Raw genomic sequence first — 141,502 nt, forward strand, 5'->3', positions numbered from 1 at the left:
AGCAGCTCTGCTGCAGTGGAACTCATAAACACTTCCAGCAGTGTGTGAGCAGCAGCTCTGCTGCAGTGGAACATGCAAACACTTCCAGCAGTGTGTGAGCAGCAGCTCTGCTGCAGTGGAACACACAAACACTTCCAGCAGTGTGTGAGCAGCAGCTCTGCTGCAGTGGAACACACAAACACTTCCAGCAGTGTGTGAGCAGCAGCTCTGCTGCAGTGGAACACACAAACACTTCCAGCAGTGTGAGCAGCAGCTCTGCTGCAGTGGAACACACAAACACTTCCAGCAGTGTGTGAGCAGCAGCTCTGCTGCAGTGGAACATGCAAACACTTCCAGCAGTGTGAGCAGCAGCTCTGCTGCAGTGGAACACACAAACACTTCCAGCAGTGTGAGCAGCAGCTCTGCTGCAGGAACACACAAACACTTCCAGCAGTGTGTGAGCAGCAGCTCTGCTGTAATGGGACACACAAACACTTCCAGCAGTGTGTGAGCAGCAGCTCTGCTGCAGTGGAACACACAAACACTTCCAGCAGTGTGAGCAGCAGCTCTGCTGCAGGAACACACAAACACTTCCAGCAGTGTGTGAGCAGCAGCTCTGCTGTAATGGGACACACAAACACTTCCAGCAGTGTGTGAGCAGCAGCTCTGCTGCAGTGGAACACACAAACACTTCCAGCAGTGTGTGAGCAGCAGCTCTGCTGCAGTGGAACATGCAAACACTTCCAGCAGTGTGTGAGCAGCAGCTCTGCTGCAGTGGAACATGCAAACACTTCCAGCAGTGTGTGAGCAGCAGCTCTGCTGCAGGGACTCACAAACACTTCCAGCAGTGTGTGAGCAGCAGCTCTGCTGCAGTGGAACACACAAACACTTCCAGCAGTGTGAGCAGCAGCTCTGCTGCAGTGGAACACACAAACACTTCCAGCAGTGTGAGCAGCAGCTCTGCTGCAGTGGAACACACAAACACTTCCAGCAGTGTGTGAGCAGCAGCTCTGCTGCAGTGGAACACACAAACACTTCCAGCAGTGTGTGAGCAGCAGCTCTGCTGCAGTGGAACATGCAAACACTTCCAGCAGTGTGAGCAGCAGCTCTGCTGCAGTGGAACACACAAACACTTCCAGCAGTGTGAGCAGCAGTTCTGTTCCTGTGTTCCTGACAGGAGCAGCACAGGGATGTGGTGAGGAGACAATTCCTGCCAGAGACTGGCACCAGCAATACCTGCTCTGTAAGGAATTCCGTTTAACTCCGCACTGGGCAGTGTTATGTAAAATGCTGCCCAAGGAAGATTTTTCCTGCTTTTCAAGAGCAAGCATCAGAGCCAACACCCGTGTGCTGCAGAGTGCATTTCAAGCTGAACTAACCAATAGTCCCTGGCACTGACACGGGGGAGGAGCTCGGGCTCCTATTTTCTGGCACAGATCAGCCCGGCTTACAGAAAGGCAGCATTTTACAAATCTTTACATATGTAGCCAGAAGCTTTTGTCAGTGAGATCCAATTATAGCTTAAAAACAATCCCTATGACAGAAAAGAGACGAGAGCACTAATGAAGGTGCCTCTCTGACAAATCAAGTTTTTTCTAGTTGTTTTTGTTCATTCATTTGATCTCAGTACTGGAATTTTGTAACAAGAATTGGCTCCGTATCTTTCAAAACATAAAGGGCCTAATCCCTCCCATTAGAGAACAGGAAGTCAGAAGCCAATCTTAGCACTGACTAAAAAAGGAATCTGGATTGTTATTTTAACTTCTTTGTTGCACATAAATGAGACCGTTTTCTCCCTGGTGCCATAGCAGCCTGATGGCTCAATTAAAGCCGATTGTCCCCAACAAGTGGCACCTGTTTACCCAGGAGCTTTGCCCCAGGTGCTGTCCTGCAGCAGTGCTGGCTCTGCAGTGTGCCCTGTGCATCTCCCGTGCTGCACAAACGCTGCTGGTTGTGCCTGTGCCGCCGTGCCTGGCAGGGTGACGGGGTGACAAGGACACATCTGCTGCAAAGCCTCTTTGCACTGCTGGGAGTGCAGCCCAGCACGGTCCGTTCAGCTGGGACAGGCAGTACTTCTGTATTTTGTGTTCTTGTCCCTTGGAAACTGCAAACTGTCCCAGCACTGTGACAGCTGCAATCACTGCTGGGCATTCTGCATCCTCTCCCTTGAATGTTCCCATCTTAAACTGTTTTCTTAATGCACAGCCAACGAGGGCTCTCAGACCAATTAATGCATCAGTCCAGGTCACAATGGAACTGGATGAACTTCAAGCACAGCTGCAGGTAAAATAAACTGAACATCCCCCTAAAGTTCCTAACATTACATATTTAAGCATGTGCTGGATTTTTTTGTGTTCCCCATTACTAAAAAAATGGCCTGTAGTACTCAGCACTTGAAAATTAATGAATTTTAAATATGAACATAGAGTACACCCCCAGTTTTGAAATATTCTGCTCTATTTTCCCTCCTCTCATCTTTCCCATCTGGTATGTTTAGTATTAATTTAACAAATATTTTTCTTCAAGACTGTCAGAAAAATCTCATAGCACTTTGAAAACACCAAATATTATCTTGTGAGGTAAATCAGGACACAAAAACTAGTGTGACACATGTGATCACACATTGTCAGTGGCAAAGAATAACAGGAATTGCAATATGTGCTGCTCTGGAGTCCTCAAGAAGAGAAACTGCTAATATACAGCAAAGAGTGAGGCTGACACCTCCCTCGAGTTACATTTGAAGGGTGATCTGCAAAAGTTAAAAAGTGCAAAGTCTCCACACAGGAGAGAGCTCTCACTGCAGTGATTTATTTCTGATAACACACAGCTGTCTGTCCTCCACATGAAGCAGAACCTGACATCCTGAGCTCTGTGCTGCCAGAGAAGGGGTCTCAGGTCACCCTATGGAGCTGCAGCCAGCAGCCACCACCACTGAGGGGCCCTGGACAAGGTGCCAGCACCTCAGCCAGGACAAGAGAGCAAACGTCAGAGGAGCAGCTGCTGCTCTACTGATTACAATATTTCTATGGCAAAAAAGACAGTGAAATGCCTCTAGAAATGTTATCTAATAAATGGACACTTTTTCTTCATACCAACAGCATGAGATTTTTTTTTGAGGTTAAGTTTTATAAGTCTACAATTATACAAGTATTAAAAAATACTCTTTAAATAAACATTTGATAAGATTCTCAGCCAATGTCATTGAAAGAAAATGTCCAGCTTTAAGAACACAGCAGCTATTACAAGCTGAAAACAGCAAGAGTTGGTAATGTCCAGCTTTCTTCCATCAGAAGATACCAGTGGTTTCTTTAAACGCCACATGCTGAAGTTCTGTAAAACTGATTTACTCTCCTTTCTCTAAGACTGCTGCACCCCATTCCAGCCAGGGCACAGATAACATCTTTGAAGAGAAATCTCTGAAATTACAGTTTCTGCCATACGAAGTTCAAGCTTTACAGCAGAAAGGCTTTTCTGCCACAGAGCTGCAAACCTCACAAGAGAAGGTCCCTTCCCCTGTTCTGCTCCCTCTGGAGGTGTTTTATTCTTACAACCCAGCCATGTTTGTAATTTATATTTAGTACAAGGTCCTTTCTGTTCAGCCCACCTCGGATGTTCCACAGAGAGTAAATCCTGATAAATCATTTTTCTCCTATGCATTAGATCCCTTTCTCTTTTCTTCACCAATGTCACCATTCCAAGGTGTTTGCAAGCACGAATACGCCGTTATGCAAAATTTCAACATTTTTCTTAAGAAAACAAAAATGAAAGCACTGTGCTTGTTCAAGCCCAACTCAAGGAAGTTTCTGTGTTTCCAGCCTGGCCTTTGTGCTCTTACTGGTGTCCCAGTTACACAACAGTGTTTGTATGGGCAGCCCTGCAGAACCTCCAGCTTGGATCTTTTTCCCAGATTGAGTATTTGCTGCAGGTTTAACAATTTTGGAAAGTTTTAGGCAATAAAACCAAATCAATTCAGATAATGAAATTAAGGAAAAGTACGTGTTGTTTAGCTCTTTTGAAAAGCCCTGATGCCTTCATCAGCTACAGCAGGGATTTCAAATTGGCAGAAAACTACCCTCATCTGGGACATATTTTCCCATTTCCAGGAAAATATGACCGAATTTGGCCAAGTTACAATTCTTTACTGAATTCTTTACTCTATATAAACTGTGTTTTCCTGAAGATTCACTGGAGCCCGACAGCTGAGGATGAAATCAGTGTGCACCAGCCACGCTGAACAGGCATTATTGTCCTGGCAGCCCCTCTTTGCCCTGGACCTTCAGGAGCTGAACAGGTTCTGAGCAGGGTTCTGAGCAGGGTTCTGAACAGGTTCTGAACAGGGTTCTGAACAGGTTCTGAACAGGGTTCTGAACAGGTTCTGAACAGGTTCTGAACAGGTTCTGAACAGGGATCTGAACAGGTTCTGAACAGGGATCTGAACAGGGATCTGAGCAGGGATCTGAACAGGGTTCTGAGCAGGGTTCTGAACAGGGATCTGAGCAGGATTCTGAACAGGGATCTGAACAGGATTCTGAACAGGTTCTGAGCAGGGATCTGAGCAGGGTTCTGAACAGGGATCTGAACAGGATTCTGAGCAGGGATCTGAATAGGATTCTGAACAGGTTCTGAGCAGGGATCTGAGCAGGGTTCTGAGCAGGATTCTGAGCAGGGTTCTGAGCAGGGATCTGAACAGGGATCTGAACAGGGATCTGAACAGGTTCTGAACAGGGATCTGAACAGGTTCTGAACAGGGTTCTGAGCAGGGTTCTGAACAGGGTTCTGAACAGGGATCTGAACAGGTTCTGAACAGGGATCTGAACAGGTTCTGAACAGGGTTCTGAGCAGGGTTCTGAACAGGTTCTGAACAGGGTTCTGAACAGGGATCTGAGCAGGGTTCTGAGCAGGGTTCTGAACAGGGTTCTGAACAGGGATCTGAATAGGATTCTGAACAGGGATCTGAGCAGGGATCTGAACAGGGTTCTGAGCAGGGTTCTGAACAGGGATCTGAATAGGATTCTGAACAGGGTTCTGAACAGGGTTCTGAACAGGTTCTGAACAGGTTCTGAACAGGGTTCTGAGCAGGGTTCTGAATAGGGTTCTGAACAGGGTTCTGGACAGGGTTCTGAACAGGGTTCTGGACAGGGTTCTGAACAGGGATCTGAGCAGGGTTCTTCTGCAGCTGAAGCTCTCCAAGCCTGGCCTGGCACCTGGCAGAGCTGTGAATTTGTGCAGCTGTGCCCAGTGCTCAGTGGCACCTGTGAGGAATGGAAGGGCTCAGGTCAGGAAGGGCTACCTGGAGATGTAGGCTGGGAGAAATTCTTCTTTAACCACACAGAAAAGAGTGAGCATCTTGTAGATAGGATGGAGAGAACCTGGCACTGGGCTAATAGTGCTGGGAAATTTTTGGGCATTTTCAGGTGTTTAATCTAGAATCTCAAATAAAGCATGAATGACTGCTGTAGGTCATTTGATCTATGGATCAAACTTTATAAACTCCAACAGTACTTGTACATTTTACTGATTTTCTTGTACATTTACATTTTACTCCAACAGGTATTTGTACATTTTACTGATTTACTTGTACACTTATATTTTACTCCAACAGGTACTTGTACATTTTTACTTCTTAAAAAAAAACAAAGACACAAATGAGTCACATTTTGTGACAAATGTGACTTTTCTGCGTCTTTGCTTATTTTAGGTAGTTGTATTTTTAACAACTGAGTATAAACAGAACAACATAATATATAATTACTCCTAGCAAGATTTTATGGTATTTTTATTAGCAGAAGGAGTAGATCGAAGCAGATCAAATGCTTTTTTAGTGCTCTAAGTGTTCTTCAGTGGCAGACCAAACAGCTGTGCCGGGGTGTTTTAGGGGTGCTTTAGGGGTGTTTTAGGGATGCTTTACGGGTGTTTTAGGGATGCTTTAGGGGTGTTTGCAGGTTCCGCGGTATTTGCAGGGCTGTGCCGGTGTGTTTTAGGAGTGTTTTAGGGCTGTTTTAGGCGTGTTTCAGGGTTTTTTGTTTTTTTTTTTTTTTTTTGCAGACTCTGCGGTGTTTGCAGGGCTGTGCCGGGGTGCTTGCAGGGCTGCTTTAGGGCTGTTTTAGGGGTAATTTAGGGGTGTTTTAGGGGTGTTTTTTTTGGGGGTTTTTTTCGGGTTTTTTGCAGGTTCCGCGGCGCTCGCTCCGGGCCCGGCCCGCCCGCTCCCCTCGGCCCTCAGGCGGCCCCGCGCGCGCCCCGGCGCCCCCTGGCGGTGGCGGCCCCGCAGCGCCGCCCGCGGCCGAGATGGCGCCCGAGGGCCCGGCCTGGGCCCAGAGCGGGGCCTGGCCGGGCCAAACCGGGACAGAGCGAGGGGACAAAGCGAGGGGACAAAGCGAGGGGACAAAGCGAGGGGACACCCCCAGAGTGCCTGTCCCAGCCCTGTCCAGGGACACTCACATGCTCAACCAGGCACAGGCGCGAGAGCTTCCGCTGGGCAAAGCCTCGTACCGGACTGTACGGAGCTCATCGGGAACGCAGGCTTCACCTGCTACAACTGCTAATTCAACATCCTCCATCCGACTGCTACACGAAATTAAACATCGGAATGGATGGCAGAAGCCGTACACTAGAGGAAAGTGCTATTCCTAACTGAAAATGTGAAAAACACAACACTAAGGCAACTCTGTGAAAAGGAGCCAAAATTCCCATTTCTAAGGTGCAGGACCAAAGTGACACTCAAGAAGATGCAGCCACAAAAGCTGTGATCAATCCTCACGCAGGAAAACACCCAAATTCCATGGCTGCTTGGAGCAGGCTACCAAGATGTGCGAGGCTCAAGAGAGGTCAGCAGTAAACCAGGTGTTTAATTTCAGCTGAAGAGTCTGAAGGGAACAGAATGACTTCCAAGGAGCAAAGAACATAAATTATTTCTGTATTTCTCACCAGAACTAACAGGCATTAACAATCACTTGCTGTATAGCACTGTACTAGAAAGCTGTTTGTGTCTTTATTTCTTATTTAACACCAGTACAAGTGGTGCTTGACTAAACCAATAGACTCCAGCTGACATGAACTAATACTTGAATGAAACTTGTTCCCTACTAAGTAGTTCACTTTGCAACATCATCTTAATCAAGCTTGAAAATTCATTATTCATGTTTTGCAAACGTAAACAGCATTAACGAGATTTGTGTCTTGCCCACTGCAGATGTGTAGATGACAGAAGTAAGACAAACACTGCCAGTGGTTTAACCACATGAAAATGATGTGGGTATCCTGGACCAAGCATTGTGTCATCGCCTTGAAAATGCTGAACACAAAACCAAAACAAAGATCCCAAGATGTGGATATGTGTAAGTGGTCTGATTATTGCAAATCATTGACAAATACGTGGAAAGATGATGTTAAGGAAGAGGCATGGGAAAAAATTCTCTGAATAATGAAACTGAACGAGTTTCCTTTTTTTTTTCCCCTTGGAGACAGAAATAAATCACATCGACATTTTACTGTCAAAATGAAGGAAGGGTGTGAGGGGAAGCTGTTTAAAAGGTTGGTTTAGAAACGTCTTTTGTCATGACAGGAGAAAATTTTAAATAAACTACCTCAAAGAACATTACCAACTTTACATCACCACCAGGCTCAGGTGCGCTATCAGCTTCCTGCAGGTCACAAAGGGAGCACTCCCAAGTGCTCCCACCTGGGGGCTTGGAGCCTTCCTGTCTCTTTTGGTGGTGGCGGGGAAGTGTCTCAGCCTACAGAGGGCAACTTCAGAACCTCGGTCTGTGCCCTCGGGGGTCCCTGCTCCTTACCGGTGCGGCTCAGCAGCTGGAGGGGAGCTGGGTGCACCTCGGATCCTCCAGCTGCACATCAGACACATCGGCCCTGCAGCCCAGCCTCGCACACCAGCGGGCTTCACTCCTACAAACCAAAAACCAGCACCAGGCACAGCAATTAACAAGAAAAACAACATCTAAACGAACAAAAGCATGCGAATACTTATCCGGCAGCTGAGCTTTACCCAGCACCGCATCCAGCCGCGGGCGTCCCGCAGGCCCGTCTCTGCTCATCCCGAGGGAGCCCCGGCGCTCACGGAGCATCGGCCGGGCCGGGGCCGGTCCTGGGCTGCAGCGCCCTCGGTACCGCCCCGCCGGGACCCCCGGCCGCACCTGCAGCCCCCCGGCCACGCCCGCGGAAGGACCGGCTCGGGAGGCAGCGCCCCCTCCTCCGCACCCACCTCCTCCCGGGCCGGGGCTGCTCCGGCCGCGCATCCCGAGCGCTCCCGGTGACTCCCGAGCGCTCCGGTGCCTCCCGAGCGCTCCCGGTGCCCCCGGTCCATCCCGAGTGTTCTCGGTGCATGCCGAACGCTCCCTGTTCATCCCGAGCGCCCCCGGTCCATCCCGAGCGCCCCCGGAGCCTCTGGTCCATCCCGAGCGCCCCCGGTCCATCCCGAGCGCCCTTGGTCCATCCCGAGCGCCCCCGGCGCCTCCCGAGCGCTCCCGGTGACTCTGGTCCGTCCCGAGCGCTCCCGGTGCCTCTGGTCCATCCCGAGCGCTCCCGGTGCCTCTGGTCCATCCCGAGCGCTCCCGGTGCCCCCGGTCCATCCCGAGCGCTCCCGGTGCCTCTGGTCCATCCCGAGCGCCCCCGGTTTGCTCCGGTCCCGGCTGAGCTGAGCGCGCCGAGCGCGGCTCCCGGCGGAGCGGGGCGGGAGAGGGCGGGCTCGGCTCCGGTTTTAGTCACCGGGAAATTAAAGGGCTGCAGAGGAAAATGTAGCCCCAGGGTGCTCGGAATTTCTCCGTCCCCGCTGGTGGGTACGGAAAGGATTTGAGGTCAGAGACGTGCCCAGCTCACAACCAGGTGCTGTCCTTGCCCCCTTCTGTGTTCCTTTCTACACTACAGAGATCCAGGTATTGACCACCTGAAGCATATTTGAAAGACAGTTAATAGCATCTCAATGTTTAATAAAACCCAGATGGTCTTTTGCAAGTAGTTTTTTAAGTTTTCGCTCACTTATGAACTCATGAGTGTGCAAAAATATATCAACTTTTCTCATTTTGCTGCACAGGACAGAAAGTACAAATAGCAGACTAAGTAACAAGGTTTTCATAAGATTTAAGCAATTAGGTTTTTAAATTTCAGAAATACAACACCAAGCATTTTATGTAATGACATGCAGCATTCATCAAGTCAGAGAAATCTGTTTCTATATTCAACTCATTCCATTCTCCTCAGCTTTTTCAGAATTTCAAATCCTTTGTGCCCTCCAACAGAAAAGAGAATCTCACTTTTCTACTTTTCTAAAAAAAAAATTTATTTGGTACACACTATCCAGAACAATAGCCAAGAAACAAAAGGAAAAAAAAGCAAAATCTTGAGAAATTCCAGTGTCTCACAAGAAGAATACTCTTCTTATGTCTAGAATTTACTGCTACAGCTCTGAGGGTCGAAAGGGACCAGGCTTGCAGTTAGAGATAGGATCTTGGACCAGCTCCTACAGCTTCATGGACCAACTTGTGGCCATTGCAGAATTATGTATTCCTTTCTGCAGTGTTTGGGACTCTCACCTCCTTTATTAGTTAATTCATTTGCTTCCTGCTCTTTATTTTTCCTCCACTTTCTCTTGCAGCTGTGGATGTCAGGCCACTTCCAGGCCTGGTTTAGACAGGACAGACTGTGGTGCACACCAGCTCTGTGTGTTGTAAGCACGGCCCCTGCACTGCCTGGTGTCCCTTCCTTCTCTGGCTCCTTGCACATCAGCTGCTGCTCTCTGCTCCTCCTCTGAGTGCTGCCATTCCATGGTGATTACAAAACAGCCATGATCAGTACCTGGGCACGGCCAGGTGCTCACGAGAGCACTCTGCAGCTCACTGCACCTGACAGGACAAGAACCATGTTCTGATGGGGGGACAGTAAATACACTTATACACCTCCTCATAACAGCCCAGAGCCTGAAACAAGTCTCTCACTGATGAAATGCAAGGTATTTCCTTATGCTATCAGGTAATAGTATTCAATAGAAAGGAATGTTAATTGGAAAGAGAGGAAATGATATCTTATTAGCAACACTTCTGCACTGGGTATAAGAACTGCTGGTTTAATAGCACAGCACTTCTTTAATCAGTTTGTGCTTCATGGCCCTAAAGCACTTTTAAATCAAGCACACGCCATCAAGTCCCCTGAGACAGATTTGTCTCCTGTGTGAGAGGAAAAGTACACAAGTGATGTGTCAGAGCTGCACAAGGAGTCTGAATTCCTACATCTGGGCTGCAGTCTTGCCTCCCCAAGGACCAGCTGTGCCATTTACTGCATACTTCTACAGCATGCAAGAATATTGTTACCATCCAGCACATCTTCCCTCGTGTCAGCATTGCAAGCCATTTATGAAGCTACCTTAAAGCTGATTTTCCCCCTCTAGCATTACCATGTGCAACTACATCCCAGTATCTGGGTGTGACACTTGTATTGCAAGGAACACTTACTCAGAAGACTTCTGGAAAGTCTGTAGAATGCCACAGGTAATCTGAGGATAAAAAAAAAACCTTCAAAGGAATATTTAGCACTAGTCTAAATCTTTCTCCTGTTGTTATAGGGAGAGTAGGACTTGCACTTGATTACTTATGAAAATACTGTATCTGTAAGCATACATGAATTTTCAATTTCATAAAATAACCCAAGTCCTAATGCTTTAAGAGCTCATCACCTTGAGAAAAGTGAAATGCTCCTGGGTTTAAAGGACAGATGCACTTAACAGCTGCATTCCTTCCTCAAGGAGGCAGCAGGAGGGAAAGTTTGTCTTCCTTGAAATCAGTTTCTGTTTTGAGAAGACTGCACTGAGTGCTCTGCAGCAGCAGCATTGCTGGCCTGTGTGAGTGCACTAAGCCTCCTTCCCTGGCAGTCCCAGCTCAGCTGCTGTGCTGTGCCTGCTCTGCAGAGCCAGGCTCACTCCATCCTCTGACAGCCATTCAAGGACAGCTCCTCAGCCTTTGCTCTGCTGGGACCAGGGCTGAGGATGCACTGCAGAGCTCTCACCGTGCCAGGGACACCACTCTGCTCCCAGCCTTCCTTCCCAGTGTCCTGTGCAGAGACAGCACAGCTCCCCCGGCTCCAAGCCACTGCAGGGCCCAGGGCAGCAGCCTGGGTTCTCTGGGCTGCACTCTGAGGCACTGCTGATCCCAGGGCTCTGTCTGCAGGGATGGAGAGCCCTGAGCACACAGACAAACCAGGCCCTGTGTCTGCAGGGATGGAGAGCCCTGAGCACACAGACAAACCAGGCCCTGTGTCTGCAGGGATGGAGAGCCCTGAGCACACAGACAAACCAGGCCCTCTGTCTGCAGGGATGCAGAGCCCTGAGCACACAGACAAACCAGGCCCTCTGTCTGCAGGGATGCAGAGCCCTGAGCACACAGACAAACCAGGCCCTGTGTCTGCAGGGATGGAGAGCCCTGAGCACACAGACAAACCAGGCCCTGTGTCTGCAGGGATGGAGAGCCCTGAGCACACAGACAAACCAGGCCCTGTGTCTGCAGGGATGGAGAGCCCTGAGCACACAGACAAACCAGGCCCTCTGTCTGCAGGGATGCAGAGCCCTGAGCACACAGACAAACCAGGCCCTGTGTCTGCAGGGATGCAGAGCCCTGAGCACACAGACAAACCAGGCCCTGTGTCTGCAGGGATGCAGAGCCCTGAGCACACAGACAAACCAGGCCCACAGACACGAAGGAGGTGCAGGCAGAACTCTGTGCTCTGCCCCAAAGCAGCAGGAACAAAAGCCACAGGCCAAGGGCTGAGCACAGCCCAGTCTCTCCTCCCTGGGTAAATGTTTACCAGGGCTGCCAAGGCAGGAGGAAACAGTTGTAAGTGAAATGGGTTTGAGTTCAAGCTGCCCCATGGACACTTCTAGAGATACTCACAGCAGCAGCAGCAGCTGACACAGGTGACAGCAGGAGGGACCTGAACCTGTGCCAGGAGCAAGCACAGCACAGAGAGCAGCAGCACCGAGGGACTGCCCAGGGGCACAGCTCTGCTCCAGGGGAGGCACAGGGACACATGGAGAACACTGGAAATATAATACAGGAAAACACTGCCTGCTCCCCTGGCCACCAGAGAAATAGTAACCCCAGCTGTTGTCACACTTGAGAAAAAGAATGCATTCTTCCTCATTTTATCTGACAAAGTAATTAAGAAAAAAACCATTTCATTTCTATATCCATTTATTATTTTGGTCTGTAAAAATATAAGACTAATATACAACTACATCTAGCTTGATTTTTGTAAAATCAATCTTCATTCGGTGAGATACCAATGTACATTATACAATAAAGTTGTAAGAAAAATACTGATATTTGACATTTTAAACAAGTTCATTCATGTAAAAATCACATTGCAAGTAAAATTTAATTAGAAAATACATAATATTCACAAAAATACACATGTTAAAGACAGCTTGTGAGAACATTGTCCTAAATTTAATTCAGGTGTGGAAAAAAACATATGATTCACAGTTAGGCTTGACTTCTCCAGTACCACAGCAGAACTTTAAAGTAAATGCATCTTAATTCTATTAAGAATTTGTTCTTCCTATTAAGGTGCACTTGGATCTCCCAACCACCAGGGACATCACTTGTCCCCCTCTGTGCATGTACACAACATATAACACTAGTCAAAGGAATTTTAGTTTTTCATTCCATTCTGAAATAATTTGGGTATTTCATAAATTAATTTATAAAATCTGGATTGAAAATACAATTTACACACACAGGATACTTAATACACAGATTACATCAATAGCAGCGTAACATTGTCAATCATGCGCAGCATCCTCACTATCACTTCTGGAATTCTTTCTCCTTTTCTTAGCTATAGATAAAATCTATATAAAACAGTCAAGCCTGTAAGTATTGTCTTCCAGGGAGAAAACAGTATAGATGTTAAAAATTTAGGAGGTAGTGAATGAAAGGCTAACAATATCAGCATATTTTAAAAAACCCTATACTGAAGCCCAGTATCATTTATATATAAAATTAAATTTAGCCACTCATAATCAACCATTGATCATCCCAAAGTAGCAATTTAAAAATCTTTTGTAATTAACAGTGTATGTATTAGTAAGATATGGAAGAACTTTAGAAACTTTATGGTAACTGCAGCGTTAAGCAATTGCATGCTGTGCAGTCTGTCATTATAACTGTAAATACACATTCTTCAGTTTTATTCTTTTTTTATCAAGTCCCAAATGCTTAGTTTTACTACATGTCACCCAATTTCTGTGAAACAGAACATGATCTACGTCAAAAAGAACATGATCTCACGTTGAGATTACTCAGTTTGCAGGACAGGTCCTAAGAGATGAAGTCTCATGCAGTTTAGAGAAGGACCTCGGTTAAATTTCTACAAGTCCTTAATACTGGCATCAATGTTATTCAGACCACCCACCCACGGGCCTGGCAGCACAGCAGCCTCAGGGCTGGCACCTGCCCAGGCTCCTGGCCAGACCCAGCCCTCCCAGGCGACTCCATCCTTCCAGCTGTGATCTGAGCTTCAGAATCCTCACGGGCCGCACCAGCCCCAGAGGGGATTTGCATGGAATGAAAACATTTCACCTGCACTAAGTGCACTACCAGTTCATTCTCTGTACCTCTGGACCTCTCTTCTCTTCCCATCCAAGTGCCTTTATTCCTTTGATTATTCACAATACATTCAAGTAAACCAAAGGCACAGAAGTGCAAACTAGCAGAATAATGAGTCTCACCCTCCACTGGTGATTTCATACAGGAAGGAAAGTCTTTTGACAAAGGAAAATAAAGATATTGTCAAAGTAAACAATCTTCCATAAAGAAAGGAAGTGTAGAGCAGCACTGAGAGAAAACATGCACAGGTAAAGTCTCCATGTTGCAGAATGAACATTCCTTTTTCTCATTTCACACTAAGGGGATGTAGTTACTTCATTTTCAATAATTATTAGCAAAACAAGTAAGACACACTTGAAAGATCTTGTTCTTGTAAGATTCCAGGGCTCTCCACACACACACACACTAAGAAACCATAAATAAGTGTAACAAAAGAGCCCCTCAGCTGTGTTTGCAGAGTATCACTGCCTGCTGTGCCTATTCTCCATAAACCCTAAGAGGGATGGATGCCTCTCTTGGCATCTTGGACTCCAATGGCATTGCAGGTTTGAGAAAACTGCTCATCAGATACTAACTTCCAATGTGCACTTTGTAACATCAAACAGCAGGGATTTGTTTCTGCAGCAGTGTTTGCACCATCACAAAAACCTGAAACAAACACAGGTTTAGGCTCCGACAGTCTGTGAGGACTTCTACAGATGCCCTACCATTAAACTTACAGTTGAGTTGGTCTCCTGTTAGTAAAGTTACCAGAGGTAGATTTTCCTCAAATAGACTGAGGGGGAAAAAAGAAAGGGGTCAGTCTCCCTTCCCACTCATCACATCTTCCCAGAGGGTGGAACACACTGCCAAGCACCCGACTGCTGCTCTGGGGAGCACAGGACCAAGGACAGAACTGGCAGCACCCCACTCCTCCTGACAGAGGCCAAGGCAGCCCTGGGGAGATCCTTCTCCCCAGTCCTATTGGTCCCAGCTCATTTCCTGCTACAAGTTCTGTTCCCAGAGGAGGGTCTGGTTGGAACCAAGGGCCGAAGGGGTAAAGTGGGAGATACAAGAAGGGGAAGGATAAAAACAATGGCAGAAGCCTCCCCTGCAGCTGTCCCAGCGAGTGCAGTGCTTACACACACACCTTTGCTCTTGCAGCATCAGGACTTGTCATCAGTGTTTGCACACAGAGCAACACTGTAATATCCACAACACCCAGCCAGGGGCACAGAACAACCTGCATTTACAGAGCAGTTCCTAGTAATGAATAACTTAATATCACATGGCTCAAACCAGGTGTAGAAAAGCCTCATTCTCATTTAAAACTTTTTTTAATCCAGGGATTTAACAAGACTGTTCTAACTTGTTCAGGTTTGAAGAAAGTCACTTATATACAATCCAGGCTCATTCCAACAAACCTTTGCTAGTAGAAATCATTACAGTTTCTACTAGGACTGCAAGTGTAACAGAGATTGCATTATGCTATTTCCATAGCATTAAGTTTACATTTGATTTGTTTGTAATTTACTGGGATCAATAACTAAATCAAATTATATCCTTAAATATTACAAACTAGAATGAGAACAGGTCTTTGATGCATTAGTGTTAAGACTTTCACATCTGAATTTCCAAATCAGAGTCATTAAAAGCAAGCCTGGCCATTAAAACCAGTAATGGTGCCTGACTATCAGGCCTGTGGTTGCACATTCACTCACAAAGGAACAGTGACCTCCAAACCCCACTGCCCACAGAGCCCTGCTGCCCCTGTGTCAGCCAGGGCCAGACCAGTCACCCATCCCTTCCCAGCCACCTCTGGCCCAGAGCCCACGCACAGCTGTGCCAGCAGAGCAGCAGCAGAACAGCAGTGATGTGGCTGGGGCAGCTCCATCACACAAAGCAGCCCTTCAGAGGAAGGTGAAACCACAGCCTGGGAGATGGTCAGCCACACAGGTGAGCAAGGTTACTGCTATAGAACCAGTAGTATACGGCATAAAAAAATAATAAAAATCAAGTACCTTTAAAAGAAAGCTCACAGCCATCACTTAGCTATCCTTCATTTTCAATTTAAATTTCCCTCATTCATTTTCAGCTATTTATCAATTATTGTCCAGCTTTGTGAATTATTTACATTGAAGTGCAGAATTAATGAAGTTAGTCAACTTATGTAATTTTGAATTTCTTGATTTTACTTTTTTCCTTCCTTTTAATCTAACTGCAGTGCTTGGTAGATGGAGAGGTATAAAGTGTGTTACATATTAAGCCCAATTAAAACATGTATGGCATCCTTACTTATACAAAGTACACCAATGTCATTTCATAGTGTTATTATAGTTCCATCTTCCTCTAAGGACTTACGGCCTGGCTCTGGGGCTTCATACTCCATGCTAATGCTGCCTGTTGAGTGATTCAAGCTCATCTCACTGGAAGGAAGGAATCCATTTTGTGTGGACTCGTGGAGGAGTTCAATTTGTGATAAGGATTCTATGCTTTCGCTGGCAGGCGCAGCTTTTGGGATGTGCTGCGGCTCGCCGCTGTCTTCAATAATAATGTCCTCCTCATCGCTCTCCTCCTCTCCTTGCAGCAGACTGCCCAGCACGTTTGGAGTGCTGCTGGGGAGGCTGGACTCGGTGGACTGGCCGGAGCTGCCCGAAGTCCGACTGTTCCTCACGACGTTGTTCCTCTGGTTGGCGGGTCTGACCGTGATGATCAGGTTGCGGCTGTTGGCAATCATCATGTCTGTAACTTGATCGAGGCTTTTTCCTGACACCTCAATGCCGTTCACCTCCAGCACCTCATCGTTGACAGCCAGCAGGCCCGTGCTCTGAGCCAGCCCCCCGGGGACCAGCCTGGATATGAAGATGCCCGGCACCTTCTCCAGCCCGTGCGGGGTGACCCTGACGCTGGAGCCGTCGCGGATGTAGAAGCCCAGCGGTTTGTCGGTGCCGTACTTGTAGAGCCGCACCCTGCGGTGGGTCTCGGGCAGAATATCCACGTCTATGATGGAGGACACGGGCCTGAAGTCCTGGGGCATGCTAATGACAATGTGGGGCTTCTTCTTGTGGTTGTCCGGACGCAGCACGTTGGATAGGACGTTCTTCTTCCTCGTCATGGTGTCCGTCCCGAAGGCACTGTAGTCTGCATCCTCTGTAAGACAGAGCGCACGGGGATTAGAGCCCGCAGCAGCCAGGTCACACTGCTCATGTGTGTTAGCTCAGCAGAGGCCAACAGCTCCTCTACAAAGTGTTAGCCGTACTATCACAGAAGAGTTCCTCTCTACTCGTGAAACAAAACCTTGAATGTTATGACACACAAAGTTTGGAATACTTTTGGTTTTCTGCTACTGAAGGAAAGAGCGCACGCAAAAGAAATTAAAAGCAGTCAGCAGCAGACACAAAGAGCTACAGCTGCCTGAGAAAGGGTAGAATGGAAAGAGTGAGTACATTCCTAGAAACATTTTAATTTTATTCAGAGTAATTCCACTTGCTAGTTTTCTCTCCTCAGGTTTCAGATCACTGGAAAAGAAAGAATGAAAAAGGGAAAGCAGCCAGCGTGCCTATTATTGCCTAGTTACTGGGAGGCAGCCAAGTGACCTGGATTCAAACTCCAGAAAGCTTATTCCATTCTGCACTCTTCCCTGCCCCCACGCCATGTAGGTAAAATGGCTGTGGAGCAGAAACAAAGAGACCTCGCACACAAATACTTCAAGCAAAACTGTTCATGCAGGCAATGCTGTAACTGCCACAACTTGATACAGGAATAGGCAAATGGCTTAGAGCTTAAAAAAATCCAAAAGAAAACATATTAGTCCCACAACTACTTGTAAGGGACAAGAAAACATGTTCTGCGGAAGCAATACTGATTTCTGAAATGCTTATTTACCAAAGGTTCCATTTTTCATTTTAATATGCAATAACTCACCAAAAAGAATCAACCTAAATACATTCAGATCTGAGCTTCCTCTGATTTACACTCATAAATTGAGTGTAATCACTCAGACTACACACATCTTTGCTCTGCAGGGGAAAAGCCCCAATAATCATGCAGAGCTGGACTGCACTAACCCCAGGACCCAGAGAAGTTGGGATTTCTTTGTATTATCCCATTCAGATGCCATTGGTAGAGCCAAGAAAGTGGAAGAATGGTTATACATTCAATCTGTGGACTAGTCTGACTGTGGCAATGCTGCCCTGGTGGCATTTCAGGACAGCTGCCAGCTGCTGAGGAAATCAATGAGTGCATTTGCTTCTGAGGCTGAGATACACAGACATGAACCAGTTACATTTGGACTCCTCAGACGCTTCAAGCAAAACAGACCAGAGAAAGTACTCCTAGAGCAAGAGGCTAACACTACTGCAGCATCTAACACCAACTCCTCCCTTCCCTTCCCTTCCCTTCCCTTCCCTTCCCTTCCCTTCCCAGCCTTTAGGGCTGCTGAACACAAGAACAGTGCTTTGCCTGCTCTAGGAAGGCAGTCTTGGACCTGGTACTCTAAAAGATAAAGGACAAGAAGAAAAGAAACAAATTTAAATTAGCCCACAAAAAACCCTCAAAGGGATTTATTGTCAACTCCTGGCTTGTGTGGACACAATAGTTCATCAACATGTTTTAGAAAAATGTGTCCTGGTGATGGCCTCATTTACATCTCTTTTTTATTTCCTTTGTTTAAAAAAATAATTACACCATAAAGAAGGCAAAGCTCTTGCTTAGCTGTTTGCTAAACAAGAGCATCTTTTGCACTGATGTTTATAGATAAAGTTATTCAACAATTTAACTCACACAATCAGGAGTTATTTCTGAAGATACCTAATTCACACAGCCCTACTATAGCCTGAAGGCACTTCTGTAGCAATCTCAGTTACTTTGTAATTTAAGGTTTAATTAATATAACATTAGATCTTAACATCAAGCACAAAGGCTTTAGAAATAGCCTAAAATCTGATTGTTACATGTCTAAGATCGTTAGGTCAGCTGTGTTGAAGAGCTGGTGCATTAAAAAACCATTCAATCTCTCCATAAAACCTTTTAACAGGTGAGCAGTGTCTGAAGTGAAACACCTACAGAAATGGAAACTCAGCCTTTTCTCTGTAGAAGGCCCTTTGGAATGTCTGACTAAGATCAGCTGGTTAAACCCCTGTACTCCATTCAGTGCTGACAACATACTGACTTTTCAGACAACATGGAACAATTCTTTTCATGTTTGCTAAAAATTTATGATCAAAGGGAAAAGTGAGAGAAGTTTTGCCCTTATCTCCCCTGACAACCCATCCAACCAGTTTCCAGTTTAGACATCTGGTGTTTCACTGAAAGAATTTTTGCAATTCAATGAGGTGCAATAACTTCTCTTTTTTTTATTTAGAACTACAACTGTTTACAAAACAACCTGGAAAGGACAATTGTGCAATCTGATCCTGGACAGGTCTTACTTTAAATACAAGGTAACACTTGCACTCACTCCTGCTGAAGTGCAGGCTGCTGCTGAGGGCTCCAGGACACAGGTCCCAGCAGGCTGGTGCCACCCCAGCACTCGGCTCCTGCTGCTCTCAGTACAGCTGCTAGTTTAGAAAAAGGCACGAGAAAACAGGACAGCAGAGCTTTGTCAGGACTGACTCTGCCACGAGTGTTCTCCCGTGTCATTGCAACACGTAAAGGTGTTCAGTTGATGGGGTTTTCCCCTTAGATTCAAAGTGCACAAGGTCAGAGAATTAGACTGTGGTATTTTACCTATTCTGTCATATCAAATATGTAAAGCATTCCATGATCCCAGCTTGCCACAGTGGCTATAAGGCTTCTTCACCTTCATGACAGGACACACACCCTGCAGGAAGTCTGGCATGAGCGAGATACACAAACAAATTTATTACATCCAAGTAGATCTATCATGTCCTGTAAATGGTCAAAGACAGTTTGTGCTCTTTACCCAAGTTAGATTTCGAACTGCTCCCAACTTCCTTCACAGAAGCCACCTCCCAGGCTGCCTTCCACAACTATCAGCTGGGAACTCCTGTCCTAATCAATTTTTTCCAGTTAGCAGAGAAGCACAAAGATCAGCTGCAACAGGACTGGCTTTGAAAGAAATATTATGTAAATCTCTGTATGCAAATAACAGATTCCAAAGGACTTTTTAAACAAAATCTAAGAGTAGAAAAACATTTCTTGGAAAAGAAAGGAACTTTAAAAGTCTCTTTCAGAAGACAAATCAGAAGTCTTAAATTGAGCTGGTGGTTTTGTTTTTAGTAACTTTCTTAAGTTACAGGACACATGGCTGAAGTAAAAGCATCCCAAAACTGCAAGCCAGATGTCAAAACATTTAAGAAACTCTGACAAACCAGAGGGAAAGTTTTTTTTTTCATTATAACTGCTCTTAATAGTTAAAGAATTCAGAACTAGCACAAATCTTAAGATAAACAGTTAAGGTTAGAGAACGTGTGAGGAAAAAAAATAGTGGAAGGTTGATAGACTCATCTCCCCAAATGTCACCAGAACAGCACACTCTGGGTAACCTCTCTTCCACTGCTGAACAAGTTTTCTAAAGCAATACTCTCAAGTACAAAGGCATCTTTGTTCTGGCACCTCACTAATCAGTTTAAAGCCCCGGCAAAAATATTTTGGCCTAAAGCCAAAGGACAAGGTGTTAACTACAGATAGTGTGAAGGAGAAGGTCCACACAGGGCAGGAAGGATTTCTCCCCCCAGCAGGCTCAAGCTCAAGGTGGCACCGATCTGTACAGACTTATGACATGAAATTGAAAACAAAAGCCCACAAATGCCAAATCTGGTTTCAATTTCATGTTATTGAAGACAGATTTTTGAAATATTTCCCTGACCCGTTTGCAAATCAATGTAGAGTTACCATTAAGAATTCAATTTTCAAAGCCCCCAAGTAGTTAATGTATTTGAACAGAGATGCAATTTAGCATTTTTTAAATATGACCCAACAAATCTCCTCCTATTTAGTCATGAAATATAACAAAATATGGTTTTAGGAAAGCAAGCTGTGTTTTTAGGAAGAGGCCTCAGAACAGCTAGGCTAGTCTACAAAGAGCTGTTTAAAAAGCCAACTGCTCTTACTTCTCAGCAAAGTAAAGCTTCTCAGTGACAAAGTGTCTCTCAAGAGGCACAAGTGGATTAACCAAAGAATCCACTTCTCTCTAAATACAGCCACATCCATGCAGAACTTGCAGGAGTTGGATATTGTAATTTAGAATCCTTGGAGGGACTGTTAAGGACATTATAATGAAATGTATCTTCTGTTATCTCTGCTGCTCTCGTATTTACAATGCAAAGCTCCCCACATCAAGCTGCCCTTCAGCCTATGCAGACTGTTCCCCTCCATTTTCTCTTCAGAAGGGCAGAAGGGTTTTTCTCACAGACAGAGTGACTCCCATACATCTGGATTTAATCACAATACATCAGTTTAACCTTTAAATACCAGATGTCAACAGTACCTGTTAATCTGTTAAACTGCAGAATGAAATTCCAGCAAGGAATGTTTTCTGCAAGCTGACAGCCAATCCTGACTTGGGCAACATCAAGCCCCAGTTTGGATTTTAGCACTGGAGCAGTTTATAAAGTATTTTAAAGGAATTTTGTGAAATACAGTTAGAGGACCCTACGAGGAATAATTTGTGATTTCATTACAGGATCTCTAGGTTTTTTACCACATCACATCAACCAAGCCACATAAGTGTTCTGGACAAACAAAGCTTTCAGAATGAGAAGTCAAAATCAAACAGGAAAGAGAAGAGTTGTTACTCTGGCATAACACTTCCCAAATTCTGGAGTCCCATTATCACAACCATTGCTTATTAGTAGAAGCAAAACATCTTGCAGCTCCCATTTCAACCCCTCAAGGTGTTCCTTGGATGCAATATACTAAGAAGTTAATAGTATTTACATTAGATTTCACTGCAGTCTGCTCATACCTCAAGCTGGCTTTGCACAAATTACTTGAAGTTTCTAAATAGTTAAGACAGTATGATAAAAATTTCATAGATTATAAAGAATCAAAACACTTTCTCTCTCTTTCCCCACAGTGGCTTTTTTTCAAAGATCTTAAATTCCCAACTACTGCCGCTGGAAATACAAAAGAAGTCAAAATTCCATTACAAAACCCACAAAAACTTTTCAGCTGATTGAAGAGAATGCATGAAAGCCACAAGTAGCCTTGCAGGTGGAAAAGTAACTTGTGTCACTTAATATAGCTCCAAACCAGCCCAGATCCAAGCAGCCCCATCAATAGCAGGTATTTGCTAAGACATTTCCATTCCATTCCAGAGGCACAGCCAGTAAGGTTGTTGCAATCTGTGAATTAAGGACACTTAAATCACACTGCACAAAATATGAACCATCCCTAACTCCACCAATCCAGCCTTGGTTACAGGCAAACCATCACAAATTAAATACAGAATAAAGTTGTTTCTGTATTTTCCATCAAACAAACATCTCCTCTGCATGCAAAGATGTCAGTACAGGCAAAGCCCCAATTTCACCAATGGATGTGATCAGTGTGATCACAACTAATTCCCAGCAAAGTGCAGTGGGGACTGTGGTGCCAGCCTGGGCTCTTTATTCCCTGAAACTACAGAGGCAGAAGGCTCTCGTGCCCAAGGGAAGGCAGTGACACCTGGAACTTCCTGCACAGCTTTTCCTACTCATCAATTCTTGTTCTGATAAACTAAAATGGAATCATCATCTTCTACTTTTGTGCATTCTACAACTCCTGGCACCAGAGTAGTAACAAATAATCCACCTGGATCAAATCAAGGTAAAGGACTGTAGGAAACTAAAGGTGCATGATAAACACAACACTCGGAACAGGCAACGTTGGACCTGTCACAGTAGGAACAATCTAAAAACCATATGGTGTTAAAATATAAACTCAATAATCCCAGCCTGACAAAGGGGCTTATCCCTTCCTGTCATATGGCTACTGTAGGGGATTAGATGGAATCCCAGGCCTTGTCTCTCTCCAGGTTCTGCTAAAGCAAATGCTTCATGCCTTTGGCACTTCAGCACTGAGAGCACAGGCCTTAGAGCACACTCTATACTATCAACACAAACAAAACAAACATTTTGCCAGCACTCAGCAGCTGCCAAGCAGCCACACTGGTTATGAATATTGGGTTTGTGTCAGGCTCTTGTGGAGTTGTTCACTTTCTGGAGTGGGAGTTGACAAAAGGTTCTGATGCCCAAGCATTTTCTAAGGAAAAGATTCCTGTCTTCACAACAACCTGGAACAACACCACAAGAACAAATACAAACTTCCAATTGGATTTTTTTCCCTTAATGAACAAAAGCAGACAGTAGGAACATAACCAGAGCAGACACAGTACTTTTACACGCAAACCATCAAAGCAAGCAGCCCTCACTCCTGAGGTTTGCTAACTGATATAAGCTTGGCAGCTGAAAACTTCAAGATGTTTTATTAGGAAAGTGTGATAAGAGTAGCATATTACAAAGTTAGTCTTGAATTTATATTTTAATATTGCATTTAATACTTCATGTAATAACATTTTTAATATTACCTTCCATCCTGTAATGGTCTTCTTGTCTGATCAAGACTGGAATTTTCAGTGAAAAGTATCCAACATACAGAGCAGAAAAGCTTAGAGGTTAAAAGTTTATTTTCATCTGCTTACATAAAACCAGAAAGAAGCATTTGCTAGAGATTTAACTTGACTTTAACTCAACTAAATATAAGCAAAATATCACAAAGTATAAATAGGTTGCCTGAGGAAGCTCTTGCAAGAGAGACAAGTTGTGAATACCTTTCATGACTCATAATTATTACGGAATTTGACATGAAGAAATAGGACTGAAGGGTTTTTTCCTCCATACATCACACTGCAACTGGATGAACAGATGGTTCACATTCCTCAAGTGCTCTTACCTTTTCTCTGAATGAAAATCCTGAGGAGAGGATTGGCTGTAGAGACTGCTTTGTGATAATTGTCATCATTATTGATAGGCAGCAGGTCTCCATGAATGTCCGTGTACCCCACCAGAACATCAACGTTTGGGATCTTGTGCACGTGCTGCAGTAATCCATAGAACTCCTCAAACTTCCCAGGCTTCGATCTCTCCAGAGAAAATCGTCGAAATTCTGCCCCAAACTACAACAAAATACATCTTACATCATTAATATGGAAGCAACGATTATTTAATGTTAAACCAGAAATGTTATGGAATTAAAAGTGCACTAAAACCTACAACAAACAATTTTGACATGGTATAATAAAACAGTCAGTGAAAACAGTTGTTTTTTCCCCGAAGTTAACACTAGTTTTGCAGCTGGTGAAATGTGTACCTTTGAGCGTGCCAGGGCTGTTCCACTGCTCCATTTAACTGAGGGAGCACTGAGTGATGAACCGGGGCAGGGATGGCTGCAGGTTCCCATGGGCTCATGGAGCAGCCACGCTGGGCAAGGGACAGGCTGGGGGCAGCACTGCTGTGGCACTGAAAGCAGGGCTGTGATCGACAGCCTGTGCTGTGTGCCCACCTGGAGTTCGGTTCTGACAACTGCCCGTGCCCTTGAGAACAGCGTGCAGAGATCGTTACACAACCCTGGGTCACCCAGCAAGGCTGAGCAGCCTTCACAGCCCCGGCTGCTTGGGCAGGAAGTGAAAACGGCCCTTGGCTGTGAGCACCACAAAGATGAAGAGCTGCTGCTTTCAGCACAACCCGCGTGCAGCACAGCTCCGGGGAGCTGATCTCAGCTCCGAGATGACAGAGGCGACAGCCACTGCCTTTAAGAGCATTCAGAAGATTCCTGCGCATGAGCAAGGCTCAAATCTTGATTGCAACAGTCTTTTAAATCAGGGTTCTATCCAGGGTATAGAACCTGGATTTTCCAAATCTGGTAAGGTTCAGAAAATATGGAAAAAAGAAAATTAGTCACTGACACTACTTTAAGGGGTAGCATTTGCTTGTAGTCAACATAATCATTCAACAAAAAACCCAGCTCACAAATCCACTCAAGCTCAGTCTCCTACATCATCTCTAAAGCAAACACTTATTAAAACACGTTGCTGACTAAGGCAATAATACAGTGGGGGCAGGCAGAGACTCAACTGGGTGCCAAGAAAAGGATGAGCATTTGATGTAGACTAGACAAATTGTGATTTTTACCACACATAGCTAGTAAAATGTTGGTGTTCTGCCTAATAAGGGCAGGACCCAAAGCAAACAGAATATTGGATAAAAATTACTCTAAATCCTCCGTATCAGGCACATACACAACATACCAGAGACGTCAAAAGGAATCCAGAGATAGCAGCAGCCAGGTTACAAAAACCAGAACAGACTGTATACGAATTAAAAGGATAATAAGCTAATAATTCAAAAACACTAAATTGGCTGCTTTTTTGTGTGTGAATTCTATTGCTAACCTACAGTGAAAATAAAGATTTTAAATAATTTCTTTAGCAAGTTTAGTTTTAAGCAGAGCAGAAGCACACCGGAACAAAATGCTCTGAGTGCACGTTTGAGCCTCAGTGTCACATACTTGGGTGTATTTTACACACAGGAGATGTGGAGGTGCACTTCACCTCACACTATTGCAATCCTTTGGAGAATAAAAGCCTTGGAGCTCTCACATACAAACAAAGCACTGAAAATCAGCAGACAAGGACCTCGTTGTTAGCACGTTAACACCACCTAACTCAAAACAAGCTCCACCTTCAACACCCCACCTTCCTCCAAAAGCTTCAAATAAAGGAATTATCTGGGAACATTCCTGCTCTAAAAAACCTGCAATTACCCTACCACTGACTAATGAGGCAGAAGGGATGATTCGTACCTGCTTACAAACAAAAGCCCAGCCCACGGGAGGAACTCCCGGCGCGTCAGAGGCAGCACAGCTCAGTCGTGACATCAGCGCAGGACCTGGTCCTGCCCCAGCTCCTGCCCCAGCTGCGAGCCCCGCAGGAGCTGCCCATGCACGGCACACATCGAAACTGTTTGGCTTTCAAGGATTACACAGCTTAAACACAATTCAGTAATAAAAGTTTTAAAAAGCCAACAACCGCACCCTCAGGTTGGAATAAATGTTGAATCTTACCACAGCAAGCAAAGGTCCAGATTTTCAAACGTGTGGTTTTTATTTTTTTCCATGTTATTTTATATACATTTGGTGCAAATACCAAAATACTCCTAACCCACTCGTATTTCCTAACACAGTTTGCTCAATACTATTAGAAAGCAGATAAAAGACAAGTCCAACAGTGCAATTCCATTCTTTGAACCGCTGAGATGTCTGCAGACACTTCCATCCCATGAAACAGGCCTGCACTTGATGTCCTAGAGCAGTAACTTAAGCAGAGAAGGCTCCTTGCCACCTGAGTTCTTTACAAGCCCTCCTGCCTCTGTGCCTCCCCTCTGTGCCTCCCCCGGGAGAAGCAGGGGAGCCATGGAGCACAGCACGAAGGCACCCGGGATGCTCACTTAACACTCATTTATGGGTCACCCTTTTTAGTCCTCTGAAACACAGCGCAGAGATGCTCGATGCAAGTCTCCATCACTGACAGAACATGAGCTGCGGTCATCTTCTCTGGCTTACCAGTTTTTCAGATTGTACTCAGAAAAAAATGTTATTCCAAGTCATGAAAACGGGGGGAAACCTGAATTTTAATATATAGAGAACTAGAAACTTGGGGTTTCCATACCATCACTAGGAACTGTAGTCTGGGGTATAAAGCTTTATTTTCCATGGCAAGAAAATGGGCTGACTGGAATTCAAGTACTACAGGAATCGCCAGGGCAAGCTCAGAGCAGTTACCCAAACTGAATAAACTAAACTAACAAAAGGATTGTGCTCATGTAACTGCAAGCACAGTTGGGCCCAGCCTTGTCAGCTGAGGCACAGTTATTGATTTGGAATATCTAAATAAAGAGCTGTGCATCATGGAGCAACCTTCAAAGCCCAGGCCACTCCACAGGAATGGCTCCCTCCACCTCCCACACAGGCGTTTCTTCTTTCTCTCCAGAATTGCTCATTTTCATAGAAGGAAGATGACTCCTCTGCGATATTAAATTGAGGTGCTGTTAAATAATGCATTAGTAACAAGTAGTTCTAGGAATGCCTTGAATCCTGCTCCATAATATGCACTTGAGGGACAATCCCTATTCATTAGGGCTACATTTCTCTGTACAAACACCAGGAACACATCCCAGGGCTGATCCCCTAGATAGATTTTAAATCAAGGAAAACACACAGCGGGGAAACAGTAGGGCTGAGGAAACAAGTGATTTGGGTTTGTAAGCACATCATACTGATCATTCTCAACATTATAAGAGCATAAATGAAAGACTTCCCCATCACAGTACTAACTTAACTGCTACGTGAAATAACAGCTACCTGATACTCCTGTGCTTGCTGGTTTAGGCCACAGGGAAATTGAACACTTTAAAGAAATCATCCTCATTCAGGCTGTAGAGACCAACCTCACACTGTCCAGAAGTTCCACCTCTAAATGATACATTATCCTGAAACATCCACACAGCTCGAGCCCTGACTGCTTCACCTGCACTGCTGCTCTAACACCTCACTAGCAGGAAGGGAGGGGACAGAGCACAGGCTGCTCCCCACTTCAAAAACAACCCAAGAAAGCCATGTGGCCACCAATGGAAAGAAAACACATTCCCACGTGGATGCACTTACAATCTGCCTAGGCAATGAAAAAGGGACTTTAACTCAACATTTCTTTAACTAAGAGAGACACTCCACCTCATACTGTACATCCAGCAGTTTTACAACTGGAAATTATTACGAATATAAAGCAGAAAAAAAAATCTAATTTCTCTCAAAATATCTAAATTTTATCAGAAAAACTTTGTCTAAGCATCAAAAAAAAATTTAAAAAGGAGTGGATATACACATGGGAGAATTTACAGAGCTGGGCAAAGCTGTGAGCACCTGACACAGGTGATCTCTGCGGGAACACACAAGTACACACTCCTGCAACACTGCCAGGGTAAAAGTCTCTCGGGGCCTCTAAGAGAAGGCAAACTCCACTTTTGGATAAGCTAGCCAGGGCTCACCTCTACCTCTACTGTGAGCCTACGCTGTACCGCACAAAAAGCTACAGAAAGACATAATCATTAGGGAAAAAAGGTAACTACAGAAACAGTCACTAACAAACGCACTCATCGCAATTCGGACAAATAGAGGATCCTGACGCTTGCAAATTATCACAGAACTGTTAGGGTTGGAAGGATCCTCTGGAGATCATGTACTCCACTGCCCAAGCATGTCTATAAACACCTCCTTGGCCCAGTGATCCCACGCTTTCCGTACATATTTGTCTGTACGTCTTTCAGTCCGTCCAGAGACTCAGGGGTCAACTCCACTTACCTGTTTTCTTTTAAACCCCTCAAAACCATTTATATTTTTTCCCCGCAGACAGCGCGCCCAGCAAGCGACCCCACCACCTCCGCCGGGGGCAGCGGGGCCAGGTGGGGAGGGAGCGCGGGGCCCGCCCGCCCGAGCCCTGTGGCCTGCGGAGCGCTCAGGCCCCGGCGGCCGTGCCCCGGCGGCCCCTCGGGCAGGTGAGTCAGCAGCTGACGCCGTCCCTGTCCCCGTCCTGTCCCCGCAGCGACACCGCGGCCCGACGGCCCCGCAGGGCCGGCCCGCTCCTTCCCCCGCGCCCGCGGCCCTCAGGCGGCGGCGACGGCTCCCACCTTGCTCTTCACCTCCATGGTGCCCAGGCCGCGGCTGCCCGCGGCCCCGCGCTGAGCCCGGTTCATGCCTCGCGCGGTCGCTGCGTCCGCTGCTCTGGCTCCTGTGTCCGCCGGAGCGCTGCGGGACGGGCAGCGGCGCGGCCCAGCCAAGAGCCCCGGCACCCGCGGCCGCTCCGCCGCCTCCGCCCTCAGCGCGGCCGAGGCCGGGGCGGGGCCGCGCGGCTCCGGCACCTGCCGGGCACCGGGGCGGGGCCCTCGCGCGCCTGCGCCGCCTCCGCGGGGCCGCGCACGGGCGGGGTCGCGCACCTGCGACCGCAGCGCAAGATGGAGGCGGCGGCGCGGGAGCGATGCGGGAGCGGTGCGGGCTCTGTGCTCCTGTACCCGCTGCAGGTGCAGGCCCTGCCTCCGCAGCCGTTGTCCTGCACGGGGCTGGAGCGCGGATCGGCTCCCGCTGCCTCCGCGGGCACCTCCCGCGCCGGGGAGCCGCCATCCCGCGGCTCCGCATCCTCCCGCGGCCCTCAAGAGCCTCCATGCCGCGCTCCGGGTCGTCCACAGGCCTGAGGAGCCAGCCCTAACCCTCACCCCACAGCCCTGAGGAGCCAGCCCTAACCCTCACCCCAGAGCCCTGAGGAGCCAGCCCTAACCCTCACCCCACAGCCCTGAGGAGCCAGCCCTAACCCTCACCCCACAGGCCTGAGGAGCCAGCCCTAACCCTAACCTAACCCTCACCCCAGAGCCCTGAGGAGCCAGCCCTAACCCTCACCCCACAGGCCTGAGGAGCCGCCATCCCCAGCCCTGCGCCCCTCACGACCCCGCAGCCCCCGGGTCAGGCTGCCCTGGAGGCTCAGACCCCTCAGCCATCGAGCTTGGGCATGGCTGAGCCAGCTCCAGACAAGGATCCCTTCAGCCACAGCAGTTCTGTGATTCGGGGATCTCGGGGTCCCACGGGTGTAACACACAAACCACACCAGTGTTAGTTGATGTTTGCATATTACATAAATAAATCTTGGTCAGGCCAAGAGTTTGAAGTCTTCCTTTCAGGATGTGGTTCTGTGTCCACCTGTAAAGGTGCTCATGGAGCTTGTTTTCATTTTAGTTGCAAATAAGATTGTGGGATCCGGTAACGTCAGAGATAACCTTCCTTGTATTAATTCTGAGACAGATCAATTTAGTCTAAAGGCCAGTTAAGCTACCCTGACAAAAGTACAATCCCCAGAGATTGTAAACTGTCTGAAAGAAAAAGACTTGTCACGTGTATGGACAAGAAGAAAGGATGTACATTAATCTCATTATGTCAACAGACCTTTGAATTACAGGTCTCTCCATTATCCATAAATCTGGTAGAGGAGAACGCAGTGTGAGGTTTCATGGTGTAGATCTGTGTGGGGAGATGTGGATCTGCATGGCGGTGATGGGAGCTCAAACAATGCCTTGCACCTGAGGCACACCACGGGTGTCTAGTCAGTTCTCAAGTCTCACTTGGTAATCGGTAATTAAATAAAAAGCATCCAGTGCTGAATCACTTCTAAGTCGGTGCTGATTTTTGTGCAGTTGATCTTCCTCCCATCACGCCAAAGGCAAAGGAATTGCAGCTCTCACTCGAGCCAAGACAAGCTGTAATTAGCACAGAGGATATTGTTAATAGTTAAGTATAGTTTGCTGCCAGACAGTGTCTAGGCTGATTCAAGTCTTCTCGTCCTTTATCCAGCATGTTTTGGTTTTACACTGCAGAAGGATGCATGGAGAATTCAGCCTGTAAATTCAGATAGAATCTGTGATCCTGGTGCAGTAGTAGGCAGATTACAGCTATGAGAGCAAGACCAGGATAAAACCTCTTATTCTGTCACTTTGTAATTATAACATTGCAAAGAGTTTGGACTGCTTTCCATATCTGTCTTCTACAGCTCTGTTTAATGAGCTGAGCACGGAGAGGAGTGCAAGAGACAAGGGAACAGTGATTTCTCTGGGGCTTTAAAGTTGTTGGGTTGGCTCTTTTCTCCTGGAGAAAGGGAGGGAAAACCTCCTGAAGCTGATTTCTGCTCGGAGACGCTGTGCAGTTAATTTTACTGCTATAGATTTATGAGGTATCGCCTAAGATAATTTGTTTTCTATTGTGCATTCCTAGCATGGCTGGAGTGCCAGGCAGTGGGTGTGGGAGCGAGCCTGAGGAGTCAGGGCAAATTCATTTCAAGTCACTGGAACCAACCTAATAAAATGTATTAATCACTGGCTGGCTTTCATCACAAGGAGCTGACGTATGAGGAAGGAATGTGATAAACAATTTGATCTCAGATAAAGGTGGGGAGGGAGGCAGGCTCTTTGTGCCTGCTGTAAGGTGAGCTTATAGAGCTATTTTAGTCACAAGTTCTGTACAACCTGTGATTCAGACCTGATCCAGCTATTCATGGCACGTTCCGTTTCTGTGAAGTTGAAAGACAGGTTGGGTTTCCTGATCTCTGAGCTGCTGGGGGAGCTTTTTTGGGAGGCCTTTTTTTTTTTCCTTGTTTGTTTTGGTGTAGAAATTCCATCACTTAGGTCCACCGTGCAGTATAGCGAGATTGTGCTGTGATGTTGCTTTCCTATCCTAGATTTCCCACATTTCAAGTGGAATTAAGGCTGTTCCATACAGCCCTGCTGGGAGTTCACAGAGTACTTCCAAGAATAAAGCACAGAAAATTTCTGTCAGCATAGGTTGACTGTTATTGATGATCCACCTAATCTTTTATTGCATAGTTCAGGGCTTATGCTGACTTCATATTTAACATAAAGTAGTCTTTATTTACACTGCCAGTGCCAGCTCAGAGGAGTGATTGTTAGATGTACTAGATTGTAATCTGATCTTGTCTTGGAGTTGATGAGAGACTGGAGAGTTTTTTTGATGGGAAGAGAAAACTAAAAGGGAAAAAGAGAAGCTTTATTTTTAAAATGATAATAAGGTCCTGCTTTCTTTAAAAAATAAATTCTGTACTTACTTTGATACCTTCTGCAGTTTTGATACATTAATCTTGTGTCCCAGTTACATTTTCCTACAAAGAAGCATTTTCAACAGCAGTGTGTACACTTGGATACTCCATTTTCGAATATTAGGGACCAGCGTGACCTCAAATTGCTTTTGCCCTGCCCTTGGTGAGCGAGGGACGCAGACAAACCAGTGCTGCCATGAAGGCATCTGATGTTCACAAATGCAGAAATATCGCAGAGCACTGCTCCCAGGTGCCCATGAATCCAGGGAAATACATTGAGTCCCTTTCTGCTGATGGGGCTGATCCTGAGGCAGGAGCTGTGAGTTCACAAATGCTGCCTCAGAGAGGAAGAGCCTGAGAAGGGGAGCTTGTTACAATGGATCTCCATGGAACACGCTCCATACCAACAGCTCCACACAAACACAGGAGCAGGGCTCAGCGAGTAAACCCCAGGGCATGGCAACACAGCTAATTTATAATAGCAGGAGTATTTAAATAGCACTAGTGTAATGAAAATTTTATTGCTTACCCCAAAATTGTGACGGCTATAGGATTTTAATTTTGGGGTGGGTTTTTAGTTCATTTGTTTGTTTGAGTTTTTAAAATGTTATTTTCTTGAGGGGGAAACAGTAGTTGGGTTAGTAACTAGTTTTTGTGTTCTGTTTCTGCCTTTGCTTTCTTCTTTCCTGTCAGGAAAACTAGCAGGATTTTTTTCGTCCCCACTCCTCCTCCAGGAACCTTCAGTTGTTACTTTGATGCAATATTTACTTACCTGTGACAAAATGAATTTATTGTTTTTAAAGCTCATGCATGAGATCTTTTCCAATAAAATATTTGTTGGGGTTGGGGGGTTTTCTTTCGTTTTGTATTTTATTTTGTCTGCCTTTATGGGAAAGGTTGTCTCCATACCATGCTGCCTGTGAAAGAAACATTTGTTTCAGGTGTGTTATAAATCCAGTTACAAACAAGATCCAGCAATAAACTCATGAAGTTTTCTGAAAATACTTTCCTAGCAAGTCATAATCCGATACTGATACATTAATTTAAATTCTCTGAGGTTTCTAACTAAAATAATGAAAAGCATTTAAAGCTTTTTCTTCCCCTTCATCTAGTAATCCATTTGTGTCCAATGACTCTGAATTCCTTTGGAATTCCCCCTTGTTTAAACAGGGCAGTTTGAGCCCAGCTGACTCCTCACACTTGCACTGCTGTGGGGTTTAATGATTTAACTCTCCTGCCCGAGCAGCTCAGAGAGGCCACGCTGGTGCTGAGCTGTCCAGCTCAGCGGGTGACACTTCAGGGGTTCTTCACACAAAAGAATTTGTGAACATTTCCTGCTTGGTTTTGCACTACTCACTGAGTATTCCCTATTCCCGGGCCAGAATTTGGGGGGGGGTGGGGGGAAGGCAAATCAAAGGAATAATTGTTGCAAAATTTACTTTAAACCTTGTTTGGTACAGATTGGGATTTAAATTTTGTCATATTCTTAGATAAAAAGCTCTGCTTAATAAGCCTTTTGGAATAAAGCCTTTGCTGTTGTGCTTATCTGGAAAACATATTATGGCTATTTGTGAAGAGAGCTCTGCCCTCTGCTAGTGACTGTCACCCAGCAAATGTGACAGAAGTGACACCTTTAAGTGCCAGCACTGAATAAAGAGCACTTGCACCTTTTGCCACAAAGGAACATTTCTACATGAATGGTGGTTGATAGACCTCAAAATTACAGTGAAGGAGCCTCTGTGGACTCCCCAGTTTAATCTTTTACAAGCACCAGCTCCTGTTCTAGTGCCTGGCACCCCAGCTGGAGTGGCCCGTGCTGTGAGGTGTCCCCTGTCCCCCAGGTGTCCTGGGTGAGCACAGGGTGTTATTTTGGGCTCCCTTTGGGAGTTTGGACTGCTCCCGTGCCTTACTGAGGCAATGAATGCATTGTGCCAGTGATTCCTGCATATACAATGATAGCAAAAATAATGGTAGCTCTTAGAAAGTAGTGAACCGTTGCTTGTTGAGGTTGCATTATTATCGGATGGCACAGGAGTCAGGCAGGAGCGCTCACACAGGAGCGCCGCAGTGCTTGAGAAGGCCATCGGACACCTGGGAGGGGAATGGCTGCGGCCTGGCCGTGTCCATGGCGCGGGGTCGCCGCTGTCGCGATTGTCGCCGCTGCCGCCACCGCGCGCCCCCGCAGGTGCAGCGGGAGCCGCCGCCGCCAGAGGGCGCCGTGCCCGCGCTGTCCCGGTCACCCGGGGCTGCTGCGACCGGAGCGACGGCCGTTAATGACACCATTAATGACACCGCTAATTACACCGCTAATTAATTACAGCAGCGGCCTTGGTGCACCAGACTGCCCAGGACATGAACCGCCCCCACAGCCTTACCTGTATTTGTAATGGCTGTGTCACATTGCTGTCACCGTGTTTTAAAATGTCACTCACGAAATCACTGAATGGCTCGGGCTGCAAGAGACCTTAAAGCTCATCCCATTCCACCCCCTGCCACGGACAACTTCTGCTCTCTGAGGCTGCTCCAAGCCCCATCCCAGCTGGCCTGGGACACCTGCAGGGATGCAGCACCTCCAGGGATGGGACAAGGTTCCCAGGGATGGTGCACACCCGTTTGAGTTCTTTGATTTGTCAGAGACTTCTTGTCGTAATCATAAAACGAAGTTATCAACACTTCAGAAAAATACAAAACAATTATAAGGAACAATTTTTTTTGGAAATATGAAACTTTTATTGTAATTAGATGATCAGATTAATTTAGGCTTTTTTGTCTCAGTGTTTTATGTGTCCATACACAAAAAGCCAGCTCCCTTTGAGACCCCAGAGAGAAAACAGTCAGGTGTGTACACATTAGTGCAACAGAACTGCCCCTGTTTATTAACCAGATAGTGCTGGGGCAGTGGTTGTAAGTAAAACTACAAAAGTACAAGGCAAGGAGACTTGAAAAGTAATTCAAATTTTCCATGTATGTCACATTTGGAAATACTGAATCCTGTGAGTTCAGCCACTGTCCCAGTTGTGTTGAGGTTTTAGAAGATACTCTTTGCTTCTCTTGGCAGGTCTCTAGCTTCCCTCCTGAGCTATAATAGCAGTAACTAAAAACTCCAGCACAGATAGATGCACAAAGAGGGAAAAATAATCATGTGCTTGGACCTGGGATGTGTATTTACAGTTCCACCTCCCAATAACCCCCCCTCAGAGGCTCAGAGCAAATGCTCTGGGCAGGGATGGTTTGCTGGAACACGCTCTGCAGTTTGCTGTGTTACAGCAATGAAAGTGCCTGGTCAATGCATCAATGGGCTGAGAGAGAATCCACCTCTCTGCAGATCACTCCACATTATGAAGATGTAAGTAACATTCTAAAATTAAAAAAATACCAACTAGAAAGGGGTGGGGTGGAGCACAGGCAAATGTTGGCATGCATATTGCTTGCATTAGGGGCAGCAAGAATTGTTGTCTCTGCAAGAAGCCTGGTGCAAAGGATCCCAGCAACGGGCCCAGCTACTGAGTTTCAGCTCTTGCTTTTATAAACAGAGCTCTGGTTTACAGCAGCCTTTCTAAAAGTCAGTTTAGTCTGGATCTTGAGAAGCTGGGCTGGTCTGCTGGTTGGCTGCCTGTAATCTGCTCCATTTAGAAAACAAACAAAACCAACTTTATTCAGGATTTAAACAATAAAGTTGTGATTAATCTGATTATGCCAGAGCACTGGTGATGCTGAAGCACTGAATGTTTAATGTTGTTGCAGCCACGGTGAATGCTTTGTTGTAAAATTATCTTTGTGTATTGTTGGCTTACAGTGATGGATGTTGAGTGGCTGAATTTGGGAAGGGTTTTTGTGAAGTGTGCTGAGATCCTGGAGGAAACATACTGGCATTTTTTAATGTCCCTGTAGGTCTGAGACACATCAGAGTGTGTTTTAGTTTTTCACTGTAAATATTATAATGGTGCCAGCAATGCAGTATTTACTGCTTCTCATATGCGTGAGAATACTAAACATATGTATTTCTAAAGAAATTCCAGAAGAATGTGAAACTAGCTTGTAGCAATAATTTGTAGGTTTGTGTCCATTGTTTTCAGGAATATGTAAATTGTTACATTATAGAACTCACTTTGAACCCTGCTGCATAATTAGCTGCACTAAACATCAGTATTCAATTTGGGAAATCTGTAGCCAAGTGTTTTATTAGAGTTTCGTGGAAAAGGAGAATGTGAACAAAACCATAGAGCAAATGATCTGAAATGCAGTTAAAAATAATGAAAACCAAGCACCAGCCACATAAACACACCAGATGAAGACACAGCAAATGAAGATCATAAAAAGTAAACTGGAATAAAAACACATAAAGCCATTCCTCAGCTGAAGTAAACGGGGAATCTGCACCAGGAGTGAGGGAACCGTGGCCATTGGTGTTTGCTGAGGGGCTGCTCTGTGCATTTTGTCAAGAGGCTCATGGTTAGGAGGAAATGACATTAACAGCAATGGCTTTTTTGGGCAACTGGTTGCACAGGGCTCCTGCAGAGATTTGGTGTTGTGACAAATGTCCTCCTACAAAGCCAGCTGATTTCAGCTTGTCCCAGTGTGCTCCACGCTGCTGTGGGGCCAGCACTGGGGCCAGGGCCCTGCTGCAGGAACAGCAGTGTCCCAGCACTGGGGTCAGGGCTGCAGGAACAGCAGTGTCCCAGCTCTGTCCTGGGCTGCAGGAACAGCAGTGTCCCAGCACTGGGGCCAGGGCTGCAGGGCCAGCAGTGTCCCAGCTCTGTCCTGGGCTGCAGGAACAGCAGTGTCCCAGCTCTGTCCTGGGCTGCAGGAACAGCAGTGTCCCAGCATTGTCCTGGGCTGCAGGAACAGCAGTGTCCCAGCACTGTCCTGGGCTGCAGGGCCAGCAGTGTCCCAGCTCTGTCCTGGGCTGCAGGAACAGCAGTGTCCCAGCACTGGGGCCAGGGCTGCAGGAACAGCAGTGTCCCAGCTCTGTCCTGGGCTGCAGGAACAGCAGTGTCCCAGCATTGTCCTGGGCTGCAGGAACAGCAGTGTCCCAGCTCTGTCCTGGGCTGCAGGAACAGCAGTGTCCCAGCACTGGGGTCAGGGCTGCAGGAACAGCAGTGTCCCAGCTCTGTCCTGGGCTGCAGGGCCAGCAGTGTCCCAGCTCTGTCCTGGGCTGCAGGAGCTCCTGAGGCTGGCACACAGGCCCTGCCTGGGCAGCCTGCACAGCCCCAGGGAGCAGCAGGACAGCTGAGAGGCGTTTGCTGGGCAGGGCTCTTCAGGCACTCCGTGGGTGTGACCATACCCCCCCAAATGCCAGGGAAATCAAGCCAAGAGTTGGAGTTACAATGACTGTACAGTCATGTACTCACCTGTACAGATCCATGGATTTGCATCTCCTTGCTTTGTGCCCCAGCTGTGACACTCATGGTGTTCCACCACTGCCCTTTGCAGGGCTCCAAGCCCCAGGCATTTTGAAGACCTGGTGTGAAACCCACTTCTGCTTGCATCTCAGCACAGTTCTTTCTGACACAAATAAAACCCAGGGTGCTCGAGTCGTTGGCTCAGGCAATTCCATCTGCCCATCTGGTTTTGCTCTCACTTTCATGTGTGCCAGTTCCCTCATGCCTCTCCTCACAAGCATGTTCAGCTGTGCAAGAGATCTTCCTCTGCCTCCTTCCAGACTTTCCTTTAACAATGTGCACAGGAAAATACAAATCCTGACCAACTGCATAAAGAACTGAGAAGGAAAGCAGTAACCCTGCCCTGAGAGGTTCTTGTGTGGGATCTCTGGTCAGCTGGAGCTTTGGGAGCTTCACTTTGTGTTTCAGTCTCCTGCAGTGGGGTGGGTTTCAGGGTGTGTGAGCTGGATGGTGCAAAGGGAAGAAAACACCATTAGTAATAAAGTTATGGTGAGGGCATGGCCAAATTCCATGCAGTCAGCTCATTTTCCCCGTGGGGAGTGTCTGGCTGCCTGTGCTCTCAGTCAGTCAGCACAGGATAGTGCTGCTGGGAACCAGGGGAAGATGGGAGATGGATGAGGCACAGAGGCAGCCCAGGTGCTGTGCCCAGGCACAGGGACGGGTTTGTGTGGGCTGTTTGCAAAAGGCCCGGCCGGGCATTGTTCAGGAGAGAGGCGTGAGTGTATGGGGTGAGACAAGGAGCAGGGAGATCCCAGGCTGCTTCCACATGGCAGCTTCACCTCCTCCTGCCAGGACTGCCTGCAAGGGGTCTCGAGGGCTGGCAGGGGGGAGCTCATGCCCAAGGAGCGGCACCTGCCCCACAAGGAGGTCAGTAGTGGGTGCAGCAGGAAGGACTCGAGCAGGATTGCTCAGCAGAGACTCAAAGCGAGCAGATGACATCTCCCAGCCATGGAAGGGCGGGATGGGGAAGGCAGGAGGCAATGAGAGGAAGAAAGGTGATGATGGTGATGATGATGATGGTGATGATGATGATGATGATGATGGTTAGCGTTGTATGACCGAGGGCTGCAAGAGGAGGGAGCCTTTAAAGGGACGGTGAAGAGGCAGTGCGGGGTGAGGGCAGAGGAGGAGGGAGCAATGGCTGGGGAAGGTGGGAAAGGCGGGATCCGGCACGGCAGAGGCGGCCGGAGCAGAGGGGTGCGGGCAGCAGGGGAGCGGGGCTGTCCCCGGCCGGCAGGGAGGGCGTCCCGGCCCGGGCTGCCCGGGGCAGCCGCCGCTGGAGGAGCGAGAGGGCGCCCGGGACGCTGCTGGTGAACAGCAGAGGGTCCGGGCCGTGACCGCGTTCCCAGCGCCCCTGCCAGCGCCAGGGGGGTCGAGGGGGAGCGAGGGAGGGAGGGAAGGAGGGGGGGAAGGAGGGAAGGAGGGAAGGAGGGAGGGGAGCGAAGGGGAGCAGCGAGCGGCGCGGAGCGCTCGGCATCCAGCGGCAAACGAGCGCTCCGGAGCCGCGGCTTCCTGGAAGCGGAGCCCGGCTGGGCGGCGATAAGCGGCGATAAGGGCGGCTGTCCGGGCCCTCCGCACCCGCCGCGACAGCCGCGACAGCCGCGACAGCCGCGACAGCCGCCACGGCAGCGGAGCCGAGCCGCGCTGCGCGCCCCCAGCGCAGGTGGGACACAGGTAGGGCACAGCTGGGCACAGCTGGGACACAGGTAGGGCACAGCTGGGCACAGGTGGGACACAGGTTAGGGCACAGCTGGGCACAGCTGGGACACAGGTAGGGCACAGCTGGGCACAGCTGGGCACGGAGCGGGCGCGGGAGAGCTGCGGGGCCGGCAGGGGACATCACTGGCAGGACACGGACACCTGGGCCAGGAGGGGGCACCGGCGGGGATGCGGTCCCCGGGCTGTCAGCGGGCAAACCTCAGGGCATGCCAGGGTTCCTGCAGAGCTGCAGCCCCGCAGGGACGCTCGGTAGCTTTTAGCCGGGGTGAAACAGCCCAGAACCCCGGCAGGACAGCACCTGGCTGGGGCAGGTGGACTGTGAGAGGAGCAGGGTGAGGTTTATGCCATCCCAGTTTGCCTTTTGGAGGTGTTGTTGCATGAGCTGGTTGTATTTTAGTTAACTCTCTTTGTCTGTGCAAAGACTACATTTTATTTGCCTTCTTTTTTTTTTATTGCTTATTCGTGTAAATACAAGTTGAGGTTTTGGGTCACAGCCCAGTTACATTTTGATTCAGACAGAGTTTAATTTCCCCTTTTAAAAAGTGTTTTAAATAAGTTGGGCCATATGGAGTAGAGTTGTTAATGAACCAAAGAATCTTGAAGGAGTTTGAAAAATAAGGTTATACATTTCTGGAGCCATTTCTTGAGTATTGAACCAGCACCAGTACTCAAACTCCTGATTCAGTCATTTCCTTTGTTGGGATCAAGACTAAATCTGTCCATACCTGTGTTTTCACAGCTGCAAAATGGGAGCTACACCTATTGATGAGGTGCTTTACTTTTTTTTTTTCCTTTTTGGAAAACCCTTAATTAAAACCAAGAAAAGCAGAGGAAGATCATTTGCAAGGGTAGTAAACAGCGCAAAATATGTCTGAGGGAATATTGCATGTTGGCTGGAGAGGCTCACCAGAGATGCTGTGGCTGAAGGAGTGTGCAGTGGGGAGCTCCTCTCTTGTGTTCCTGTGCCATGCAGTTCATCCCTTCCCTGCTGCTGCTCTGACTCCTGCACAGTGCCTGACACAAGCACCACGTGCAGCAGCGCAGGAAAAGCTGCACAAACCCTGCCAGAAAGGGCTGGAGCTGCCCTGGAGTGGCAGGCCCAGCCTCTTTGTGCCCCAGGTCTGGAGAGGAACGTGTGGGATGCAACACGTGTGAGCTGGTGGTGCAGCATTCCCCTTCAGCTACAGCCCGGGTACCCTCTGGGGAATGGAAGGAGCTGCCAGGGCTCATCCTGGGCCAGGGCTGCTCAGGAGCTGCAGGGCTGCTCTGGCAGCAGCACGGGCAGGGCTGTGGGGAGGGAGGCCAGGAGGGGGGTATGGAATGGCTTCCCCAAGGGACAGGGCAAGATGGGATGGTTTCCTCCTGCCAGGACAAAGAGCAGCTGCACAGCTGCTCTGCAGTGCTCTCCCCAGCCCTGGGTTCCTGTGGAGCGATCCAGGCAGGGAGCTGGGATCCTGTAACACTCACCCACCAATGCCACTTTACTGCCTTCCCAGCTCATGAATTCCTTCACAAATGCTCCTTTGCAATATCCTCACAAAGAGTCTGGAAATGGACTAGAGCCACTCTAGAAAGGGAAACCAGGCTCAGTCTGAGGGCAGGGGAAAGTTGTGATCCTCATGTGTCCCTCAGGGGTCTGAGGAGTGACAATGTGGGGTCACAGAGCACCAGGACAAGGCAGAGGCTCTGGGTATAGAAAGTTATCCAAGATAAAGCAAGGGAGGGGGAACTGTCTCTGAAGGGTTATTAATTTGTTGCATTTGGATGAAATAAATAGAAAGACTGGAACTGAAGGACATAATTTGTGTAAAATAGTAGGTTTAATATTATTTGAATCTGCACACTTGATCTTAGCCAAAAGGCTGAGGGAGCAGACAGTTGAATTATCCAGACTGTTGTTGGCCAGCACTGGGTTTTGGAAGGTGATTGGCTGGTGACAATCCAGAATTATGGACACTGAGTTGTGCAGAGGATGTCAGCCAGCCTTTAATGGCTACAGGTGCTCGGGGCCCTGGCTTCAGTTCCCAGCCCTGGATGCTGCCTCCAGAAGCACAGAAGGGACATCCATATTTATGAAATACCAGGTCTTATCCACTTTTTTCAACTTTTCCATTTCTGCTGCCAGTTTATTCTCCCTGAGGACAGATTGCTTTAAACCAGTATGTCTTCAAAGACAGAGTGCCTGAAAACTATCGTTTTTATTCAGTTCAACTTTTCAGGGCAAAAACTTGGTTTTCAGACAGACAAGGCATTTAATCACCAGTAATTCAGAAGATCAGAACACTGAGATGATCTTGTAATTAATACAGGAATACCCTAAGTGTAGTTAGCAAACAGATTTATATGTAACTGCTCTAGATGGGAATTTAGCTGTTTCAAATTAAATAATAAAAACTATTTTATGGAAAACATATGCAATTATTATTGGGACAGTAACTGTGTCAGTAACATTTTATTGCTCATTCAATATGTTCTTTCCGTGAATCCATCCCTGATCTGCTTGATGAAGTAGCAAAAATCCACTTCCATTATTTCCATAATGTAAAATCTATTTGTTCTCAAGAGCTTGAAGAGCCCAGGGCTGCGTGTTTTGGGGAGAATTTTTTCACTGGAGGGGGGCTCAGGCCTTGGCAGGGGCTGCCCAGGGAGGGCTGGGGTGCCCATCCCTGGAGGTGTCCAAGGAATTCCTGGAGGTGGCACTCAGAGCCCTGGGGACAGGGCGGGGATGGGCACAGCTTGGATTTGGTGTTCTGGGAGGGCTTTTCCACCTTTAGTGATTCTGTGATTCTGGGAGGGGCAGCTGAGTTTTACAGACACTTGAGGGGTCTTGGCCTCGTGGCTCCTGACAGGTCAGGTGTGAATGGTGGTGATCCAGCAGTGTTTGTGCAGGGCTGGAGATCAGAGATCAACACCAGCCTTGCTCCATTGCACAGGGAGAGCCATGTTTATGATGAGGGAATGAACCTTGTTCCTCTCAGCTGCATAACTGATTTATTTCACACGGTAGGAACAGCAGTAGCAGAGCACTCATCATTTTAGTTTAAAACCCCTGGCTTACAGAGTGTGTTTACCATGAGAGTTTTCTCTGACCGTTGCTGAAATGCTTTAAAACGTGCAGCTCTGAGCTGTGCACAAACAGCCATGGCTGCTGTTCTGTGTGCCAGGGGAGGCACAGGGGTGACCTGGTTCCGTGTGCTCACAGATCCCTCTCTGCCTCACGTCCTCGCACACAGAACAACAACATCACTTTCTTCTTGCAGGATAGTTCATGTTCTGGCCCAGAACTACAGCACCAGATGTGTTGCCACAGAAACAATTTAAAGGGAGAAGGAATTGTGAGCAAATTGTCTTTCTTGTGGAAAATGTTTGAGAGCCTCCCCTTGGTTTCCCTGTTTCTATCTGTGTGTGTGTGCACGGCAGAGAATAAGGGACAATTTTGCTTTTGTTTCCTACATCTGCTATTGGTTTAAAATTCTCTATACAGGGTTGAAAATTGAAAAATACTCTATTATGGGCATGACTTATGTACCTCAGAGACATTTTTATTAAATCCTGATTCATTTTTAGAAACTTTTTTCCTTTAAAAATGTGCTGTGTGCTAGCTGATTTACTTACCTCCACTTGCAACATGCTTTGGAAAATATTTCCAGTCACAGTTGTTTCTGTGAAAGTAAGAAAACATTTGACTTTGTAGTTACCCCAGATTTGGATGCTGAGAATTAGGATCACATTCTCCTTACTACAACTGACATGCTGATGAAAAGAGGGAATGTTTACAGGAAATATTTTGATTTAATCTTGCCTAGGAAACCTTAAAGTAGCCAAAGCCCTTGGTTTTAGCTAGCATTTCTTTTTCTCAAACCAGTGAATGCTCTATTCAACACACTCTTTTCTCAGCTGCTGTGAAAATATTTCTCTGAACAAAATGCAATGTGAATTACCTTAACATGTCCTTTTGACATTCCTGACCACAGCATGACATCCTTATCCTGCAGGTTTGCATTCTGTTTGGGGAGAGTAATGAGAGGAACATCCAGGAGGGTCCCAGCCCTGGCAAAATTTCCCAGAGGCCACAGCCCAGACATCAAGAGCCTTGTTCCCACAGCTCTTTGTGCTTCATGCATTTGGGAGGTCTTTGTCCCCGCACATTTTGAAATACTGCTGGCTGTGGAACTGAAAGAGCCATGACTGCTTTATCTCACCAGCAGCCAAGGTGAAGTTTGGGTCTCTGGAGGGATGGAAAGATTTGCCATATGCAGCTGTATGCATGGTGCTGCCCATGACTTGGGAGGGAATGGACACACAGGGCTGTCCTGAGAAACCTCCTGTCCTTATTTGTGTGTTGAGGATACCCCTCTGGGAGAGTCATGATTATTAAATCTATTTTCCCATAGCCAGACTTTCAAATGCCCCTGAGTCTGGAAATGCACAATTTATTCCCTTTTTTACTCATTCTTGTACAAATCTGGGATCTTCACTTTTCCTTTGATGACAATTCTTTCTAGCAGAGATATATCCAGGTATCCCTGAGTCAGGAGCAGTTTCTTGTGCTTTAGAAAGCAGTTTAACCTTACTCCAAGTGCCCTGGCTTGCAGTCTGGAGCTCTGGAGCTAGGCTGCATGCCATGTCCCACACTGGAGTCCTGGCAGCTCCACAGGCATCTACATCACCCAACAAGATCTGCCAGGCCGATAAGAAACTCATTTCTCTCTTGCATTCCTTCTGCAGGCACAGCTCCAGCCCTGGGTGTGGAAGGAATGCAGAGCTGGGCCTGGAGCTTGTGTCTGCCCAGGTTAGAAATGAGCTTGCAGAGGGAAATGTGGCTCTGCAGCCCTGCTTGCCTGGGACACCACAGGTATTTGCATCCAGGTTTCTGCTCTTTGGGGTGGAACCAGCCCTGTGTTCGCAGGCTGATCCAAAGGTGCCCTTAATTAGTTCACATCTCTGCTGTTTGATGCCATGAGAAGGCAGCTTGCTGTTCCCTTAGGCAGTGCAGCTTTCCCAGACAGGCACTGTAAACTGGAAATATAGGTACTTGTAATTTTCTTAAAAACCTCCTTTGGGCCTGAAATGTCTTGTGCTTGGTTTCAATCCAGTATTGACTAAGACTGGAAAGTGTGAATAATGTCAGTTCAGCTGTACTTGAGCTATTCAAATAAATGTAAAACTATGTATTTTCCACTTACATTGTTCCATAATTCTCAGCACTTACATAACCTCTGTTTTATTATTGAAATTGCTACAGACTTGAAGAGGGAAATATAATTTTCCAATACTGGGCCTGAACAGATAAACAGGGAGGCAATTCCAAGGCCTCAGTGTGCTTTAAAATCTGAATGTTTCTGCTTTAGTGTTGGTGTGAATAGGTTTGTACTTTTACTGGTGCAGAACAACACCACCTCCACAACCTTCCCTTTCCCTGGGCACTGGATTTCTGAGATGTTCCCATTATGTAGCTGAAATTTCACAGAGAGAATTTAGAAGATTTCTCCAGATTGTAAGGAAAGATTTTGTTTGCTGAGCTCTGTAAAGTTAAACTAGCAGGCTGGGGATTTCCAAAGGGATATTCCCAATGCAGCCCAGGGCACGTGGCTGAGACTTGATCTGGACAGAAAGTTCAGTGGCTTTGCTAAAGTTTTGAAGGCAAGAGGTTTGTAACGAGTTAGTGACCTGGTTTTTTGGAATGGCAGAGAAGAGAAGAGCATTTACATTGGGTGGATCACGTGTGGAAATGCCTGGCTTTGAGTCCTGCAGTAACACAGTGTTGTGTAAGTCTGTTGTAAATGTAACTGCACATTTCCTCGGGCTGTTAGTGCAGCACCAAATGGCCAGAGGGATGGAAATGTGTCACTGTTGTCTGAAATGGAGCCCAGACACTGCCCTGGCAGGTGAGGGCCCCTCTGGAGAGCCCTGATAGACAGAAATGTTCCTCCAGTCAGGACAGCGGGGACAATTGAGCTGTCCTTTGTGTAGCTCTGCTGAGGTCACTGCAGCTCCTTCCTAATTCCACTGAGGCCGAGTTGTGCCTCTCCCTTCTTCTGAAGGGTTCACATGCCAATGTGTTGTGCAACAACATAATTTGTTAACAAATAAAGAAGAATTTAAATAACCTTAGAAAATGAGTTTGGGCATCCCATCTGCCTGCAAACAAACAGCAGAAGTGCAAAACATTTAAGTAGCAATGCAAAGTATCTCAAAATTGCTTGAGCTCTGGTTCTTCAAGAACAAAACCACAATTGTGAGGAGAACATGCTCTGCAGGAGAAGGCTCTGCATGAGAACACACACTGCATCTTCTCCACTCCAGACATAATTTCTGTGCTGTTTTCCCCAGAGCTGTAGTAACACATGATGAATCTTTTCCATGTGTGTCTATGTATGAATTTGACTACTTTTAGTTTCACTTAAAGCAATAAGGGAGGATACTTTGACCCGTAATTGTCAAATTATGTTTACAGTACAGTAAAACTGTATCTTCCTGTAAAATATCTGTCCTGAGGAAGCCAAGTCTCATGGAGCAAAACTCCACATTTCTGTCAGGACAAGGAGTGCACTGCCTGCCCTGCTGCTGGAACTGGCTCACTCTGGGTTTGGCCCTGGTTCTTCATTAGTGCACTGCTGTCACTTGTCAATATGTTTCCTACCTGAATGGCCATTTCTGAATTTGGAAGACATCCCAAGGGTGCCTTTCTGCCAGGAGGGTCCCTGCTCTGTGCATTGTCCTCAGCTCTGCAGAGCATCTCCAGAGGGGTTCAGGAGATCACTGGCCCATAGGTGCTGAGCAAACCATCCAAGGTCTAAGAAAAACTCCTTGTGATGCTGAAAAATAGGAAACACTAAGCAGATGTGTTAGTTGCAGTGAAAGCCCTGGGTCCTCAGGGAACAAACAATTGGGTTCACAGTCTTTGAAGAAGTCTGAGACAGAGAGCTGATTGATTTTTTGTGCACAAAGCTGAAATGCATTTTCATGAGTGACTCTCGCCGTGTTTGTTGATGGTATTCATAACATTTCAAGGGACCTTAAATTACATTAGCTTTTGGCCTAAATGTTGAAGTGGTTTGATCTTGCCTGATCCTGCTGAGCAACTTCTGCTTAGCACTTCCAGTTGTGTCTGCCCTTTTCTTCCAGGGAGCAGCTCTGGTGTGCCTGGGCTGGGTGTTCTGGGGGCCCTGCCATTTCCAGGAATTTGTTATCTCTGGCAGAGGCCTCGTCACTGTCACCCATTGATAAGGGGGGAGGTAAACATGCTGCTGGTGAGGCAGTGTCCCTTCAGAGGCTGAGCAGCAGCCTGATTCCACTGCACACTGGGCTCCTCCAGGGAAACGCTCTTCTGCCACTCATTAGTTTTAAAATTGTCTTTGCTGGATGATTCTTGTTATAACTCATCTACTCTTGCTCCCTTTTAATGCAGAGGGGTTTTTCTTGTTTGCAAATTTCAGTCACGTTGGAGCCATCACTTGCTGGAAACACTTCTGAAACAAATGTGGCAACTCTTGAACTTCTGAGGAGTATGAGAAGGGAGTTTTGACATTTTCCATTTGCTGCCTGTGAAACACCTGAATCAAACAGCAGTGACAAAAGCCCAGGGCCGAGGGCAGGGGCTGTGGAGAGGCCAGGGCAGGTCTCAGGCAGTGGAAGCACAGCCACCCTCCTTTGGAGATGCACTGTCAGGAGAGGTTTGGGAGCAGGAAACAGCTGCTTTAAAAAAGCCACATGGATCAGCCCCTGCTAGGACGTGTTCTTCAGGCTGGAGGAGCTTTCAGGGGCACTCCAGGGAGCAGCAATCCCTGTAGGTTTGGTGGGGTTTTTTAGGGTTTCCTGGGCAAATGATGCCCAGAAGTCAGTGCACAAGTTTGCCCCCTCTGATTTTATAACTTTCCAGAGAGTGCTGCTGCTGCAATTCTGTTTAGGCTTGAAACAATCCAAAGCTTTCTTCTAGGCTGGGCCACACTGACTAAACTTGAATATCTGGTTTAAAAGTAAATGTAGTCCAGTTTAGACTGCATTTTCCTCAGCTGCTCACTGCACCATTTGTATCCTAATGCACATTAGCCTTTCAGCTGTTTCCAAAGCCATCTTCTTTTGAATGTTTAATATCTAAGAACCAATTAGTTCCATTTTGTTTTCCTTGGATAGTTTGCAATTAAACATTCTTTCAAGTGGGCTTTATTTAGCTAATTCCATCACAAAAATAAGCTCTAAGGGAATGAAGAGAAGTTCAAGCTAGCCAATGTTTATTTTTATTATTAATAATTTATATGATGGGAGTCCCCAGGGGAACCAGGGCCCCACTAAACCCAGTTTCCTCTGCATGTAGTGACTGTGTCTCACAAGACTTTATTCAGCAGAAGATTCCTTCTTGCTGCTGTGGCTCAGTGCAGGGACCTGCTCCACGCTGCAGGGAAAGGGCTGATGAGGAGCACATGAAAACAAATCAAGAATCATTGTTTTAAAGGAGCTTGAGCTTGGCATCAGAGGGAGAATCTGATGCAGCTTTTCTAAAAAGAAAAAAAGCCACACTTCTGTGTTTTTCCAGTCTGAGTGCCAAGTCATGACCTCCAAGGGCTCGTTGAGCATCTCTGAAGTGATGGCAATGCTCCCAGTGGCTCTGAGGGCAAAGTGATGGCCCTAAAAACCTTATCTCTTCCTGAGCTAGCAGCAGGGGACTCAGAATATTTAAAAAACACACTGGTGGGCAAGTTAATTTAGAAAAATGCTCTTGTTCAGTCAGATTTCTATCAGAAGTTATGGTTTTCACAGTGTCCGATCCTCAAGAATTGGTCTGCTTTATGTTTTACAGGAGTCTTGGGAGGAGCAGTTTGGAGTCCCTTTGGAGCTGGAGAATGCAAAGGGGAGCAGAGCCAGCCCTGGGGACTGAGATGGGCTCAGCAGGGTCAGAGCAGCTCCAGCCCTGGGGACTGAGATGGGCTCAGCAGGGTCAGGGCAGCTCAGCAGGGTCAGGGCAGCTCCCAGCACTGGGGACCCTGCTCCCTGTGGGCTCCTGTGTGGGCTAAGGGGTGGAAGTGGTTTAGGGGTGAGCAGGGCTCTGGGGTGCAAGTGCAGCACTGCAGATTTTCCTCCTGGAATTGCCATCCCCCTCCCTTTCCCCTCTGTGGGAGCATCAGGCTTTGCAGCACTCTTTCCACAATTCCACAGGAGTTTTCCTGACCATCCTCCTGTCCTCATTAGCTCAGTTTAAGGGGGGTGAGACATCTGGTTCCAAGTACAGCAGTGTGGTTAGTGTGGGGGCTTTTTCCTCTCCACAGAAAAATCACTGAATCTGGCCATTTAAGACACAGATTTTATAGGAGCTAGAGCTGGGCTGTGCAAAGTTCACCTCATTAAAAGCAAGCCCAAACCAAATAAAAGCAGAGAGTAACAGTGTAAAAAATGTGGGGCCATGAATGTCAGAGCATGTGTTTTAGGAACTGGTAAGAAGTGAAGGGAAAAGTACAGATATACCCACATCCATTCAGATTCTTGGGTTTTCCCAGAAGTAAATATTTGGCTTTAAAGCATAAACCTCTTGTCCCTTCTATTTATCTCTTCTGCAAAATTTTATATACTTTTCCTCTTTTTCCAGTGTTCTTTGGGATACTGATCCTAACTTAGCAACTTCTTGATTTCTATGGCACAAGATGATCTTGGTAACATTCATGGCAATAAACCATGATTGCCCAGGAATGGGCTGGGTGGCTCAATTCCCAGTAAAGGGACAGTTTTCCTGGTCAGACAGGTAAATGACACAGGGTTTGGCCCACTTCAGAAGCACCAGGCTGCTGTGATTCACAGAATTCTGGTTTTGGAGATAACAAATTACATCCCCCATGCTGTTGGACATCAGCTTTGACTCCTGCTGGAAGTTTGTCATCACATTTGGTTAAACACCCTTCTCAGTGTAATAATCAAAGCATTTATCTGTCCATCATGTGCTGCCATTGAAACTTAGCCCTGGGACTCCCCAGAGCCCTGAGGCTGAGGTGCAGGACCTTCCTTGTGTCAGGATTAAGCTGGAGTGGCTCCTGCATGGCCAGGCTGCCTGCAGACAGGAGCACACCTGGCAGGGTTTGGAGCACACCTGAGGCACAGGCTGGGGAAACAGGGACACTGAGCTCTGCAGGACACAGGGAGGATCCTTGGGCTCATCATTGTTAAGGAGGAATCTCTCAAGGCCAGAGCTGCTGGGATTCAGTGCCAGACAAGTTTTCCTTGTCCCAAATGGAGGAGCCTGTGCACCACTGTAAACTGCTCTGCTCAGCTCCTTCTGCTTGCCCAGCTTGGAGATTGGGGCTGGGAGTGTCCTGCCAGGCAGGCTGAGCTGGACCTGCAGGTCTGGCAGTGCCAGCCTGGCAGCCCCTGAGCCCCCAGTGCAGCCTTGGAGGCTGGCAGCAAGCTGGGCATGGAACCAGGGCAGCACAGCCAGGCGTGCTCCTAAATCACCTGGCACTGGGGAAATGGAGCTGTGCCTGCCCAGCAGGGAAGGCAGAGCCCAGAGGGCCCCAGCACCTGGGAAGTGAGCACAGAGGGGCCAGGGCTGGGCCATGGAGGGCAGAGCAGGGGCACAGCCCTGGGCTATGGGGGCAGCCCTGGGTTATGGGCACAGCTCTGGGCTATGGGCACAGATCTGGGTTATGGGGGCAGCTCTGGGTTATGGGGGCACAGCTCTGGGTTATGGGCACAGCTCTGGGTTATGGGGGCAGCTCTGGGTTATGGGCACAGCTCTGGGTTATGGGCACAGCTCTGGGTTATGGGGGCAGCTCTGGGCTATGGGGGCAGCCCTGGGTTATGGGCACAGCTCTGGGCTATGGGGGCACAGCTCTGGGTTATGGGCACAGCTGTGGGTTATGGGGGCAGCTCTGGGCTATGGGCACAGCCCTGGGTTGTGGGGGCACAGCTCTGGGTTATGGGGGCAGCTCTGGGCTATGGGCACAGCTCTGGGCTATGGGCACAGCCCTGGGCTATGGGGGCAGCCCTGGGTTATGGGGGCAGCTCTGGGCTATGGGGGCAGCTCTGGGTTATGGGGGCACAGCTCTGGGTTATGGGGGCAGCTCTGGGTTATGGGCACAGCTCTGGGTTATGGGGGCAGCCCTGGGCTATGGGGGCACAGCTCTGGGCTATGGGGGCACAGCTCTGGGCTATGGGCACAGCTCTGGGTTATGGGGGCACAGCTCTGGGTTATGGGCAGAGTTTCTGAGTCCAATGCAGGGGCTCACAGCCGGCTGGGACCCCCAGAACCACATTTCCATGAGGAAAAGGGCACTGCCCATGGGTGAGCCCTGCTGAGCTCCCCAGGGCTCCCTGGCAGCTGCTGCTGCTGCTGGAGGCACCCAGAGGCCACGGCCCCGTGCCTTGGAAAATCATTTCCAGGTGATTCACTGGGTCAGGCAGCTCCTGCTGCTGGATTCTGCTGGGAATCTGGAATAAAGGGCTGATGAATTTCCTCTGGATGTGCACTCTGCCACTGAGAGCAGAACTTGGAGCTGAGGGCTGGGATGGAAAGTGATTGGAAACACAGGAACATTTGGGGCGCAGCCTTGAAAAGCAGCTCGCCCTGGACTTGAAATTGGAGTCCTGTGTTCAAAGAGCCCCCAAAATGGGGCCATCAGGCCTGACCTCCAGCATGGGACAAGCTGTCTGAGAGCTCTGCCTGTGCTATTGAAATTTACTGCTGCCTGGGAAGCCTGGACCCCAGAATGCCATTTCCAGAAGCTGGCAGGGAGCTGAGGGAGGGCCTGATGAGTAAAGCAATAACTTGGATCAAAGCTCTTTATCTGATTCTCTTTCAATGGCTTCAGGATGGCTGGGAGGAAAGTATGTCAGATGTGCAGTATTTCAATATATATTCAAGGGCTGGATCTGCACAGGTGAAACTTGCACAAGTACCAAAACTAGTTATACACTGAGGTCCTGTCTTTCTAAACAATGCAAGCTCTGAATGTAATTCTTATTAAAAATCAATCAAAGCTGCTCTTAAGAGCCTGAAGTGCCTATGAGGGTGGGGATTATGTTCCTGAATCATTTGATATTTTCCCAATAGGACCTGACAGATGTGAGTTTGGTGCAGAGTAAAGGGCCCATCTCATGATCTGAGTTCCACAGGCTCAGGTCAAGAAGTTCTGTGGGACATGTGCAGCTGCACAGGGGAGCCAAAGCTTCCATCTAGAGCAGAACTGTGCTGTAATTGCTCATGTTGCTCAATCTTAACCCAGCAGAGATGCCTGCTGAATGGGTGGAAGCTGCTGGTGTCCCTCCTGTCCCTTTTCAGGGATCTGTTTTAGCAGACACAGCTCCATCTGCAGCACACATTCCCCATCTGGATCAGCAGGGGCTCCACAGGGCAGAGCCCCTGAATTCCCTGCAGGAATTGCACCAGACCTGCTCACATTCTGCTGCCAATCCTGGAGCTCTTGCCACAGCCTGGATTTGTCTGAAGAAAAGATCCCTGTTTGGGTGTGATGTTGTGCTGAAATACCCATTTTGAGATGTATCCTGAGATCAATGGCGCTGTGTGTCTCCCACATTCAAATTATTTTTCTTCTTTTGAAAGATAATTTTTTCTTAGTTCTGCCCATAGCTGTATAAATAGAATGTTTGTCAAACGGCTGAACAAAACCACTTGAAGTGTGAGGGGTCTGGATGATAAATTTGGAATGTTTATGCAGCACAGCAGACATTGCTCCTGAGGTCAATGGTTCTGCTGAGGAATGCTGGAAGGCAGGGCTTGGACTCAGGGTGAGTTTTCCCAGGGGACTGAGCCCAGAGGGTCCCTCAGTGCTGCCTGCCCCAGCCCCCATCGCACCCCAGGGCTGCCTCAGCCCTTCTCACCTCCCTCCCGTGCCGTGCTCTGGGTGCCTCAATGCCCAGCACTGCCACGTCCCAGGCAGGGACTGAAATCACAAAACCCTCGGCGGGTCAGGCCTGGAGCACCCCGAGGCTCTGGCAGGGCTGTGCTGCAGGGTGGCAATCTGATCTTCCCTCTATCAGAATCACAAAAGAGAAATGCCATTGTCAGCTGTGCCAGCACCCTCAGCAGCACAGGAGGGGCAGGCAAAGCCACTGTCCCTGTGGTTTGAAACAAGCAAGAAGGAAAATAATAATAAAATAACTGTGATTACATCAATGTGATGTAGGCAAACATAGCCCAGCTTGCAAAGTCAGTCCCAGAGCTAAAGCTTTCTGGTGTAATTATGCTGGGGCTGTCTTTTCACCCATGAAGTGCTTGCAGTGTGGATTTCTTCCAGCTAAAACCCTGATCCTGATGCAATTCCAGCAGCAAAGCTGTTCTTCTGTTAGAATTTATAACAAATTCAGGGAAGCAGAGTGGCAACCTAGCAGCTTTGAGTGACTTATTTTTAAACTGCTGATGATTATTTGGAATCACAGCTCATTCCTGAAGTCCAGGACAGGTCTCTGAAGGCCCTAAATGTCCAGGCACTGAATCACTGCTGATTTTGGCTCTGTGCAGTCCAAGCTGGGTTTCAGCAGAGGTGGTGCAGACCAGCACAGCCCAGTGTCACCTTTGTTTGGCTGTCATGGAGGGAATTTTATAAAACCATGCTGTCAAAGACATCAATTCCAGGTGGCAACTCTGCACCAAGCTGATGTGCTCTGCTGTGCACAGGGAGTCTCCTGATGGGCACCAACCTAAGCCCCAGGCTCCAGCAGGAGGGCTCCAGTCCCTCCAATAAACTGTTGGGCTTCCCACACACTGAATTAAATATCATGTTGTGATAGTACAGAATGAAATCAACTCTGCTTGGTTCCCACAGCCAGAAGATAAAATTGCTCTCTTGTCTTTCCAAGCAAAGCGAGTGCAGTGTTTACAAATGAAATGATGGACAAAAATAACAAGGGCCTAAAAGCGTGAGGAGAAGGTTTGAGCAGGCAGTGGGAGGCAAATTGTCACAATCACAAAAGGTGTCCATGGTCACACAGGTGAGCCTCAGCCCCTGGAGTCACGAACAGCTGATGTCTGTCAGGAATTGTTATTGATATTGTTATTGCAGATTGATATTGTTATTGTAGATTTATATTGTTATTGTAGATTGATATTGTTATTTTCTATAGTGACAATAATCTGATTTCAGCCTGGCTTTTGTCTGCCAGGGAAGAGCAGGGGTGCCCATGGTGAGCTCTGGAGCCTGCCCAGGCTGCCAGGGAAGCAGAGCTGGGGCAGTTTGTGCAGGAACAGAGCCAGGGGAAAGCGTCCCCTACCCACTGCCCGCTCCCAGCTGGAGCATCACAAACTTAGGGAAACAGGAACCCTTTCCTCCAGCAGGGATTCACCCAGTGGACCTCTCTGAGAGGCTGACACCAAATCATGGCCACTCACTTAAAGCACAAAACACGAGCAGAAACGTTGTGCAAGTGGTGAGTCATATTTTCCGCATGAAATTGTTGAGACCATTGTGCCCAGAAACAATTAAAGACGTGAGTAGGGCTGGAAAAGTTTAGCCATAAACACAAGCAGACACCACGATGGGGTCTGTGGAAGGTGAGGCCGCTGGGCTCCGCAGGGGCGAGCAGGAGGTGCAGGCCTGGCTGCCCAGGGAGCCCCAGCCTGCCCGGACACCGGGACACACAGAACCTGCAGGCCACAGCAAACAGAGCGTGGACACAGCCCACACAAACCTGCCCATTTCATCTGAAATATCCACTTCTGAGCCCTGAATGGTACAAATGCCCCCACTGAAGCCCCCAGCCAGCGTCCCTGGCAGTGGGAGCTGTTCCCAAGCTCAGCAGCTCCGTGGGGCCTTGCCCAGAGGCTGCTGCTTTCCCAGCACTTTGTGGCTCCACTGTCCCTGGCAATAACTCCTGCATCTGTCCTGCTATTCCCGTGCAGCCCTGGCCCTCTGCTCCATCCACCTTCCTCTGCTCCCCAGGGCACAATCCTGCTTTCATGAGATTGGACCCTCTGGCCTGCACAGCAGAGGTTTCAGGTTGGAGGCAGATTTGAGCTGAGCTTTGTCAGGATCCTTTTCTGATTTATTTCTGCCCTAAAGGGAGGGTACAGTTTGAGATGGGTCCAGATGCTTCTTCTCAGGGGCACTTGTGTAGCTCAGCACTTTTACACAGACACTCCAGCTAGCAAACCCTCTGTTTAAACAACTGCATTTGTAAGTCTTCCTTACAAATAAAATGTTTTATTGACATCCAACTTATGGTCCTCTGCTCAGAGTGTGAAATGAGCTGTGAGATTTCTAGGTCACCACAAAAAATCCATGTGCAAGTGTGTATCGAGGGGCACTGACTCTGCTGGCATGATTTGAAGTGATAACCCCTTGAATGGTGCTTTATTCAAATTCTCTTCATTCTCAGGGAGGTGGAAGCTGTGCTTGTGGGTTCTTTGAGAGGGACAGAGCATTAGAGCAGGGCAGGGCAGTGGCCTTGGGGCCTGAGCTTTGGGCAGCCACAGAAGCAAATGACCCCAGAGGGGCTGACACGACTTGGGCCATGCCCATGTGAGGGCCAGGGCATCTCTGGCTTCTGCTGAATTGCAACAGTGCAGCTCCTGGGGATCCAGAATGGCACTGGGTTATAAACACACGTGGCCAGGTCCAGGCAATCTGGGCAATTTCAGAGTTTTGGGGTCTCTACATTGCCCACAGTCCTCCACATTGAGAGCTCAGTGCCACAGATTTCACTTCAGGAGTCTTCTCATAATTCTCCCCTTTCTGTTCCCTGCCAAGGCTCTGCCTGGTGTGTTTGTCCCATATCTGTGTGCTCCAAAGGCTTTCAGAGCCATGGTGGGCTTCAGAGCAGCTGCTCCTGCACTTTCCTCCTCCCTTATACCCATGAACTGAGTTTCCCAGGTTAAAGAGCTGAAAAATAGATCCTGGGAATCTGGCTTAGCCTTGATGAGGGATGTGGTCAATAACCACAAGGCTATTCCTTTTATTTCTTCCTTTAACAGCTTGTTATGCAATTACATTTTTCAGTAAGTTGCATGCTTTCTTCAGGCTAATGCTCCTTTTGATGGGGTGACAGTTCACAGACTTACAAACATCTCAAATCTAGAGGGAAGGATGGAAAATGTTTTGAAACTTCAGCCTTGATCTAAGTCTGAGCTCTGATGAAGGGTGTCAGGGGGGATCTTTTCAAAGCAAGGCAATGTAAGAGCTGTGTGGATTGATTTGAGAGGCACCTGAACTTTGTGTGACAGATTTCTGTGGATCCTCCTGAGGCTCTGGGGTCCCATGGACTCTGCTCCCCTGAGCTGGGGAGTGCCTGGCCGTGCCCAGCCCCTCTTTGCCTGCAGGGTGTCTGCTGGCTCTGCTGTCACTGTCACTCCTTGTTCTGCAGGGCTCTGCCTGCTTTGCCCAGCTGTGTTCCTCAGCTTGGCACAGCCCACAGAACAGGCAAGAGGTGGGAGCTTAAACCCAGCCCAGGGAAGGATGAGAGGCTGCTCCTGAACAGGCTCCTGGAAATCCAGGAGTGCTTTTGCTCCTGCTTTGGGTGCTGGTCCCCAAAGCTGCTCACTGGCAGTAACTCCCTGTGCTTGTGGACCAGCCCAGAACCAGCACAACACTCTCACATCCCCTGGCATGTGCTGAGCAGCTCTGTGCAGGCAGCAGGCAGGGAGGAGGCTGCTCCCCAGGGCAGAGCAGAGCCAGGAAAGAGCCTTGCACTGACCCTTCTGGGCTTGGAGCCTGCTGATGCAGCCATGGGATCACTGCAGGGAGCAGGGCAGGCTGAGGGCAGAGCTGCTCCCCAGAACCCTCTGTGATGGACTCAGTGTTGACTGATGAGTGATGGAGCCTGGCTGATGCAGCCATGGGATCACTGCAGGGAGCAGGGCAGAGCTGCTCCCCAGAACCCTCTGTGATGGACTCAGAGTTGGCTGATGAGTGATGGAGCCTGGTCCCTTCAGAGCACATCCTGTGATGTGGGACAAACCTCTGCATGCAGCATTCAGAGTCCTCCTTGGAGTTTGTCCTTCTCCCTCGAAACACATCCTCCAGCTTTTGGTTATACCCAGATTTACTCACTCGTGGTGTTTACATTACACCAGCTTGAGGGGGAAAGGAAGGGAATTTTTCTGTATATGAACTGTCTGGGTGATTTTCTACAGCTGCTTTGAAGGATATGTCTGTTACTTATATTGGGACTTGGAATCTGGAGACATATGGCAGAGAACACAATTCTCCACAAAGCAAAGGAGTTTGACTGATGGAAAACAAGAGAGCAATCCAAGAGAAACCCTGCCAGAGGAGGAGCATGAACCTGAAATTTACTGTTGAAACCAGACTTCTGCCTTGGGCTTAAGCACCACAAGCCAATCTACCACTGAGTGCAGTGGGCTCTGCACAGATGCAGGGAGCTGCTTTGGGGACCCAGCTGAGCCTGCAGCTGAAGTATGGTTCTGGCATGCACACTGGTTTGGAAATGCACAGGTTGGCCCCCACTCCTGAAGCACTGGGACAATTACAGGGTTTTAAAAAGTCAGAAATGTAGAGAGCCTCTGAATGGAGGCTATTCTGGCTTTTGCATAGTGAGTTTGTAAAATCAATCAGAAATTGAAGAGGGCATGAGAGATTTCATTTTAGACTATTCAATCCTTTATTAATGGTACCGTGGATGGCAACACAGGAAACGTGAATTGCAGACAAGCCTTTCTTTCCAATTTATCCTGCTGGGTGTTGTTTTGACTTTCCACTTCCCTGCAGCAGCACGAGCACCAAGCCAAGGGCTGTGGCCTGATGTGTTTCTGTGTTTTGTTGCAGGAGGCAGCGGGGTCTCTGAGTGGGAGCCATGTCAGTGAAACTCACCTTTGTGTCCCCTGGGGACGGGGGTGGCATCAGCAGGAGCTGCTCCTTCACCGGCTTCAGCACCGTGCAGAGCAGGAAACTGGGGTGAGTGACACGGGGACAGAGGGACAGAGCCCTGAGCTGGCACTGCATCCCCTGGAGTGAGTGACATGGGGACAGAGCCCTGAGCTGGCACTGCATCCCCTGGAGTGAGTGACATGGGGACAGAGCCCTGAGCTGGCACTGCACACACTGGGGTGAGTGACACGGGGACACAGGGACAGAGCCCTGCTGCTGGCACTGCATTCACTGGGGTGAGTGACATGGGGACACAGGGACAGAGCCCTGAGCTGGCACTGCACCCACTGGGGTGAGTGACACAGGGACACAGGGACAGAGCCCTGCTGCTGGCACTGCATTCACTGGGGTGAGTGACATGGGGACAGAGCCCTGAGCTGGCACTGCATCCCCTGGAGTGAGTGACATGGGGACAGAGCCCTGAGCTGGCACTGCATCCCCTGGAGTGAGTGACACAGGGACACAGGGACAGAGCCCTGAGCTGGCACTGCAGCCACTGGGGTGAGTGACATGGGGACAGAGGGACAGAGCCCTGAGCTGGCACTGCAGCCATTGGGGTCAGTGACACAGGGACACAGGGACAGAGCCCTGAGCTGGCACTGCAGCCCCTGGGGTCAGTGACACAGGGACACAGGGACAGAGCCCTGAGCTGGCACTGCAGCCACCAGGCCTTGGGGTGCTGGTTCTCCTCTGCCCTGCAGCTCTGGGTGCCCATGGCTGTGCTCCCAGGGTGGGCACTGCCTGCAGGGACAGCAGGGATGGGCAGCTGGAATCCTGCTGGGGGGTGAGTGAGGGGCTGCAGCCCTTCCTGCTGCCAGCCAGAGCCTGCTGAGCTCTGGGTGAGCCTCCAGGCAGCCACGGGAACCAAACTCTGCTGGGCTGCTCCTGGTGAATCCTGGCCGGGTGAGGAGCTGAGCCCCAGCTTGGGGCAGAGCAGCAGCACGGGCAGCAAGGGCCGAGTCCTGGCAGGGCCACAGGAGGGGAGGGAGGACTCCAACACTGCCAATTCCCTGCTCCCAGGGCAGCCCAGAGCCCAGCAAGGCTGCAGCCCAGCCCTCAGTCCCAGCTGGCCCTGGAGCTGCTGCACCATCCTGCACTGATGGTCCCATTCCCTTTCCAAACCCCCTTGGGCAGCACTGCTCTGTGTAGTAATGCAGCCTTCCCACTAAAAATCATGTGCTTTTTGTCAATTTAGCAATCCCTGTAAGTCCCTGTAGGTCCTGAGTGCTTTTAGAAGATATGACCTAGAAATGGAAAATTAATACAATCTCTGACTGCTAGAGCAATAACAAAGGGAGTCATTTAGCAGCCCCATACAGAAGTACTGGGAAGTGTACTCAAAACACATCCTGTTGTGTGTCAGTAAAATACCTGACTCAGGTAATGAAATATCCTTTCAGAGAACCAGATAACTGAATTAAACTTTTGAGTAAACACAGCATGGCAAAATATGAACAAAAAACGAAATCTCTGTGTGATTGTGATGCATCTGGGGAGTCTTCAATTTGAATAAATGAATTTGTTGGTGAAAGTGAAAATTACCATTACCCCTAGCAAAGATTGGATATCTAAAATCACACCAACTGCTAAGAGCTGGAGAGAAACTCTGTCAGACTGTATAGAAAAGCTCTGTCAGATGATTGTGTAGCTCAGGTCGAGCTGCAGTCAGAGCAGGAGTCCCTGCAGGAAGGGACCCACCAGGAGCAGGCACAGCCCAGCAGGGTCCAGGGCTCCAGACAGAATAATTCACATTCTCCTAGGGCTGTCCTCCTGGCTGCAAAGCTTTCCTGACCCAGGGCCTCTGCTCGTGCCCTTCTGTGATGTTGTTTTTCATTATTTGAGTGTTGGGACAGTTTTGCTCAGGAATCACCGCAATAGGGAAGGTTTCTGTCCCAGGCTCTCAGTCACAGCCCAGTGAACATGACAGCCTGCCCTGGCCTAGAGCAGAGATTTTTGAATCCCCCTTTCCTAAGTCATCTCCCCCCAGGCACTGTTGCAAAGCTCAGCAGGAGCTGGCAGGGCCCTGTGCAAGGTCTGCCCAAGGATGAGCACAAATCAGGCCCACATGGACATTCTTCTGCACATGCTAAATGTACTTTTGCTTTCCTCAGCAGCTTCCCCTTGGGTCTCTCAGTCAGACTCGATTTTGTGTTTCCCCACCACGGTCTCCACAGGAAGTAAATGTTATTGCTGCTATCTGTAAAGTGGGAAATCTGATCCTGAAATTACCAGGTTCACAAGGGAAAGCAGCATGGGAACATCCAGCCTTCAGCTACTGGCCCTCCAGGCCATGTCAGCTCCTTCACTTTTGTATGAAATGCATGGAAATGGGATTAACATCAGTGCTCAGATGGGCTGCAGGGAGTGGGGGATGCTGAGGGGGAGTGGGAAATCCCAGCCCTGTGTGCAGGACTGAGATGCTGTGCAAGGGAAGTCACCTCCAGAATTTAGGGTCCGCACTCCAAAAATCTGAAGGCAAATTCCACAAAGAAACAAAACCTAGGAGTATTTGGGTTTTTAATTTCAAAATTAATTTTAATTTGGGCTTTTAATTTCAAAACAGAATTGTCTCGTCTCTTCTGTTTGGTATCTTGCTAATTGGAGTACTCTAGAGCTTGGAATTGGATGCTATTTCTTCTTAGCATGAAAGAATTTTAAGCAATGAGCATTCTAGGAGCCTCTCAACAGCTCTTATTGGTCAGACTGCCCCTTCCAGGGTTATTCCTGTTGAAACTGTCTCACTTTGCATGGAATTCCCAAAGACACATTATCATAGTAAAGAAAAGTGATATTAATATAAGGTTCTAATTTAGCAGTTATGTTCCTTGTTGTGGGTAACCTGAGCTCCAAATGGTTTGGTTAATTAATACTTTCCATTAAGGCATCCTAAAAAACCAAGATAATCAGTGGTGTGAAGAAATTAAGCATCCAGCAATGTTTGGCAAGCCCTAGTTGATGAGATCTTTTACAGAACAGCTGTTAAAAACTGGAGTTTAGTGGAAATTTAGGACAAGGATAATGAAAGCAGGCACTCAAGGGCTTCTCTAATAGGACTGGGGACAGCTCTCAGGTGTGCTGGGCCTGGCTTCAATCAGCCAGCACAATAATCTGCTCAGCCTCAGCCAAAGCCTGGAACTGAACCCAGCCAGGGGTACCTGCTGAGCCTGATGGAGCTCATCATTCCCCCAGGTGAGCGGAATTTAGGGTGGAAATTGTAGGGAAGGTAGAAAAGTTCTTCAGAGAGCAACTGGCTGGTTTGGCTTTCCTTGGGAGATGGGAAACTTCTGCAGGTAATGTTATTTTAGAGGCTTTACTTACAGGGATTATTAACAAACCAACGTAAAAATAGCCAAGACTTAGGGGAGGATTTAGAGAGAGGGAAGCCAGGCAGGAATTATTTGCAGAGAGCTCATTTTCTGCTTTAAAGGTGCTTCTAACTGATGGTTCAGGGTGTTCCAACTCCTTAGGGTGGCACAAAAAAAGTCCATAATAAAAAAGTGGGGGCCTTCTGGTAGAAACAATATTGTATTTTGATTTTGCAGTTGCTTTTAAAAGTAATTAGCTGAGGTGTTAGATGCTGAAAAGAACCCTTGATAATTATATCTTGTGAGCAGTCTGGACCTGACTTTTGGAAACTGAGTGTGCTCTGGGCCATGCTTTCAGTGGCTGGGGAGTGCAGGGCAGGAAGCAGCAGCTGCTGAGGCTCCTTCGGGGAGCTGTGCCCCGGCCCCTGAGCAGTCCCAGGTTTGCTCCCTGCCTTGCAGAGGGGTCAGAGCCCTGCATGGCCCAGCAGGGCTGCTCTGGGGTGACCCTGCCCTGCCCTGCCCTGCTGGGCACACACAGCCAGCCCTGGGGCTTTCCCCTCCTGCCAGGTGCTCTCAGGTGCCCTGAGGCTCGTGCAGGTTTTGAGTGAGTGTGCCTGGGACTGTGGAACTGCGCCCTGAATCGTGGCCTCGGGCAGCTCTGGGCTCTGCTCCTCTCCTGAATTTCCTCTCCTCCCACAGCAAGGCCCTCAGCAGGAGCTCGGTGAGATCCAGGATGGCCCTGAAGCCCCCCAAGGCCTACAACTCCCTGCAGAAGGGGGCACTCGTCTGGGATCCAAAGCCACTGCAGGTGAAGAAAATTTTTGAAGCTTTGAAGAAAGGACTTAAGTAAGGACTTTTTCAATCTTGTGATTTGCCCTCCCTGGTGGTGCAGCTGAAGCGTGTGTGGCACTGTGTCTGTCCCCTCGGGCATCCCTGTGCTCACTGCCCCGCTCCTGGGGCCCTGGGAAATGAATTTCAGTCCCTCTCAGGCTGCTGGCAAGGCCGGGGCTCTGTGGTGTGTCAGCTCCTGGTTATTACACTCTAAAGGGTGGCAGGGACACTGCCCATGTCCTGGGAGCAGCTGAGGGTGGCACTGTGGGCAGGGGACAGCCAGACCTGGGCAGTGACTGGCACGAGCTTCTGCAAGGGAGCTGTGGGCAGTTTGTTTTAGCTCAAAAAGTGACTTAAAACCCAGCCTGGAAGTGAGGGTGTGCCCTGCAAAGGCAGAGTGGGGAGGGGAGGCTGGCTCACCGAGCACTTCTGTTCTCCTTGTGCTAATTGCTGAACTAATTACAGAGTCAGCTGTTCTAGCAGGGGGTCAGGATGGGCCTTTTGATTTTTTATTTCTTCTTCTCCCTCTTTTAAGAGAATTAAACTCTGAAGTGCAAAATAACTCTGTGATCTCTGGGTGCCTCGTAAGGCAAAGGTCTAAGCAGGTTCACCTGAAAACTTCAGCTTTTTGATTCCCCAGAATGTTCTGGGTCTGTTACCACAGGAACTTCATTTACAGCCTGCAGCTGCTCTCAGAAGATAAAATACCTTTCCCTGGGTTTGTGAGCCCTGGAGCTCCTGGCAGCCCCTGCACTGTGGTGCTGCTGTCCTCCACATTTTGCTACTGTGCTCATTTTGGTCATAGTTTGTTTTCTTAAGCAAAGAACATCAAATGCATGTAGTAACACTTTATAAAGTCAGATGTGTCACGTTTTGAGTCCAATAAAAGACTATGAAGTCTTCCCCCTAAAAATACCCACCAATGTCTTATAGAGGATTTAGATTTAAAAGAAACAAGGAAACCAAATGTTTTTGCAGAGCTGAGAATTTATCTGAGCTTGGGGAGGAGAAGCTATAAAGTGGGTCAGGATGTGTTCCCAGTTCTGCAGCGAGTGCCACATGCTCAGGCTCCTGCCAGCAGTGAGTGGTGACTAATTGACTGGAGGAACCTACAGAAAACAACTGGATCAAACAGCAAAGCAGAGGCCAAGCTTTAAGTAAATGCAGACTGAGTCCACTCGGTGCTGGAGTGATTTGAGCTTTCAGCACAGAACATATTTTACGTGCCAGTTTCTTTATAGCTCTAGAAAATACCTCTTTATTCTGTTAACCATCTGGCTGCCATTCCAGCAAGCTGCTAATTCTAACCTACTAAAGCTAAAAGTGATGAAGCTTTTCTGAAAGGTGAGTGGTGCTTTTCTGCCTCCAGCCTTGGCTCCTGCCCTGGGCTGTTCTGGGCAGGTGTTGGGAGCTCCAGCTGAGTGCTGGGATGTGGGATGTCTTGGGGGACCTGCATTTGGAACAGGGAGAAAATGAAATGCATCAAAGCAAGTGTGAGGAAGTGGAGCTGTCTAAAATGAAGTTATTTGGACAGCTCAGAGACTGTGTCTAAGAATGCAGTGTTTACCAGGTGATTCTGGTCCCTTTTAAACACTGCAGGAAAAAGTTACCTAAGTCTGCTCTGCATTAAAAGCAGAGCTGGAGGAGTCCCAGCTGAAAAGGTTTCAGGCCCTGTGGAGAGTCCAAAGGCACAACCCTTGCATGCAAGCAGCTCTGGAGAGGCCAACTGGCACCCAGTGCTTCACACCTTGCAAAACGGATCTCAACCTGGAAAAAGGATCAAGAAATTGCCTTAACACAGCCTTCAGCTCTGTCTGCTGAAGCCCTGGGCAGCATCTGCCCCCTCACCTGGGCAGGGTCTGTGAGCTGGGCTTGCAGGGCTCCATGTGGGGAGGCTCTGCCTCTGAGGTGGGGCTGCCTGGGGGCTCCTCCTCCTCCTCAGGCACTGGGGCAGGTGAACCTCATTGCTGAGGGACCCGTGAGCAGGTGAACCTCATTGCTGAGGGACCTGTGAGCAGGTGAACCTCATTGGTGATGGACCTGTGAGCAGGTGAACCTCATTGGTGATGGACCTGTGAGCAGGTGAACCTCATTGCTGAGGTGAGGGACCTGTGAGCAGGTGAACCTCATTGCTGAGGGACCTGTGAGCAGGTGAACCTCATTGCTGATGGACCTGTGAGCAGGTGAACCTCATTGGTGATGGACCTGTGAGCAGGTGAACATCATTGCTGATGGACCTGTGAGCAGGTGAACATCATTGCTGAGGGACCTGTGTGAGCAGGTGAACCTCATTGCTGATGGACCTGTGAGCAGGTGAACCTCATTGCTGAGGGACCCGTGAGCAGGTGAACCTCATTGCTGAGGGACCTGTGTGAGCAGGTGAACCTCATTGCTGAGGGACCTGTGAGCAGGTGAACCTCATTGCTGAGGGACCTGTGAGCAGGTGAACCTCATTGCTGAGGGACCTGTGAGCAGGTGAACCTCATTGCTGAGGGACCCGTGAGCAGGTGAACCTCATTGCTGAGGGACCCGTGAGCAGGTGAACCTCATTGGTGAGGGACCCATGAGCAGGTGAACCTCTCTGCTGAGGGACCTGTGAGCAGGTGAACATCATTGCTGAGGGACCTGTGTGAGCAGGTGAACCTCATTGCTGAGGGACCTGTGAGCAGGTGAACCTCATTGCTGAGGGACCTGTGTGGGCAGGTGAACCTCTCTGCTGATGGACCTGTGAGCAGGTGAACCTCATTGCTGAGGGACCCATGAGCAGGTGAACCTCATTGCTGAGGGACCTGTGAGCAGGTGAACATCATTGCTGAGGGACCTGTGAGCAGGTGAACCTCTCTGCTGAGGGACCTGTGAGCAGGTGAACATTTCTGCTGATGGACCTGTGAGTAGATGAACATTTCTGCTGCCTCCCAGGAAAGGGTCAGGCAGGAGCAGTTAGGGAATCCTGAGAGGGACATCTGTGATTTGTGAATGTGTTAGAATTTGATATTCTCCTCCTCCATCACCTGAGAGGTTCTGCTGAAGCAGCTCCCTAGAGAATCTCTAATGAATGCCCAGGATCTGACATGGCTTCCTCTCTCCCCAGTGAGTACCTGGAAGCACACCAGGCTGAGCTGGATTATCTCTCTGGGCGGCACAAAGACACAAAAAGGAACTCTAGATTGGTAAGGTGGTTTCAGTGTTAAATACTGCAATAAAGATCACAGCAGTAGGTGCTTCCTCCCAGCTGTGACTCCCAGGGCTGCCCAGTTAAAACACTGAGGTGGGATCCTCAAAGCAGCACGATCAGAAATGTCCCAAGCAAGGCAGTCCCAGCTGTGAGAATTTACCTTGACATTTCTCATTTTCAGTACCCAGCAGCGCCCTTCAGATCCTGTTTCTCTGCTGGGCCGGATCTCCTTGTGTGTGCTCACTGATCAGTGCTTGTAATATCAATTGAGTGTAAATTAGGATGCTCCTAGTGACTCTTGCAGTACCTATGAAGGCTCATTAGTGGTACAAATCCAGGTGCTCTCCTCCTCAGCCTGTGCCATTTCTCTTGCAGGCTTTCTACTACGACCTGGACAAGGTAAGGCTGTTGGGGATGGGATGGGATGTTGTCAATAGAGGAGGAATGGGTGACTTTGTCTGATTTTGTGTCTGCTGTGTTACCTAATGTCTCATTTGGGAAATAATTTCTCGCATCCCTTTCTCTCTCTGCCCTCCTGAAAAGCAAATCCGCTCTGTGGAGAGATACATCAGGAAACTGGAGTTTCACATCAGCAAGGTGAGGGTTCATACAGTGTGCTGTAAGGCTCCCACTGCTTTGTAAGGGATTTATCCACGTGGAAAACACTCTGATTGTAGCTCAGCTGGGGGCTTGCTGAGAGCTGTAGCCTCTCTTTTTACAGCAGGACGAGATTTTTATTTTTTATTTATTTTCCTGAATGGCTCTATTCAGGCTGAAAGTTGGGCACAGCCCAACCTGAGTTTTCCTGTGAAACCAGTTTGCATTTTCTGCCAGTTTGTTCAGAAAATGCTGCTCTGGGAAGCCTGGCATGTTGTCCCCCCTTCCCACGGGGCAGTTCTGTGTCCGCTGCCTGCCAGGGCTCCCCTCTGGCACAGGCAGCACTGCAGGGCTGCCAGGCTGTGCCCAGGGCTGGGTTCCTGCTCTGTGACTCCTCTGTGCCAGCAGAGTGTCACTCTACCTCTTGTCTTCTGCTCTGGAAAAAGCAGAGCTGGCTGTGTTCTGTAAAAGGCCCAGGATACTGAGGAGCAAACTGAAATGCAGGAGCTGCAGCGTCCTGCAGAGCTCTGACAGAGGGACTGGGGGTGGTTGTTGGTGATTTTGCCAGGAAACGCTGCTGAAGTTCCTTTCCAAAACCATGCCAGGGTAACTCCAGTGCCTTCTCTCCCCAAAGGTAGAGGAGCTCTATGAGGCTTACTGCATCCAGTGCAGGCTGCGGGACGGGGCCACCAACATGAAACAAGCCTTCTCCCTGTCCCCTGCCACCAAAGCCTCCAGGGAGAGCCTGGTGGAGCTCTACAGGAACGTGCAGGAGTGCACAGAGGTAGGAGACCCTTCCCAGCCACAGCCAGGACCTGCCTGGATGCACAGCCCTGTGCTGGGGGCTGCTGCCTTTTGTTAATAGTGGGGTTAAAACCTAATGTGTGTGAATAAAATACACTGCACATTGTAGGAAAAATAGATTGTACAAAAGCCCTTGGTGCTGGGGTCTCTTATGACTTCCATGGAAGTGTGGGATAAGAACTGAAGGAATAAGCTGTGCTAGTTTTACAAACCAGTAATGGAGGGTAACTGACAGTGCTGAGTCAAGGAGTTCCACTCTTCTGTGGAAGATTTTCTGTTGTACCAATCCATTCACTTTACTTTTCTCTGCCTTTACTGGTGAAATGTTTGTGTGCCCTTTGGAAAAAAAATAAAAATGAAGTCCTTTAAAAGCAATAGCATGTGTGGGGCAGTAGCTGCTCTGCAGGGCTGGTGACTGTGCAGCCTCTCTTCCAGGACATGTGCTTCATCGAGGGGGCTCTGGAGGTGCACCTGGGAGAGTTCCATGTGAAGATGAAAGGTAGGGCCCCTTCTCCTTTCCTCTGTCACTGATTGGGGATTGCACTGGTTCATTCTGGGAGCAGGCTGACCCCCTGACAGCCCAGTCATTCAGAGAGACCTTGGGTGGGACTCTGGTTTTGCTCCAGTGCCATCAAACACACCTGCCATGGTGTCTCGTGTTGGAACACAGAGCTGACAAGCTTTCTTTTCCAGCTCAATTAAACGCCATAGTATCTTATATTTGAACACGAAGCTGATGAGCTTTCTTTTCCGGCTCAATTAAATGCTGTCCTTTTAAGAGTGTGCTGGGCTGGTGGTGCAGCTTCTGCACAGAGCTGGGGACAAGGGGGCTGTTCCCCAGAGGGTCACTTGCTTTATTGCTGAGCTGCTGGGGGCTTTGTAAAGCTCTGCAAACACTGAGAGTTTTCCTTCTCTTCCAGGGCTGGTGGGCTTTGCTCGGCTCTGCCCAGGAGACCAGTATGAGGTGCAGTACACAGCTTTGTGCATTTTGTGCTTCTCCCTGCAGGGAGAGGCAGTGGCAGCACAGGGGCAGGGCTGCGAGGTGTGGAAGGAGGGCAGGAGCAGGCTGTGACAAGCCAGGCTCTGCTGTGAGGAGGGCAGAGCATTGGCACAATCACTGTGCCCTGGGCAGGCACACAGGGGGCTGGATGTGACCTGGGTGTCCTGGGAGGCTTTAAGTGATGTGTTCTGGGTGGCTTTAAATGATGTGACCTGGTGTCCTGGGAGGCTTTAAATGATGTGATCTGGGTGTCCTGGGAGGCTTTAAATGATGTGATCTGGGTGTCCTGGGAGGCTTTAAATGATGTGATCTGGGTGTCCTGGGAGGCTTTAAGTGATGTGATCTGGGTGTTCTGGGTGGCTTTAAATGATGTGATCTGGTGTCCTGGGAGGCTTTAAGTGATGCTAGGGATTGCCCACCAAACCCCAGTGCCAGGGCTTGGCCTTAGAGCTGCCCTGGGATCATCAGGCCCCAGGGACTGCCTGGAGCTTGCCCTCAGCACGATGTGGATGCAGCCAGGGTCTCCCTGAGGGCTCTTCTGCCCTCACCTTTCCCAGGGAATCCCAGCAGAGATTTCTGTGCCTCAGCACCAGCCCAGCTGCAGGGCAGTGTGCTCTGGGCCCCTCCCCAGTGCCTTTGGGTGCTTTCCAGGGGTTAAACCTGCTGCCCCGTTCCTGGCTCCAGTTTTCTGCTCTGTGCAGTGGGCAGGGGGAATGGCTTTGCCCCTGTGGGCTGCAGGGATGCTCTGGGATGTTCTGTGACCCTCTTTCCTCTCTGGTTTCCAGGTGTTTGTGCGACTGGGGCGCCAGAAATGGAGGCTGAGAGGCAAAATTGAGACTGATGACAGCCAAACATGGGATGAGGAAGAGAAGATTTTTATCCCCAATCTGCACGAGAAGTTTGAAATCAAGGTGTGGTGTATAATGGTTGGATTGGAACCAGGGTTAACAGGTCCTCTGCCACTTCCCTCCTAGGCTACCATGGGCTTCTCAAAATTCTTAGGTAGTTTTCTTTTTCTCACTATGTAAAAAATGGCAGGTAATCCATGCTCTGCCCAGTGAAGGGACAGAGAAAATTTCTGATTTTCCTTTGGCACTAGCACCTGTATTAGTTCATCTGCTTTCCCATGCTCTGGGATATGTGGTTGTGCTCAGGGATTTTTGTTTGCTGATGAAAGTCATTGCCAAACGTCCTCCTCACCTCCTGCTCTCTCCACTCAGTGCTCCATGATTAAAAGAGCAGGTTTAAGGCCAGTCAGAGCTGCACAGCTGTGTCCCAGCTCCTGGGCCCCTCCTCTGTCAGTGTCCCTGTGGGGACAGTGGCTCCCAGCTTTGGTGGCTCGGGGCTGTGCCAGGCTGGGTTTGCTGTGGCCCCGAGCAGGTGTGACCAGGGCTGTTCTGCTCCCTGTGCAGGTGGTTTGGGGTTGCCTGCTGAGCTGGAGCTGGCTGTGTTTGTGTCCCTGCAGGTGACAGAGCTGCGAGGCCTGGCCACCATCCTGGTGGGGGTGGTGACGTGTGACAGCAGCAGCTTCTTCAGCCCCAAGCCCCAGGCCATCGTGGTGGACATCACCGAGCTGGGCACCATCAAGCTGCGCCTGGAGGTGCTCTGGAGGTGAGTACAGCCCCAGGCAGCAGCAGGCACACGCCTGGGGAGCACTGCAGGGCTCCAGGGCTGTCCCTGGGCTGCATTCAGCATCGTGGTCCCCTTTGTGTCTGAGCCAGGCTACAGAGCAGCCCCTGCCCCTCGCAGCCAGCCCTGGGCAGGGGAGGGACAGGAGCTGTTCCTGTGACCTTCCAGCTCTTTCTTTGTGTCACCCCAGCCATGGCCTGACCCAGCTCTCCTGGCAGAGTTTTGCCTGCCCCTGTTTATGATGCTTTTTCCTCCTGAGGTCTGACAGTGGGCACAGTATGGAGTTGATAGTCTGGAAGGATTCACTTCTGCTCTCTTCCTGTGACCCCAGCAGTGGCACTGGCAGGCAGAGTCCTTCATTCACACTGCTGGACCTGCCCCTTCCTGCCCACAACTCCACAATTCACCATGCCCAGCAGCTGTCCTTACACAGGACTGGGTGAGGAGAGCCCCCTCCTTTCTGGGCTGTGGCAGCTCCTCCTAACCTGGATCTCCTCACACATTGCATTTGGGGCAGAACTTGGCACAGAGCTGCCGTCCCAGCGCTGCTGGCACTCCCTGGCTGCAGTGCCCAGCTCAGAGTGCAGCTTGGGGCTGGCAGCAGGAGCACAGCCCTGGATGTGGGACAGCCTCCCACAGCCCTGGAGCTGGAGCAGCTGAGCTGGGAGGGCTGCTGGTCACTCATTGTCCTCGGGAGCTGATCCCCCTGGCATCTCTCAGAGCCTGAGAGCCCAGCTCTGTGTCCCTGCTGTGTTTGAGTTTGTGGGGTGTGCTGGGGTCCCACCAAGAGGATTCTCCAGGGCTCTCCAGTGCAGAGCTGGCCTCTCCTCTCTGACAGGCTGTCTGCTGGGGCTGTTTACAGAAGAGAGAAGCTGTGTGTGATAACTCAGGGTGTTTCTGTTTCAGAGATAAAGCACTCATAATAACAGCTGCTTTCTCCTCTGATTTAAGAATAACTAAACAAATCCATCTGATTTACCCAAAGTTCCCTGAGAGGCAATTTTTCAGTCTAGACCTGCTTTGTGAGGAGTCCAAATGTAGATTCTCTCTTCTGCTTCTAAATGCACATTTTCTTTAAATAGGCCTCTGGTCTTCTGGGCTCAAACAAAAGTGCCTTCAGCTCCTTTATAGATGGTGCCATGAGGAGTGTGAATGAGCTGGGCCCTTGCAGAACGGCTTTGTTGGCCAGTTTGGCAAAAGGCTTTGGGTTTTTTGCCAACCTAAACAGCAGTCTGAGTCCTGTGTCTCACATGCAGGATAAAGAGAGAGCTGTATTCTCCTTTCAGAGCTCCAGTAGTGCCCTGCCCTGGGACCCAGAGGCACCCTGGTGGCTCTGCCTTGAGCAGTGCTGGCTCACAGGGGCTCCTGCAGCAGAGGGACAGAAACTAAAGGCACAGTAAGAGAGGAAGGTCTGGCTTTGACCTTGGGCTGCGTACCCACTGCCAGTGCTGCTCTTACAGATGCAGACTTAGGTGGGGAGGAGGCAGTTCCTCCTGCAGGACCTTCGGGCAGTGATCCACTGGAGCATCTCTGCCCTCTTTGGTGCTGAGCTGGGTAACCTGGAGAGTGGATCCTGTTAGGCTGGGAAGGGTGGCTGAGACCCAACAGCCCCTTCCCTGCTGAATTCCAGGGGCATTTCCCCAGGGCTTCATGGGGGAAAGAAAATCTCATTATTAACAGCGAGTCCAGTCCACTTGACCAGAATTGGCTTTTTGGGGTGTTAATGTAAGCCTGGGTTCAGGCAGGGAATCCTATCCACATTCTGCTCTGGGGGTATGGAGTCCATGGAGTGGCTGGGCAGGAGGGAATTGGGGCACAGAATGGGGACAGCAGAGATGATCCAATTCGTCGTCACTAGTTCTGTTTTTTTTGGGTTTTTTTTTTAAATAGAGTTTTTCAGTCCTGAAAAGCTGTTGCTGGATAATCCTGTGCAGGCATGTGGATGTTGGCTGGGAAATGTGGACAGGAAATGTGGAGCCACTCTTTCTCTCAGCTCAGCCACAGCCACCCCCCGCCCCCATCAACGTTCTTGCTCCACAATTTAAGGTTAAACAACGACATTCCTGCATAGTTTCTACCTATGCAGAGGATTTATGTCAATGATTCCAGGAAGTGACTAAACAAACTGAGGAAAAGCCAGTGACAATTAAAGACAATAGTCTGCTTGCAATGTCTGCAGCATGACAGCTCCCAGCCCTGGGCTGGCTCAGAGAGCAGCCTGGCTCTGGGGAGAGCCCACTCCATCCCCTGCCTGCTCTGCCTGGCCCTGCTGGAGCATCCCCTGCTGGCTCTGAGTGTCACAGGGCTGGCAGAGATGGAGCCATGGAGCTGTCCCAGCGAGGGGTTTGTTTGCTGGGGAAATGTGAGGGAGGTGATGGATGGTGCCCAAGGAGTCAGAGCCCAGAGATAAGAGGAGCTCCAGAGCAGAGTCCATTCCTGCTGTCCCTCTGCTCTCAGTCCCTCCTGCAGGACCAGGGGCTGCTGCTGGTCTGGAGCCAGCTGAAGGGCTGCATTTTGCTGGAGGCTTTTAGGAATTGTCAAAGGGGCAGAGCAGATTTTGTTTGTTCTTTTTCCTCTCTTAGAAGTGTCATTTTGCATTACTGCATCACTGTATTAAAAGCTGAAAATGAAGAATCTGAGGAATGGATCCCTGTGACTTTTGTTAAGAATGCCACGGGTAGGAGTAATTTGCTTTCATTAGTAAACACAGCAGGCTTTGGCTAGAAGGCTCTTGCTGTCAGAAAGCCGATTTATTTCAGCCCATGAGTCAGTGCAGATGGCTGCTCCTGCGCTCTGGGAGCGGGGCTGATGGAGCCCGGCTGGGTGACACTGCCTGGCCTGGCACTCCAGGCGTTCCCTGTGCCAGGGGAGCAGGGCTGCTCCATTCCTGCTGTCCCCTGCTCTGCAGGACTGGCCCCTGCAGCCTGGGGAGGAGACAGGGCTGGGACTCTGCTTTTCAGCTTTTGCTAGAGAGCAGAAATTCATTTCCCTGCATTGATTAGTCCTCGTTATCACCTGCATCTCCTGCAAGGTACAGCTGAATTCAGCTGATTTTATCCTGCTCTTTCATTGTTATATTCAGTCACTGAGGCTGCAGATTTGTTGCAAACAATTCACTGCTTTCAAAATGCCAGTACTCAAGTGGGAGAACAGACTTTCTTTTGGTGCCACAAGGCATCTCAGTAGGCAACAAAAAGTAACACATATAAAAACCAAACTTTGTTAACTTGACATGTGTTTTCTGTCTCCTGGTTAGCTGAGCTGCATCCCAGGGGATCATTCATGCGAGTTTCCTTGGACTGCTTTGCCAAGGAGCTGAGAAAGCAGTGGCTGAGGTGGAGTAGGTAATTAGGAAGCCTTTGGAGCAGCCCTTGATGAACCCTGCAGACCACAGGCAGATTCCTCTGGGGCTGCAAGTGGCTCATCCCTGCCTGTATGAAGCACAGACCCTGCCAAGTGGCGCTGCACAGGTCTCCTCTGCCAGCCCAGGAATTGCTTGTTAATAGTTGAAGGATGATGAGGGCTTTTATTGGTTTTTCCAGGTGGTGTGTGCTCTGCAGGAGGGAAGCTGGCAGCTCTCCTCTATTACATGTGCTGTATTTCCTTCCTCTGTGGCTCTGTGGCTGTCACTGCCCAGTGCTGGGCCAGCCCTGGTGTCAGGAGGGCAGAGCACTCCTGCTTTGGGCCCACTGGGCTCCTCTTCCAAAGGCTCTGGCACAGGTTTCTGTCTAAAGGGTGTTGAGAAATCCGTGTACAAAGCACAGCCCTTTTGCCTGTGTCTTTCTCTGCTGGAGCAATCAAAGGTTCTGGCTAGAGAGGCAGTTTCTGTTTCATTTTATTCTGTGTGTTGCTGACTAAACATCCCTGTTCAAATCCTACCAACACCTCTGTGCTCTGCTCTCACTGAGGGCCTTTGTTTTCTGCTGCAGCCCCTTTGACACAGAGAACCTGTTCCTGTCCCCTGGAAGCACTGCCAAGTTTTCTGTGGGCAGCAGGAAGAGCTCCTTGTACAACTGGACCCCCCCCAACACACCCAGCTTCAGAGAGAGGTATTACCTGGTGAGTACCTGGGGAGAGCCAAAGGCACAGCACAGACCTGGGGCTTGGCTTTTGGCCTGGATCAGGCTGTCCAGGAGCACGCTCAGAAATGAGAAAACAGCACTCTGCCACCTTTGCGGTTTATTTTGGGGCTTCTTTAATTTTTTCTTTTAACCCCTATTCTTTGGAGCTCTATTTTAGATTTTGTAAAACATTTTTAAAACCCCTCACCAAGGCTCTGCTGAGCAGCTGGGGGGCAGGGGTGGGGTGTCTGCTGCAGTCGTGTGTGCTGGGAATGCAGCTGGGAGCCAGGGAGGCAGAGTCCCCTCTCCCAGGGGGGACCCCGGGCTTTGCAGCGTCTCCAGGCTCACCTGGGCATCTCTTGGCCCAGTCTGTTTTGCAGCAGAGGCAGAGCCCAGGGGGTGGAGGGGAGGAAGCCCAGCCTCCCAGCATCCTGAGCTACTTGGCTGCCTGTGACTTCGATGTCCCTGCGAGGAACAAGCCCCACAACCCCGCAGAGACGAGCGAGGGGGACTCGTTCAGCTCTGAGGATCAGAAAGGGGCAGAATCCAGAAGCACAACCCCAGCCCTAGACCACAGGATGTTGCCACTGGTGATTATTCAAGAGGCTGGAGCAGAAGAGCTGCAGCATCCCCTCCCAGACCACAGCACTCTGGACATCCTGAAGAAGACCCCGTGTGGGGATGGATTCCCGAGGAGCCCCTCCAGTTTCCCCTCCCGTCACAAGGGCAGGGGAGATTCCTTCGGCCAGGCCCGGGGCCGCCTGGCAGAGCAGGAAAACCTCAGCCAGAAAAGCTGGAACGCTGCGAGCGACCTCCGAGCGGACGGGCGTGCGAGGGGCATGGACAGGAGCCTGCAGGAGGTGCTGGCCCTGCTGAGGTGGCGTGAGGAGGGGCGAGCGCAGCTGGACACGCTGCAGGGCCAGGTGTGCGCCCTGCGGGACCGGCTGAAGGTAAAAGCGGCGCTGGCTCCGGCGGGCGCTGGGCCGCGTTGGTGCCGCTGGGCTCGGGGCACGGCGGCGGGGACGCGGCCCCAGCGGGGAACTTCGGCCACCGGAGGGACCGGGGAGCGACCGGGGCTGCGGGACCGGGCACGGAGGGACCGAGGAGTGACCGGGGCTGCGGGACCGGGCACGGAGGGACCGGGGGAGCGACCCCGGGGCTGCGGGGCCGGGCAGGGACCGGGCGAACCAAGGCAATCCCGGCGGGGCAGCAAAGGCAGCCCCGGTGGGCACGGAGCGGGGCAGCAAAGGCAGCCCCGGAGGCGGCTCGGGCTGAGCAGAGCCCGGGCTGGTGTCTGACTCTCGGCGTCTGGGCTGGCTTTGAGCCTTTCGGTGTTGCTCGAGCTCAGTGTGGCTCGAGGTGACCGCAGCAGCTCAGAAAGGCCGCTCTGTGTCCCTACCCCTGCCCCGTCCGTGCCCCTGCCCCTCTCCTGCCCGCTCTGTGTCCCTGCCCCTGCCCATTCTGTGCCCCTGCCCCTCTCCTGCCCGCCTGGCAGGGCCCGAGCTCGCTCCTGCCCTCGGAGGAAAGGCCCTGGGGAAGAGCAGGCAGGGGCTGCACTGCAGGTTTGGAGCTGGGCTGGGGAGAGGATCCAGGAACTGACGATAGCACAACTGCCCTGGCCTCCTGCTCCAGTGAAACCCCTGGAAAAACAGCATTTAAACCCAAACCAAGTAGCCTCAGAGCAGCCTTTCCAAGGGGGAATAAAGGTAGTGGCTCCATGAAATTCAGTGTTGATATGAAACTCTTGGGTGCTGTGCTGGGATGTAACAGCCCCCCAAAGCTTCTGCTTTGAGCTCAGAAACAGGGAATGAGTGAGAACTCTGTTAGTGACTGAGGATGCAGAGAATATCAGCTCTCACTAGCCTTAGCAGGCATGGAGATAAAGAATCCACAGAGATTAAAATATTGAAACATGTTTTGAATTTAACTAGCAACATTATTTTGGGGTCAGAGAGCTGCACCAAGAGCAGACTTCCCTGATTGTTAAGAAAGAAATCAGAAAAGTAAAGTGATTTTTTATTAGGAATGGTTTCAGAACCAGCAAAAAACAACTGCAAAATGGCTGGCCAACTACAAATAACAATATTTCTTTTTCCATTTCATCAACAGCTGAAGACACTTCGCAAACATTCCTCTATGGAGAGTTTGATGGTGGAGACAGTGCTGGAGAGTTTTGATTTCCTGAACAATGACTGCAGTGCTGATGAGCTCTCCTTGTTTGGGAGTGTAAGGACAGGCAGTGTCAGGTATGAGCTGCTGCACTTTGTGGGACAGGCAAAGGGGTCCCACAGCAGCTGTGGTGCACAGAAATGCCTGCCCATGGTTTTGGAGAGAGTAATAAATATAATAGAGGGTTATAAATATAAATAGTTAAAGAAAATGCTGGTTTCTGTTCAATGCCACCTGGTTTCTTTCACAGCTCCTGTAGAGACTGTGCATTTCAATTCTGTTCAGTGATGAGAGCTGTAACTCTCTTTTCCCCTCATCTCACCAGCACATACAATGACAACGTGCTCCAGTCCCTGAGCTGTGACACCAGACCAGAAGCCCAGGACGTGACCACTGGGGATGAGAACCTGGACGTGCTGCTGGTAACACACCTGAGGCTGTGCAAAGGTCTCCTGCAGGTACAGAGCAGCCTGGGGGCTCCCAGGGCACTGCCTGCCATTGTTGATTCTGATTACAGCAGAATTTGATGTTTGGTTTGTTTGATAACAGCACAGAGACTCAGAATGGAAACTGGGTGCATTAATGCAGTGTACATGTGTGTGCACACAGAAAGTGCCATGCAGAACTCTGCTGCCCTTCTCAGGCTCTGGGTTTTGCTGAAGCTCTAAGCAGCAGCAGCTCTGTGCCCAAAGCAGGCTGCAAACACACAGGCTTGGCTTGGGCCGTGTTTAATGAATGGAAACTGCTACAACAGGGAGCCTCTGGTGGGCAAGGGGCCTTCTGAGAGCACCTGGGGGTTTCTTACTTGTCTTAAAAGTTGGATTCTGAGGAATACTTGTTTATCTGGAGCTTGGTCCTGCCCTTGTTTCATCTCCTGAGTTATGACTGTTGCATTTCAGAAACTGAGGACTCCAAACATAGCCCAGGTGGTCCAGGAGAGCATTTTGGAAGAAGTGTCAGAGCAGACACGGGTCCTGGGGGATGTCCTGGATCTGTCTGTTGAGAAAAGTGAGTACCTGCCCTTCCCCAAGGCATGCAGAGATGGGAGAGCTGCACCCCTGGGGTGCCAGCCTCCCCAGGCCCAGGGCTTTCATTCTAAATTCCTTGCAAACATTGACAGCATTGAACCAGCTCATCATTAAACCAGGGCTCGTTCTTTGGTTCATTCTTTCTTCTACACAGAAGGAAAAAATTTGGAGAAGTTGGTCTCAGAGAAAGAGTAGATGAACTGGTATGTTTTAAACAGGGATGTTGTAGATGGTCAAAGAGAAGCAGAGCAGCTTAATAAGATCCTCTTTTACACCTGTGCTTTTCCTTGGTAAGCAAACAGCCCAAATTCTGTGCTCACTTGCCAGAACAGTTTGGTGGGCACAGAATTTTTTCTCAGGTCTTCCCACTATTAAATTCTTCCATTGGCTGTTGGACATGACAAAATGCTAAAGCACAATGAGAGGCTTGGGAGGCTTTTGTTCCCATCTTGGTAAGTGCAGCAGCAAGAATGCAAATTTTAGTTGGAAGCATTTGCTGCCAGATTTTATCCTGGAGATGTGAGAAGAAGCTGTTCCTGAGCAGGGCTGCAGAGGGGCTGGTGCAGAGTGACAGGGGCAGTGTGGGAGGCTGGCAGGCAGGAGCTCCATGCCTGCAGGTAAAAGTGAGGATGGAGGGTGCACATGAGGAACCCCAGGGCTCCTGAAGAGCTTGTGAAGAGTCTGAGAGCCCTTAGGTCAGAGCTCTGCCCTGGGGAAGGAGCAAAGGCAGCATCCCAAGAACCCTTGGCAGTGGCACCTCCTTGGCTGACAGAAGGGCAGCCCCAGAATGTTCTTCTGGAACTGACTCAGAGCTAAAGGGAACAGTGAGAGGCAGAGGAGCTGCTGATGGCAGTTCAGGAGCTCAGTGCTTGCAGCTGTGAACATTTGGGCAGCAAATGTCTCATTTTTAACAAAATCATCTCTAACACAAATACAAGTTAGTGCTGATAGGCCATCTGCTGTCTAATTTCTCATGTGAAATCCCATAGCTGCTAGAGCTCGCTGACTTTTTAAAATGTTGGGTTTCAGTTATTCAGAAGGCTAAAAAGAAGAAGCAGTATCTGAAAATCTGGAGTGATCTTGCAGAGCCTGGCAGCAGCATCTTGGTGACCTCGGCAGAAAGGTTCCGTCATGCTCTGAAATACACAATGATGCTCAAAGTGAAGGAGAAGTACCCCAGCCACCTGGAGACAGGTACCCTGTGAGCACCAAGCCATGCTGCCTTCATTGCAGTGCTGAAAATTGTCCCTGTGCATTTAAAAAACCCCAACCCCAAAGCTGTCGCCTGCTTCCAGCCCCTTCCACGTAACCCAGCTGCTGTTTTGTGTGTGTCCCGCTCCCTGCAGTGCTGCAGAGGCTGCTGGAGCAGATCCTCACCTGTGATGGGTTGCTGCCCTCCTCCCATTTCCAAACGGAGCCGGTTACTCTGTTCCAGTTCTATCGGTACCTGGAGAGGCACCGCATCGGCAGCCTGGAGAAGCACCTGGCCAAGCTCGCCAAGGAAGGTAAAGGCAGCGCTTGGCTCCTCCTGCAGGGCAGCGCCCTCCAGGTTCCCGCTCCAGATACAGCTCCGGAGCAGGAAACAGCCCAGCCCCTGCACTGACAACTTGTTTCCATTTTTATGCCCTTTATGACCGTGTAGTTTTAATCAGAACAGGAAAAGCACGCTTGACTCCCGTATCTGAGCATGTGCAAACAAACCCCCTGTGAAGGATGGGCTTATCTTGAGTGCCCTGAAAATAGTTCTGGGATATTCCAGAGCTAAAGCAGAGTCAGGAGCAGCCTCCAGCTGGATCCCAGGACTGAGCGCAGTCTGTGGCTTGGGTTCACTGCTGTAGCTGGACTCAGACACAGAAAAGGACAATAAAATTGCCGAGGTTACTGACCTGCATTTTGTAGCCTGAGGTAGCCAGTGCCTCACTGGAGTCTTGTCCAACATGTGAAAGTACTCCACAACTTTCTCTGTGTTAGAAAAGAATTATTTTAAAATAGTCCTGGTATTGTCTGCATCTGCAGGCTTGTGCTGATGCGGAGGGGGCTGAGACCCTGAGCTGGCTGGGGTTTGTGTGTGTGCCCCGGGTCCGCCTGGGGTTTGTGTGTCCCGGGGCTGGCCAGGGTTGTGTGTGTGTGTCCCGGGCTTTGTGTCCCGGCTCCGGCTGGGGTTTGTGTGTCCCGGGGCTGGCCAGGGTTGTGTGTGTGTGTCCCGGGCTTTGTGTCCCGGCTCCGGCCGGTTCGTGCCCCTGGCCGGGGGCGTTTCCCCAGCGAGTGCCGCTCTCTCCGGCAGTGATGCTGATCGAGGAGCTGCAGTGCCCCGGCCGGCTGAAGACGCTGAAGAGGCTGAAGGGGAAGAGGCTGAGCCGGCTGCAGCCGCTGCCGCGGACGCTGCGGCTGCTGGGGCTGCTGCAGCTGGACGAGAACCACCGCGTGGGCAAAGCGGCCACGGCCTGCCTGGCCCGGGCCGGCGGCAGCGGCAGCCTCCGGGCCCGGGTGAGTGCGGGGACAGCGAGGGGACAGCGGGAGCTTCCCCGGGCCGGCACCGCTTTCCTGGCCGTGTTCTGCCCGGGGCCGAGCCCCTAAGGCAGAGGTGCTCCGGTGTCTCTACCTTGGCTCATTTCACGGGGAACCCCGCTCCTGCCATGGGGTTGGGTATTAAATTGACTCTGTGTTTTATTTTGCGGTGTTTTGCCCCAGGCCGTGCTGTTTTACACGGATGCTTTATCCGGCTGTGACGCGAGGCTGCAGCAGGCTGCGTGTCTGGCTCTGAAGAACCTCAGGGTGAGCGCTCGGGCTCTGCCCCGAGGCCGGGATCGAATGCGCTGGGCTGGGCTTAGCGGGGCGGGGGTTACTGCAGCCGGGAGCCACCAACTGCGGCTGCCACGGCACCAGACCCCGAATGCCATCATTGCCAGGGCGGCGGCACAGCAGCTGCGGGCACAGCACGGCGGGTGTGAGAGCTCCTGGGATGCTCCGTGCTGAAGGGCAGTGCCTGACTGGGGACATCAGCACGAGCATAAACCAGCAACGTTTCTGTTCCAAACATTTATCTGTAGAAACCTGAAGTTAAATCGGGGGGTATTTCTAACAATAGCTCACTAAAGTCAGAAAACAAAACTAATGTTTGCATTGCTATTATAAGAAGCAGCACAGATTTAAACCTTCCCGAGGGCCCTAAGCTGTAATAGGTTTGCACACAAACAGGGAACCAATGTCTGCAAACAGGTACTCACACAACAGCAAATCAGGGTCGATTTGCAAAGCACCAGCTGGGATTAACCCTTTCAGTGAAGGTCCTTGTTGGTACTGATTTAATGGTCCCACAACTGTGGCCTGTACCCTGGAACTTTTACACTTTCTGATGCCCTAAAACAGGAGAGAAGGTAACAGAGGTGAGATCATACCAGGAAATGTGACTGCAACCCAGTATGCTGGGGAAGAGAAAAGTCCTGGAGGAATTTGGATGTCAGAGGAGATGGGAGTTTGTGTCTGTGTTTGCTTTGTAGAAAATGTCCACCAAACTGCTGAAAAGCTGCTTAGGCAAATTCTTCTTTTTTCCAACAGGCTGTGGAGAGCATTGAGCAGGTTGCCCACCTGTGCCAGTCTGAAACAGAGGAAGTCAGGAATGCAGCCAGGGAAGCCACACTGTCCTTTGGTAAGGCTTTTGTACAGCTTTAAAATGGTCTGAAAGAGGGATGTGAAATAGTGCAGGGCCAGGAGGGGCCTCAAGTTCAGCCTGAACACATCCAGGACAACGGAAATATTTCATGAACAGCTGTTTCATACCATGAAGATAAACTTTACATCACACATAACAGCCAAGGGCCCCTGATGAAGTTTATAGAACCAGACCAAGGAGATCCTGAAGGATTAAGTGCTTTAGGAACCACTGAACCTTTTGAAAAGGTTGTAGCTGAGGACTGACAGTGTGATGCTGGTTCATTACCTGTTACTTCACTGGAATCCAAGTGACAAGTGATTGACAGTGGAGGGGCCCTGGTAAAATGTCAGTGCTCCCCATCTCCCACTGCCCAGCATTTGTGCTTTTCCTGGAGGCTCAGCAGCTGCAATGCTGCCAGAGCATGGCCAGGTCATGCAGAGACACCCACTTCTCTGTTCTGTTCTTTCAGAGCCCACTTGGAGCCAGGCTCAGTTCTGGGCATTCCAGCCCTGCCCCACAGAACACTCAGGCCCACATGAGACAGGTTTTCCAGCTCTGATGCTCATGGCAATCATTGCAGGAGGCCTGATTTTCCATGGTGCCTTCCAGCAGGTTTTGGAGAACTATTCCCTGAGGGATGTTTGTCACTGTTGAGTCCTTCCTGCCAAGCCAGGCTGACAGGAGCGTCCCCAGAGGGTTCTGGGGTGCCCTGCCTGTCCCTCAGCAGGGGCTGTTTTCTCTCTCCCCAGGGGAACGGGGCCGACAAGCCTTTGAGAAGATGGACAGGATCTGCTGTGAGCTGAGGGAAACTGCTCAGGAGGCCGAGGTTGAAATCACAGTGTTTTAGGAGTGGAATGGGAGAGTGAATCCCCTTGTCCTCACAGCCCCACGGGCACCTGAGGGTTTGGTTTTGTCTGGTTTCCTTCTGTTCTGTCCTGTCGCTGCCATCTCCTGACCCAGCACAGGTTTATTTCCAAAGGGGACAGTTTGTCATCTCCAGGATGCAGCCTGGAATGTATTTTCTCAGTCTCGCAGCACATGATGAAATACCAAGTGCTGGACAAATGAAAACTGGGATCTCTCAGAATGTGGATCCAGGTCTTATCTGGAGTTCAAATCTCCATCTTGCTGGAATTAGCTGCCCCTGCTCCAGCTCTGTCCAATATGATCTGTTTTCCCAGGAAGTGATTTATTGATTTGGCATTCTCCAAGGAGAGAAATGATCTCTCCCAGAGCAGCTGCCCTGTCAGTAGCACAAATCCAGCACCACTGCTTGGTGGTTTCCTTTGCTGGGGCCATTTAGCTGCAGAAGGAGAACCTGGTACTCCCTGAGTCACTGTGTAATTGCTGCAGCTCAGGCCAGGCCCAGGCAGGCTCTGTATGAGCTCTGTGTGCTCACTGCAGGGCCTTTGCCATGTGCAGCCCTGACTGAGGGAGGGACAGGTTTGTTCTTTTAAAACTCTGGATTCAGTCACAGCCCAAGACTTGTCCTCCTCATCCCCCAGCCCTGGCTGGCAGGGTGCCCATGGGGAGCAGCCTGGCTCAGGTGCAATACTTGAAAGGGGGTTGGGATTGTGTGTACATATTTTTATATATATATATTATATATACACATAAAACTTTTCTATTTGGTATTTATTTGTGGATTTCATACTGTTTTCTAAAGTTCTAATAAACCATTTGAGACAAGTTCCTGGGAGTGTTTCCTACTGCTGTGCTTGCAGCCCTGGGGCCAGGTAAGAGGCACTAAACCCCAAGGGATGGGCCCTGATCTGCCCTGTCCTGCTCCCCTTTGGTGAACGCTCTCCTCCAGTTGTAGGCTTCCCTAGAAATATAAACCAAAGGTCAGTGCTGGAATTCAGGATGTGCAGGCTGCAGCTGCAAATGGGGTCAGCATCAGCTCCTGCACAAACCAACCAGGGTGCTTGAGTTCCTGCACTTCTTACCCTTAAAATTTACCTGTTCAATGTGAAAGACCAGAAGAGGGAAATGGAAGTGGCAGGGAGGGATGGGGATCCTCTAATCTTTTACTGGAGCTCTGCCTCCAGGAAGTTCTTACAGCAACATTTAAATCCCTTTGAGCTGCAAACCTACCTCCCCCAGCCCTCATGTGCACGTGGGTCAGACAGGAGCCCATGGATCCAGCCCTGAAGCAATAACACATTCAATGAGTTCTTTAAAAAAAGAGTTTTATTGTTACAACTAAAATGAGAACTGAAAACTTGTATGGGAGATTGAAAAACTGTACAGTTGTACTCTAACCTGGGAGGCCCAGCAGCGGCTTACACAAAAGACAAGATACCTGAAACTGTATTATACCAAAACATTCAGCTTTTTTGTTGAGTTTTTACATATTTTTTTATAAAAGTTTATTCTATGGCAATCTGTAAAAAAGAAAGACCTGATGAGTAAATATTTGCTTAAGGCAGATAGCAGAGCAGCTCACTAACTTTCTAACGAGTCTAACATGGATGTTTGTCCATTTCCAAGAACAGGTTACCCAACACCCCACTGTGCTACGGTATATACACCCCCCAACTACCACAGACAGTACAGGACAGCAAACAAAATGGGCACAGCTCAGCATGGCCAGCCCTGCCCACACCTCCCTGGGCTCTGGGCACACTCACCGTGTCCCAGACAGGGTCAGAGCTGGGCCTGGAACACAGGAAAGAAACAGGCACCAGCAGGATGCTCAAAGCTCCTCTGTCATCTGCAGGAGCTTGGTCTGGGTAGCATAATTTGCAATTGAATAAGTCTGTATTCAAAGGAAGGATCCTTTCTTTCCAGCCATACCTGGCATTTAAAATATTCCCTCTTGGGAAGGTGGCCAGAGGTGGGGTGGGTTTGTTTCTTTCCCCAGGTGTCCCAGGGCCAGGGGAGGTGTGGAAGGGCTGCCTGAGCTCTCTGGAATGTCTGTACTACACTCACTCAGCTGAAAGGAACATGCTACCACCGGGCACACGGAGCACACGGGATCCCACGGGAAGTCATGCCAAGGATTAGGCGAGTACACGGGCTCTGATAAACACCAACGGTCCAGTGCTGAACAGAGACACTCAGCAACACCCTCTGAACCACAGCCACTAAGGATCATGCAAATATCATTTGGGCACATCAGGAAGCAGGAATATAAGTTCTGTCACCTTTCAAGCAGGTGGTGTTTCATTGGGACACCGCAGACTTCACATGCACTTGAATACAAAGGGGTACAAATGGTGCCTCAGGGCAGGGGCCTGCCCACGCTGCAGAGAACAGTGGGGACAAAGCAATCACAGAATGTATCTTAAATACACAGATGAGCCATTATATATTACCATTTTCTATACTCATTTTTCCTGTTTCCAATAATATAACTAAATATTGACTGATTACAACATTCCTCCTTTCAAGTACTGGTCTGACCAACAGTCTCACAGGTAAAGGATTGAGTCCCAGTACTACCTGAGGATTTATTATTGTACTCTTGAAAAGCCCTTGATGCAAGCTTAACAAAACACAGAATAGAGGAACTCCCACCCCCACCCACCCCCTCACCTACTCACCCACTGAAGGAAGAGCTACACCTACAGCCAGCTTGGCAAAAATAAATACGGAGTGGAGGGGCTCCCCTGGGCTCCTCCACAGCGAGGGCTGCACTGAGGGTGGTTAAGTGCTATAGAGCTAGAAAGACTTTAGAAATAAAACAAATCAGTAACACTGCTGCAGATCAGCTGTCATGGGGCAGTTCAATCACTACAGCTCCCAGGAGTGACTTTGCTCCTGTTGTCTGCACCATGACACAAGCAAAGAACTCTTTGCTATTACTGTTGAAAGTATGAATAATTTGGTATTACCCAAGGAACAGCACTGGCTGCTTGGTGCAATGCTGCCTCCAGTGCCAGTCCTCCCACACAGCCAACCCTCCCCTAGCAGCACTTAGCCCCTGAGCCCAGGTGCTGTGGGAGCCCCGGGGCTGAGCCGTGGCTGCCAGAGCCAGGGCTGGGATCCCTGCCTGCAGCAGAGCAGGACACACCAGCATTGCCAGCACAGCCAAGGGGCTGCCTAGAGCCCAGCACGGCGCTGCTGCTCTGCTCCTGGCCAAGGGAAGCTGCCCCAGCAGGGACTGCTCTGGCTCTCCCCAGTGCCTCCCTGCTCAGAGCACGCTGGGCCCGAGGGAGCAGCTGCAGAGTGAAACTGCATTTTACATTCCAAATGCTGAGGTTTAAGGACTGGTCCTTCCACGGGCCACGGGCATGGCCCCACTGCTGGTGGACATGGTTTGGTTGAATTTCCCTTTCCTGTTTCTCTCCCTCCCCTCGACCTCTCCCAACCCAGAATATAAAAGTAAAAACAGCTTTAGAGAGGATGGTGCAATGTAAAGAGGCATATGTGCAAGTAGAGTGCAACAAAAGTCAATGAGGAGATACACTTAGTAAAGAAAAAAAAAAGAAAAAAAAAATCAAAGAGCTGGACGTGTTGGGATACCCTGAGCAAATGCAGAAGCCTGGTTCTATCAACACAAGGAAAACAATCAGCTCTTTAAGAACAGTTATGCCAAGATTAAATATATCAATACCACAGGCACTGCCCACAACTCAGTCTTTAAAGATGAAGCAAATTTAAAAAAAGACAAAAAACAAGCCAAAAACCAACTACAAACACACCTCCCCTTCCAAAAGTTTACATTCTTCAGGTATGTGGGTTTCTTTTTTCTTTTTTTGGGAACTTGTCAATGTAAGTCATGTATTTGGTTACAACACTTGGAGAGTACAAGCAAGTTTCACTTGTGCCTAGTTTTTCTGAAACAAAAGAAAACGAACTGGCTTTTTAAAAAAGGCTAAAAACAACAATGTGTTGTAATTCTATTATTTAGTTAAAAAAAAAAAAAGAAAACAAAAAAGGAAAACAGACTATTTGGCATTTTCTCTGCTTACTCCTGAATATTTCAAGGCCCTGAGATTACAATATTATGTTCTTGGGACCACAGGGCTGGATAAAACCCTAGTGCATCGATTCTCTCATGAAGCCCTACCCAAAGTTCTGGCCTTTCCCCTAAATCTACCTGCTCTGAGCCAAGGCTGCCCTGCCTGGAGGGGCTCCGCGGAGCCGGGCGCGAGCCGGGGCGGCGCTCCTGCCGCTGCTCAGTGGAAACACACCCTGTAGCAGAGGTAAGCTCCTGCCGTCAGGAACGTGAACATGCAGATATTCACTAGGAAGGGCTTCCAGGTGGCCACCACGCTCTCATCCTCCTCCTCCGAGTTCTCCTTCAGGGACTCCTCCTTGCGGGGCGAGAGCCGCGGGTTGTCCCCGACAGGTCTCCTCCGGGCTTCAGTGTCGTGACTAGTGCTGAGGACAGAGGGAGAGAGGGAGGGACCTTCAGGGCTGGCTGGGAATGAATACTCCATGCTGGATGGCCATGGAGGAGAGAAGCCATGCAGGTGCTCCAAGGGCAGGGAACACCACAGAGCTGGAAAGCTCTCGGAGCTGCAGCAGCCACCAAAGCCCAGCCTGTCTCCAGTTAGGAGACATCTGGCTGCTCAACAGAGGTTTAGGAAGAGCTTGGGAGGATTCTGTGCCCTTTAAAGAATAAGCTTTAACCACCACCTGCTTTCACTGCTCATCACAAATCTGCCAAGACAGGCAGTGAAGGAACCCAGCTCACACCCCCAGCCGGGCCAGGGGAGCACCAAAGTTCTAAACTCGAGCACCTGCCCAGAAAGCCAGAAAGGGACGGAATGTGGCTGCTTGCTCAGCCCTAACCCCCAAAGAGCATCTCAAGGTGGAAGTGAACATCTCCTCCCCTGTGTCACTGCCTGCCTGTGGCTCTGTGTGCAGAGGGCAGTGGGTGCTTTACCTGTCTGTGCTGGGGGCCACAGCTGAGCGGGCCCTGCTGTCCGGAGCTGCCTCCTCCACGCTGCTGAGTGAGCTCCTGATCTCCTCCTCCACTGCCTGGGACTTGCCCAGGAGCTCTGGGTGCTCGTGCATCCTCCCATTGTGCACCTCTGAGGTTCTCTTCGGGGGCCTGGGAGGTGGGGGGGTGTGCTCAGGGGGTGGCTCCAGGTCCTCGTTGGAGAGCTCTTTCCACTGCTCCTTCAGGGAAGGACAAACTCTGTTAAGCTTTTCTCTTTCAAGCTGCTCCAACTTTAAACTTTACCATGGCAGAATCTTTATACTCTACCTTGTAATTAACTCTTACAGTGGCTCTTCATTTGCATTGCAGAAAAGGAAAGAAAAACCAGACACAAAAAGTCCAAGCTACATCCACTACACAAAACATACTGAGAAATTCCAATCTGCTTCTAAAAAACTTAAGCACAAAATAAAATCTATTTTCCTAGAGTTCTGCTTACCATAAAAAACCCTGATGAATTCAATCATGACACTTAAACTTCAAGCATATTAGAAAACTTGTACTGTCTGAAATTCCAGGGGAGGCTGATGCAGCAGCTCCACCCCAGTCACTGTGCAGGAAAGCACAGGAGGCACTGCTACAAAACAGGTACTTTTGGAAATAAATAAAATATAGCACTTTAGGTCGTGACAGATTGTAAAGCAGTGTACCTAAAAACCCCATAATATAAACATGTACTGAAGATGAAGCAAGCACCAAATTTGAAGCTTCTTCCCATCCTGTTCCTCCCACCCACTTGCTGCAGTTCTCTGGAGCTGCCAGGAGCACTCACTTGCACTGAAGCATCTCCCATGATGAATTTTGCCCCTTCAATAACAGCTAGGTAGGAGAAGCGGAGCTGGTCTGCAGTCTGGATGAGCCCCATCCTGTACTTCCTCATCTCCAGGAGAACCTGCTTGACGTCCACGGAAGAAGGATCTTTCCGTTTGTCCATCTGCAGATAGAAATGTGAAACGTTTTCTGCTCTGAGGAGGTTCACTACAGTGACTCATTTTGTGGTAGGGCCTGCATACCACCCTCCACACTACAGAATGAACAAACTCACACACAGCTGCTATCAGCAGCTCATTACTGGGTCTCCAAGAACACTGAGGGGAAAACACTGGGCCTCAAATATGCTGCTTTCCTGAAGGCAAAGCCTGTCTTTGTGAATCACTCTGAAAACTGGAGACCTCCCTTCCCCAGACTCAGAATGGCCACTTAGGAACCAGACCTGCCTTGGAATGCACTCCTGGGACAGCGGGGTAAAGCAATGGCAGGTGACAGGAACGCTGCCCAGCCCCTGGCCCTTTGCAGCCTGCCCCTGGGCAGAGCAGAGCAGAGCAGAGCAGAGCAGAGCAGAGCAGAGCAGAGTGCCCTTACCAGCAGCAGACAGGTGTCCACCAGGCAGAAGGTGCCCGACCTGCCGATGCCCGCGCTGCAGTGCACCACGACGGGGCCGTGCCCGGGGCTCAGCGAGCCCGACTCCCGCACCTTGAACAGGAAATTCAGGAACGACGCCGGCGACTCCGGCACCCCGAAGTCAGGCCAGGTGGTGTAGTGAAAGTGCAGAATCTCTCGAGTTTCCTGGGTCTGCAGAAACAGGGGTTGGGTACACCAGTCAGGACTGGGAACACCGACTGAATTCCAAAGTTTCACCAGACTGAGGGAGCTTTTATAGCTGCACGGCCAAGAAACTCATTACAAGTAATGGTCTCTTGTTGGGAAGGGCTCCACTGGGAGCAAAGGGATTTTACCTGTTTCAAGTTTAGTTATTTCAGACAGTTCAAAAGCTTGTGTCACTCTGGGTATGGCTGAGACATGAAACTGCCTGGAGGGTCCCCAGGAACATCTCACAAATACCCAGGAGTTCCATTTCCACATCATCTCATGCAGGATCATCAAATCCAGGACAATTCATGACCACCAATTTCCAGCCCTTGTTGGTGAGGAGATGAATTTCAGCCCAAGGAGAACAAGGACTGGATGAGACCCGGTACTCACGGTCAGGTTTTCCAATTCCAGCTGTCGTACTGTGTAGTAGGATTTGATATCTTCAGATATCAAGGTTAGTTTCAAGTTTGTATCTTCAAAAAACATTTCTTTCTCTTCCTTCCGTGGCCAGTACTGTGCACACTTTACCTAAAGCCAAGCAGGAGATACATAAATGTCATTACCCACTCCTGACTGAATTGCAGTTTTATTAAGGTTTCCCAGAGACATGAGCTCTGCAGAGACTGCTGCATGCCAGGGACTTTAATGAGCCAACCAAATGGGAAAGCAGCACATTTTCAAGTGTGCAGGAAAAACCTGGAACTAAAATACTCATCAGCAGCACGAAGAGGAAAGTCTGCACCCAAGCTCCTGACACTGAAATGTGGGATCCTGTGCCTGGGAGAACTGGCCCCTCCTGCTGCCCCTGAGCCCCTGCTCTGCCCTGGGATCAGGATCAGCCCCTGACCCTCCCCTCTCCCAGGCTCTGCACGAGGCTCAGGCCTCTTCTGCTAAAGGGCAAACAATGTGGCCAAACCAAAAGTGGCAGAACGATGCTAAACCAACAGCAGGCTCAAGACTAAGGTGATTTCAGACAGCATTTTAATAAACAGAAAACCCCTGCAGCATTTTCTTCATAGGCAGACTAAGAGTGGTTTTGCTCAAACTAATTCTAATTTATTTTGAAAATACATCCTCTTATTTATCAGGGTGTAGAATACAGTTACAATCTCTGCACTTTTTGTGTGGATTTATAAACTTATAGCAATTTCCTTTCTGTCTAATTTCTCCACAATGTGTCTGCAAACAATATTTTGTCGTGCTCCACTCTAAGTCTCCCACTGCTGTTTGCTGAGGAGGGTAAGCACTGCCCTAAGGGACCACAGTAATTTGTTTTGTTCGAAACTAGAGCAGTGCAGAGAGGGAGCAGGAATGGTTGGAAAGGAAGAAAGTATTGAAAAATTTGGTTACCGCATCTCTTTTGAAGATTAAATTTTACTTGTAGTACAAAACCCAGCAAAACACTGAAAATTCCAGACTGCAGTTTATTAAAGCACAGCTCATTGCCCAAGAATTTTCCTGATTATTGGGAATGTTTTTCTGATGATGCAAAAGCATGTACCACCCAGTTATCACTGGTGGACACCCAACACCCTCACTGCCCTCCTCCAAAATGTCTTTACACATGATTGTACTTTACTGTGTACAACAGTGACCCTGGAGGGGACAGTGTTCCCCAGGGCTCAGTGCGTGATGGAAACCTGGAGCCCCAGAGCTTCTCTCTCTGCTGCAAAGCCACTTCACACTGCAGAGCCCCGAGAGGTGCAGTCTGTGCACACTGAGGACAACTCCAGAGCCCCTGGTGAGCAGCAGAGACTTCCATTTGTGTGGAGTCACGGTGTGTTTGTGTTCTATTTTAGCCAAATTCACGAGAAATTAGGCCCCACAATTACAAAGCCAGTGATTTTCTGACTGCAGCAGGATCAGTTCACCAAGTATTCAATTCCAGATACAATTTCTCAGACAAAACTACTTGCAGTCATCCCATCCCATTCTTTGGGTCGGTTTTACTTGGGTTTTTTATTAGAGAAAACCATAAATGTGATGAACACACAGCTAGAGCTGGGTGAGTACTTACGGATCCCTTTTCCATCACTCTGTTCAACATGACAACACCACGGCTTTTCTGTTCCCAAACCATCTCCCAAAAGTGACCACAAGTATTTGGCAAAGGTCCCTGCAGAGACAGAATCACCAGAAATAAGCATTATTTTCTGTAAATGTCAGGGCATTCTTCCCCAGTAACAGTCCCTGCACAAGGCAATAGATTTAAAAAAGTAACAAGCAACTTCTCATTTAAAACTGTAAAAAAATGCAGTGAGACAGCTTTAAGTTCCATGTTATGAATTTACCCATGAAAACATGGGTAATCTTTTCCCCCCATGCATAAGAGGAAGAGAGACACAGTCTCATTGTGAGAACAGAACTGGGAGTGAAAAATGCTGCATTTTCTTAGGAAAGATATACAAAGGTCATGGGGAAATAAACCCCACTGACTAAAAGCAAAAATAACATCTGTGTCAAACTACTCTGCAATCCCTCATCCTTATTCATGATACTTGAAAATTACTTGACTAAAACATCCAAAAGACTGAAAGGATGCAAAATCAGTAACAAATTATATGGTTTTCCACAATCTTCACAGATTTGCCTTGGGACTGAATGAAATAGTGACTCCTTTTAAAGACTATCTATTCCCAAAGTAGATTTCCTTACAACTTCCTACTTCTGCTATGTTCCTTTGCTATTTTCTACTCTGAAGCTATAGCTCTGAAGCTTGGGTTGGATCCACTCCTGTGCTCAAGCAGAACAGCAGGTCCTTAGAAAGAATGACTGGATTTAAATGGAGCCACTCAAAGCCATTAAATGTGGATCAGGACAGTACCAGTATCAGTCAGCTGCACATCTGAGCATTGCCCCCAGAGCTCAGCCCTGTGATCCCCCCAGCCTGAGGCAGGGCAATGGGAGCTCTGCTCAAAGGACCATTTTCACATTGCACACTGCTCTGCCCATTTCTTCCTGAGAAGATTTATCTCTATTCTTTAGAAACAGGAAGGAAGAGCTGTCACTTGAAAATATTAATCCCAGTCTACCTTTATCTAAAGCGTGGGAGGAAGGGGTAAAAAAAGAGCCAAGATTAGAGATCAGGACAGTCTCCAGGGAAATGAACATTTAGCACAAACAAGAAGCCTGGCACAGTTGCTGGCTCTCAGAATAAGACAACAGGGCATGTGGGTACTTTTAATTTGTTATACAGATAGGTGGGGAATTGACAGATTCAGGGAAAAGCAGTGGCTTTTATACACACACAGATGTTTGTCTGCACTTAAGTAGCTTTACAATAAAGAAAACAAACAGAAAATCCATGAAAACCAACTCCAGCCACTATAATGTTTTTATAATCCACTGCCAGCAATTACCTGGGTAAGGATGTAGCTCCTTTGGGCCTCTTCCATTTTTATCAAACTAGCATTGATATAGTCATTGTCACCTTGGTTTAGCTTAATTCGACTGTGATCAACTGCAGCACAATTAGAAAACACAGGTTAATGAGTATGGAACACAGTGCAGGCACATCCTCACCAGCAGGAGGGGTCAGGAGCTGAGCTGTGCTGGGCAGTGCCCACTGGATCAGCCCCTCCGAGCAGGGAGCACAGCTCCCACTTCACCTCCAGGAACCCACTGCAAGGGTGAGGCCCTGGCACCTGCAATAATCCCCACTGCCATCTGCAAACCAGATCACACTGACCTCTCCATTCAGTTATCAAGTTGCTGGTTTTAAATAAATCTAATTACACAACTGCTTATCTTTTCAGCTTAAACATTCAAATACAGCTTGTTCAAGGTTGTTAAAGGTTTGTCTAAACACATATTGGATAAACAGGACAGAGACCTTTTATTCTTATAGGTATTTAGCTACTGTTCCCAACCTGACCACCCTTTCATGTACAGAAAAAATGATCAAAATTCAAGAAATAAAGCAAATGTAAAGCATTTGCTCTTTTGTTAGTCACTTGCTCAACCTGGGACTAAAGAAACCAAACCACCAACTAAAAAACACTCAATACACACAAGGGTTCCCACATTTTGCAAGAAAGCAAACAGACTGGGAGCAGGATTATCTAAAGGCAAGAAGGAATTTGTTACTCACAACCTCAACCATTAGAACTGCTTAGTAAAGCAATTACAGTAAAGCGTCACTGTTGTGGTTAACTGCCCCAAAGGCCTCAGGAGCTTTAAGCACAGAAGTTCTGTGGCCCAGGGACAGCAGCTGGGCATCTGGGCCAGGACTGCTGAGCTCAGGAGTGCTGCGCCCTGAGGGACACGTGGGCCAGGACTGGCACTGTCCTGTGCCGAGGAGGGGGCTCAGAGACCTCCTGGGAGCTCCCTGCAGTGTCAGACACATTAACTATTATTGCTGACCAGTCCATGGAGCATCATTTCTGCCATGTGGCTGCAGCCCAAGGCCCTGGATGGCAGCTGCGGGCAGGTGGCACCGGGACTGTGCCTGTCCCTGGGATGGCAGCAGGAGAGCCAGGCTGCAGCAGCACAGTGAGCTGTGCTTGCACAGGACCCGTGCCCAGAGAGGCATCTCCCCCAGCACAGGGGACACAGCCATTTCAAACCCCAGCTGCAGCCTGGGAGCATCACCATGAGCTCTGCTGTGCTCCAAGGAGCTCAGCTCTGTCTGTGGCAGAGCTCTGTGCCACCCTGCTGCCAGGAGGGCACTGCTGCCACCTGTGCTGCCTGCAGGAGGCTCTGCTGGCTGAGAGCTGCACAGGAACCACCCTGCAACCTTAGAAATGCTAATTCAGCCACCATTCTCAAAGGTAAAGCAAGTTTCCTTCTTCAGGTTTCTGCCCACAAATTCAGACTCTACTGTGTGCTGCTCTTGTATAACCCTGTGGATATAAAAGCATCCTGCGACACCAGTCTCACAAATAAATAAATATAATAACAAAGAGTTGTCCTGGGTGCTTATCCACCTAACAGAATCTTGTTCTTACAATGAACATTCAGCTGTGAAAAGTCATTGTAAGTCAACAGTCTTACAAACAATGGAAAAGAAAGTGTACTTACAGGGGCTGACATCTCTGTACCTATTTCTATTTTTGTTTCTGGGATGTTTGGCCACTTTACATGGAAAATCGCTGGCTTCATGCCTGATGTCCTGCAACATAAAAAAACCAACTCTGTTACGTATGAATCCATCTAATTTCACACCATTGGCTATTTCAAGGCAAATCCCCATCTGACTTCACATCTTCGTGTGAGGGAATTCTGGACAGAAAGCACTTTGGGCCTCCAATTAAGAATTGAGTTTAAATTTCTCAGAATGCAACACTAACATTATTTATTAAAATATTATTAGTTTGCATAATAAAGCAGCACAACATTCACCAGACATGATGCTTTTCAGCTCCTGAAGGAGCAGGGTCTCTGCCCCAAAGCATTTCCACACAAACTGCTTTAAGCCCTTGTTTGCAGCATCAGTGAAAATATCAACCCTGCTTCTGACTCAGCAGCAGTGAAAACATTCATTGTGATAGAAAAGAACTTGTCTGCCCCCCTTGGCATCACACAGACACAGAGTGATTTGTCTAAGACCACGTTCATCATTATCCTGAGTTATCAGCACGATGTCACAGAGCTGCAGTGGCAGAAGTCAGCTGTGCTCAGCTAAAACAGATGCAGCACCTCAAACAGATCACCAGGGCTCTCTCAGATAGGTTTTTTCAGCTGCATATAATAGCTCAGCTACCTGAGACCATCTCAGAAGCTAAAATAAAAAGAATTCTGCTGTCCTTGGACATTAGTCCCAATTTGCTGAAACAGAACTTCACATTGTAAATAAATACTGTGTAAGCACAGTTCTGCATATAAAGAATCAGGATTTTTTTCAAGTGGGCCATCTACTGCAGCACATTACCTGTTTATCTCTTGTGCTGCATTATTCAGGTATGTACCAATTTACCCTGAATGCTGCATGTCAGGAGAAGAGTTCTGATTTACATAAACCTGCCCAAAATTAGCACAGTATTCCAAACCTGAAATAAGGGCTGACATCAGCTGCCAGCTTTTTATAACTGAACACATGGCTGCCAGTATTTCTGCTTATGAAGAATGCAGTCTGGAGAATATGATCTGGACTGCCACAGTCTAATATCTCAAACATGAGGCAGCTAAAATGGGTGTTTTCAGAAATTTGTCTCTGACACTAGGTTAGTGACTTTGTACTTTACAGGGATTTATTCTCCCATACTGACTGTACAGGATTAACAAGAGAAAAATATAGAGACCTAGGAAAAATGGTTTTCTAGATCACTAACCACATTTCCCAAATGTGTGTTGAAAATCCCTAACACCCAAAACCAACAAAACTCCCCCCCACAGGATTCATATTATAAAAGCATCAAAATGCAAACCATACCAAGATCCCTAGGGAATTTTCCTTAGGGAAAGTAAATACTGGGCTATTCTAGCAGCAGCACTAACACACAGTTTCATTTCCCAGAATTAACAGATTTGAAAGAAATCTGTCCCCTCTTTTAAAACTAAATTGATCAAATGCTTCTTTACAAAATGGAATTATACAAAGGAACTCTCATACAAAAATATTACACTGAAGCACCCACATGTATGTGCACACACAAACTACTGCCAGTCCCCAGGAGTTCCACAGATTCCAACACCAACATCCAGTATTTCAGGAACTGAAAGTGGCAATTTATTGTGCAGGGAATAGAGAGCTGGCTATTACCTCACCAGCAAATATCAGATCTTTTTCAAGGTGCCACAGTGCCTAAAGGTACTTGGAGAATAATGGAGTTCTAGAGATGCTGAACTCCCACAGGCACAGAGAAAATGGAAAGAAACAAGTCACTCGAGTGCCTTCAGCAGACTATTTAAAACCAGCAGTGTATTTCTGGAGCATGTTTCAAGAAACAGGAAAAACCACGGGCTGGGGGTGGGATGGTAACAAAAGAGGGATGGAAGCATGGCAACAGGCAAGTTCTGCCTGGTGTGGAAAGGCAGCCAGCACCCAGCACCCCACTGCTGAGCGTGAGGAACACAGGAAAAGAGAAAACCCAGGAGAGCAGGCATGCCTGCACATCACACAGGGCACACTGTCCTCAGCAATGGGGGAAAGCGGTTTGGAGTTTTGGTTGGGCTTTTTTGGATATAGAAGTTGCTAGAACGTCTAAAGTGACCAAAGAAAATTTATCATCCAAGGTCACTTCCAGGATATGCAGCTGACTGTAGTGGAAATGCAATTGCCTTCAACAGAGAACATGGCTGGAGAGAAGAACCCAGTGCCCACAGGAGCTGTGTGGCCATGTCAGGGCCTTGTCAAACACTGCTGGTCCTGGTCACTGCTGTGAGGGTAGGCTCAGAACACGCTCTAACAGTACCACAAGGCCCCCACGCTGGAGAAACCAGACTCATTCACAGCAGGGAATTATTCTGCTCTGAGGAACTTGAAGCAAAGATGTCACGAGAACTGGAGGTAGCGGATGAAGGCAGGGATTCATGAAGTTACCAAACACCTTCTTGAATCACACCCAGTCACACTGCAGAGATCCTGCCTGTCGAAAAGGAAGCTTGACATTTCATTTAAAAGGTCGTGCAATATAAAACTTGGAAGAGGAAGGGCTAGAACTGAAGTCAGTTTTCCAAAATCAAATGCTTTGGGTTTGGAGCATGAGTCACCTCATGCCACTCATCTCCTGGTTTTAAGCCCTGTCTCCCCAATACTTTGGGGTGGAAAGAGGAAGTCTGCTGAAGCCCTGCTCTTCAAAAGGGAACTTCCTGAGCTCCGAGCACAACAGCACATCGGGCTTCACTTTCCCCATCCTGTCCAGATGCCAGCAGGAGATTCAGAAAGAGAAGATGCACCTCAAAATCCCCAAGTAAATATTCTGTAAGACCACAGGAAGAGTGGCCATGCCATCAGCCATTCAAGCACACTGTGTAGATTTGTGTATCAGTGTTTAGAACAGACACTAAAGGTGCAGTCTCAGCTTCACCAGACTCACTCCCAGGAAACCTTGCAGCAGGGCTCAATTTGATCACACTGTTTAATTGCACCATAAAGCCTGGAGCAGATCAGACTCAGAGATAACAATTTACTGTCATTTTAGCAGTTCTGCTCCTACGGGAAGCAGCAAATGCCAAGATCTTATCAGGGGCTACAGAATTGCTCCTAATCCATCTACTGAGGCACTCACACTAAGGACAGCACTTCACAAAAATTATATATAAAGACTTATATAAAAAAGTAATCTTAGCTAAAAAACAGGTTTCCTCTTAAAGCTGCCACTGAAGAAAATGATGACATGATACTGCTGGAAAAGGTGGAAGAGTAAAAAGTTGCAATACAGTCAAGTGGAAGGTGCTCTTTCCCCATGATGTCACTCAGGCTGGTTTCAGAATGGAAATACCCCTACAGTCCAATAAGGTTGCAAAGAGCTGTAGAGAAGAGCACAAGAAAACCAGCAAATACCAAGAGATTCACAACAAACTCCTACTTTACACAAATGGGAAAAGGCCTTCAGATTCAGCATGGGAGAGAGCAACCTGAGGCCCTGAACTCACTCCCCAACAAAAGAACTTCATGAAGATATAAAGCACACAACTGCTCAGGCAGCCCACCTTGACAAGGAAGATTTGATTTCTTATCCTACATTAAGCTTTACATGAGGGTATTTGGGCAAGAACAAGAAATGAGGATGTAACTTGTAGGTAAGAGGAAGGTCATCTAAAGATCAGATAAATGAACAGACAGCTGCACCACACAACATAAATCTCAACAAGCAGCTGCAGAATTTTAGCCAGCTAAGTGAAATAAATGTGGATTTTAATACCCTTTAAAAACATTTTATCTGGCCTCCTAATTTTGCTTTCAACTAAGATATGGTAGTGTTGATTTGCTTACTAATCTCCCTCAAAAAAAAAGAAAAAGAAACCAGTTGCCTGCTATGTGAAGCTTCTTCCTGAGGTGGAGCAGCACAGAGAGGAAAGGACAGGCTTGTTTAAAGTTGAACAGCACTCTTACAGGAGGTTAGAATAAATAAATAAATAAGAAAGCCCACACTTGCAACACGGTTTCCTAGAAAGCCCCCTGCTAGTTCAGCACTGCCCGGGCACCGTGAGCCGGCGCGGCCTGAGAGGGTTCGTGACTCCAGGCAGCTGCTGGGAGCACGGAAATAACCCCCAGGAGAATGTAAACTGGCCATGGCTGCCACATTAAATCATCTCAACACGTGGCAAAGTGGGCTCATTTTTCCCAGGGCTGTATTTATCACAGCTAGCAGGTATTCCAGACTGTCTCTCAGTTCCAACACGCCTCACTGAGAGGCTCCTGACAGCAAACCCTGCGGTCCCTCACTGCAGCCACTCCATCAGGGAGATAACTGCACACTGTACATGCTCACTTCAACACCTGCACCTGAGTGGCTCTCAGGGCCTGGCAGCACTTCCAGAAGGGAGAAAGCCACAGATTTGTGCCACTTCCACACTTTAGCAGTGCATTTATCTTGCATGTTCCCAGAAGGAAGGCACTGCTGTCAATAAACCACAGCAACACTGCACAGCCCAGCTGCTCAGATTCTCAGATTGCCTCGGTGTCATCTGCAATGGGTAAAAACTGATTTTTCAGTTCTGGTTCTTATGAGTGTTGCAACACAGACAGGGAAATCAAAGAGCTAAACTCTAGTATCAGGTTAAAGAATTACATGAGACTTCTCAAATTTCAGTAAGTTCAAAATATAGTTTGTCCTTGAAATTTATGACCCATAACAGAAGAAGTTCAGAGCTGCTGGCAGGAACATTCTACTTCTGCTGTTTTGTAGCCATGTACTCACTGCCAAAACAGGAAACAACTGAATGGAGTGTCAGCGTAAGAAAACAACTCAAGTTCCCCTCTTCTTCTTCACATCCATCTCTATTTTTCCTCCCAGATACTCAATCTGCTCCAGAAGTGCATCTTGGACATTATTGGAAGGATAGAGACGTTTAAGATTGTGAAATGGCTTTTTCTTGACAGCTGCTGTGCAAAAGCAGAGCTTTGCTATCTGTATCATCAAACAAAGTCAGTGCCAGGAAATAAACCACACTCTCATTAAAGTGTCAAGAGGTTCTAACTCAGTTGCTCTTCTTCTGTAAGAAAAGTAACCACTGCAATGAGATCCACATCTTCATTTGCCCAAACATTAGGGGTCTCTACATAAAGAGTTCTGGTTTAACCTCATCTCAAATAGACTGGTGCATCCCACAGACCAGATATCCACATAACTCCTAAAGGAATTTAGTCTGCCTAGCAAATCCAGACCTTAATTTGTTTGCAGTATGGGTTTTGTACGAGTTTAAAAATGTATCATTGCTGGCCCATAGGGCATTCCAGGCTTCACAGACTGACAACTGTGGTTATAAACAGTCCTGCTTTCCTAGATACCTAATATTTTCATTCTGACATCTCACAAGCCATCTAAGAGCATTACAGCTTTTACAGAGCTACCACCAAAAAAAAACCACACACAAAACCCAAGGCTTTGGAGGCGAAAAAAAAAAAAGACATGAACCCTGCAAATGCTAGACCTAAGGGAGGGATAAGAAACACTTCTCACACCTTTCCATGTGCTGCATAACTGAGGTATTTCCTAGAATTTAGACAAGCTGCAAATGGCATGTTTCAAATTGGAAACAAAAGGATAAGAAATGCCCCCACTGCAGATAGCTTACAGTTTCTCAAGGGGATCTCTGGCTTCATGAAATAGGAACCATGGAATGATTTACCACTGAATTTTTACCTATACTCACTCAGAGCCCTCTACTCTCTTTCAGAGATACTGTGCTGATAACCTCAGTTAATGTTAAGAAAACAAGACTGTACTATCTCCCCCAAATCTTGCATAATCCATTACCACCATTCCCCAAATCTTGTGTAATCCATTACCACCATGTAATCTTAAGACAAATGAACTAATTTGATTAATAAGTAAATAAGATAATCAAATGTAAGTCTTGCTTCCTCACGAGGTAACACATTCAAGGTCTTACCAGTTAAAAGCTGAACTGATCTTTACAGATTCTTTTTCCTTTTCTCCCATTTTTGATCCCAGTGTATGTATCTGCTCCAAGACTCCTGGCTCTGAACACATCCTGCTCTTCTATTCAGCTGGGCATGCTGGCACACTGCCCACTGAAAGAATACGGATTTGCAGCATATCTGGGGTTACCTGCAGCTGAGGAGGAATCCAAAAGGCCACTGCAGAACCAGGTATTGTCCCAGCAGAGGAAGACATTATCACCTTCTGCCTCAAGAGATTCCAGGACATTGCTTAGGACTGGATCTACTGTCACAGGTGAAGGCTCCTAAATCAGTTGGGAAGATCATTAACACACTCATCTAATGACCTGTGCCAGCCCCACTGCAGGGAGCAGCAGCACAGGCACAGAACAAGCTCTGTGCACTCCATCAGTAATATCACAAGTGAGTTTGAAAGCAACCAACCCTGGGTATCTGAGTTCCACTCTTCTTACTAAGCCTCAATGAAGGTTTTTAAAAAGAGCCTTCACTTCAGATTAAGAGGTGCTCTTCACATGCACTGAGCTACAACCGAAACTCGTCTGTGGTGTTTGTGTCCTTTCACCTTTTCCTGGAAAGTGTGTTGACTAAAAGCCAAACAAACAGCACAGCACTTTAGCTGCTTAACAGACAAACACCACAGTCATTTCACTCAGGACAAATATTTTCAAGAAACAAAATAAGATTGCCAATGCTCGATTGATTTTTCAAAAAAGAAATGGCAACATTTGTGTAGTCTCATCAGCGGTTTAAACTCACATAGATGCAGAAGTATCACAGCATTATTTTTAATCCTTTTGGAGATTACATGAGTTTAACATGTCTAGGTTACCAATTGGTATCTTAAAAATACTGGTCACAATAACAGATAACGAAACAAGTCCAGTAGTGACATCTGCTCATCTGTGACTTGCAGAATTTGCTAAAACACCAGAACTACCAAAGAAAAAAGGGCAGTTTGCCATTCCCAAGTGATCTTAGCCTTGCTGAGATAATTTTCAACATAAGGTACCATATGTGAGAGAGCTACTTGCCTAGCACAGCATGACCAAAGGTACAGAGAAAACCCAAGTCAGGCTGCAGAAGCATTCCAGGGGGGCTGTGCTCCAGAGGCAGCCCAGCACCAGGGCCATTCCCACAACACAGCCCATACGAGCTCACAGCCCCTTCCCAGGGAGTCATGGAAGGAGCCACGGGAGCAGAACACAGCCCGGGCTCCCAGCAGAGGTGATTCCCCAGACACTGCAGCTGCCAGGACACTCGATCCTGTCCCTGCCCGGGCTGCCAGCGCAGAGCCGCTGCTGAACCCGAGGCCTCTGCTGGGACAGGAGCTGAAGGAGAGGGACAAGTGTTTGTAAAGCACTCCCGAACACCAGCCACACCTTCCTGGGAACACAACCTCACCAACTCATTAGCTTTCCCTTTCGGCCCTAATTGGAGCTAATTAGGGAGCAGCCATGAAGCACCAGGGAGTTTAGTCAGGAGTAAGAATGTGACTCCCTCAGGGACAGGTACAGCACCTACAAATACACAAGGCCTGAGCAGCACCTGCGGTGTGCCTAAAACTTCCAGCTACTACAAAGTCATCATCTCTCCTAAACCCATCATTTTTGCTTATCCAGCAGAGATAAATTATTTGTCAAACTTTGGGACGTTCTGCAGTTCTAATCTTCAAGGCAATCCTAACAAGTCAGAAAAAGAGAAGGTTTTTAAATGGTCTCAAAGTGGTGATGTTGGGGTTTTTTTCAGTTTGGTTTTATACCCATACATTTAGCACCAGGACAATTCCCTGGAAGGCATGTGATTCCCTGAATAAGATCCCAAGGATTTCTAACCCTGGATTTAGAAAACAGGACAATGCTTCTGACACTTCTCAGCCCATTCTGCAGCACTGTTTCTGTCGCAGAGAGGTGAGGGGGCTCCAACAGAAGTAAACAGACACCTCTCCTGAAAGGTGCCACTGACTACATTAGAGGGGTTACCAGTAATGAAGACCAAAGAAGTTTACATTACTACTTGAAAACAGGAAATAATCTGGGCTCAGAAATTCTGGTGGGTGCTCAAAGTAAGTATTACAAACTAGGTGGAATAAGAGATGTCTACACAGAGACAAAGTCAGAGCAAAACCTTCACCAGTGTCAGAGAGGCCTTACAGAACCACACGTGCCTCAAAACAAAAAATCTGAGTTGTCAAAGAGCTCCACACTTCACATATTTACTTATCAAGCTCTTTACAAATTCAACAACTTGACTTGGCACCTTACAACACCTCCCAAAACCACAGGCAACACAGTGAGTAATAGGGGAAGAGGAGACTGTTACACTCCAAGACTTATCATCAATTCCTTTTTGTTATGCTGTTAACACATCAATAGCATTTGCTGCAAAGGGAAAACATGGGCTGGTTGTGAGAACGTGCACACACATAACCCTTTGCTCATCTCAGACTTAGAGCCACAAAAACATACTTCTAGAGTTTACAAAGCAAAATACCACACATTTTTTCACATCACTGCTATTGTCCTTTGAATACCCTAATGTCAAGTTTGTTGTTGTCATTACATTCCAAAATAAACATCTCTGCCTTCTTGGACTGCTATAACATTACAGAGTTTCAATGAGAATGAGACCTCATTCTAGAGCAGGGGTTTTGATCTCCACTCCTGCAAGCAGCACTCGTGTCCTCCCTGAGGAGTGGTGCCCCAAGCCAGCCCCAGCAAGGACAGGCAATGCCCTTGGCTGCTCCCAGGGATGCTGCTTGTGCTTTCCCAGGGGGTTTGCTCCCAGGTGGGATGCTCCAGCTCCTCAGTTGCTAACTTACTGTCTCACGAGCATTTCAGGAGCCCAGCCCTTGGCTGTGCTGGGACAGCTCTGGAGTTCTCCTTTCAGCAGGGAGGCCATTTCTCTGGGCAATTTGTTCAGGCTCTTTGTAGGCTCTTTTTCTCGCCTGGTTCCTGGAGGCAAGGGAAGAAAGCTTTAGATGAGCTCCCCTACCCCATCACGAGCACTGTGGAAAAAAGAACTGGCCCTGGAAGGGAGCACCATTCAGGGAATCCTGCATTCCTCTTGCAGTCCTGGTGAGAAACTCCTCGGAAATACAAAAGCACTTCTAGATCTGCTCTCAGTGGTGTATTTCTCTATTTTCCATGATGACACAAAGCCAGAAACAAAATGATTCTTACCTAGGAATCAGAACTTCTGGAGTTTGCCTCATTTTTATTTTCTTGGTTTGAGTTGGTTTGAAAGTCTCTTACCATCATGGAAACAGGATTTTGTGAAAACAGAGTAAATTTGTAAGCCTCATTTTCTACCCCTAACACTGACTAAAACTAAACTCAGATTTTATCTATTGTAATTTATAGGATAGAATATAAGCAAGCTAGTGTTCACAGAAGAAAATACGAATTATAATGGTTTTTCTTTAATACTTATCTGGAGTTAAATGAGCTATATATGCATTTAGAAAGAACAGCCAGTTGAAGCAGTTTTAGACACCAGCTCGCCATATGCTATGTTAAAATTAGACTGATTTTTTTTTTTTTAAAGGAATAAATTTATGCATGAAGTAGGTCTATTCAGTACACTCAGATTTTGAGGAATGCTTTTTCTCATCCAGCAATCTTTGCAGAAAGTTCCAAACAAAGCTTATTAGAAAAAAAGAAACTAGTTCAGAATGTGGTTTTGAAGCTATCTTCACAATATCTCACAGAACTGCAAACAGTTTGTTCAATTTTAAAAGTAAGGGACTGGTTTCACTAAAAATGCTTATTGTCAGGGCGATAAACACACAATATAATTTTTAGAAGTAATAACATGGGTATCATTGAAAACTAGAGACCTTGTAAGATGGCTAAAAATAGTAATTTGAATTCCTAGCTTAGTCAGCTTGGCCAGAAACGGCTGTGCTCACTGTAACCTGTAATTAGTTTGCGTATTGTAGGAGCCCCAAAGATTTTTCCCCTCTCCAACACCTACTAAATTAGCCTTCACAGCACAATGCTGTTACCACACCAGATGCAACAGAATATCCGGACTTGAGAGACTTCCCACTACTCTTTCTGTTTAATTTATAAAGGCAAATATTCTCATTTGATAAGGTAAAGGCCAACTCCCCTGCACCTGGAGCATTCAGAAGAGCCTGCCTTGAAAGGCAAAGAAAGCTCCAGTTCCCAGCTGCTTCAGATGAGAAAGAAAGGTCTTGGCTCTAACACAAGTAAACTGTTCACTATTTTGAAACACAAAGCAAAGTCAGAGTATGAAGCACATTTCTCTTCCCTCATGGCTAAGGGGTGTTCCTCTGCATAAATAATTTCATTCACACTGGGTACTGCAATGTGAATCTAAAAGCTAAACTGGACTTTCTAATGTATATGCACAGGTTAATGAAATAGTCACAGCATTACTACAGTGGGGCACATATTCAGATCATGTCAGTGTTATTTTTCTATTTAGAATGCTGTGGGACAAGCAACAGCCATATTTCCAACTTTCTACTAATTCCATAAAAATTCTCCAAGATATAAGGTCGTATGTGGAGGAAGTACTAAAACACACCAGAAAGGGAGTGGAGGAATTGTTATATAGGAAATTGCGAACTCTGCTTTACCTATTAAAAAATATCATTATCTACATCTTCTTCAGTGGCAAACTTCATTTCCTTGAAGCTGTTTGTACCATGCCTTGCTTTACTCCTGAGAGGCAGACTTTAAGTCAGGTGTACGAGGGGGAAAACTGAATTTATTTAGTATCAAGGAAGCCCATGCATTTAAAATGATGAAGCATATATTACATAGGCACCAGCTCCCTAACGTAAGTGGGTCTGCATTCCATCTGTTCCCTACAATCAAGGGTATAAGACCAAACTCCAGCAAGTTCTAATCTATGGCACAAGAATGTTTCACCATGTTGGCCATTAGTAAGTAGACAGGCAATGGAACTAAAGAATCATTCTGCCAAAGCATGCTCACTACACTGTTACTAAAAGCTTTTTATCATTTCCAACCTAACAAGATTCCATGAGTTTAAAGAGAATGTACAATTACCAGGATTGCACAATGCAGGTTCATGCCTCTGCATGCAGGGAAAGGTCAAACTCGAGCTTTGCTCCTACAGCAGAACCAGCAACCAGCCCTGCTTCCAGCAGCTTTGGTGCTCAGCACACTGCCCAAATCCCTCTTTGGGAACCTAAAGTAGCTGTAACTGCTTAACTACCATTTCCAGAAAGAAGTTTTAAAGTATCTTTTCTTAAGAAAGACTTTCAGACAGCAATCGAAGGAACTTGCTGGATTACAAATTTGAATGAACAGCTTCTTTCAGCTGGGATCTGTTTAACGTGGGGTTGCAGTTATAATTACAGATGCCCACTCCACTGTACTTAGAATATTCAAATTTGGAAAGGAAAATCGTAGTGATGATTAAAACCATACTGAATTCACTGAATGGTGCAACCTACAGGTTGCCAAGCTACTGCAATGCACACAAAAACCTGCTGAGAACAAACAGTACTGCTGAAAACAGATGTTAGATAAAGCAGAATTAGGATACTCCTGCTTTTCCACATGACTGTCTAATTTCTGTTTAGGAAAGCAATCTAAGTAAGCTAGGTTAATATTAAACCTTACAGCATTCTGAGCTGCTCAGCTCCCAGCCCATGGCCCAAACACAGTTTGGGCTCAAACACCACCCCAAACCAGCCAGCTTACAAGCTAAAATGTATTCAGTATTTTTATTTCTCCAAGCTGCAAAGCAATGCTTCAAGACACTGACAGAACCAATCCTGTGTTATTATAGGATGTTTTATCTGTCACTACAGGGACAGAGAGCTTTCATGCCCAGCTGTACAGGACATCTTCTCATCTGAAAGCAACTGAGAGTTTATAAAAATAAATGTCAGTGTTAAACAGGGACATCACATAATCAAGATAAATGCTCACAGACCTCCTAATGCAGGACAGATTCACACTCTGCACTCCAGCACATGAAAAAGACTGCAAAACTTGACAAGCCAGGCCTTCAAAGGACTGGTGAATGCTCCCCATGCTAATGAAACAGACTGCAGTGAGAGTCAGTTGTGTGCATCAGATGAGATAAACACTTCTGCCACTTCATACATCTACTCATCCTGCTACTTAAAGAGAATTAATTCTGAGAACTAAACCAGCTGATTTAGCACAGCCAAGCAACTCTCACAGCTTCTACCTCTTGTAGTGGCAGTGTCCTCTCTGGAAACACATGACTCCCATTGCTTCCAGCCCTCCTTGGCAGCCCAGGCAGGGCTGCACCGAGCCCACCACACCCCAGGCTCCACCAGACTCTTGCTCATCGCGCTCCACTTCCTGCCAGCCGAAGCCAGTTATCAGCTGTGACTAAACGTGCTTTATCACTTGATGTCTGCCTCAAATCCTCATTTGCAACTGTAGAACAGATCTGGAACACTTACAGAAAAAAATAATACTGAAAAATGCAGTAAATATCTTTAAATAAACCCTTCACATCTATCACAACCTTTTCTACTCCCCACTTCCAAAAGACAGCCACACCAAAGGCTTCTGAGCACTAATCCACAAATAAAGGTTATCAACAATCAGAATCACACACAAACGCCTCCTTTAATATCAACACTGCTGACAGCAAAGCATTTCTAGATTATATTATTCTTCTGTAAGTATTTCAAGACAATTTTGCCTGTAGAAAGAGAGTTTAATATGCAGAACACATTTTTAGCAAAGACTTTGGAACAAGAAAACCCAAAAGATGTAGATGTTATTACATGAAAGCAATAAATGTTTGAATGCTTGTTCCTAACTGGGAAGTAATATTAACTTATTTAGCTATTCTTACAAGATAATAAGCACATAACAGTTTTACCACCCCAAATTCCATGTGGTAGAGAACTCAGCAGGCAGAGCAGCACACAAGGAATTTCCTGCTGTAGCCAGTCAGTCACAGAGGAGTATCCTGTGCACTGGACTGTGTGGTGACCAAGCAAAGCCTTGTCTGACGGGCTTGGCTCCCAGTGGAGGCCCCTGATGGTCAGCTTTACACAAATTAAAAGACAAAATCAATGACAGATAAGACGTAAGTCAGTAGTTTCCATGAAACCTTTCTGCTCCGTCTGCTTCCTGACAGGCTCTAAAAAGACTGGTAAGATTAGACCTCTCTACTAATGCTCTCACGTGGGCTAATAAATCCAGCAACTCAGCAGCTCTAAAGATTTCACATATTTTCAACCTCCTGTTCCAATCTTTTGCCTCTGCTGAGCACCAGGTCAGTCTGATGGACACAGGGCAAAGAAGCCGCAGGAGCTGAGGGTCCCTGAAAACAGCCCCGTCCCTGAGCCCTGCTCCAGAGAAGGGCTGAGCACTGTGGGCTTCACCCCCGAGTGATCAGAGCTTCCCTCTCCCCAGGCAGCACTGCCCAGCCCGAGGTGCCGTGCCCTGCTGTGCCAACAGGAGCCAGGTGCCACATGCTGCCCTGGTTTATCTCTCAGGAGGTGTGTCAGTCATCAGGGATTGCTGGAGAGCAGAAGGCAATGATTCCCTAAGGGAAATCATTAATGAGCCAGGCAGGTAAGGCTGCTCAGTGCCAAAGAGCACTGCCCCAGTGCTCACTCCAACCCCAGCCCTGCCACTTTAGTGCCCTGCTGATGCCACCCCAGCTCAGGGGACGGGCAGGGATCAGAGGCAGGGGTTTCTTGCTTCCCAATACACACTGTGCTGCACACACTCCCTAGGAAACAGCACCAGGGCAGATCTGCTCTGCTCATCAAACACCTGAGGCCAGTTCTGAGAAGGTTTCAATACTGGGAATGAAAAAAGTACAGGCTGAAACACGATTCTTGTTCATGACACCCCACAGACCACGAAGTTCTAGGTAGCAACTGCGATTTACTGTGAAAATCCTCCACTGGCAGAAGCTTAAGAAAGAAGTGACTGTTGATTTCTAATTTAATTAAACTCTTAAGGAAGAAAACAAAACCATTTGCCAGAGCTGGGTAGCTGTCCACCCCCACTCCTTTACTGGGTAGAGAATTCCCCATATCTCTTCCACTTCTGGAAATATGGGGAAATTCTGTCAAATGTGTCAATATGTATTTCAGCTGGTGAAGAAGCTATGTAGTATTTTTCCAGTTCTTGCTCCCATGACCCACCCTTTCCTTCTTTCCAAAAGAAGTTCCTCTTACTAAAACCTCTTGCTTGTGTCAGAGTTGTGTTTTTCCTGTAGCCCCCATCTTTAGTCACTGATGGCTGTGCAAATGTTAACAAAGGAGATACAATTCCACGGGAGGATGGCAGAGGTTTAGTCCTACTTCCAGCAGCTGCAATGACTGTACAGAAGACTGGAAAAAATAGGCCACACACAGTAAAATGGAATTGAGATCTTCTGAACGAGCATGGGTTATTTTTCCTGTCAGAAAAAGGAAGTATACTCTTCCTTAGTCAAAGATGCATTTTTAAAATAGATTTCACATTTTACTTCCTGCCATCGCATTAAAAGGTCAGGCTGTTTATGTTACTGTAACCTGTTACTGTGGGATCAGGAATGGTATAAACAAGCAATTCTCATTGAACTGTGCACAGGGGAAGAAGGTTATGAGAACATTCCTCTTTATGTGTAGAGCACTTGTTCCATATAAATATAAAGAATCTGAGAAACAGAGTGGCTTTTGTAGGATGGCTCTCAGCATCAAGTACTTGACGAATCAAGTACTTGACAGGAGCAGCATAAAATTCTGGGAACTTCAGATACAAGCAAAAGCACCTGACAGATCACAAATGTAATAGCTGCTTTAGGTTCAGTACTGTGTAGCAGCATTTTGAACTAGTGATTATTTTAGTCCACGAAGTACAGAGAGCTGTCAGCCCAGAGGGGAAGGTTTCCCCTGCCTGCAGTGAGGTCTGCCCAGCCCCACACTCACCCCTGTACTCCACAGAAGTTTTTCTGTAACTGCCTACACTGGCAGAATGCAAAATCTGCTGTATTCTTGCTTTATTTTCTATTTCTATTGATGTAGAAACTGTTTTAACCTTCTAAGGAAAAGAAAAAGTCTGCACAGAACAATGTAAATCTGATTAAATGATCTCTTCATCATTAGTGAAACAGGTAAATCTTCATCACTGATCTCTTCACCCTCAGTGCTGAAGGTGACTTTTGACCCCTTAAACTACAAGTTCCTAAAGCATCCACAACAACCAAGAGCTGAGATAACTGTTCACATGGAAAGTGTACAGAATTAAAAGTAAGAAAAAATAGAAAAATATTTCAAAAAGTTTCATATTATGCCTGCTCATTTTCCTTCCGAACCAGGATGTAAATTTTTCTACTGTTCTATGAACCTGCTTTGTTAAATGCAGAAAATGCAACCCAGTTTGAAAGTAGATCAGCTATCATTATTAGCAGAATCACATGCATTTCCAAGAATCACTTTTACCAGTTTTTCTTGGTATAATATGACAGGCAAGCTGTTGAATCTTAGCTCTATTCTGCGTGGGTGAGAGAAAAAGCACATCTGAATTCACAGAGCATGGTAGAAAATGAACTGGCATTTGTACTACACCATCTACAAAGTGAACACACAGAGGCATTTGGATGCTCTATCAAAGTGCCTCTCCCAGTCAAACCAGCAAGGGCATGTCTCCTGGCACCAGGGAGGAAAAACCACCTCTCTGCAAATCAACATGAAACAAGCTGACCAATGACTAAAAAAACCCCAGAAAACCTCAGTGGTAAGCACTGCAAACAGCCCAGCTCAGGGATCAGACCAAGTCTGTGTTCATTGTGAACACTGCAGAGAAGCAATCACTGGGTAAGGAAGCACTGAGTATCCTCAGGTATTTAATGAGGCTAAATTCACAGCCCAAATGGATACTTAGGTCATGCAAGTGACACTGATCTAAAACCTGGTAATTCTCATGTCTACAAGAAAGTAGCAGTGGTATTTCAGTGGAAGCCACATCTTTTGAAGACTCAACTAAAGAGAACCTTTGGATAAAGTCCATTTGCAAAGCAAGTATTAGGAAGGGAAACATTTAATTTTAATGTTTAGTTAACTATAGGATGAACTGTTATTTCAAACCTACCCAGCACATTTAGAAAGTTATTTTAGTTTGAAAAATATTTGGTCTACCACTACCACATTTTATTCTCTGCTTGCAAGGGCTATTTCTATTTGAAATTTACCATCATTTGGCATGTGGCCAACACTGCTTTCTCCTTAACAGTTGTCTTCCATACATCCGTGCTTCCAGCACACAGAGGGGGCAATAGTACCATGTGCAAGAACACACTAACACCATAAAACCCTGCAAAAAATGTTCAGAAGCAGGCGAGCACTGTGTGTACATTGTATCATTTCTAAATTTTTAGCAAATGATAACCATAACAGGCTCCATTTTTCCATGCTCTGCTTCCAGCAAGACTATCACTGAAGCTCTGGGTTCAAGTACTTAGATTTTAAACTCTGTAGAAAAAGGAAGAGTAAGTGGCTCAGGTGGCTTTATATATATATATGTTTTATATATTACCCAATCTCAAATCTGCCAGCAGCAGACACGACTGGTGCTGCTCTGAAAGAGAGAGGCAGCAGTAAAATCTAACCCAGGCAGCAGAGTGCCCTGAGCCAGCCCCGGGGCACAGAGGTGCCATCACCTGCAGCTGAACAGCAGCTCTGCTCTTCGGGAGGGTGGGATCCTGACTTTGTGAGCCACACATCACCAACCCTGCCCACGTGCAGGAAGATCAGTGTACAGCACAGGAAAACATGGAATATCTTCAGCTGCTTGAAGGAACAGAGACTCCCTACAACCCTGAGTCTAAAACCAGCTTTCCACAACCAGAGCCAATTATGCTGAGCCTCAAATGAATCAACAGAGCACGAATTAAGCAGTGGCAAGGCACTGCATGCAGAGACCTGCAGCTAGAACTGGCAGAATAAAGCACAAAGATGCATTTATGAGAAGTCATGTTCATGCCACAATTTATCTGCTGCTTAGCACCCAAGCAAAGGAGTAACCCAACTGCTTTCAGACTGCAGCCTGCACTCCTGCTGCAGCTTATAAACCAACAACCCTTGTAGAGCTTCCTGTCCACTGACTTTAAATACACAACACAGCCACACTGTTACAATTCTTCAGGGTCAACCATTTCACAGTTTACTTTCAGCATCAAAATCCACCTACATAAGAAAATATTCTACAAATATTTTTCCAGAGACAGTGAATACCTAAAAAACTTCCCGTGCCTTTTCTGTCTTGACATAGGGATATCCAAAATGTCCATGATATCTTTCTATCTTCCTCCCACAATCTGAATGAAGTTAATTAATTTTCATAATTTGTAGTATTTTAGTTTAGCTTAGAGAGGTTTGAAAAACTAATGTTCACATTAATATTTGGTTAAAAGACCCTTAAAAATTAATAGAGAAACTGAGAACAGTTATTTACAGGCCTCAAAGCCAACTCCAACTACACTTCAGCTTTCCAGAGATAGGTAGTTCTGTTTTCAGGATACTCACTTCCAAACATGCTGGAAAATCTCAACTGTATCCAGTTCTTATTATAAATTCCACTAACTATAAAATCTAGAAAATAATGCTCATTTTAGTTTCATTTTGCTACCTTCCCATGGAAAACTCTGCATGAGCTGTCCCCAAATGACAGCTCTGCCTCCATCCATAGTGAATGGAATCCCCAGTTGAATGGTACATCAGTAAATAATTCAGAGGTATTTTTACTGCTCCTGAGAAGCACATCCATGTTAATATCATTGGCCAACATGCTAAAGTCAACATATCTGGTTTATATAAACACAAGAAGCAACTCTACCTGTACTTGAGGGATGTGTTTTTAAGATAATATCTCATTCTATCACCCTGTGTAAGAAGTTAGAAACTGAAATACCTCCTAAAGTTCTGAAAGACTTCTGCATGTAAAATTACTATGAAAATCTGATACTGCACTCACTGTGAGCAAATGACAACCCAGTGTTGTTTTGATATTCTGGACAAATATTTACTTTTCTTCCCTGCTTTAAAAGCCTAAACTGTGCTTTCCTTAGCTTTAGGGTATGGGTTTTTGTTGTGACATCTCCACAGTGAATGCCTCCCATTCCAACAGATACTTCTAATGATATTTCTGCAGGGTGCATATCATTCACTTACCCTTAAGCATTTGTTTTCTGTTGCACACCTTTACCACAGTTAGCACACATGGTAAAGCTCACATTCCTCTAACTCACTGTTTCATGGAAGAGGATTTTAATTTGCATGTGCCTTTCTTATGCTTATGTTTCTCTAAAATACAAGCAACAGCCAGAACCTAGCAATTATTTTTCTCACTTGGGTCCCTGAACAGCCTCCACAGGATCTCATGGCTCACAGTTCTTGTAACAAGTAAATCTAGAGGAAAGTAAGGGATAGAAATAGGTATTAAAAACCAAATAAACATTCAGTGAAACCCCAGAGCAAGAAAACACAAAGAAGTTCATCACTGCTCACCCTGTTCTGACCAGCAGTACAGAGAATGGTTCCATATTGTGCAGTGCCCAAGACACGATCATCACAAAATCACCTGAACAAGGTCTGCATTTTGAAATGTTTGTGTCCCCATCCTGGGATCACTTCTGCTGAAAAAAGAAGGTAATCTAAATTCTATTCTTTCACAGCTGTACTATCATAGCTGAACACGGCTTCCGCTTGTCCAAAAAAAAGCAGCATGGACAATTTTAACCCTTGCAAGTCATGAGAACCCAGACACGTCTCCCGTGGCCACTCCTCCCTGTCTGTGCTGGTTCCTCCTGGAGATGCTGGGCTGCATCTCGAGATAACAGACTGGGACAAGGAACACGGGCCAGCTGCAGGATGCTTCACCTGCAGCACTGGTGAACATTTCTGCATTTCTGCAGTTACACTCATAACACTGAGGTACCAGGAGCCGTGGCACAATTACCCTGGGGGAAGATGTTTTTCTGCACCAACCACATGCACTGCTCTACTTACTGCATTCTTCAGCAAAAACCAGCGTTGTGGGAAAACTGCTTTGTTAATGTCACAGCTCAGACACCAAAAGCACAGCTTATAGAGAAGTACCTTGTTCTTCCAGATGAACATGACCTGCCAAGATGCCATTTTCAACAGCTTATTTAAAAGCAGGATGCAGTTGAGAAACGGAATCTCATGACATAGATGCACATATTTACTAATCAATCAGGGGGAAAAACCAAGTAAAAAACCCACCCCCTGTGCTTGTCAATAGTTGGATGCAAATCAAAGAATCACTTTAGTCCTTTTTTAAATTGAATTTTAGTCCTCAATCAAAGCTCATGCTGTGCCACAGTTTGAGCAGGCCACTGAGTCATATCATTCAAAGAGAGCAGGACTAAAATATCACTGAATGCTGATCCCTCATTGAAAATGGGCCATTCTCTAATTCTACTTAGATATTTCACTTCTGTAATTAAATTGTACCTGTAGAAATGTACCACTTCAATTACAAAGCTCTATTACTCAAAATCATTTCCTGAGCACTAAGCCTGCAACACACCAAATCATCCAGAACAGTTCAGCAAAAACATAACGTCATATATCCACATGACTTTCAACTGATACAGTCAGCATGCACTGACACTCGGCAGGGAAGGGAAATGTAGGAGATGGACCTTCCGAAAAGCAGGCTCAACATGTCATGCTTATTCTCTAAATGCCAGACAACTGGAGATGTTCACCCTGCAAGCTACTGATGTTAAAACTTGCCTGCTGCGATTCTGAAACTGAAGTCCATTTATTTCACTTTTACACACCTCCTTCTCTCAGTGGTCTATTGCCAGAGAAATTCACACTGAAAGAAGCGAAGCTCAACGTCTGTGCTGCAAACGTGAACTTCGAGTCATTCATTTATGCAATATACCAGCTTAAACATTCAAATGGATGTTACAGCAACGCTGCCTGATCTGACTGAACACATCCGCCCAGTCATTCATGTATTTCAGCTTCTCTTAAACTTCATTTTAGATAAAGGTGTGAAGAACTTTTAAAGATAAAAGCACTAACTTCTGTGGCTTGTACGTGAAGCTGGATCCAGAAGGCAAATACTGTTGCAAGCATTCACGTTTGCAACAGGGTTGTTTTAAATATCACAAAAAAAAATCTAAATGCAGTAAACGACACAATAAAAACCCAGTACCAGCTAGCTGCACAAGTATTGCTAATATGCTGCTTCAGGCTCTGTTCTATGATTAAGGTGACTGAAAAGCCAAACGCATTTGATGCCCCCTTCGCGGCTCCTCCGTTCTAACCCAAAGACAAATCCGGCGGATCGGCTGCCCCGGCTCGGGAGGGGCAGCTCGAGCAGCGCTGCGGGCCGATGTCCCCGCGGGGCTCCAGGGCTGAGGATGTGCCCGCGGCAGCTGCTCCGGCTCCGGGCGGGCAGCGCCGAGCGGAGCTGCCCCGCCGGGACCCGCCCGGGGAGCGGGGCAGCTCCCGGCGCCCCCTGAAGCGGGGAACGAGCGGGGAGCGGGGGCGGCGGTGCCCGGGCAGGGCAGGGCAGGGCAGGGCTGGCCTCGGGGCCGGGGCAGCGGCGGCGGCATCGCGGGCAGCGGGATGGAGGGACGGAGGGAGCGCTGCCGGCCGGGCCGGGCCGGGCAGAGCCGGCGGGCGCCGCCCCTCACCTGGTAGATGGCGGGCCAGCTGGCGGCCTGGTCCAGCCGCTGGAACTCCTTCTCGATCTCCATGGCGGGGGCCTGGCCCCCCGCGCCGCTCCGGCTGCAGCTGCTGCCGAGGCCGCGGCGGCTCTGCCCGGCCCCCGCCCTCCCGCTGCCGCCGGAACTGCGCACCCGCCCCGGCGACGCGACGTCCGGGGCGGCGGGAGCGGGGCCGGGCCCGCCCCGAGGCCCGGGGGGCTGCGGGGGCCGCGCCGGGGGCAGCGCGCTCCGCCCGGGCCGCCGCCGAGCCCGAGAGCCCGCGGCCGCCGCCGGCTGCGAGCGGGGCGGGCCCGGGGGGCCCCTCAGCCCCCGCGGCCCCGGGCCGGCCCCGAAAACGGCGGCCCCGGCCCGGCGGAGGGGTCGCAGGGCGGCGGCGATGGCGAGGACGCGGCGGAGCGGGGCCATTCTGCCCCCGGGCCGGGCTGTCCCGGCCGCCAGGAGCGGCTCGGGTCGGCTCGGGTCATTCATGTGCTGCCGCCGCAGCGCGGCCCCCGGGCCTGGCGTGCTCCTGCGGGCAGGGCGGAGCGGGACGGGCACCGAGGGCACCGGCGGAGGGGCCGCAGGGCCGAGTCCGGCAGCGCGCAGGGCTGGGATGCGGGTCCGCGGCTCGCTCAGCCGCCGGCAGGACATCCATGCTCTCTTGCTGCAGCCAGAAGATGGAGAGGCTTTCCGCTCTTACACGGCCTGCAGAATGAAATCAGTCGTGTCAGGTTCCCCATACCCTTTGATGTAAGGAAATCGACAAGCTCCGCATGGTATTGGATCATCTGTTCTCGGCGCTTGCATTCCTGCTCCGAAATGGCCATTGCTACCCAGGTGTTACAGTCCTGTCCGAGGAGGCAAACCTGTCAGTCTACCTCAGCTTTTCCATAAGGCCATTCATTTCCAAATGCAGTTGTAGCCTACACTTCTCAGAAAGCCCTCATCCACAGTGCTGAATTTGAAATCCAGGTATTCCAACCATACAGACATAGATACTCCAAGTCATATATCCCAAACAAATTGATATTTGGTTGAAGATTTCACAGAGTAAACTAGAAAATCAGTGTATCTTACATTTCTTCATAAATCTCTGTCCATCACAATGGCAAGATGTGTGACAAGTAACATTTTAAATGTGTCAGTCTGGTTCAAGAAATTATTTTACTAAATAACTGGAAATTTTTGAGCGGATAGACTACTTCATAAATATTTGCTTTTATCTGTATATGCCCATATAAAAGAAGTAAGAAGCAATTTGCAGAGTGGCACACATTGTGACTCTTGCTTTGGTGAAGCACAGAAAATTGATGGATGTGCTACAGAATTCTGGCTTTCCTTTTACATGCAACAATATCCAGGGCTAGAAAAATGAGACCCTCACAATATGCAGATACCAATTTATGCCAAATCCTAGAATCATTTGGGTTGGAAAATCCCTCCAAGACCATCAAATGTAAGCTGTGCCCATCCCCACCTTGTCCCCAGCCAAGAGCTCTGAGTGCCACCTCCAGGAATTCCCTGGACACCTCCAGGGATGGGCACCCCAGCCCTCCCTGGGCAGTTCCACTTCCTGAGCCCCCTTTCCATGGGGAAATTCCTGCTGTGCCCACCCTGAGCTGCCCTGGCCCAGCCTGAGGCCGTTCCCTCTCCTCCTGTCCCTGTTCCCTGGAGCAGAGCCCGATGTGGGGCTGTCCCCTCCTGGCAGGAGCTGTGCAGAGCCAGAAATTCCCCCTGAGCCTCCTTTGCTCCAGGTTCAGCCCCTTCCCAGCTCCCTCCGTCCCCTCACAGGACACTCCAGACCCTTCCCCAGCTTTGTGGATATGCTCCAGCATGAAAGCTTTATCTCCTTGGCACCTTGTGCCCGCAAGGTTCAGGTACCCAGTCCTGGAGGGGACACTGGGATGTTCAGGGTTGGTCAGCCTGGTCAGCTGCGCCCTTTGCTGCCTGATCAGGGTGGGAGCGGCAGCAGCTGTGACGGGCCCGTGTGGCCTCAGGGTCCGCGTGGGGAGCGGGACAGGAGCCGGGCAGCGGGGACAGCGGGACAGAGGGGACAGCGGGGACAGCCGGGCAGTGTCACACGGCAGCGGGGACAGCGGGGCAGCGTCCCTCGGCAGTGGGGACAGCGGGACAGCATCCCTCGGCAGCGGGGACAGCGGGACAGAGGGGACAGCGGGGACAGCCGGGCAGTGTCACACGGCAGCGGGGACAGCCGGGCAGCGTCCCTCGGCAGCGGGGACAGCCGGGCAGAGGCATTCCGCTGGGACAGACCTGCCAGGGGGCAGGTGAGCAGAGATGAGAGTGACGACAAGGAGATGCGACACCAGAGACCGGGCTGGGACTCAATGCCGGGCCGGGGATCAGCGACCCGCGTCAGTCCCGTGGTACCTCAGGTGTGTGAGAGCTGGGGGGGGGCCCTCAGGTGTGTGTGAGAGCTGGAGGGGGCCCTCAAGTGTGTGTGCGGACTGGGGGGTTACACAGGTGTGTGCGTGCTGGGGTCCATAAGGTGTGTGCGGACGGGGGTTACACAAGTGTGCGCGAGCCCGGGCCCCTCAGGTGTGCGCTGCCCCGGGTCCCTCAGGTGCGTGCGGTCCCGGGTCCATCAGGTGTGTGCGGACGGGGGTTACACAGGTGTGTGCAGGCTGGGGTCCATCAGCTGTGCAGCCCGGTCCCTCAGGTGTGTGCGGTCTGGGGTTTCTCACTTGTGCGTGGTCTGGGCCCCTCAGGTGGGCGCGAGCCCGGGTGCCTCAGGTGTGTACGGGCCGGGGTCCCTCAGGTGTGTACGGGCCCGGGTCCCTCAGGTGTGCACGGGCCCGGGTCCCTCAGGTGTGCACGGGCCCGGGTGCCTCAGGTGTGCCCGGTCCGGGGTCTCTCAGGTGTGCCCGGTCCGGGGTCTCTCAGGTGTGCCCGGTCCGGGGTTTCTCGGGTGTGCCCGGTCCGGGGTCTCTCAGGTGTGCCCGGGCCAGGGTCTCTCAGGTGTGCCCGGCCCGGGCCGCTCTCCCCAGCCCGCAGCCGCGTTGCTGTCCCGGCGGAGCTCCGGTGAGGAGCCCCGGCAGAAGCCCCGCGGCAGCCGCGTCCCGCAGTCCCGCAGCCATGGCAGGAGCCGCTCGCTGGGTGTCACTGCTCCATCGCGGTGCTGCGGGATGCAGGGAGCGCTGGAATCCAGCCCTGCCCGCCGCCCCTCCCGCAGCAGCGCCGGGGCCGGGTGGGCAAGGCACAGCTCCTCCTCGTGCAAGTCTTTACACTATTCCCTTCCTGTCCTCATTGTGAAAATGTACTTTGCCAGTGGCCGAATATTTCAGTCTTAAATGCTTCTGCAGAGAAAATTGGCCCTGGCAAAGTTTGGCTCGTTTTGTAAGGTTTCTTTGGTGGCTTCTGAACTATTTCCTTCTATCCTTTCTTTGTAGGAAACAGTAAAAATAAAAAGAAAAAATAAAAATAAAACCAACCAAAACCAAACCAAACCAACCAACCAAACAAAAAACCAAAACCCCAAACATCTTACAATACAATTTATTGATGGTTGGGATAGAATAGGAAAGGTAATAGGAATGTCTGGATGGAATTGTTACATCTGTTTTCATGACATTTCCAGTCCTGGCTTGCAATGGAAAAAGGGTAAATTAATCTCTGGATTTATAACTTCAGCTGAAGCCAGAGGGGGTTTACCCCAGTGCTGAATTGGACTCAACTGGCTCCACGGTTTTGGATACCTGTCCCAGTAGAGCTGAAGGTCTGAAATATATTCCAGCCAAGAATATGGGCTGGAAACGGCCACTTGGATCAGACATCTGTGCCCTATAAACATGTTCACCCTTTAATACATATTTAATCCTCAAATTGTGCCTCCACACAAATGCAGAGCAGCAAAAAATTTCCTAACAGCTTTTATGAAATTTATGATCTACCTTACAAAATACTAAAAGTTGCAAAATCTGCTAAGTATTGCAGGGAAAAAAAATAAACACAGAAGAGATTAAAAGTATTACTGGTGACTTAGATCCATATAATAATGCAGGGTTAGGTAAATGAAAATGATCTGTGGTCTCAGGACACAACCCTTCTTGCACTTTGCACAGAGGAAGGCAGTCCCTTCCCAAAATAATTCCAACCTGTGCAACTTAAGGCACACTGTTTTTTCATCCCAGTATAGTCTGATTCAGAAGTTTTGGTTTTCAAATTGTCCACTAGAGCCTGACCCTTGAAATGTCCCCCTTGAGAATCCAGGGGAAAGGGTTGGATTGTGTTACTTATTTCTACTTCAAGGAATAGGCAGGTGCTTGTCCAAACTCAATCCCACATTTCATATCCTCTGTTCATCCTGCACAGCTCCAAGCAACTTATGGAGAAAGTTGTGAATACACAAATGCACAAACTGCACTGTGGAGTGGGGTGTGACTGCCCAGGGCTCACGGCTCTGGCAGTCTCAGGCTTTGGCTTTTGTTCTGCATGGGATGGGATGGCACCTGAATGTTGTAAACAGGACTAGGATACCAAAAACTCTGCTACTGCCTCTGTTAAAGGAAAATAACTTGTGTGTGTGTGTGTGTGCCTGGGCAGCTTCTGCTGGTTCGGATCTTTTAGAGCCCCCATGGCTTTGCAGGGTGGTTCATTCCCTGCTGTGGCAGGAGCAGGTAGAGGCAGAAATCCTTAATCAGGGCTGTTATGACTGTCTCACCGTTGGGTGGCACTCCAGTCCTTACTGCTCGTGGTGATCACAGCCTGGATTTTACTCGTACACAGGATTTTTAAGTCAAGTAATAACGATTAAGAAGACTTTTTTATGGCTAATGTGATAATAGAGTACAGTTACACTTGCAGAGCTGGCTTTAGTTTCGCAGCATTAGGCTTTAGGGGGTCTGTGTTGAAATCTTGCTAGATTGTTTAGTTTTCTAAATAAAGATTTCCAAATGCAGTTGGTTCTGTCACAAGGGACTCAGGTGTGATGGACTCTCTAGTGTCAGGAGAGATGTGTGTGTGTTTGATTGTAAGGTAATTTATCCCCAGGCTTTCAGCCACTGTTTTGTGCTTTATGCAGTGTTTAGATGAATAAGAGAATGTTTTCAGCAACCCTTTCCTCAGGTGATCCTTTTTCCTTGCAGCAGATGCAGCATCCCTGACTGTGGAATCATTTCACCTCCGCTTCCAGGGCCGCAGAACAGTGAGTGCTCCACTCTGCACATCTCTAGTCTGGCAAGCAGAAATATTTTCCCCTCACACTGAAGATACAAACGTTCAATGTCTGCATTTCATTCAAAGTTGTGGCTGCTGGTTTTACAAATGCAGGGGAGCATTAGCTATGTGGTTACTGACACAGCACAGGCTTTTCCTGAGACAGGGGTGTCCTTGGTGCCACTGCGAGCGCAGCATGGCAGGCAGGGCAAGCAGCTGCTGCAGATTTACCTGGGATTCCTGCAGGGTTTTGCAGTCTGCCCTGAGTTCCCTGCTGCCAGCAGCCTTAGCTTGGAGCAAAGTGAGCTCTGTTCCTGATTTGCTGACTGCACTTGAGGCTGGATGTCCAAGGCAAAGCGTGTGGCAGCCATACCGACCCAGCCTCACCTCCTCTGCCACCTGCTGCTGGTTTCTGTGGTACCCCAGCCCTGCAGCTCTGCCAGCCCCAGCGTTTATGCAGCTGCACTGGGGAATGGAGGTGGGAACACAGCTACTTTGAAAAATACCAAAATCCCCCAAAACCACCACCACCACCACCAAAAACCACACCCCACACACAAAAAAAAAAAAAAAAAAAAAAAAGAAAATAGTTTTCTTCTGGATTAGTTTTAAGAAGGATGAGGTCTCTAGTACAGTAAACCACATGGCACATAAACAATATTTCTAGTGTTCTAAAATGTTGTTACTTGTAATAATAATAATAACAATAATAACGATTATTATTATTATTATTATTATTATTATTATTATTATTATTATTATTATTGTGACAAAATCCATGCCAGCCATAAGTAAGACTGTAGTTACAACAAATATCTTGTGTGGAAAGAACAGCCTGAATTCCTTTTTGTCTAGGAGGAGAACAAAAGCCTTCTCATTTCAGGTAAGTCTTTAAGTGGAAAAAATAGTGATAGGAAAATAAGATCTTATCCATTTTAACCAGTATTTCCTTGAAACAAGTGTGACTATTTTTATACTGTCCTCTAAGGAGCAGTTGTTTCTGGAGGCACATCTTAGTGCTTTTGCTGTGAGAGCTTTGTCTCTCTTTATTTATTTCCCATAATGAAAGAGGAGCTCAGATCAACTCCCTTTTGCTGAGTCCGAGGGGCTCAATAAAACTGAAACTACCACCGCATTTGGGATGGCAGCAGGGAGATTTACACATTGTATTTCCCCTGCACTGTATATAAACAAGTATCTTTCAGCTGAAACATTTTTTACAAGTGAGATACAGTAAAAAAGTCTGGGCCAGTTTGAAAAGTAAATGAGACAGAAAAGTCCTACTGCAGGGCAAAGAAACCTCAGAGCATGGCTGGCCCTGGTGACCACCTGCCAGGAGAAGAGGGACCTATGAAACTTTCTTCTGATGGGTTATCTGAGTCTTATCTGCTCAAACACTTCAGAGTTCAGGAAAAGCAGCCAAAGTCAATTTCTGCTTAGAGTGTTTAAAACAAAAAATAAACAGAAGGGAGAAGTTGTGCGTGGGCAGGAGGAGGCGTTGGGGTGGAGAATGGGCAGGGTGGTGGGACTGGGGAGGGGATGGTTTAACCCACGTTGGCTCTTCCAAAATCCTCTTGGGTCTATCCCTTGTTTTCTCAAATGCAAACGAAATTGCACAATCCATAATTGTGGTGGTGGAGAGCTGCTGGTGCTCTCTCTGAGCTGCCAGGTAGGTGAAACAACTGTCAGTATAAATTAGAGAACAACTGTGTCATTATTCAGTGACAGTTACCTGGTTCTGCAAAGCCTGGAAAATGCCTTCTGAAATGTGTGAAACAGAAACAGAGCTTTCAGGTCTTTGTTAATGTTTTAAAGTACTAAAAAGCCCCTAACCAACCCCCTTCTCAGTGTGCACTGATGGCTGAGATGAGTTATCTGCTCTGTGCCTCTCCCTCCCACCTGGATCAGGTGTTCTCAGCCCCGACATCCAGCTACCTTAACACTGAATGGAAATGGAAATGGAAATGGAAATGGAAATGGAAATGGAAATGGAAATGGAAATGGAAGTGGTTGTATTTCACCTGTAGGTTCTCTTTCAGCCTATTAACACTTTGTCTGTTGAATGTAAGGGCTTGTGTTCTCTGCTAACCTGTCACCACTGGCTTTCAGAGCTACTGTGTTCCAAAGGAAGCTCCAAGAATGATTGTGCCAGTTTAGTGTCTTTAAAGATCAGTTCCTTTGTCTGTCTGTGGCATCAGGCACACCACATATGAATCCTCTCTGAGTGCTCCTGATAAAGAATTGAATCACAAGATTTTCTTTATAAAGAAAACCCTTCTAACAGGAATGAATCTCTCTTTTGAAGCTGATAAAACAGGAGAAAATTTAACCAAACTGATTTATTCTGGTTCCTATGAAAAATGTTGTCAGTGAAAACATGGAACACTTACAAAATATCAACATTTCACTCCTATCTGCATGTAGATCAATATGAATGGGTCACAGTGACCTCTCAGGGAGCAGGTGTGCGTGGCAACCAAAACTAATATGTATTTTAAGGACTAAGGTTCTTAAAAAAACAGAAACCACCTTTATCCACAGAGGATCTGTTCCCAACAGGATAATTTCTATATTATTTTACAGTTGGTTTCAGAGAAATTTTAGCTTTTTAGTTGTTGTAGTTGGTTTTGTTTTTCCCACAAAGAACTTGAAACAAGGGACTTCATTTCTGCTACAGCAAAGCATTTTCAATGTTTTCAATTAGAACATGTTGTTTTATGAAGTGAAAAATCTCTGCTGCCAGAGCATAGTTTGAAGTGCAGGAAAAGGCGGTGTCTTCACAGGAAATTGCAGTTTTTCAGTGAGGCAGCATCTCTGAAATTCATTCCACCATGTAACACTTCAGTGAATCCCAATAGTCTGGGGTTCAAGGTTTACTTTCCTTGTCTGAAATAGAAACAGGTAGCTGAGCTTGGGAGAGCAGGGATTGAGCACTGCTTGGGAATGTTTTAGCAAAGCATCCTTTGTCTAAAAATGCTGTTTCTGGAAGAGAAAACACTTGTGGATATGTAATTTTTACAAAAGACATCTGAGCCTCAGATGGAATTTGTAGCCAAAGGAAGAGGATGTGAGGGACCCTCCCATTCTGGAAGGTGGAGAGGTGCAGTGGTCAGTGCTGGCAGCCCCAGCTTTGCCTTGTGCCTCCCATGCCTCAGAGAAGCTCTCAAAGAATTGGCTCTCTGAGATTTGTCTGCCTGTTGCAAGGGTTACGTGCTCGTGTTCTCCTCTAGGAAAAGATTTGGACGATCTTTAGTTTGTTCCAGTTTGGAACAGATTTTGATACTTGAGGATATTTCTCAGACAATTATTGCTGGCCAGCCTCAGGTGCTTCAGGCAGTGGTTGCATCCAGTGTCTCTCAGCCTTTTTCAGTCTCACTGCGCGTTTTGGTTTCACCCCTCCTCTTTGGGAAGTGTTTGTGCCCTGCCTGTCCTGCATGTGCTGCCCAGATGAGCAGAGCCATGGGATGCCTGATCCACCTCGTGGCCTGGAGTTCTGGCACCGTGTCCCTGCTTGGAATAGGTGGGGCTCTGCACACCCAAAACCAAAATTGTGTGTGGGGACAATGAGACAGTTGGGGCTTGTTTGTGTTTAGGTTTGCACATTCTGCACATAAGCCATTGATCCCAAGGAAATAATGAAGAAGAGGAAATCCATTAAATAAGTTATTCAAAAATATCACAGAACTTGTCAAATTAATGATTTCACAAGAGGCATCCAACCAATTGTTTTTGCAATACAGCAGTTTTTTAGGGATTAGAGAAAATCCAAACTGTTGGCAGGCAAAATCCAGCCGAGATGAGATCAAAATTTTGCATTAGAGCTTAAAAGTATGGAAAATGTTGAATTGAATAATTGTAAGATTTTTTAATTTTTTTTTTTTTTTTTTTTTTTTTTTTTTTTTTTTTTTTTTTTTTTTTTTTTTTTTGCTTTTGTGAAGCAGCTTTTATCAATGCAAAGCCAGGCATAGGAGAAGGATGAATGTATGAGCCTCAGGGCAGTTGATGTTGACCAAAGAGTGGTAAATGCTCAGTAATGAAGCTTTGGTCAAAGAGAAGTGGCTCAGTGAGATGTGAAGCTAGCAGAGCATCCATTACAAATTAAGAGATAAATCTGTGGCTACTTTGAAAGTATTCTTTATTGCTCAAACTAAGAGCAGTTGTTCAATAAGAACAACTCACAAAAGGGATGGAAAAATAATGTTACAATTATGGTTTAAATGTTATGAGATTAGAAAAGGAAAATAACTTCTAATTTAGTCATTATGAAATAATGTCAAATGGATAGGTAATATTTTCCCCATGTTGGGGTTTTAACTCAAATGAACATGAAGCCAGGATAATCTTTTAATGATAATGTGACATGACAAAAATTCCCTTTCATTAATCCATGTATAGATGTGGGTAGGTGTAGCTTGCAGTTCACTATAGACACTGCCCGTGGTATTTCAGCAGGGCTCAGGTTTATCAGTGTCATTATTAACTATGCCTGTATTGCTCCTGCTGATTAGCAGGTACTGGAATAATGAGATAAGCAAGGCATGAGAGGTTTATTAGACACTGGCACCCCAGCTAAACTCTCCATGGAGCAGATATGTGGGCTTGGGCAGGGCATTTTTCTGTGAAGAGTGGGGATGCTATTGTCCAGATTTGTCTCATTTCAGCTTAAGTAGTTCCAGATTTCAGTGAAACATAATGTTTGTGAGCTTTTTTCTCTTCATATGTCCCTGATGACTGGGTATATTCAGCTGAAACGGGGTTTGGACACTCCACTTACTGATGCTGTGAGTCTGATGACCTGGGCCAGAAGGAATTGCTGAAATTGGCTTCTGGAATGTAATGAGATATTCGTGAGTCTAGTTCAGGCTCCCACTGTGGCAGGAAGTGCACAGCTCATTTCCCAACGTGTCCCTCCTGCCTGCAGTGAGCAGGAAGGACTCCTTGAAGAGGCACTGACATTCAGAGACATGTCTGGTGGCATCTGCTGAGCAGCCTCAACCTCCAGAGTAGTTGAAACTCAGCATTTTCTGTGAAGAGCCCAAGAACTCCAACAGTCAGGAAGGTGATGGACATCTCCAGAAGATTTTATTGAGAATTACATTTTAAATTACTGACATATACATTTGTTTCCAAAATTAATTCCATGATAGACTATCTCACATTCATAGACAGTTCAGGAAATTTATCCTATAAACTTCTATAAGTCAGTGGCTGCAATGCTACAGCTGTATCAGGGTATCAGTGATGGAACTCTGGTGGTTGTCAATCAGGCATTCTAAATTCATATCAGCAATACCCATTGCACTTGTTGCTATTCAAATACTTCCTAGTCCTTTCAATATTTATTATTATTTTACTTCTGTGCTTAGTACTTAGTTTGGAAGCTTGGTGGTCTTTGTTTTTTACCCAGCACCTCAATTATGGTTATGCAGAGACTTACAAGATTGTTTTTCTGTCCTTAAACCACCTTCTGAGTTTTGTGTACTAACACTGCAAAGTCTCTACTTAAAGACCTGTTTAATATTTAACTCAAATAAACAGAACAGAGATTTTTTTAAAATACAAATCAATCGCGGACCAAAAAATAAATCTTTGGATCATTGTGTTTCAGATAATTTGAAATAAAAAGCAAGAAAGAACAGACCTTTTGGAGCACTTCAGCAAGTGCTGCAAAGAGTAGAATGGAAAGTATAAAGTGTTTTAGGACATCTTTTTGCTGTGGGCTGTCTGTGTTAATAAGATTGGTGCTTTGGAGTAGTAACCTAAGAAGGTGCTGTGCAGAAAAGCAAAAGCCAAATATTGGACCTGACATAGTTCATTGAATTTTCTGCTGATTTGCCCTCAGCCCCGTTCTCTAAACTCCCTCTTCCCAGGCATGGTGATAAGTTTCTACTTGTTGCTGTTTTTTTCCATAGTAGAGCTCCTGTCCCAGTGCCAGCACATTATGTTCCTGGTTGGAGCCGTGACGTCAAATGGCATCTGGCTCCAGGCCAAGGAATGCTGCTGGGAAGGAGGGAATGAATGAATGGATTTTTGAGCTCACACTGGAGCTGCCTCTTTCAGAGCCAGGAATCCTCTGTAATGCTCAGTCAGCTGGGTAATGGCCATTTATCAGTGCTCCTTAAAGCACTGCAGGGAGCTTCAGTGGGGACTCACAGTATGGACAGCAGTTCAGGAAAAATGTTGTCATAAACTTCAGGTTCAGAATTGGGAATATGAGGAGAAGCATGAAGGAAGAAAGATGTCATTCAGTGCAAAGTGACTGCTAAATTCTAAATATAGTAAGTGGAAGAAGCCTGAGCCTGAAGTAGTTACTGTCCAGTGCTCAGAAACTGAAACAGAGCACACACATTCCAAATTGTAAACATTCCTGTGAGCTAACGTAGTAACAATGCATTTCTTTTTAAAATAACATCCTTATCTCTGCATGACAATACATTTCTGTTACCTGTACATCTGTAAAACTGAGGGATCGAAATTATCAAAATTCCAACAAGGATTCACCATCGTGGTCTGTATGAAGTTTTAGTCATTGCAGTCAGGTTCCATGTCCCCTCTAATGCCCAGCCTTGCATGGAAGAAATAATCTTCCTGTGACAGTACTGTACCTGCTTGCCTTCAGTTTCATTATCTGGAGCTCTTCAACAGCTGTTTGCACAGAATGAGTAAATGGAACATTGAGAGCATCCTCAGAAGTTAGCTACTGCTTAGGTTTGGCAGGAGAACAGAGCACAGCCTTGAATTTATAAGGGATAAGGGAATTCACATATGGAAGCTACACGGATGGATGCTGTGGCATAACATGCCAGCTGGGCCCTTCTGATGTGCAAAACCAGGAACTGATGAATTTAGGGCTGTCTAGGAGTACTCAGAGTTCTTCATGGCATACAGCAAAGAACAGCATTGAACACATCTGTGCACTCAGGATATTACAATAAATGTTTTCCTGTTTCATAATTTAAAGACACTGTAATCCAGACTGAGAAAGAATTCACACTTCTAAATGAATTTTGCTAATTGCTGCTACTCTTCCATGGATATAAAGGTGCACTTCTAAATCTTCCACTCAGTAGGAAGCAATATAACAATTATAACTATTTTGGCATGCAAGAGATGCACAATACCCCGTTGTAGAAAAATACCTGTATTCTTGGACATATTTACATGTTTCTTTGAAAGGATTCATGCTTGTCCCTTATGGGCTCCTCCAAGCTCTCCTCATGCCCCTCTGACACCCCTCACCTCCAGAGGCTCTGCTGCAGACCCAGCCTCCCACTGCAATGCTCCAGGGCTCCTCTCCTCAGAGGTTCCACAACTTCTTTTTTCCCACAGAAGTGAAGGGAGCAGTAGGGGGTGTGGGAATTTTGCAATGGGTGGACCTCAAAACTTTGTGTTTTATTTGGGTTAGTTCCCCCAAATTTCCATGCTGCTGGCCCAACCAATTCAGTCTGTTTTGGTCAGCTGATAATAGGGCTGGACTACATGGTGGCACTTCTGAATCCAGACAGTGCCACAACACATGACTACAAAGAGATAAATAATGACAATTAACTGGACTTCCTTGAACCTTCCGAGAAATATTCTGATTTATTCATAGCAAAGGTTCAGAGCTGCTCATGTTTTAATTGAACCACTTCACTCATCCCTAAATGAAAACAGTTGCAAACAGTGTCCAACGTACATAGCCCCAGGCACTGTAAAACAATCAGATGAAAAGACTTTGCTTTGTCTTATTTATTTACTTGAAGCTAAAGAAAATGCCAAAATTCTGCCCTTGAATAAATCACCACTTTTTACATGCTTTACCCCAGGCACAAGTTCCAGTTTTTTCCTAACTTATGAGTTGTTTTTGTTTGTATTTCTGTTTGTATATTTTTTATATCCGAGTTGTTTACTTTTCCTGCTTCTTAAAATTGTCTCCTCACTTTAGAAGTAGGGGAGAAGGAAAGAAATTGAGGTGAAACCACAACATGTTTTCATTTTCATGTAACAAACAGATCTTTTTTCACAAGCTTCTTGAGGCACTAAATACCAAATACGGCTTGAGACAATAAATTATAAAATTCTTCAGAGAATGCAGAGCTGGGAAAAGAAGAAATTCAAGTGTTTGCAACATGTTTTAAGAGAGATAGCTGACTGAGAATTCATTAACTCTACATTGTCTCATTATTTGTATTTGTAAGAGATACTCGTGTTATTATTTATCTTTTTGCTGTTCACTGTCAGTGGGACAGTCCTTACGAGTGTATGTGCCATTATTTCTTATTTCTGTTTTTGAAATGCCTCTCACAAATTCAGCAAAAGCCCCATGAAGCTGAGGCTGCCATGCTCAAAATGAGTGTTTGTGTCAGTCTGCACTGATGGCTGCTTGGTGAATGCTCTGTGGTTTGGAAATTGAGTCCTGAGCAGTGCAGCAGGTCAGGTAATCAGCACTAGAGCAGCCTCCTGCAGGGGCAGGTACAAAACTTCACTTGGCACTCACTGCAGAAGGGGCTGAGTGACCTGAGTTACACTGCCCAGGAGCATTCCCTTTCCTACTGCAGGGTAAAGAGGAACAGTCAGATTGTACCACACCAAGGGAAGGTTCTGCAGAAATGAAAGGATGGAAAGGGGGCTCAGGCTGAGGAGACAGAGTTTGGGTTGTTCTGATTGGTAAATTACTCTGTATGTGCCCTCTTCAGACACCTTCACATCAGGATTGGATATCATTTCCTAGAGTCTCTGTGGGGCATGGAATTGTGCAGCAGAACAGCCAAGGATCCCAGAGTGCCCATGTCCTGCAGGGACCCAGTCAGAGCCCAGGGACACCCAGCAGAGCAACTCAGCTTCCCCACCCTGGGTTCTGTCACTGTGTCCCGGCTTCACCTCCTCTCACGCAAAGTTGAATTCTTTCCTTCCTTGATCATTCAGTGTAACATTCATTTCTTATCACCACATGAACCTCACATACCTATGTGCTCAAACAAACTGCAAAAATTAGCTGGGCAGGTCCTGCAAAAGGCCCAAGCATTTAACATGTCCTGCTTTAACAACCTCCACTAAAAAATATAAATGTCTTTGATAATGAGATGATGAATGAGATAGGGAACAATTCCTGTCTTATACTTCCTCCTGCTGCTGTAGAACTCAGAGGTGAACTCTGCATATTGAGGTTTGTCCTGAGAAAAGTGAACACTGAAAGGTAAATACTTGTGAACTTGCTTTATCAAGGACTGCACTGATTATTTTAATTATGAATGAAAAAAACAGTCTTCTGGCTTTGGAGCTCTGCAGTGGTTAAAATTGTGAACTAATTTTATACAGGAGACCTTTATTAGACCTCACACCTGAACTGTGTTACAACCTCCCAGCCCCTTCTGATGGCAGGTGCTGCAGAATGAAAAGCTGAACTCTGTGTTAGGCCAGATCAGCACCAAAGGTACCCAAGCAGAGCATTCCTGTGATCTTGGTGGGATAACTCCACGGCTCTCTGGAATATGCTCTTGGAGAAGCCGAGGAGAGGAGTCAGTGTCAGAATCACTGCCAGACCGGTTCCTCTCAGGTGCTGATTAATGGGACGCGGAGTTTTTGAGGAAATGCACAAACCCATTCACCCTTATCAGCAGATGTGTCTGAGGGAGCGCTGTCAGCTGTCAGCCCCGAGCTGCACATGCTGTACCCTGGGAGCTCAGGCACGGCAGGATGATTGTTTGCTTGGCTTTTCTATCTGGGGAGCTGTGAGGTGTGTCCCGTGTGGGAAGATAGCGCAGGGCCGGGCCGGGAGGGAGGGAATGTTTAAGAAGTAGGATGATAATGAGCAGAGGGCTGTGCTGGGAAGGTTTGACTGAGCCCCAAGTGATTTTAGAAAACACAGCAAGGGCTGCAGAGCAGAGCAGAGCAGCTGGGTGCTTTGAGGTTTGCTGCAGAGTGAGCTCACAGCGCTCAAATACCCACATATATCATTATGGTAATTGTGGAATATTGTAGTAATAGGGACTTTTGCCTATGCAAAGTGCAAGTAATGGGACTTACAACAGCTAGCCTTGAGAGAGGGAAAAATGCAGCTGCCTCTCAGAACAGATGGGAGATGCCAGTAGTATAGAGCACGTGGTTTTAGACTCTCCAGATTTTACTGAAATCAGGCTTCACGCCCACTGCTCACCTGATTTGGGGTTGGCATATTGACACATGAATATTTCCTTCTATTGACACAGGAACATTTGGGGTTTTCTTCAAGATGTCAGTGCAGTGTTTGTCTAAGAGACTAACAGAGATACTGGTTGGAGGGGGCCTTTATTGAAAACTTGTTCAAAGTTTTGCTTGAAGCAGGGCGAGCTGGGTCACTGCACTGTGTACACTGCACTGAGTACAGCTGAAAATTGGAGCTGTTTGACAGTGCTGGGTGGGAGCAGAGCTTTAATTTATGTGAATTCAAACCCATTCTGACTGATAAAATTCCCTGGGGGTAAAGCACCATTTCTATGTTGCTTTTTGCCATGGGGGAAGTATAAGCAGTGCTTCTGTCACTTGAGACAGAGCTCTCAGTTGAGAAAAAGATTTCTACTCTAAACCATACAAATTGAGAAGTTCTTAATTCGCAAGCAGTTACAAATTGTGAGGAATTGTTTTCCAGCCCCTTCTGCTGCCTTTCTACATGTATTGCTTCAGCTGCTACTTTGAAGCCATCCTCATTTATACCACTGTAAATGAGAGGAGAAATGGGCTGCTTTGATTGCTTGGAAAATTTGCCATGAAAGGTTGAGATTGTCTACAGGGGTGTTCAGTGTCTGCAGGCAGAGGTGGTGCTACAATAAACATAAAAGAAAATGAAAAAAATAGTGCTAAAAATCTGCATTTATGGAAAATGAAAGAATAGTTCTAGACTAAATTCAAGAAAACTCCCTTGACTTTCTGGCCATGTCATGGAATACATCAGGTGTCCCAGCGTGGTGGGGAGCAGGCCATGATCCATCTGAGCACACCCCAAATGGTGACACTTCCATTTCCACTGTATACTGTGGGTATTTGCATTGAAGAGATCACTTTTGCTGGGATGATGAAACAGCAGTGAAAGCTGTGAAAGGATGGAGGGTTTTGCCAGTTCATAAATGCCTGCAATGGAAATAATGCCTCTGAATAAAATCAAAATGCTAAATGAACTCTTCAGCCATCTCAGTGTTTCCATTTGGAATGCTGAATAAAGAGTCCTATTTCTAATCCAAGGCAGTTTTTATTAGCTCTCAGTGCATTTAGCACAAGCACAGACCAGTTCTGGAATCAGCCAGGGCACAACTTGAATAAGAGGGAAGTTATTTTCTGCCCAAACACTAGATTTATTAAGGCCTATTTTTTTCTCTCATGAAAGACTAGTTGCAACTAGTTTGAGGGAGCCATCAGAGCAGTTCATGCATCCTCGGGATCTTGGAAAAACGAAGGTGCAGCCCAAACAGTGCTGCACCCAGAGCTGGTGCATCTTCCCCAGAGTCCCAGGGAATCCTGTGCAGCAGTTCCCTGCTCTGGAGCATCCTCCTGCAGAGCTGATGGAAAATTGGGATCGTACCCTGTGCAAAGTCCAGCTGGGTAATTCAGGCTAAAGGTGGACAAGTTCCCAGCTGTCTAAAATGAAGATTGCTTTTGCTTTATTGTCCATCTCACCCTTCCAAGGACACTCCTGACACTGGCAGGGTGAGCTCTGCACCAATGGTTTTGTTAATTACCCTGCTAATTGACTTGCTGCTCACAACACAGACCCAGTGGCAGACAGAGACCCGGGTGATGCATCAACTCCACTCATCTTCATGCTCCTCAATAAAAATCATTTTTCTGTTGATCCCTCTCTGGGGGCCTGTTTAATGTTTCACACAGTACAGGAAAACTGCAGCAGAAGGTCCAACATCCACTGTGACCTTGTGCTTACAGCACAGCTATGGGAGGCTAAACTTTGCTTTCTCCAGGAGCTGCAGCAGCTTCCTGCATTGGCTATCTTCATTGGTTTATGTTTCTTAAAGGCACCTTGAATGCTATACAATTTTCTGCTGTTCTGTGAGGAAAAAAAAAATAATTATTTACGTATTTAATTATTTAGATTTCTTTCCTGACTTTTTATTAGCTGAAGCAAAATATGAAGTATTTGTGTATATTTTCCCCGACACTTGTGAATTAACTTGGTTTGGTCATTAAATGTCTTTCAGTTGGTTGGTTTATGCTTATTCAGTAACGGTTCCTGAGAAGATTTTCTATGGTAATGTATTAGTCTGAGTGCATTTGGAAATTGAATTTGAAGCCTATTCTCTCAGGACTGAGAGAGTTTGTGTTTGGCTTTGTAGGGTAATCCCCCTGACTGCCTCTTTTTCTGGTGTATCAGATCTTCTTAACTCTGGCCAGCTGCTGGATTTTGGAACAAGAATTCCTTTTTATTGGGTTTTAAATACCTGACCAGTTTAGAAATCTTTGAATGTGTAGGCACATCTGTATGCCTCTGTCTGTGGTCACCAGTGGGGCTGACATAAAGGGAAAGGCAGGAGAAATGACTGTGCTGTAAATCCCCCATCAGCTAAAGCTGAGTCTTTTTGAAGCACTGAGCTGAGCCGGTGCCAGAGCGAATTGTTGTGTTGCTGGAACTAAGTAAATGCATATTGCAGGGTAAATGAAAATGTGTAAGGAATGCTGCCTGCTTGTAAGTGCATTAATCTAACACAACTGTAGGCTGTGCTCAGCGTCATGATTGAATGCAAAGAAAAACAAAATTGTGCCTGATGAAAACATCTGGGTTCAAATCTTGATGCCAGTAAATTCTTCCCCCACTGGTAAAAAAAAAAAAAATTGTAAAATCACATTCTTTTTGGGTTATGTGATTCCTACACAGAATCTTCTACAGAGAATTTTCTACAGTCCTCCAGCCCTTCTCCTGAACCCGCAGCTGGCAATGGCCATGTTTGGGATCCAGCACAGGGGACAAGGGGCCGAGTTTGCACCTGGCAGGGAGGGGAGAGTTCACCTCCATTCAGGGACTCACTGACTAAATGGACATTATCACCCATGGATGGCATGTGGGATTCACAGCCTGAGAATTCCTGCTTTCTCTGTGAGGTAGGAATTGTCTTCAGACACAAGGAATACAGAATTGGAGAGTTGGGACTGTGGGGCTTAGGGAGGTAGCAACAAAGGATAATATGAGAGTGGAATCTTAAGTGAGTGTTCTTTCACTGAATTATGAGCAAAGAGGGAAGGATGGGATGGGGATATTCTTCTCCAATTTTATTCCGAACATGAGAAAATGCAGAGCAGCAAACCTTGCCAAGGATATGACTTGGTTATTTCCAGTAAAAGCATCCAAGCAGTTTGTGAGCACTGTTTGTTGGTTGTTGTTCAGAGTGAGCCCCCACTGGCACCACTCGAGTTCAGCCCTAGTCTGTGCCCAGCCACGTGGCAGCTGGCTCCAGCAGACCCCAGACGGGGTGCTCTGGGTGCTCTGGCCCTGGCCCCAGGTGTTGCCTGCAGACACAGTTGTGCCAGGCTTGTGCAGCCCCTGGAGCCAGCACACAGGATTTTAGGTCACATCTGTGCGAGGTGCTTGGACTTTACTCAGCTGTAATCGTGGCTGGGATCCTAATTCAAACAAGCCCTGGGGGTATGTCTACACCAACCCAGAGCATGCTCGGGCTTGGGTGAGCTGCCTTGGAACAGAAGCAGCGGTGGAATGGCAGCATCAGCTTTCCAGGGCTCTCTGAGCACCCGGGCACCGGGGCAGGGACACCAGGGACAGTGACACTGAATTCCAGGCCTCTGCTGTCCCCCTGCTGTCACTCACTGTGCTTGTAATGGAGCCTCTGACTGCAGTGCAGGGGTTCTGTAGAGCAGCTCAGTTTCAGTTGCCCTGCTATAGAAAATAGGCCATTGACTGGAAAAACCCCAAATAATGTAAAGACAACTCGCTCCATTGCCAAGGGTGTGATGTGAGGCTCAAACCCACAGGAAGCACTCACACAGTTTCCTGCTCCCTGCAGAGTACATGTGTGACATCTTTTCAGGTCAGAAACTAGGTACAGCCTCTCATCATGACCTCAGTGTAGGAACTACTGATCAGGTGGTTTTTTTGGTGTTGCTCTGGTTTGAAATTAGAACAAAGGAAGGAAGCACTTAGCTCTTTCTAGTGAAATGCTTATCTGTCACAAGAGGCATGTGGCTTTAAAACTGTTTCTCTTGCTTGTCTCAGATGCAAAGAACGTGCCCTGGATTTGGAGTTCAACCAATTTCTTAATTAAAGACAGTTTTATGGTCAGCTTGGAACCTTGTCTATTCCAATTTCAGTTGTTTCAGTTCACAAATAAATATTTTCCAATGGAAGTTTTAAGAAGAAAAATATTTTCACAGAGTAAACATAGAATTTCTGCTGGGGAACAACATAGAATAAACATAGAATAAACACAGAGTAAACATAGAATTTCTACTGGCTCAGTAGTCCTGATATATATGGACTGGATAATGGACTGGACAGCGTTTTTGTATGTAGCTTATCAATTTTACTCCAACAGGCAGTTATTGCCTAAATGGCAGTCTTAATTGAACAGCTCTTTTAGGGCCAGAATGAGACAATTGGACTCATTTCTCTTCTGGAGGATAATGGTGTCTGTATTGTAAAATCAGCCTTCTAAGTCTAGCTCTAGATTGAAAAAAATCAGAGAATTCAGAAGGAACTAAGAAAAGGATTGAAGTATTTGAAAGGTGAAATTCATAGTGATATGTTTAGCTTTATTTTAGTTTAGTAGTTTTATATACCCCAAACCAGACCAGAGCTGATTTAGGACCCCTCACTGTTGGATCTGATGCACAATATGAATCAATATTGGGATCTGAAATCAGACATTCAGTGAGCAATGAAAAACATATTTTACAGTTAAAAAAAAAAGCCAGGCATTTTATTAGATTTTTTGCTTACACAGCTCTAGAAATATTTTCCTAAATATTTTGTAGAATAGATGTATTCAATGAACTCAAAGAAATCAGTAAGTGATTTTCTGTAGCAGGTCAGGTTATGCAGTGTGTCCCTCTGAGCTGTTAATATGCCTGGAAACATCCAGCAGAGGTTCCTGCCACTGCATGTCCCTGGGATGTGATGTCTCACACCTGGGGCTGTGCCCAGAAGGAGCAGGAGGTGCTCCAGCAGGACTGGGAATGAAGGCAGCTGCAGCTGACAGGGCAGCCAGGCTCTGCTCTGCTCCTGCTGCGGGCTCATCCACACCAGGCACAGTGAGGGCAGCTTTGGTCACTCCCTCATTGCACTGATGGTTGATTTCTGCTCCTTCCACATCTGGTGACACTCAGCTGCTCAGTGTGACAGGGCAGCCCTGTGGCTCTGCAGGGAATGCACATTACAGGCTCTGGCATGAGAGATCACAGGAGAACAGCAATCAGACTGTCTGCAGGTTATTCTCCATCCTGCTGGGGGGGGAAGGGGGAGCCATCAGCTGTGGCCTGGTCAATGTGCACACTCTCTTCAGGAGCTGGTGAATGAATGTGCACACTCTCTTCAGGAACTGGTCAATGTGGACAGTCTCTTTAGGAACTGGGGAATGTGGGCTGTCTCTTCAGGAGCCTGGTGAATGTGGACAGTCTCTTCAGGAGCCTGGTGAATGTGGACAGTCTTTTTAGGAACTGGGGAATGTGGACGGTCTCTTTAGGAACTGGTGAATGAATGTGGACAGTCTCTTCAGGAACTGGTGAATGAATGTGGACAGTCTCTTTAGGAACTGGTCAATGTGGACAGTCTCTTTAGGAGCTGGGGAATGTGGACAGTCTCTTCAGGAGCTGGTGAATGAATGTGGACAGTCTCTTCAGGAACTGGTGAATGTGGACACTCTCTTCAGGAACTGGTGAATGAATGTGGACAGTCTCTTTAGGAGCTGGTCAGCTCCAGGAATGCTGTGTGCACTCACCCTGCCAGCCAAGGGCAGCACATGAACCAGAGTGCCCAGTCTGGGAAAGCACAAATGCTTCAGATGCTACAAATTAATAAAATAGAAATTGATTCAGTAATGTTCAGGTATCTTTAGGTTGGGAGGCTCAATGGCAAAAGCTCATTTGCAAGTACTTCAGGACTGACTAGAACTCCCAGTGCCATTTAACAGTAACATATTAGACATAAAACAAGTTTTTGAGGCAAACAGTCTAGAAACACTGTGGGGATGGAACCAAAATCTCAAAGCAAGGTGAAACAAGGTGAAACTGGTTCCACCAGGAAAGGCAAGCAACTTAACTGGACTGCTATTCCTGTCACATTAAAACCTTTTTATCTGCCTTTCATGGGGTTTTGTTTGGTAGGTCCTTGGTAGGTTTGCTGACTGACTTTGTAAAGTGTTGATTTTGTTATCCAGGAGAGACTGATACATGAGATAAGCAGATGGTCTGAGCTGGCTTTTCAAGACTGCTCACATGTGTTTACAAATATTTCTGTTTACTAAATTTGTGACAGCTAATACTGACTTCCAGCTGTTTATGTGGCTGTGTTTTCATATACTGGTCTTAAGGATTCATTATGAAAACCTGAAAAAAATAAAACTAAAGAGTGAAGCTATGGAAAACCAATAGAGAAACCTTTCAAATTGGTATTGTTTTGATGTAAATTATAAATCTCAAGGCTGCATCTGTTCAGAATCTAAATGTTTCTGTGGGATAAAATCTGAAACCATCAGTATCAACGCAGGAACCTTGTACTAGAGAGGGGCAGTGTTAGCTTGTGATACCAGGAGTCAGCTTCCACCAGAGATAACCACAGAGACGTAGGTTCACATAATCTAGCGCCGTGTGTGCACAACATGTGTTGATGTAACCCTCTGGAGGCCACCTCCTAGGTAAATAAATGACATTTGTGAGTGCTGTGGGCTGACAAGTGGTCGATAGTGCCAGAGGAAGCTGTGGATTCATTAGACTTGTTTTGCCTGAGCCTCACCACAGACTCAGATTAAACAAAAAACAAACCCTCAAACTGACAGTGACTTTATGAAGGTGTTGACAAGTGTCTTGCCTTCCAAGAGTGGAATGAAAGTAGGAACTGTGGAACACAGTTTCAACCTGCCTGTTGTTCACAGAGAGCATTAATAAAGACAGATTTAAACCTCACGTACATCTGAGTGCACTGAAACATCACTGAAGGCTGTGAGGATCTTGATCCTAGGTTCAGATTAGATTCTCCCCATGCTCAGCTGCAGGCTGGCTGCCAAGGTCCTTAGCACTAATCACAATGATCAGAGTAAAAGCTCAGTGAAATTTGTTTGAAAGCCATGACACTTGTGGTAATGATTTGAAAACGAAACATTTGTTTTTATTTGGTTTGGGAAATAAGATTTGGTAATCAGTTGGCTGTAACAGAATGAAGTGCACTCCCTCAGCCACTCCTTAAACTGGGCAAGGGCTACTCAGGTGAGCAGTGTGCCAAATGTCAAGGCCTGCAGCGTGTTCCAGAAGACTGTGTCACCACCACTGCCAGCTCCCTGTGACTCCTGGCTAAGGTCACCCTTGATGCCAAAAGCCCAGCACATCCAAGCAGATCTCTGCAGCAGTCTGACATGTGCAGGGCATTTTTCAGGTCTTTTGATAAGATTTTCAGTGGCATGGTCATGTTTGTTTAACATAAATCATTAATTCCTGGAAACGCGTGATTCCGTGTTCTCTGTGAAGGAGAGGAAATTTGTTGGAGGTGGGGGCAAAGTGAAACATCTGCCAGAGAATACTGTGGTACAGTGATGGTAAATGATTGGTGAGCACCTGGAATGGGCTTGGCTCTGCACCCTCTCAGCAGGATGGGAAATGGGAAAGCAGCCCCACTTTAACTCTTTACTGGGTGATTTTTGGACCTGTCTCCTCAGGAGCCAGGACTTGCCATCGGTGGCTGAGGTTATCCATGTGGTTTGGTGAGGCAGTGACTGGCTCTGCCTTTGTGGAACAGCAACACTTCAGCTTTTTCTCCAGTGCAGCCGCTTACAATGAGTGTTATGAACTCCTTTCCTCCATGCCAATCTTATTCTTGGTCTGTTTGGTCTGTCTTGAAACTGATAATGATGAAAAAGGAACAAATCTGTTCTCCTGAAGTCTTTGCTGCCTTATTTAATCCCTGTGAGATGAATACGTTTTGGCACATTCAGTGGAAGAGATTATTTGGAACAGACAAAAGTACCAAGCTGGCAAGTTCTGGATGCCTGAAGGTGTCTGTCAGAGGGGCTTGCTTGTGAAATACTCAGCTGCAGGCAGGACTGCAGTTCCTGAGCTGTTCTTTCACTTAGCATGAGGAAATTCCATAGAAACAGAATAGTTTGGGCTGGAAGAGACCTTAAGTGTCAGCTAGTTCCCCCCAGCACTTCCACGGGGGAGAGTTTGCTTTTGTTTTTTCCCCAAAAGCCACTGGAACAGTTTGTCAGTGTGATGTGATTCTGTCTGAGCCATGCAGATGTGACAGCAGCAGGGACATGAGCCCAGCCCCTGCCTCAGGCCAGTGCTGCTGCTGCTGCTGCTCACCGGGGTTTGGGGAGCCCTGGGGCTGCTTCCCCTCCCTGGGCACCCAGGACAGAGCATCCTGCCCCTCTGGCAGCCCTGGCTGATCCCTCTGGCCTGTTTTTCACACCAGTGCAGAGAAAAGATGAATGAAGCCTTTCCTGCTGTTCTGAAAGCCTCAGAGATGTTTTCCTGGCAGAGGAAAGCACGAAATGCCATGTCCCATCTCACAGACACCCTCTGTGCTGCAGCATCCCTTCTGGGCCTGGGGCAGGAAAGGCTGGGACCATGTGCTGGCCACACTTGGAGCATCAACATTCGTGAGAGTCTGGGGAGTGGAACAGCACTGCAGCCACAGGACTGCTGGGGACTGAAAGCAGGACACATCAGGGGTGATTGTCCCCTGCCCTGCTGGCGGGCAGCTGCAGCGTTTGAGCTCACATTTCTTATGACTTTTCTTTTAGTTTTTGATTTTTTTCTTTTTGTTTCTTTGGGTAGTTAGGTTTTTGGGGAGGTGGTGATGTTATGTAAGGTCATGAGTAGAAGGAACCAGTTCTATACACTTTTACTCATGTAATGATGGCCTTGGCTTGTCCTCACTATTTATTTATAATGTGGCACTGGGCTTTGGGATGGGCTCCCAGGAGATGCACCCTGGGTTTTGGGACAGGCTGGCTCCCAGGAGATGCACAGTGGATTTTGGGATGGGCTCCCAGGAGATGCACACTGGATTTTGGGGCTGGCTCCCAGGAGATGCACACTGGATTTTGGGATGGGCTCCCAGGAGATGCACACTGGATTTTGGGGCTGGCTCCCAGGAGATGCACAGTGGATTTTGGGATGGGCTCCCAGGAGATGCACACTGGATTTTGGGGCTGGCTCCCAGGAGATGCACAGTGGGTTTTGGGACGGGCTCCCAGGAGATGCACACTGGATTTTGGGGCTGGCTCCCAGGAGATGCACAGTGGATTTTGGGATGGGCTCCCAGGAGATGCACACTGGATTTTGGGACAGGCTGGCTCCCAGGAGATGCACAGTGGGTTTTGGGATGGGCTCCCAGGAGATGCACACTGGATTTTGGGACAGGCTGGCTCCCAGGAGATGCACAGTGGATTTTGGGATGGGCTCCCAGGAGATGCACCCTGGCAGCAGCAGTACCTGGCCCTGAACCTGCTGTGCTCCCTCAGTGCTTCTCACTGGGCTTTTCCAGCCTTGCTCCCATTTCACAACAATGTGCTTCTGCCAACACCACCAAAGGCATGTCAGCAGTAGCTCAAAATGTAATTTTCTTGTCATGTACTGTTGCCTAATTATTTATATTGCTTATTAGAAATATGGATAATTTAACATAATCTGCTGGGGATTAAGGCAGAGACAACCATACTTTACATGCATTTCAAATAGAAAAAACAGAAACAAAGGCTGTGAAAATCACCTGGCAGTCAGCATGTGACATCTCTGTTACAGCTCTATTTCTTCTTTGTTTATTTCCTTACTTTCACGTGTCTAGAAGGAAGGATTGGGAGAAGCAGTTAGATTCAGCCTTTGTATTTTGCATAGTAAATCATGTGGTTCAGTTGCTTTGCCATCATTATTTCACTGATCCAAATTTATCCCAATGCATGTACACTGATTTAAACCAGAAATTAATTTAGCCCATAACTTTTTTTAAACACAAAAATACTCAAGTTGGGTGGAACTACAACTATAATTGGAATCAGAGTCTGAAACAAAAACATTAAAGGCCAAATTCTCCTTAGAGGACCTGACCTTAGACATCTCATGTCCACATTAAAAAAAGAGAAAGGAAAAAGGCATGGTCTATTGTCTCTTAAACTGGAATATATGATGTCATACCAGGACTCCAAAGTAACTCCCAGTGAATAAACATTATCAGCAAAGAACTCTGTGTGTATGATTAAGAATCATTTAATAACTGAAAACGACTGCAGTGCAGAAGGTATGGAAGACCTTGTAGGAGCATTTAAAAAACCCATTTGAAATGTCTCAGTCTGTGTATTATCTAAGGGCTCTATTTGAAAAAAAATATTCTATTGGCATGTCAAACATCATCCAGCTTGTGGAGCCCCTGGGTGTCCCTGGTGTCCCTGGTGTCCCTGGTGTCCCTGGGTGTCCCTGGGTGTCCCTGGGTGTCCCTGGTGTCCCTGGTGGGTGTCTCAGGTGTCCCTGGGTGTCCCTGGTGTCCCTGGTGTCCCTGGTGTCCCTGGGTGTCCCTGGGTGTCCCTGGGTGTCCCGGGTGTCCCTGGTGTCCCTGGTGGGTGTCCCTGGTGTCCCTGGGTGTCCCTGGGTGTCCCTGGTGTCCCTGGTGTCCCTGGGTGTCCCTGGGTGTCCCTGGTGTCCCTGGGTGTCCCTGGTGTCCCTGGTGTCCCTGGGTGTCCCTGGTGTCCCTGGTGTCCCTGATGTCCCTGGTGTCCCTGGTGGGTATCCCTGGGTGTCCCTGGTGTCCCTGGTGTCCCTGGGACTCTCCTGCACCCCCCTGAGGCTCCTCCTGGTGACACCAATGGGACGTGTGCTCCCTGTGCCTCCCCAGGTGCTCTGTGGCCAGGGTTTCCCAGCAGAGCTGCTCAGGGGCAGCCAGGACTCTGCCCAACAGCTGAGGTGCCCTGAGGGTTCTCCCGCTGCTGCTGGGGTGCTCAGCCAAAGGCTGCCTCTGCTGCCCTGCAGGGGATTCCTGCCCCGTTTTCCCAACAGGTACAAGAGGAATTTGGAGGGAAAAAGGGCCAGTAGTAGAATATTTATGATGCGAAGTAAACTAAAACAAGAGCTGAATAAAAGATTAAATCACCCAGGTCTAAGACAGAAATACGATTTTAGCAGTGAGTGTTGAAACCTTTGGAAGTGTCAAACACAGGGGAGGATTCTCCATGACTTGTGCTCTGAAGAGTACTGGAACCCTTCTGAAGGGCATGTTGTGGCCAAACAACATTGCTGGACACATGAAGATGGTACTGGGGTGATATCAAAGGAGCCATGATTTATAAGGGGTCAGACCAGAACAGGGATAGCCCTTTCTGTCTTTGAGTCATGTCAGTGTAAACTAATAAAACTAGGGGCTGGACTTTACAGCAAAACAATTTAAAGGTACAAATAATGTAATTATTTAATGTAATTATGCAAAAAGTTTCATTTGGGAAAGGAAAAATTAAATCTGTGGAAGTTCCAGATAAAAGAATTACAGTGAGAGGAATCCTGACAGGATGAAAGAGAAAACCGTGTTTAGTGGGCATCTGGTTTAAATGGCTAAATCAGCCATGTCTGGATAAGCAATAGTGAGTGTCACAAGGCACCTCTGAGCTGCAGTAGGCACAGGATCAGCGTTTCTGGCATGGAGTGACGCTCGGGTAAATTCTGCTGAGGACACTGGCAGTCAGTTCCAACAATGAGGAGGAAGAGGAACAGGGAAAATCCCAAGCACCTTCCCATAAGCCACCTGAAGAACTTGTCCCACAAGCCTCAACTGTTTGTTTCCATCAATACCACCCTGTGTACACAAAGAAACAGCCCATGCCTGGACCTGCTGGCAGCAGGGAGAGCAAAACAGCCGCGGGAATGAGACGTGTGCCAAGACTTGCTCTTGCCCCATAGTGGTGCAGCCAAGGCAGGGATGAAATATGGGGAGCCAGCCCCTATTCCCATTGGAAGGGCCTGGTTCATCATATTTTGGTTGGGTTCAAAGCCTTAAGATATTTCAGTGATGGCAGTTTTGGGGTTTTGTTCTTTACCTTCTGTGACTGGAGTTTAAAAACTCACTCCCAGTATTACCTTTCCTTCAGGAAGAGTGGATTTCTTATAGGAAACAGGAGGGTTTCTGCTGGTTTCTACATTTATAGGGTGGGAGAGGCCAATCTGCCCCTCTGTGGCCAGGTGTGTGACCAAGGAGTTTGATCTGGTTGGTGAGAATGGCTGAGATGGGCAGAACGTGCATCCTCCTGGCAGGAGCAGCTGTGCCCCTGCTGTGTTCATCAGGGGTTGGGCAGACCTTGTGCAGGATGGAGCCTGAGCTGTGAGAGCAGTTCATGTCCAGGAACCAGCTGGACACTTCGGAGGGATCACGTTTAGAGAAACATTCAAATCCTGCCAAGCAGAACAAAATCCTGAGCTCTCTGGCCAAGAGCTGGGTGAATACCACTGGCAAGGACTCCTTTGACTAATTTGTTTCCATCAGCTTTGAGTCATGTGTGCTGTGTCTTCATTCCTCATCTGGCCGCATTCTTTAGTCAATTCAATTATTTTTAACATCTCTTATTTAAGTTTTGTTCTTGTAAGCATTTTTTATTTCTGTTGATAGAAACAGTGATATTGACGTTTCTGAGGTTGCTGTGTTTGCTCAGTCTCTGGATATAAGTGGTGGTTTGTGATTCCAGCAGGGCGGTTTACGATCCACGGCGTCCTTGCCCAGGGATGACAGCCCTGCTGTAAATGCTGATGATTTACTGTCTTGTTTTGTGAGTGGCCTAGTCAGGACTTGCCATGTTAGAAGCTTTTGCCCTCTGGAATGGATCAGACCTACCTGGGGGTAAACTCAGCCTAATGAGAGGCAGGCATTCCTTTGGGAACATCCCAGCAGGGAACTTTCTTACAAAAAGAGGAGAGGAAAACAGAATCTAGGACAAGGCCACTCCCCTTCCCTACTCCTGAGATTGTCTGGGGTCACTTTTCACGTTCATCCTCATTGCAACCCTTGCTGTGGAGGGGATTAATGGACCCAAAGGAGCTGTGGGAAGGGGAGCATGTGATGGGGCACAGCAGAACTGATTCGCTGGGAAAATGCAGAGCTAGGATTGATTTGGAGATCCAGAAGCAGACAGAGGTGTGAACAAGCACCTGCACAATAATATTGCCCTCCCTCTGCATTTCCTGGGGGGCCAACAATAGGAAACGGGATGAAAAAATCTCCTGGGGGGCTGACAATATGAAATGGGATGCAAAACTTGGAAGGGTGAGGGGGTGGATTTTAAAAATCAAAAGGTAGATAGATCAAAACTAGAAGCTGAACTAAAGTGGTTTCCTGGGTTTGCATCATTCTTGTGACTGCCTGGGACCTGAGTATTGTTTTTACCTTTCTGACAATTGCTGCTGTAATTCCTGTCACTCCTGAAAATTCTGCTGTAATAATAGAGAGAATATAAGCAGACATACTGATGCAATGGAGAATTTTTTGTTTTACTGTCTTTAGGCAGGTTTTAAAAGCCATCACAAGCAACAGGGATTCAAAGCAATATTCTCAATGTTCTATTCTCATTTATCTATATTTCAATATGATCCACTCTGTGCACAGTTACAACTCGAAGCTGCATTTAAGGCAACATGAAAGAATAAAAAGTAGCAGAGATTTCTGAAGTGCCATCATGTATGTGCTCAAATACATTTGGTATATGTACATGTGTATCTGTATCATGTCTATCTACACTTCCCAGCACTCTAAAGCCCTGATCTCTGCCTTTCTTATTATACACATGGGTTCAGACAGTTTAGATTTATATTATTTAACATCTCCTTTACATACACACAAATTATACCTAATTTGTCTTTAATTACTGAAAGCATATTTCCTTAAAATTGTATAGTTCCATTCCTTCTCCTTCACCTGGCTAAAAAGCCTTTTAGGTGAAATCCTGGTTTGTGGGAAATCACATTGAAGCCGCAGTAACACAGCAACCAGCAATTAAAAATAAGCTGATGCAAACAACCAGAACAGCAAATGTAATCAAAGGCCAGACCTGACACTCTGCATTCTATGGATTTTTTCTGATCCTATTGGGAGCAGTTGAATTTGCCTTGCCCTTTCCTTCAGGCTTTCTGTGGTTCTTATTAATTAGAATTTGTGCTTATAAATTGCTGTTTAAAAAAAACTCTTCAGCTTTGGCTTTTTAGTTTTGGGTTTTGTTTTTCCTCCTCCTTGCAGCTCCCCAGCAAATGCTGCGATTGTTTACCCACAGTTGGTTTAAACAAGGATGGATTGATGCTTGAGATTGTGCTATAAGACATCTTATTTAAATTGAATTGTGATCATAGTTTTTCAGTGTTACTGGTTAGGGTTCCTCTCTCAGTGGAGACAGTGGGAAGGGAGGGTTCCTTCATTTCGGGCATGGCAGGCACTGGTTCAGTCCTGGCACAGGGGTGGAAGGTCTTGCTCAAACTAAGAAAGGATAAACCAGGCAGCAGGGAACAGCTCTGGAGTGGGCAGTGACGTGCCAGCTCCCAGCCTTCTGCAGCTCTCTCAGTAGTGACACTGAATTCAGTTTTACACCCACAT

General features: G+C 47.6%; 4 protein-coding genes and 1 long non-coding RNA gene across 11 annotated transcripts; 2 read left to right on the plus strand and 3 right to left on the minus strand.

The window, feature by feature from the left end:
• Positions 1–2,229: 2,229 nt before the first annotated feature.
• On the plus strand, positions 2,230–8,246 carry LOC139599330 (skin secretory protein xP2-like). The gene is made up of 3 exons (XM_071446534.1): positions 2,230–2,262; positions 6,148–6,474; positions 7,968–8,246. Exons 1-3 carry the CDS (start codon positions 2,230–2,232, stop codon positions 8,244–8,246), a joined length of 639 nt encoding a protein of 212 aa, XP_071302635.1.
• Positions 8,247–12,149: 3,903 nt separating this feature from the next.
• Positions 12,150–28,517, minus strand: PARD6B (par-6 family cell polarity regulator beta). The gene is made up of 3 exons (XM_071446659.1): positions 28,244–28,517; positions 23,457–23,679; positions 12,150–16,712 (listed from the first exon to the last, which is right to left on the minus strand). The coding sequence occupies exons 1-3, from the start codon at positions 28,307–28,309 to the stop codon at positions 15,883–15,885; spliced, it is 1,119 nt and encodes a 372-aa protein (XP_071302760.1). The 5' UTR covers positions 28,310–28,517; the 3' UTR covers positions 12,150–15,882.
• A 6,838-nt stretch (positions 28,518–35,355) lies between these two features.
• On the minus strand, positions 35,356–45,563 carry LOC139599550 (uncharacterized). Its single transcript, XR_011682259.1, has 4 exons — positions 44,971–45,563; positions 42,269–43,346; positions 41,943–41,989; positions 35,356–37,051 (listed from the first exon to the last, which is right to left on the minus strand). It is a non-coding gene; the product is annotated as an uncharacterized lncRNA (long non-coding RNA).
• RIPOR3 (RIPOR family member 3) lies at positions 38,126–80,095 on the plus strand. 7 transcript variants are annotated; one of them, XM_071446866.1, is made up of 22 exons: positions 38,126–38,282; positions 56,051–56,179; positions 60,157–60,303; positions 63,380–63,458; positions 63,839–63,862; positions 64,007–64,060; positions 64,695–64,844; positions 65,300–65,363; positions 65,785–65,828; positions 66,650–66,775; positions 67,330–67,475; positions 71,423–71,552; positions 71,923–72,504; positions 73,664–73,800; positions 74,049–74,181; positions 74,623–74,731; positions 75,781–75,945; positions 76,098–76,256; positions 77,036–77,238; positions 77,443–77,526; positions 78,310–78,400; positions 78,876–79,146. In XM_071446866.1, the coding sequence occupies exons 2-22, from the start codon at positions 56,079–56,081 to the stop codon at positions 79,058–79,060; spliced, it is 2,913 nt and encodes a 970-aa protein (XP_071302967.1). In that variant the 5' UTR covers positions 38,126–38,282; positions 56,051–56,078; the 3' UTR covers positions 79,061–79,146. The 7 variants fall into 7 exon arrangements, with proteins under 7 accessions (XP_071302967.1, XP_071302972.1, XP_071302974.1 ...); XM_071446872.1 differs by lacking the exon at positions 78,876–79,146 and adding an exon at positions 79,156–80,095 and having other exon boundaries at positions 38,127–38,282; XM_071446868.1 differs by having other exon boundaries at positions 38,143–38,271.
• A 2,732-nt stretch (positions 80,096–82,827) lies between these two features.
• On the minus strand, positions 82,828–111,759 carry PTPN1 (protein tyrosine phosphatase non-receptor type 1). The gene is made up of 9 exons (XM_071446874.1): positions 111,580–111,759; positions 90,912–91,002; positions 89,252–89,352; positions 87,910–88,008; positions 86,283–86,420; positions 85,662–85,871; positions 85,072–85,233; positions 84,243–84,478; positions 82,828–83,734 (listed from the first exon to the last, which is right to left on the minus strand). Exons 1-9 carry the CDS (start codon positions 111,640–111,642, stop codon positions 83,530–83,532), a joined length of 1,305 nt encoding a protein of 434 aa, XP_071302975.1. The 5' UTR covers positions 111,643–111,759; the 3' UTR covers positions 82,828–83,529.
• Between the last annotated feature and the right edge of the window lie 29,743 nt (positions 111,760–141,502).

The sequence above is a fragment of the Agelaius tricolor genome, unplaced genomic scaffold, assembly GCF_023055355.1.
Source record: "Agelaius tricolor isolate 1412-34295 unplaced genomic scaffold, bAgeTri1.0.p SCAF_23, whole genome shotgun sequence".
In the NCBI taxonomy this organism is placed as follows: Eukaryota; Metazoa; Chordata; class Aves; order Passeriformes; family Icteridae; genus Agelaius; species Agelaius tricolor.

Bases quoted from the DNA above. Each gene is read 5' to 3' on its own strand.
- LOC139599330 (XM_071446534.1), top strand. From the start codon at position 2,230: ATGGAACTGGATGAACTTCAAGCACAGCTGCAG. The intron at 2,263-6,147 runs GTAAAATAAACT...GGTTTTTTGCAG, and splicing joins AACTTCAAGCACAGCTGCAG to GTTCCGCGGCGCTCGCTCCG. The intron at 6,475-7,967 runs GTACGGAGCTCA...CTTATCCGGCAG, and splicing joins GCAAAGCCTCGTACCGGACT to CTGAGCTTTACCCAGCACCG.
- RIPOR3 (XM_071446866.1), top strand. From the start codon at position 56,079: ATGTCAGTGAAACTCACCTTTGTGTCCCCTGGGGACGGGGGTGGCATC. The intron at 56,180-60,156 runs GTGAGTGACACG...CTCCTCCCACAG, and splicing joins GTGCAGAGCAGGAAACTGGG to CAAGGCCCTCAGCAGGAGCT. The intron at 74,182-74,622 runs GTACAGAGCAGC...GTTGCATTTCAG, and splicing joins TGTGCAAAGGTCTCCTGCAG to AAACTGAGGACTCCAAACAT.
- PTPN1 (XM_071446874.1), bottom strand. From the start codon at position 111,642: ATGGAGATCGAGAAGGAGTTCCAGCGGCTGGACCAGGCCGCCAGCTGG. The intron at 91,003-111,579 runs GTGAGGGGCGGC...TTTATGTTGCAG, and splicing joins GCTGGCCCGCCATCTACCAG to GACATCAGGCATGAAGCCAG. The intron at 89,353-90,911 runs GTAAGTACACTT...ATTGTGCTGCAG, and splicing joins GTACAGAGATGTCAGCCCCT to TTGATCACAGTCGAATTAAG.
- PARD6B (XM_071446659.1), bottom strand. From the start codon at position 28,309: ATGAACCGGGCTCAGCGCGGGGCCGCGGGCAGCCGCGGCCTGGGCACC. The intron at 23,680-28,243 runs GTGGGAGCCGTC...ATTTTGTTGTAG, and splicing joins CCATGGAGGTGAAGAGCAAG to TTTGGGGCAGAATTTCGACG. The intron at 16,713-23,456 runs GTAAGAGCACTT...TCTGTCTTACAG, and splicing joins GATTTTCATTCAGAGAAAAG to AGGATGCAGACTACAGTGCC.